At 45.5% G+C, this 109,467-nt stretch overlaps 1 protein-coding gene across 1 annotated transcript; it reads right to left on the bottom strand.

Annotated features, from left to right (window-relative positions):
• Positions 1 to 44,525: 44,525 nt before the first annotated feature.
• Positions 44,526 to 106,734, bottom strand: LOC309521084 (septin-2). Its single transcript, XM_082203389.1, has 13 exons — positions 106,642 to 106,734; positions 97,640 to 97,691; positions 96,755 to 96,854; positions 92,773 to 92,859; positions 88,841 to 88,964; positions 82,708 to 82,842; positions 81,309 to 81,426; positions 76,352 to 76,453; positions 75,808 to 75,953; positions 73,364 to 73,447; positions 70,265 to 70,322; positions 56,440 to 56,531; positions 44,526 to 45,784 (listed from the first exon to the last, which is right to left on the bottom strand). The coding sequence occupies exons 2-12, from the start codon at positions 97,664 to 97,666 to the stop codon at positions 56,463 to 56,465; spliced, it is 1,050 nt and encodes a 349-aa protein (XP_082059515.1). The 5' UTR covers positions 97,667 to 97,691; positions 106,642 to 106,734; the 3' UTR covers positions 44,526 to 45,784; positions 56,440 to 56,462.
• Positions 106,735 to 109,467: the final 2,733 nt, after the last annotated feature.

The following is a 109,467-nucleotide window of genomic DNA, read 5'->3' as shown; positions in this document are numbered from 1 at the left end:
CCAATGATAGCTTTAAACTCCATGAATCTGTCAAATTCTGTTTAGAAGAGCTCTGGTGGATCAGGCCAATGGTGTCTCTAGTCCAGCACCCTGTTCTTACAGTGGCCAACCAGATGGAGAGGCCAAAAGCAGGACTTGGATGCAGCAGTTGTCCTCTTGCCCCTCGTGATTCCCAGCAACTGTTAATCAGGGGTCTACTGCCTCCGATAGGGGAGTTGGAACATCGCCGCCCTTGTGGCTGCTAGCTGTCGGTAACCTTCTCCTCCAGGAATTTGTTTCACCCTTGTTTTGGAAACCATCCAAGATGGCGGTCATAGCGACATGGATGTCGTGGATGCGAATTCCATCGTTTGCGCTGTGTGAAAAGGTCTGCCCTTCTGTCTGTCCCGTCTTCCAACGTTCAGGTTCCTTGTATGGCTCCAAGTTCCAGTGATTTGAGAGAGGCCTTTCCAGAATTATAGGGACAGAACTACCAAAACTTATTCATGTATGTGACTATAGCAGTAAGAATGTTACTTGCCCAAAAAATGAAAAGAAGAAGTCCCAGTAAATGAAGAATGGGTGCAAAAACTGAAGTGAATTTGGATAAGCAGAAGATATTAAAAATGAATTTAAGTAATCGCAGAAAGAGAACGAAGGAAGTCAAGTTTTTTAATGATTGTAAAATCAGTGAAATGTATATATCTGAAAAGTATAAATAAAAAAAATAAAATAAAAAGAGATGTTTTGGGTTGGGAAATGAATGAGGAGAGGAAAAGAATTTGGTTCAGTTCACATTCCAAGATGAACCTACCAAACAGACCATTTCTAAAACAAAACACAATCTAAAGCACAGCCGTCCTTCAATGTTTGCTCTTCCCTGGATTTGCAGTGCAGTTCTCAACCCAAGTAACAAGTGCAACAATGCATCTACTGGGGTAAATTGTGCCTAAAAAGGCATATATTTGTGACAATAACATACAAAAACGTGCTGTGCTGGGTGGAATTGCGTGCAAACAGGAGATTATTGGGAGAAATTCGCCTAAAAATGCTGGTTAATTTTCATGAGGACCTTTTTTAAAAAAAAAAAAATGCAGACTGATGTGGAAATGTGGAGAACTCAGCTGCAGTTCACAGACATCCTGCCTCCAGCTCAGCCCATACAGACAGAGGTTATTATGTGCAAGCAATAAATAAATCTGTATTTAGGCAAGGAGCCTAAATACACGCCTTGCAGCAAAGTATTTCAGAGGAGGCCTGCGACATACCCTCCAACATTTCCCTGATGAAAATAGGGGCATCCTATTTAATAATAATTAATTAATAATTAACGGGTGGCGCTGTGGGTTAAACCACAGAGCCTAGGTCTTGCCGATCAGAAGGCCGGCAGTTCAAATCCTTGTGACAGGGTGAGCTCCCGTTGCTCGGTCCCTGCTCCTGCCAACCTAGCAGTTCGAAAGCACGTCAAAGTGCAAGTAGATAAATAGGTACCACTCTGGCGGGAAGGTAAACGGCGTTTCCGTGCGCTGCTCTGGTTCGCCAGAAGCGGCTTAGTCATGCTGGCCACATGACCCGGAAGCTGTACGCCAGCTCCCTTGGCCAATAAAGCGAGATGAGCACCACAATCCCAGAGTTGGCCATGACTGGACCTAATGGTCAGGGGTCCCTTTACCTTTAAGGAAAAAACAGGACATTCCAAGAACAAATCAGAATACTGTTGAGGGCAGAAGAATGCAATGGAATTTGCAGCCCCCCGCTCTGCAATGTTTTGTTGTGAGTCTCACTTGTAAGAATGCAAGAGCAGCCCCACCGGATCAGGCCAACGACCTATCTAGTCCAGCATCCTGTTCTCACAGTAGCCAGTTAGATGCTTATGGGATGCCTGAAAGCAGGACCCGGCTGCTACAGCAACTCTTCCCACGTTGCTGGGAATTGCGAGGCATACTGCCTCCGACAGAGCACAGCTACGTTATCCCGTTTCTGTGGGGCAACTGGGGGAGCGGGCTGTTGCCTCCACGCTCTGCTTGCCAGTTTCCCAGGAGCATCTGGCTTTCCACTGTGGGAAACAGGATGCGGGACTTAATGGCAACTTGGCGTGATACAGAAGGGCTCGTCTAATATTCAAAATTCCTAATGCAAGCTGAGTTGCATGAGAAAGCGAGCTCACCACAGCCTCAAGAGCCCCTCAAGAGTCAGCACGTGAATCAATCTTTTCACATCGAGAGAGTGTGGGTGTGAGGACGCATCGGTTTCACACATTTATATCCTGTCATTCTCCCGTCACAAGTGGCCTCTGCAACAAAATGTTGCAGCATGACAAAATAACAAAAATAAAAACAAACAACAGCAAACACAACAGCAAACAAACAAACAAAACTGTAAATAAAAACAACATCAAATCCATAAAATGGGATTCTCCGAATCCCTTCACTTTCCTCCCCTGGTTCCTTAATTTTCTTTTTCAACTGCATATCATTTCTACTCCAAATTATTTTTCTCCCTCATATTTCTTACACTATTTCTAAAATTACAAGTGTTCTTAAAATCCTGCCAGTGTATTAACCTGTTTACAATACTTTTGTAAGTACATAACAAACATTTCCCATTTTTAAAAAAAACTTCTTGTCCTCTTCATTTCTGAGCTTTCCAGTTAATTTAGTCCATTTAAAAATAAAAATAAAATGTTGCAGCATGAAGTGCTGCAGTTCTGCATTCTAGGCACTGAATTCTATCCCCGTACCTCCATCTTAAACTTTTACTTTCTCCTCCTGCTTAAGCCCCATGAAATCCACACTTCCATCTCCATTCCCCCAACAAACACCTCTCGAGGCCCCAAAATATATGATCTGACTGGCATCAAGAGCGTGAACAAAGTCTGCATGCAACTCTGGAAACTCAGAAGTCAAATTTTCTTTAGGTGCGGGAAATTGTCAACAGAGCAGAAGGGAAACATAAGCGCTTGCACACTTTCCAAAGATCTCATGTTGCGCAACTTATTTTACCCATTTTTGCCAAGGAAGAAAAAGAGACCTTTCAGAACGCCGCTTGGTCTGCCTGCTATAATTATTACTTTAATCTGGTTCAGCAAGGCCAGTGAAGTTCATAGCTCCCGGGTTCGGAATACAAATCTGTCCAGCTTGAAACACCCGGTTACATCCAGTGTGAACAGAGTGCCATTTTCCTGAAACAGTTCTCCAGTGTCGTGGACTGGCTGGACACAGAGGGATGGTGGAGACACTAGCTGGGCCACCCCCCAAGGGATGAAGGCTCAGAGCCCAGGGATTGGTGGTGCAACAAGGATGGGTGGTCAGAGGGAGAAGAGGGAAGGAGCAGACTGGGAGGACAAGGTATCAGAAGTGGCAACAAAGTTTAGTGAGCAGGAAGTGGCTGTGGCAGAGAGACCTCCAGAATCAGAGGCAGAAGTGGAAGCAGAAGAAGAGGGAAGCCAAGAAACAGAGAGGAGTCAGGCTGGTGAAGAAGCCAGGGGGTCTCCCCCTCCTGCTGCAATCAGCTCCCTTTCCACCAGCCTGCCAGAACCAGAAGAGGTATGAAGAAGGAGGAGCAGTGGCAGGTGCTCTGGCAGAGTCTCAGATTGCTTGGGAAGGACCCAGGAGATGAGGAGGCTTAGGCAGCTGTGGGAAGGTGTGGACCTTCATGTCATGAACTTCTACTTAGTATTGATCCAGAGTCGATTCCAATGTATATTTAGCAGAGTAACAACTTAAACAAGTTGCAGGATTCCCATGTATTTCATCCAGCAGAACTTTACCACTACTGAAGGCAAATGATAGATAGATAGATAGATGATAGATAGATAGATAGATAGATAGATAGATAGATAGATAGATGATAGATAGATAGATAATACTTTATTCGGCTATAAGCCCACAAGGTAAAAACCCATCAATAAATAAAATAGCATTTTACATTCTAAAATATCAACTAAAATATTTCAACGCATACTCTCCTTGACCTTACATACAATCTCTAGGTGTACCATATTGTGGCCTTGATTATAAAGATGGTGGATAGAGTTTACTAGATTTTAATAGTCATGCAGCATTCCATGAAGTCTTTTATATGAAAGAACTGAATTCAGGAATCTGGCAACCTGTAATGTTCTATAAGAATCAATGTCCTGGAGTAGATAGGCTAGATGTGATTCAGGTGGTTTTGCAAGAGTTTCCAAAATGATTGAACTCAGAATCCTTGATTGGGGAACAATATATAAAGGACAATTAGGAAGGCAAATGAGCATAATGGTCACAAGTCCAATACATTCAGGATTGGCACTGCCCATAAGAAATCCAGTTGCAGCAGACTTAACTTAAACTTACAATAACTTACAATAAGTCTAAACCTTAACACTAAGCATATTGTGTACAGAACACCACACCAGAAGGCAAAGAGATAGAAAGAGAACGTGAAACCCAGGTTCCTTCTGGTCCTACTTTTATAGGCAGCATGACCTTGATTAAAAGAGATAACAGAACCAGTTTAAATCAGCTGCACTTGGCTTCTCTGAAGGAATAACCAAAAAATCTTGAACCTTCTGCTTGCTTCTTTCACACAGAGAAGCTTCCAGAAACTTCCAGAACCCTCTTGAAATCAGAATAGGAAAGATCTCTGCACATCAGATCAGTACTTTCTGCACTAAGAAATGCAAACTGACACTTCAGTCCCCATAACTGCCTCATAGGCGCAAGAGCTTCCAGGAAAAGTTGCTCTGCTCATTCGGCCTGGCACTACTGAGCAGCTTTGTTTTGCCTAATAAACAGCTAACATCACTTACTCCATGTGATTTATTGCTGGCTGGCTCCTGGCATCCAGCTCAGAACCTCAAAAAAGAATTCATGCCCTGCCCATGTTCAGCAGACACAATGCCCTTTGTAGGTGCAAGTGGGAAAACATTTTTTAATGCTACCCAACAACTCTCAGTGATCACTGTGTAGACTACAGGAGATGGCCACTTCAGCATTGTCCTCCCCCAAAAAGAAAATGCATCACCAAACAAAAGAGAGCACAGATTTGCCTGTGCTGATGTGGGGAGAGAGATGGGCATTTAGAAATAATCAGTGTGATTTATACAGAACTGCAAAACTTTGCTCACTAGTGGGGAAGACTATGTCCAGGTGACCTGCTCAGTCTACTGACCAGAAGCAGCTTTCGTTAGGGATCCTCAGGCCTTTTTTTCAGCCAGAACCCACCGGAACTCGGTTCTGGCACCTCTCAGGGGGGCACCATTGCCATTACAGTCGTACCTTGGGTCCCAAACGCCTTGCGAGTCAAACGTTTTGGCTCCCGAACGCCACAAACCCGGAAGTGAGTGTTCTGGTTTGCGAACAGTCTTTGGAACCAGAACATCTGATGCGGCTTACACAGCTTCTGATTGCCTGCAGGACCTTCCTGCAGCCAATCAGAAGCAGCGCCTTGGTTTCCGAACGTTTTGGAAGTCGAACAGACTTCTGGAACGGATTCCTTTCGACTTCCGAGGTACCACTGTATAAGAGAACAAGGGAGGTGTCCATGGTGAATTCCAGCACCTCTTTTTCTAGAAAAATAGCACTGCAAGTCCATTATCTTGGATCCACTAGTTGCTAGAAACAACACAATTCTTTGGTTCTTTTACCAGTTCTTTTACCAGTTCTTTTACCAGCGGGCAACTTACACCCCCCCCAGGAGCAATGCCCCCACCAGCATTTACCTTGCCTGAACTCCCTGCGATATTGACCTTGGACTGTCACCTGACTTTGTCTGTGGACCACATTTGGACAAGCATATTGTCAAGGCAGAGACATGGGTGGCGCTGTGGGTTAAACCACAGAGCCTAGGGCTTGCCAATCAGAATGTTGGCAGTTTGAATCCCCGCGACGGGGTGAGCTCCCGTTGCTCGGTCCCTGCTCCTGCCAACCTAGCAGTTCTAAAGAACATCAAAGTGCAAGTAGATAAATAGGTACCACTCCGGCGGGAAGGTAAACGACGTTTCCATGCGCTGCTCTAGTTCGCCAGAAGCGGCTCAGTCATCCTGGCCACATGACCCGGAAGCTGTACACCGTCTCCCTCAGCCAGTAAAGCGAGATGAGCGCCACAACCCCAGAGTCGGCCACGACTGGACCTAATGCTCAGGGGTCCCTTTACCTTTACCTTTATTGTCAAGGCAGCTATGGCAACAGCTCGCCTCTCCAAAACAGTATTGGAGAATGTGATGCTAATGGCCAATGCCAATATGAAGGTCAACCAGGTTTGCGTACTGAGCATGCTACTTTATAGTAGTGAGACGCAGGCAACTTACACCCCCCAGGAGCGATGCCCCCACCAGCAAGACCAGTGGCTGAGGATCATGGGAATCGGAGTCTAACAACATCTTGGAGGGCCACAGATAAGCCACATCAGAAGAGGAAACAGCAGAGTTCGTGGAAGGGTCATCGTTGAAATAATTGATTTTGATTTCCCAAAAATAGTCTGAAGAAAGACGTTGAACTTGGAGTGCCCGGGAGGCGAGGCGGCGATTGCATGGCAGAAAAAGGATATGACAGCCACAAAAGACAAAGGCAAAAGCCACATCCAGAATGAGAGATAGAGAGAGGGTGAGATGCACTCAAAGAAAACGGTGTGTGCCAGATTATGTTTTGCTAAATGGCAAACCTGATGGAGAAGAGGGAAAGATTCAGAAGTCAGCACACTGCTGGAAGGAACAGCCCCGTAAGTGTGCTTAATTAGGGAAAGGTCTCTCCATGGCACCTGCGTCAGAGAGACGGTTGTATCCGAAGCGACAGAATCAGGCTAGCTAGGAGGAAATAAAAAGGGCGTCAATCACGGCATGTCAGTTTGGGGCACAATTCTGAAGTGGTTGAGGGCTTTTTTGCTAACAGGGTGCAAATCACCATTAAGGTTTTTCTTAAAGTTTCTTCATGATACAATATAGGAAACTGATGTAAGTAAAAAAACCCCAAAAAAACAGCTTCAAAAAGTAAAAAATAATAATAACAGAGTAAGGAGTCCTCTCTTAATGGCAGCTCTCGCCACCCACAGAAGGTTGTATCCCCTCACAGGTCTTATCTGGGATGTTTCCTTTCTCCTCTCAGTCTCTCACCATGGGGTACCAGCATTTTCCTGCCTCCCACCAAGGCCCCTCCATCAATCACTTACCACCTCCATGAGTGTACAATCCCTAGACCCTAATAAAGGCCCTGAGCAGAGGTCACCAAAGTAAGAGATGAAGAAGAGGAAAAAGAAAGAAGAAAAAGAAAGAAGCAAGAAATCAGAGAAACGAAAAGAAAAATAAAATTCAAAGCACAATTCAAAGTGTTGGTGCTGATCTTTAAAGCCCTAAACAGCCTCGGTTCAGTATACCTGAAGGAGCGTCTCCACCCCCATCATTCTGCCCGGACACTGAGGTCCAGCTCTGAGGGCCTCCTGGCAGTTCCAGGCAGAGGGTCTTCTCGGTAGTGGCGCCTGCCCTGTGGAACGCCCTCCCATCAGATGTCAAGGAAATGAACAACTGTCTGACTTTTAGAAGACATCTGACGTTTTATTTATTTAGGGAAGTTTTTAATGTTTGAAGTTTTGTTCTGTTTAATATTCTGTTGGGAGCCACCCAGTGTGGCTGGGGGAACGCAGTCAGATGGGCAGGGTTTAAATAAATTATTATTATTATTATTATTATTATTATTATTATTATTATTATTATTAAAAAATGATAAAGAAAAAAGCGAAATCTGGGAGTTATAGCTCTGGTAGAGGAACTGGGGATCTCCTAATAACTCTTGGGCTCTTTAACCTGGGTCTTTTCAAGTGCATTGCCACATTTCCAGAAGTGAAAATCCAGACAAAGTTGTTGGGGGGGGGTTGCAGGGGGAAGAGTTGTTGAGCTGGAGAGGCCCGGCCAAATGGGCGGCGTATAAATAATAAATATTATTATTATTATTATTATTATTATTATTATTATTATTATTGGTTTTTTGCAGGGGGAGTTGTTGAGATTTTTTGTTTTGCAGGGGGAAAACATCTCCCTGGAAAAAAAAACATGTTTTGGGGCTTTGGGGGATTTATAATGCATTTTCAAAAAGAAAAATCACACTAGCCATACGTTCCGGTTTTTCTGGACATTTTCCTGATTCAGCAAAAACCCGCCCAGATGCCATTTTGCAGCCCAGATGTGTCCGGCAAGACCCAGATGTATAGCAGCCCTAGGTATGCGCCCACTTTAAATGTCCAGTGCAGATGAGTCTGTGGGCTGCAGGTTCCCAACTTCATCTTAAACCACCCCTGAGAGATGGAAAATGAAACCAGCCACACTCCCCCCCCCTTCTCCCTTCCTCCCGCCTGCCACAAGAAGTCCGGAAACAAACACCTCGAAGTCCAAAATGCACATGGCACAACACAGTTTGAGGCCAAACATGCCTGTTCCGAGTCTGTCCAAAGTTTTCCCTGGCTGAGTAACAGAGAAGCCGTGTAATGGCTGATGGGTCTTGAGTTTGAGCTTTCTTGGCAAGTGTCAAAACACACACGCCCCTTTGCTATATATTTTGGCTCTCCCCCTGCCCGGGACGTAAATGGCTGCGTTCAGATTAAAGTCCACACCCTGGCTGCTGGAACATCTTAAAAAGCATTCAGTTTGCCTTCCTTATTGGAAAAACAAAGTTAGCAAGGTGCTGCACACTCTTCATTGAAAGAGTCTTTTCTGTGCCTTTTCCAGCTTTTGTTGATGGATTGACCAAAACTGTACCAGTCTTCCCGATAAGGCTGCACCATAGCTTGTCTCTCCGGCTAAGAGGGAGCCCTGAAGAGACTGGAGGTGCAGAGGTACTTTGTTTACGTTGCTCAGGCTCCCCGCTTAACAACTGACGCATGCAATAGGCGCATCAGCCGCCACTTTTCTGCACAGCCAGCCCCAGAGCTTCAACTCTAGTTGAGAAGAGAGTTGCATGGAAAGATATCAGGAGAGAGAGCTGGAGAGCGGGGGGTGGGTGTTTAGAGGCTTTCTAGAGAGTGCTTCCCACTCACGCAATTTTCACTTATGGTCATGGGGTCCTGAAACATAACCCCTATGTAGGTTGGGGGGTAATTTGCAGCCAGCTCCTGCCAGGATGATGCCTGCAAGCTGCATGCATAATCTTTAATATAAGGAATAATAATAAAGAATAATAATTTATTACTTATACCCTGCCCATTTGGCCGGGCCTCCTCAGCCACTCTGGGCAGCTCCCAACAGAATATTAAAAACACGATAAAACATCAAACATTAAAAACTTCCTGATACAGGGCTGCCTTCAGATGTCTTTGAAAAGTCAGTTAGTTGTTTATTTCCTTGACATCTGATGGGAGGGCGTTCCACAGGGCAGGCGCCACCACCGAGAAGGCCCTCTGCCTGGTTCACTGCAACATCACTTCTCGCAGGGAGGGAACCACCAGAAGGCCCTCGGAGCTGGACCTCAGTGTCCGGGTAGAATGATGGGGGTGGAGATGCTCCTTCAGGTATACTGGGCCGAGGCTGTTTAGGGCTTTAAAGGTCAGCACCAACACTTTGAATTGTGCTCGGAAAGGTACTGGGAGCCAATGTAGGTCTTTCAAGACTGGTGTTATGTGGTCTCCCTGCAGTCCCTAATCACTTAGCTATTTGCCCATCCCTAAGTGGGAATATGTGCCACCACCCATAGAGTCTCTTATTCCTCCCATCTATACACAAAGACTAAAAGGAAAAAACAACAGCTAACAGCTATAGTTGTTTACCAAGTAAACGATCCCACTATGTCCTGACATCTCCCCTCGATGGAGCAGCCAGGAAGCATCAGGGAGGAGCGAGGTTTGGAGGAGAGAAAGCGAGAGAGCCCATCAGCAATTCAAATCGAGCCTCGCAATTAAAAGTCCTGGTACTGGCTGGAGCCTGCAAGCAGCTGTCCAAAAGGACAAGGCCTCCAGCCTTAAAACAGGAAAGCCTTTCACTCGCCGCCAGTGTGGGACGGCTTAAAATAATACTGCCACACAGCATCTCGATGGCATGCAGCCCTGCTCAGTCACACACACCGAGCAAAGGGGGGAGGCACTGGAAAAGACAGCCGAAGAGATGAGGAAAGCTGGGGTCTTTCTTTTTTCCTTTTTCTTTCCCCCCTACTGGGCTTTGTTTATTTAAACAGTTTTTATATGCGGAGTCAAAGCTCGGGAGCTTTCCCAGAGCCTGAGTGCGCATGGTGGAAGGGCGGAGGTTTCATCAAAGCTGCAGAGGGAGGGAGGCTTGTTTTCAAAAGATGACAACATCCCCGCCAGTCTTCCGAAGACAAAAACAGAGAGACGCTCAGAACGCCCTGATCCTCATACTGAGCGTCGCTGCTCAAGCCTCACCCTTCGCTGTCATACATTGCTGAGGGCTCTAGCCTGCATTTGTTTAGGGTTCCTTAAGCTATGGCTCCTCCTCTTAAATACAAAAAAGGATGAGGATGCTAGTCCTCATGGTTCTAAATAAAGGGTAAAATAAACCAAAAGGGACGCGGGTGGTGCTGTGGGTTAAACCACAGAGCCTAGGGCTTGCCGATCAGAAGGTCGGCGGTTCGAATCCGCGCGATGGGTGAGCTCCCGTTGCTCGGTCTCAGCTCCTGCCAACCTAGCAGTTTGAAAGCACATCAAAGTGCAAGTAGATAAATAGGTACCACTCCGGTGGGAAGGTAAACGGCATTTCTGTGCACTGCTCTGGTTCGCCAGAAGCGGCTTAGTCCTGCTGGCCACCTGACCCGGAAGCTGTCTGTGGACAAACACCGGCTCCCTCGGCCTATAGAGCGAGATGAGCTGCCACAACCCCAGAGTCGTCCGCGACTGGACTTAATGCTCAGGGGTACCTTTACCTTTACCTAAATAAACAAAGGGGAGAACATTGCAGTCCAAACTCGTAGGGACATACGGATGTGCGTTATACTGAGTCACATCACTGGTCCATCTAACCAGGAGACTTACAGACCCTGGGGAGCTGCACGCCCCTGGCCTCCCATAAAGGGTAAGGAGATCAACCTGACCCCATCCATCTGTCAGTGAAAGAGGAGCTGCTTCGCTGCTCGCTTTCCTCTTCCCTCCCCAGTCCTCTTTCCTTTCATACCATGCCTATCAGATACAAAGGTTGCCTTAACTTTTAGCATATGTGCAGCACTTGGAAAAATTTAGGAGCTATGTCTTAATCACTTAGGAGTGCCTATCGCCAGCTACCACTGTCCCTGGATCAAGTCAGCATGGCCACTGTTTTCCATGTTAAAGTAACTTCCCATCTTGACTACTGCAATGAGTTCTGCATGGGGCTGCCCTTGAAGGCAGCCCTGGAACTGCAGGTAGGGCAAAATGCTGCCACCAGAGTATTGGCTGGCATCTTAGTGTGGTGTTATAAAGCACTTATTTTCCAGTGTCAGAACCGGCTACCTGCATGTTCCTGGGCCCAGTTCACGGTATTGATGCCCCGAACAATTTAGGACCTAGATACCTGGGAGTGGGCCTTACCCAGTATTAGCCAGTCCAGGCTTTTAGATCTGCAGAGGGAGTCCTTATTTTTTACCCACTGCCTTGTTTACTGTATTTTTTGCTCTATAGGACGCACTTTTTCCCCTCCAAAAATTAAGGGGAAATGTGTGTGCGTCCTATGGAACGAATGCAGGGTCCTTGGCTTCAGCGATAGCAACGCGAAGCCTCCGAAGCGCGGAGGGAGCGCTCCCTCTGCGCTCCGGAGGCTACGCGTTGCTTTCCTTGAAGCCTGGAGAGCAAGAGGGGTTGGTGCGCACCAGGCTTCAAGGATAGCCGCCTGAAGCCTTTGGAGCGCACGCTGCGCTCCAAAGGCTTCGGGTTCCTTTTGCTGAAGCCTGGAGACCAAGACTCTCTTGGCTTCAGCAGAGAGGGAGAGTTGTGCAGCACCCCTTCAGCGAAGCAGGAGGAGAAATGGAAGGGGCTCTGTTTCTCCTGCCGCTTCGCTGAAGGGGCGCTGAGCAGAGAGGGGGAGGATTTTTTTTTCTTGTTCTCCCCCTCTAAAACAAGGTGCGTCCTATGGTCGGGTGCGTCCTATAGAGCAAAAAATATGGTACTTGCTCAAGTTGTCTCTGAGCAGTTTGAGCATTCCTTCCAGGTCTGTTTGCACAAAGCATACATGGAGGTTAGATTATATCCGGTCTTTACTGAGCATTCGATCTCATTTTCTTCTGGGTGCTTGTAGGATCAATGAGCATGGCTCCTGATTTTGACTGTGGGGTGTTTATAAAACTTCCCACTTGTCATTTGTTCACCCAGCATTACTCAGTGCATTTTCCCGTTGCTTTCCAAACTGAATATTTTCTTAAGAAGTGGATGTGTTGGGAGATCTCTCTGCTTTGCTCTTGAATTCCTTCCGCCAAATAGTGACAGTTCCGAGACAACTCAAACATTGCTTGCTGGGTGGGAGGAAACAAGATTCCCAAGACTCTGGAGATGCTCACAGATGCTTACATTACTGATGAGCTTCCGTCGCTTAATTAAAACACATCTGTTCTCTCAGGCTTTTGGAGGGCTTAGCTTTCCGAGAGTGGCTTGTGTGATTTATTGGTGCTGCCGATTTGTGCCTCAGCTGCCATTTTGTTTTAAACGCTGTGTTTTATTTCCGGGATGGAGACACAGCCCTCTGGTTCTCCATCTGCAGTGAACGGCAGCCTACAAAATTTATAACTGCAAGGACATTATAAAAAGGAAGGACATTAAAGTCCGCAGGACTTACAGCCCCTCCAAGTGTCCCTATTTTCCAGGGACAGTCCCAGATTCACAGAAGCCATCCCAGTTTCTGATTTGATCCCAGAATGTCCCACTTTTCCTTAGGACATCCGTATTTTCAACAGAGAAATGTTGGAGTGTAGGGAGTTATGTGACCCCTGAGCCAAGGAGATAAGTAACTACACAACCTTTAGAAGACAACTGAAGGCAGCCCTTTATTGGGGAGTTTTATAATGTTAAATGTTTTAATATATGTTGGAAGCTGCCCTGAGTGGCTGGGGCAACCCAGACAGATGGATGGTGAATTATTATTATTATTATTATTATTATTATTATTATTATTATTATTGAATAGGGTGTCCCTATGAAATCAGCCCTGTGTGCTCACTGGAAGGACAGATCCTGAAGCTCAGGCTCCAATACTTTGGCCACCTCACGAGAAGAGAAGACTCCCTGGAAAAGACCCTGGTGTTGGGAAAGATTGAGGGCACAAGGAGAAGGGGACGACAGAGGACGAGATGGTTGGACAATGTTCTCGAAGCTACCAGCATGAGTCTGACCAAACTGCGGGAGGCAGTGGAAGACAGGAGTGCCTGCCGTGCTCTGGTCCATGGGGTCAGGAAGAGTAGGAGACGACTGAACGACTAAACAACAACCATGTTAATCAAAGAAATGTTAGAGGGTATACATATACTCTAAGGTAATTGTGTAGTGAAGGCTGTACCAGGACTCTGTACCGAACTTAAAAATGGAAAGCGTAATGCAGTTGGTCAACAAAAAAGGTTTGAAGACTCTCTCAAGGCAAATCTAAAAAAAGTAGTATAAACACCGACAACTGGGAAACACTGGCCTGTGAGAGCTCCAATTGGAGAACAGCCTTTACCAAAGGTGTCATGTCTTTGAAGACGATCGAACTCAGGACGAAAGGGGAAAATGTGCTACGAGGAAGGTATGCTTGGCAAACCCTCACTGTGATCAACGCCTGCCCGGAAACCTAGGTCCCCACTGTGGAAGGACGTGTGGATCCAGAATTGGCCTCCACAGTCACTTACGGACTCACTGCTAAGAACTGTGTTCATGGAAGACAATCTTACTTGGCTACGAGTGATGGCCAGAGAAGAAGAGGAATAGCAGGAATGGTGACACTCAGGCCTAAAGTCCATGTGTGGCCCTCCATATATTTCTATCTGGCCCTCAAGACTCCCCACAGCCACATCCCTCTTTGTACTCTTCTTGGGTGTTTCTGGCCAGTCAGGATGTGTCCCCAAACTCTGATAATGTGGGATAGTGTGTAGAAACTCGCCAAGCATCCAAAGCCAAAATTTTCACTTGATTTCCCTCCCACCTTTGCCTCTGGCCACCGTTGATATGTGGCCCCTGTAAGGCTGCCCAGACGGTTGTGTGGCCCTCAGACTGAAGAAGTTTTACCTCCCTAAGAGTAGAGGCTTAATCCATTTGGACTGTTGAGTCCATTTGACAGTTTGGGAGGAATACTTCTATACCTGCTTACAACAGCAGGCACCAGGGCTTACTTCTGAGTAGACATGCCTAGGGTTGTACTGTGCCTCTCTCTGAAGGCATTTTGAAGTAATAATATTAATTCTCGCCCAGGTTATATTCCAACCAGCCCCGAGCCGTTGTAATAGGGCGGGTAGACACTCTCAGAGGCACTACATTTGATTCTCAAAATTTCTGTTTGGAAAAACTGGAATATAATTGCCTGCCTTACCAGTAGAACCGAGTGAGGATTAGCACTCAGCGCTTTAATAACTGCTGATGAAAAGAGGACGTATTATAGTCACCGTCTTCATAGGCATCATCTCCACCTGTCATCACAAACTTGCCTAAAGCGTGAGCAAGATTAAAATTAAGAGTCGGAGCTGATTCAGTGAATCTGTCCATTTTCATGCCTCACTTTTCCTGTCTTAAATTCAATTTCTGCATCAGGTTTTTTTAAAGCCCACATGAACATTTCTCTGAATTTTAGGGTGCGTTTCCCCTAATATATCCATTTTTTTTCTGCAAGCAACTCCTCTCTCTCTCTCTCTCTCTCTCTCTCTCTCAGCTTTTACATTTCTATCTCACCTTTCCAAGGAGCTCAGGGTGGCATCCATGGTTTTCCTCCTCACCATTTTTATATGCACAACCACCTTGCGAGGTATGCTTAGACTGGGAGTCTGTGACCGACCCAAGGTCACCAAGCCACTTTTATGGCTGAGTGGAGATTCGAACCCTGGTCTACCACGCCCTAGTCCAGCACTTTAAACGCTGCACCACACATAATGCATATCTGTACATTATTTGCACTAGTATGTGCATTTGTGTGTACGCTTTCTCCCAAACAGGGGTGGCAACTGGAATAAAGGATTGTGGGGGTCCAGGTAAGCCCCGCCCTCTTTAATCGATCACATGATGCAGTGCACACACATCCATTGAATGGCAACGCCCATCAACTTGGGGGCGGGGCCTCAAATACTTTATTGTGGGGGACAAAGCCAGAGTTCTCTGATAGGGCTGAGCAGTATCTGGTTTTCAACATCACAGTAAATCACCAGCTAAACATTGTGATATACTGTTATAGCAAAATGTCTGAAATCAGGATGGAGCTCTGTAGAGGCACGGGCTGGATTCAAGGTTTTTCCCACGTTGCGATTTTATGCATAGAACCAGTGTCGGATTTACGTACAGTGGTGCCCCGCAAGACGAATGCCTCGCAAGACGGAAAACCCGCTAGACGAAAGGGTTTCCCATTTTTGAGCTGCTTCGCAAGACGATTTTCCCTATGGGCTTGCTTTGCAAGACGAAAACGTCTTGCGAGCGTTCCGATTTTTTTCCGCTTCCCCCCCTTTTTCTAAGCCGCTAAGCTGCTAATAGCCTTTTAGCCGCTAATCCGCTAAGCCTTTAATAGCCGCTAAGCCTTTAATAGCCGCTAAACCGCTAATAGCGCTAATCTGCTAAGCCGCTAATAGGGTTGCTTCGCAGGACGAAAAACCGCTAGATGAAGAGACTCGCAGAACGGATTAATTTCGTCTTGCGAGGCAACACTGTATAAGCTAAGCAAGCTATAGCTTAGAGCCTCACTCTCTTGGGGGGCCCACAAAAATTTAAAGGGGAAAAAACTGGATGTACATTTCCAAAATATAGGATAAAAAACAAATAAAATAAAACCTGCATACAGCAACAGTGTTTTGTGCTGTGTAGGCTCCTATTTGTTATGTGCAAATGGCTTTAGATACCTATTAGGTCCATAAATTACTATACAGTGGTACCTCGGGTTACAAACGCTTCAGGTTACAGACTCCGCTAACCCAGAAATAGTACCTCGGGTTAAGAACTTTGCTTCAGGATGAGAACAGAAATCGTGCTCTGGCGGCGCAGCAGCAGCAGGAGGCCCCATTAGCTAAAGTGGTGCTTCAGGTTAAGAACAGTTTCAGGTTAAGAACGGACCTCCAGAACAAATTAAGTACTTAACCCGAGGTACCACTGTATAGCATATATTAAACACGAAAAACAGCGACAATTTGTTGTTGACAAAGTACAGCCGGACATATAAAGAGCCCCATTACCTTCAGTACCTTAGGGCCTCATGAAACCTAAATCCGTCCCTGCACAGAACATACACACACCCGTGATTCGCGATACAGCGCCGGGTCGATAATTATGACACCAATATACCGATACAGATTTCAAACCGGTTTGGGGTGATATATTGCCCAGCCCTATTCCCTGGAGAGAAGGATTGCTAAACCACTGTGAGGATTGGAGAAAACAGTTTCCCTTGAAGTTCAGCAGCACAAAACAGAACTCGCCCACCATTCTCTTGAAACTGAAACTCCTTATGGTTCCTACATGCTTAGCTTTGGAGCATACAGAATTCCTTCTCAGTGTCCTTCTGCAGAGTGACCTTACGAGCCAATTCACCTCTTTTCATGCTTATTGGCTCCAATCAGGGCAAAGGGGAGGGAGAGACTTTTCAGTGGCTAAAGTGCTCCCTTTTGTGCTAACTTGTGGTTCTAGGATGCTGGACACAGGACCCCTGCTACAGAAATAGTAAGGGATCTTCAGGCCACTGGAACCCCAAAGCACTACACCTTTGATTCCCAGGCCTGACCTAAAGGTAAAGGGACCCCTGACCATTAGGTCCAGTCGCGGACAACTCTGGGGTTGCGACACACATCTTGCTTTACTGGTCGAGGCAGCCGGTGTACAGCTTCCGGGTCATGTGGCCAGCATGACTAAGCCGCTTCTGACGAACCAGAGCAGCACCTGGAAACGCCCTCTACCTTCCCGCCGGAACAGTACCTATTTATCTACTTGCACTGTGACGTGCTTTTGAATTGCTAGGTTGGCAGGAGCAGGGACTGAGCAACGGGAGCTCACCCCGTCGCGGGGATTCGAACCGCCGACCTTCTGATCGGCAAGCCCTAGGCTCTGTGGTTTAGACCACAGTGCCACCCGCCTCCCTTAGGTCTGACCTATTACAGTGGTGCCTCGCAAGACGAAAATAATCCGTTCCGCGAGTCTCTTCGTCTAGCGGTTTTTTCGTCTTGCGAAGCAACCCTATTAGCGGCTTAGCGGATTAGCGCTATTAGCGGTTTAGCGGCTATTAAAGGCTTAGCGGCTTAGCGGCTTAGCGGCTTAGCGGCTTAGAAAAAGGGGGGAAGCGGGGAAAAATGGCAAGACTCGCAAGACTTTTTCGTCTTGCGAAGCAAGCCCATAGGGAAATTCGTCTAGCGAAGCAACGCAAAAACGGAAAACCCTTTCGTCTAGTGAGTTTTCCGTCTTGCGAGGCATTCGTCTTGCGGGGCACCACTGTATATGTTATTGTGTGAAACCTAACCTTTACCTCCGGGAAAACTAACCAGTGGAAGAAAAACCAGGCGGACCTCTCTGAACCAAGATTTTGCTGGAATTGTATTTCCACTCCTTTGCCTTAAATTTCTCTTTAGGATGCTTGTTCAGTTCATGCCTTACCTGTTCTACCGGACCTAGAAACTCAGAACAATACTCTTTCAGGCTACAATCACACCCTTTACTTTGTTACTCCCACAAAGTTTCAGGTCACCTCCACACCCAAAATCCATCCCCAAAACAAAGTTTCCTTCAAGTTGGGCAAACAGAGTTTCATCTGCTCTAAGGCACCATCTAACCCTTATATAGTTCACTCCACTCAACAACCATATATCATTGATTCATTTGGTTTATCCGTCTGCAGTCAGGTTCTCACCCTGGCCAATCAAATCCTTCAGCTTCCAGCTACCCTCTAAGACAGGGATGGGGAAACTGTTCTGGCATCCCATGACTGACAGGTCAAAACTCAGGCAGGCAGCTGTCAGGTGCTTGGGGATCGCAGCACAGGAAGGATTTCCTCCCTCCCACACCATTGCCCACCACCAGTGGCGTAGCGTGGGGGGTGCAGGGGGGGCCGGCCGCACCGGGCGCAACATCTGGGGGTTTGGGTTAGGGGGCGCAAATCCACGGGTTAGGGGGTGCAAATTACTTGCCTTGCCCTGGGTGCTGACAACCCACGCTACGCCACTGCCCACCACAAAAGGATATTCCAAACACTGAGCAAGCATATTCCCCTGGTTATCAGCTGGCCTTTAGCAAAGACAGAGCCTTTAATGTGGCAGGCCCTGCCCCGTGGAACTCCGTGCCACTAGAAGTTTGTCAGGAGTCCTCCCTGTTTTCTCTTAGCTATCTTCTAAAGATAGTTCTGTGACAAGAACTTTTGTAATAGCACGTCAGACGCTGTTGCAGACCTTACTCTGATGTACCGGTACTTTGACTGCATAGTTCTGTATCCACTACATGCTTTCTATACCTCAATAAAAAAAATCATTTACCAAGCAAAAATTGTCCTCCCCACACAGGCCTTTGGATAGGGAATTTTTATCAGCTGGTTTTTACTGCTGTTATTGTTGTTGTGTTCTGTTTTTCAGTTACACACACACACACACACACACACACACACATGTTGTTTATAAATACAGTCAAATCTTGCTTCCCGAACGCCGCAAACCCGGAAGTGAGTGTTCCAGTTTGCGAACGTTTTTCGGACACTGAACGTCCAACACGGCTTCCGGTTGACTGCAGGAAGCTCCTGCAGCCAATTGGAAGCCACGCCTTGGTTTTTGAATGGTTTCGGGAGTCGAATGGACTCCCAGAATGGATTAAGTTTGAGAACCAAAGTACCACTGTATTTAAATTAAAAAAATAGATTTCAAACTCATTTATTTATTATATTTCTACACTGCCCTTCATCCAAGAATCACAGGGCCATCCACAGTATAACACAGAAATACATACCATAGTAAGAAACAAAAAGAACACCTCTCTCCACCAACAGTTTAAAAGGCTGCAGATTGTTTAATTTGCCCAAGGCCTGGTTGCAGAGGAATATTTTTCCCTGGCACCTAAAGATATGTAGTGAAGGTGCCAGGTGAGCCTCCCTGGGGAGAGCATGCCACAAACAGGGAGCCACCACAGAAAAGGCCCCGCTCTCGTGCTGCCACACTCCAGACATCTCACAGAGAAGGCACAGGCCCTGAAGAAGGGCCTCAGATGATGATTGCAGGGCCTGGGTTGGTTTATATGGGGAGAGGCTGTCCTTGAGGTATTGTGGCCCTGAGCTGCTTCATATTGCAAGCTTGAGGGCAGGCAATGGTCATTATTCCTGGTATTTGCAATTGGTGTCTTTTCTTAGCGGCAGGAGCAGGCTAAGTGCTTTAGAGACAATAAAATGTGCCCCAGTTCTATGCAGAGCACAACCCTGAGATCAGCAAAGATAAAATTTACCCTCAGACCCTGAAAATAGCAGAGCCGTCGCAGAGACTATGGTTGGGAAGTTATCAGGAAGCAAGTTAGAGAACCTGATCAGAGCCTTTCAACTCTCGACGTGTTGAATCTTGCTCTCGCGCCATTAAGATGACAAGCCATGTGAATCGCATTAGGACATCTTTGACAGTTGAGGGACATTTGCAAAAACCACCCTTCCACGAAGAATGTGCAACAGTAAACAGGCAGCGCTTTTTTCCCCCCTTTCTTTTTCTCTCCCTCCCTTTGCTTCGAGGCTAAACATAGTGCTGACATTTTAAAAAAAGCAAAGAACACACAGACCACATTACTGACCACAGGGGAATTACGCTGTGTACTGAGGAACTCCCTGTCAACATGCTCACACACACACACACACATGCTGATGGGTTTTGAATTGTAGATGTTGGAAGGGACCCCACGGGTCATCTAGTCCAACCCCCCGCAATACAGGATAAACATGAGTTTCTATTTTGTTCTTTTACAAATTTATAATCAGCACTTAGTACAACGTATAACTATAAAGCCAACAAAAGATTCCCCAAACCACACCCAGCTGTCAAGTGACTGAGGTCACTGATGTTTTCAACTGACAGGTGGGAGGACAGGGTTTAATCCTGCACTGGCTGTGCTATCTTGATCCCAGCGAAGAACAGGATCCTGAAGCCAAGGCAGCAAGGTTTAATCGCCACTCATCATCTGAGAAGGGATTAAAGCCCTGTGCAAAAGCACCTTTTGAAGCCACTCTCGTGAGAGAGCTACTTCAAATAAGCTTCAGCAAAGGGTTTCAGACAGCGCCTCTGCTCCCATTTGCTCAAACAGGAAACCGTCTTAAAGCTGGCTGCCAAACCGCTCTCAGAAACAACCTTTCCCCACCTGCTTTAAAAATTGAGGGGAAGTCTCGAGATTTAGAGAAATCTCATTTTACGGATATGTATTTGGTATTGTAATAAATTTATACTTGCATCTTAAAAAGCAGAGACATCACCTTGCCAACAAAGGTCCATATAGTTAAAGCTATGGTTTTCCCAGTAGTGATGTATGGAAGTGAGAGCTGGACCATAAAAAAGGCTGATCGCCGAAGAATTGATGCTTTTGAATTATGGTGCTGGAGGAGACTTGAGAGTCCCATGGACTGCAAGAAGATCAAACCTATCCATTCTGAAGGAAATCATCCCTGAGTGTTCCGATCCTGAAGCTGAGGCTCCAATACTTTGGCCACCTCATGAGAAGACTCCCTGGAAAAGACCCTGATGCTGGGAAAGATTGAGGGCCCAAGGAGAAGGGGACAACAGAAGACGAGATGGTTGGATAGTGTTCTCGAAGCTACCAGCATGAGTTTGACCAAACTGCGGGAGGCAGTGGAAGACAGGAGTGCCTGGTGTGCTCTGGTCCATGGGGTCACGAAGGGTCGGACACGACTAAACGACTAAACAACAACAAAATCAAATAAAAAATGTTTTTTTAAAAAAAGGAATAAATGTATAAACAGGCGAGTAAGGATGCTTACAAAAGGCTACTTGAAAGTGACAGCAATCACCGCTTCAAAGAGATGAATCACTTGACATCACTATGACATCAAGTGACTGACAATTGAGCAGCCCTGCCCACCTGCCCATTTTGGCCCAATAGGGGTGGGGAAGATAAAGATCTCGTCCTCCAGCCAGGAAACAATCCCCACCTCTGAATGTAGACCATACTTTGCTCAATGGACCAATGGTCTGACTCAGAATTCTACGTTCCCCCCAAATGTATGCATCTGAAATTGCTGGAGAGGACAGAACGAGGAGACGCAAATAATGGAAAATCCAATTAGGGTAAAAAGTACTTAGAGTTTATATTCTGCAAATGGTTTGGTCCCATGTCAACAACACAGAGCATGGACGAAAAGATTCTTCCCCCTCCCTGCGGGCCGTTTTATCCATTTGCCGGATTAATAATTCAAGGGAGAAGAGCCCAGCAGTGGCTCCACAATGCTGTTGGCAAGGCTTTGATGAGCAGGCCTCCAGCCGCTGTGACATGCGTTTCCTGACCTCCTTTTTGCCACCGACTCAAAGGCAGCAGAGGACAGATATTGTTGAGGTGCATTTTCCACTGGGGGGGGGCGGGGGAAGCCTTCCCGTGTGCCTCACACAGGCCATCTGGCCAACGACAGGGGCTTCTGCCGCAGAGCCGCTTGGACAGATGTGCAGAAGGAGGTGAAGCCGGCCGAGGTTGAAAACCTTCTGACCTACACCTGACCCACCCTGGCGAATATCCCAACTGTTGTCTTGTTCTGAGAGGCAGAGCAGACAGACAGGCAGGCTGCATTTGGGCACAAGGAAGCCAAACAGGCAGTTTTCCAAGAGAGAAGGAAGATGCATTTTTTCTTTACTTTTTGGTGTTCCTCTCTGACCTAGAAGCAGATGAAGAAGAAGCAGCAGTAGCTCTGAGCTTTGGGAAGGGCCGATAGCCAAATCGTCTGACCGAGTAGAAGGCAGATTCTTGTGACAGGCTTTCCCCCAGAGCTTTGCAGAGCTAACAGATGACTTCTCTGTGGCCAGAGTCCAAAGACCTACTTTGTACAAATATTCAGGAGTTTTCACAGGCCTGGGCCAAGCAGGGGCTGGAGAGGGTGTATGCCCCAAGCAGGATATGGGGGCAGCAAAACAGCATGTAATATCAAAAGCTGCTAGGAGATCAGACACCCCAAAGTGTCCCTATTTTCCAGGGACAACCCCGGATTTCTGATTTAATCCCAGAATGTTCTGCTGTTGCTTAGGACGTGCATATTTTCGTCAGAGAAATGTTGGAGAAATGTTGGAGTTATGTGACACCCTCAAAGTCAAGGAGATGAGTAAACTATACAACCTTTAGAAGACATCTGAAGGCAATCCTGTATAGGGAAGTTTTATAATGTTTAATGTTTTATTGAAGACAGGAGTGCCTGGCGTGCTCTGGTCCATGGGGTCACGAAGAGTCGGACATGACTAAACGACTAAACAACAAACAACAATGTTTTATTATGTTTTTATATGTTGGAAGTTGCCCAGAGTGGCTGGGGCTACTCAGTCAGATGGGTGGGGTATACATGGAATAATAATAATAATAATAATAATAATAATAATAATAATAATAATAATAGGACATCCCTATTTTTATTCAGTGCCAGATTTACGTATAAGCTAAACAAGCTATAGCTTAGGGCCCCACTCTCTTGGGGCCTCCAAAAAAATTAAAGGGAAAAAACTGGTTGTACATTTCTAAAATATAAGATAAAAAAACGAATAAAATAAAACCTACATACAGCAACAGTGTTTTGTGTTGTGTAGGCTCCTATGATGTAAGTAATCAGGAAAAATAAATACAGTAAATGGACAAAAGTGTAAAGATTCACAAAATGTTTAGGGGTATGTGTGTCCCTGCGTAGCCCCAGAAAAAAGCACTGGATAGATAGATAGATAGATAGATAGATAGATAGATAGATAGATAGATAGATAGATAGATGATAGATAGATAGATAGATAGATAGGACATATATATATGCAGGTTTTGGTGTCTTCGGGTGTCTTCCCGTGTAAGAGTCGGGGTGTCTGTGCGACGTTTCGACGAGGTCTCACTCGTCATCTTCAGGCTGGTGCTTTCGGCTTCTTGTTACTGGAACAGAGCTCTGTTCCAGTAACAAGAAGCCGAAAGCACCAGCCTGAAGATGACGAGTGAGACCTCGTCGAAACGTCGCACAGACACCCCGACTCTTACACGGGAAGACACCCGAAGACACCAAAACCTGCATTCCTGTACCCGTGAAAATCTACGAAAGCAGACATATATATATATATATATATATATATATATATATATATGCGCAATGGGAAAATATGGAATGGCTCACTGATGCAACATCATCTAAGCTCCCCACAAACAATTCAGAATGGATGCTCCTTAAACAGTCAACATCGTCTAATCTCTTTGCAAACAAATCAGAATAAATGCCCAAGGCACAGGTTATCTGGGAGCACCAGTGAAATCAGACAACTTTAACTTCCAGCCTCTACCTCTTCAACCAGCTGCTTCCAAACCTCTAGTCATCTTCTCCTCTGCTTGCTGCAAAGGCAACAGAAAAAAGTGTCCATCTGAGACCTTGTGGAGCCACTGGCATTCAGTGCACACAGTATCCTCTAAGGTAGTCCAAGGCCCTGGCTTAGTATAAGGCAGTTTCTGAGGTTCCTAAATATTGCCGCTAATAATAAATCAAGTTCCTTTGACTAGTATAAGGGGAGCAGTTTTCAGCCTCCTTGCATTTAAAGGTTTGTTCCAAGCTGACTTCTGACACCTAAACACAACCTTAATCTTTGCCCGCTGAAAAGGGAGCAATGTATTTATCACATTACTCTGGGGAATCCTGAGGTAAACAGCTGGAAGCTTCTCCAAGCAGAGCACATCTGTTGTGGCTTTCTGTCTCTCACAGCTGCTTCTTCTAGGCCAGTCACTTGAAGAACGCAGAGTCCAGAGAGAAAAGAAATCCTAATAACTACTTGCCTCTGTGGGGAGGGAATTCGCCACTTGGGGCTGCCACGAAAAATACCCTCTACCCTGGAATACTCTCACCTGCTGCCCAACGTCTGAGGACAACCAAGAGGGTCTCCCCTCTGGTGATGTTTACACCCAAGAGGATCTGTAGGGAAGGAGGGGATGTTGCAAATATTTGAGGCTTAAGTCATTTAAGGCTTTAAACACTAGTGTGAGTACCTTTAAAAGGTAAAGGGACCCCTGACCATTAGGTCCAGTCATGGACGACTCTGGGGTTGCGGCGCTCATATCGCTTTATTGGCCGAGGGAGCCAGAGTTTGTCCACTGACAGCTTCCGGGTCGTGCGGCCAGCATGACTAAGCCGCTTCTGGCGAACCAGAGCAGCACACGGAAATGCCGTTTACCTTCCTGCCAGAGCGGTACCTATTTATCTACTTACACTTCGTGCTTTCGAACTGCTAGGTTGGCAGGAGCAGGGACTGAGCAACGAGAGCTCACCCCGTCATGGGGATTCGAACCACCAACCTTCTGATCGGCAAGCCCTATGCTCTGTGGTTTAACCCACAGCGTCACCCGTGTCCCTTGTGAGTTCCTTTAGGGCTGCCATATTTTGAAAAGTAAAAACCAGAACACCCCAAAAGTTGTGAGCTTTCCCCCCCCCCAAAGACCCCAATGTTGTTGAGCCTTTCACAACACAACCAGCCTTTGAAATCCACACTTCTCTTAATTTTTCAAATAATGTGTACTCTAAGTAATGCATACAAAAATACATATATTGAAGGAAAGTGCTTTGCAAAAATGTGTATATTGGGCAAAAATTGCACCAAACATGTGTATATATCAGCAGAAATTAGCAGAAATATATTAGCACTAAAGTGCTGGTGAATTTTCACAATAACTTTCTCTTTAGAAAAAAAAAGAAAATTGCAAACTCAGAAGTGCCTTAAAATGTTCTCCCACCTAAATCAAATCCCACTGGGAGTAAAACTAGGACAGCAATAATGTTTAATGACCTTAAAAAAAAAATAAAAAAGGTGGTACTTCACTACTCATTCATCATTTTTATAAGTTTTCTCCATAAGTCTAATTGTTCAAAAGTGTTAATTTAATTTAGCAAGAGATAAAGTATTTCAATGCTCCGGCCATGAGCCACTTATGATATCATTAAATAAAATAAAAAGCAGAATATAACTACGCTAATATTTACATTAACAGTCTTACAATCCATAAAAACCCAAGGATCGATCCCTGCATTTCTTTAGCCTATAATACCGTTCTTGAGATAAGCCATCTCACAGACGGTTCCCCAGATGGTCTGTGCAAAAGGCAATCCTTTGAGGGCATGAGTCATTGTTACAAAGAGTGGGTAGATCTTGCAAAAAGGGGTGGAAAAGAAGCCTCTCCAAATATAGAGACAGCCCTGTGTCTAATCAGGAGGCGCAGGAAAGTGGGACACACCGATAGTCAGAAGTTCAAGGCTAATTGGGGAAACAAGATCTACGGTACTGCATATTTCAGATGCCCACAAAAGACAACAAAGCTTGTACGGCAGAGTTTGTGGAAGCAGACACCGCCTCCCCACCTTCTCCTGACAACTCCGAAATTTAAATACATGTTACTCTCCTTGACATTATTTTCAAAGTCATTTTTTATACAGTCATACCTCATGCTACATCCGCTTCATGTTATGTTCTTTCAGGATACGTCCCGCGGCAACCCGGAAGTACCGGAAAGGGTTACTTCTGGGTTTTGCCGCTCGCGCATGTGCAGACACGCAAAATGACATCGCGCACATGCGCAGAAGTGGCAAATCGCAACCCACGTGTGCGCAGGCGTGCCGCTGCAGGTTGCGCTCTTTTCATGTTGCGAACGAGCCTCCGGAACAGATCCCGTTCGCAACCAGAGGTACCACCGTAGTGTCACATGCTTCTCCGCCGAAACACAACGAACTAGCTGCCCGTTCAAAAAGGAGTGGTTCCCTCTCTGGGCATACCAAGGCCCCGTCTGCACTATACATTTAAAGCAGTATCATACCACTCTAAGTAGCCCGCCCAAGGAATCCTGGGAAGTGTAGTTTCTTAAGGGTGCTGAGAGGTGTTAGGAGACCCCAGTGACCCTTCAGAGAGCGAAAATTCTCAGTCAATTCCTCTTCCCAGAGAAATCTGGGTATTATTGCTCTGTGAGGGGAAGAGGGGGTCTCCTAACGACTCTCAGCACCCGTAACAAACCACAGTTCCCAGGATTCTCTGGGGGAAGTCAAGACTGTTTAAAGTGGTGGGGTGGTATGGATGAGGCCTTTGTCCGATGCTGTTGATGGGACAGTCTCTTCTGTGGCACTTGAGGGCAAGTCAGCCCATGGAGGGCAGGGCAGGTGGGACACACAGCTTGGTACGTCCAGCACTTTGCCAAATCTATCTAGATTTATGTCTGTAAGATCAGTGGTGCTTCTTTCAAAGAAAAGGATTTTAATACTGCAGTGCAGTATCTGAATTTTAATAGACCTTTAAAAAAATTATATGGTTTTAATTCTCTTATATTTCAACAGTGGCATTTTCAGCTATTGTCTTTTATGTGTTTCCAGAGTTCTGTATTTTATCTAGGTTGTCTTAACTTTGGTAAGCCACCTTGAGTTCCAGACTGGGGAAAAGGCAAAATATTATTGATAATAATAATAGTAGGATGGTTGTTATCCCAGCCCTTTCAATATCCAGGCACCATGCAGATTAGATAGACAGATGATTAGATAGATAGATAGATAGATAGATAGATAGATAGATAGATAGATAGATAGATGATAGATAGATGATAGATAGATGATAGATAGATGATAGATGATATAGATTTGCCTTTAAATGCAAACTGAATCTAATTTCTTCCTCATCCCAGAGGCACCAAATTGCTCCCAAGACTGAGGGGAGCTAATGGAGTGAAAGCAAGCTATGAATACAATCCAGTTTGGGCAAAAGGAGCATTATTATTATTATTATTATTATTATTATTATTATTATTATTATTATTATTATTATTTGGGTCTGTCCTCCATTTACACTGGGTTGCACTGGGTGTCCTAAGTCCTCTCTGTCTATTTTCTTCACACACCTCTGCCACTCTCTTCTGGTACTAATTGGTCATCCTTTTCCTAAATTATAAAGCTGCAATGCTTTGAGTCCCATACCTTTACCTCTTGCTATGCCTCCTTTAGCTATTGTTTTCTTTCCAGGCTACAGGAAGGGGCATAAGTTGACTCCAATTGATGGGGACCACAGAGTGGGCTTATGGGTTTCAATAAGGCCTCTCCCTGAACACTGGCGGAGGAAGGGGGGCGGTGGGGGCGGACCACCCCAGGTGCCATCAATGGGGGGTGACAAAAAGCAACTCAACGCTGCCTGTGGAACCAAGCATGGTTGAGTCCCATCACGATGCGTCCCCTTCCCAGCGATCAGCCAGGCTCTCTCTGCCCATCCCGTCCATATCCCACCCTTGGGGGGGGGGACCCTGCCTTGCCTCATGAGCAGCGGCACAGCTTTGAGTGCGGCTGCACACACACACACACACACACACACACTGAGGGGGGTGACATTCGGCGCACCGCCCACCCGCCTGCAACTCCCAAGTCTACCCCGAGCCGTCGGGGAAAGGCAAGGAGCTGTGCTGCTTTGCCAATAGCCTTCCCCCTTCTTTTGACAGCTTGGGGGAGGGTTGGGAGTCGCGGGCAGGCAGCGCACCATTGCCCAGTGCGCTCCCAGGCTGCTGGAGGAGGGCAGGGCAGGGCTCTCTTTGACAGGGGGGTGGAGAGAGGAAGGGGGAATTTCAATGTGGGGTGGAGGTGACAAGGAAATTCTGCCTCGGGTACCACCTGACCTTGCTATGCCACTGCCCCTGACTTTTGCCTATGCAATGTGATCATGGCACATAAATCTACCCAGCAATTCTGCACAATCTCAGGGTGTGTTCATATTGCCACTTACTCTGCTTCCAGTCCGACTGGAAAACTGGACGCAGAGGAAGCCCTAATTTGAACATACTCTTTAACAGTCACCGCACATGCGCAGATGAGCACACATGCGCAGGTGACAGCACAGTGAATAGGAGCAGGGAAACCCAGTATGCATGACATTTCAGGGCACCTCTGCCCTCTCTCAGATATGAACAACACCATGCAAATTCAGCTTGAAACGCATCAGGGGAGAAATGACCTCGCAGCATTTCGAGCTGCTAATATTAACGTGCCATCATGCTCCCTAATTGCCACACAGACAGGTAGTCACACTTATTATTGTGCACTGTTTCTTCCTTGAAGTGCATCATGAAAGAGTACAGATGCCGGGTGTTGCCTAGCTACAAGACAGGATGCAGATGCAGAAAAATGCCTTCTGTCTCCAGCAACGCTGCTAAACCTATTCTTATCCCACCAAGGCTTCGTGTTTCTCTGTGACTTACTAGCTCAATCCCATTGTCCGTGCCTAGTTGACAGAGGGCCAGTTCTCAAGTTACACCTGTGTAAGCAGAATTAGTGGTGACCTTTCTTTTCCCCCTGAAGGCACACAGGATGGAGGCACACAGGACAGCAGTTCTGAAAAATGCAAGGTCTCCATATTGGTCTGAAAAACAACAGATCTCCCCGCAAAACATTCTGGGGTAATATTGGCATTTGATGTGCTGACCTTTATGGCAGAGTCAGGGAACCTTTCTTCTGTGTAGGACCGTTGAGCCAATGGTGCGCAGACATCACAAGATTGTACAGATCTCTGCGAGCCACACAGTCTCTGTGGGTTTCATGAAATTAGGGTCCTTGTGCAGCCTGTGGGTTGCAGGTTCCTTACCCATTGGTCAAATCCAACATGGCAGACATATTGAGGGTGTGCCTAACTGAACGTTAGTTGCAAACATAGGTTTCGTTTCCCCCCCCCCCAGGCATTTGAGGAGGGGGGATTTAGAGCAGCAGAGGTCCCAACCCTTTCCCATCCACTGTTAACTCTAAGTTGCCCCATCTCAAGAAGTCTCCTTCGCAAAGTTCCCGAAGTGCATTTAGCAAGATACATATGCTTTTGGAAGAAGAAGAAGAAGAAGAAGAAGAAGAAGAAGAAGAAGAAGAAGAAGAAGAAGAAGAAGAGTAGTAGTAGTAGTAGTAGTAGTAGTTTGGATTTGATATCTCCCGCCTTTCACTCCATTTAAGGAGTCTCAAAGCGGCTAACATTCTCCTTTCCCTTCCTCCCCCACAACAAACACTCTGTGAGGTGAGTGGGGCTGAGAGACTTCAGAGAAGTGTGACTAGCCCAAGGTCACCCAGCAGCTGCATGTGGAGGAGCGGAGACGCGAACCCGGTTCCCCAGATTACGAGTCCACCGCTCTTAACCACTACACCACGCTGACTCTCCACTACACCACACTGGAATTCTAATGGAGGGCAGGAGAGAGATTTATGTAGAAGAAGCAGTAACGATAGCATCATCAATTGGTTCGTCTGACTCAGAATTGTGTATTCCATGGGTGGCCAACATTATCCCCTTGAGATGTTGATAGACTACAGCTCCCATCAACCTCACCCAACATGGCCAATGGTCAGGGGCGAAGGAAACTGCAGTCCAGCAACACCTGGAGGACCACGGGTTCTCCATCTCTGCTCTAAAGCAACCTTCTCCATCCTAGTGTCCTCTATTGACCATGGAGTCCAATGACATCTGAAGGATATCGTGTTTGCTACTCCTGGTATGTAGGATAGCTATCTATCTTGGTGGTGCCTAAAATGTAGACAGCAGTTACTTTGGGAGCATGTGTGCCTTTAATTGACTTATTTATCCCAGCACATCATTTGAGAATTACTGCACCAAGAACATGGCAGCAGCCAGCTGGATCAGACAGAAAAGGCCCATCTTGTCCACTTTCCAATTTCCACTATGGCCAGGCAGTCACTCCTGGGAATATAGGGTGTTGCTATAAAAGGTAAAGGTAAAGGACCCCTGGACAGTTAAGTCCAGTCAAAGGCGACTAGGGGCTTGGGGCACTCACTTTGCTTCAGGCCTAGGGAGCTGGTGTTTGTCCGCAGACAGCTTTCCAGGCCATGTGGCCCACAGGACTAAACCGCTTCTGGAGCAACAGGACACCGTGACGTAAACCAGAGCGCACGGAAATGCTGTTTACCTTCCTGCCACCTATTTACCTACTTGCACTTTTTGGCGTGCTTTCAAACTGCTAGGTTGGCAGGAGCTGGGACAGAGCAACGGGAGCTCACTCCGTTGCAGGGATTTGAACCGCCAACCTTCCGATCAGCAAGACCAAGAGGAGAGGCTCAGTGGTTTAGACCACAGCGCCACCCACGTCCCTGGTGTTGCTGTATGCCAAGTCAGACTAGTCGGCCACCTATCTCAGTATTGTCTACAACCTTTTTTTCCCTTTTTTCATAAGGGCCACGCAAGCTTATAGCAGGTCAGACTATTCATCCACCTTACCCAGTATTATCTACCCTTGTGACAGTCAACGTGTTGTCCTGCAGATGCTTTGGACTACAACTCCCATCATCCCTGATCATTGGCCATACTGGCTAGTGCTGGTGGGAACTGTAGTCCAACAACATCTGGAGAGAACTATGCTGCCTGCCCCTGGTCTACCCTGGCTGACAGTGGTTCTCCAATTTCCCCAGAGGTGCCAGGGATTGAACCCAGCAATAGGAAGCTGCCTTCATACCAAATGAGACATTTGGTCCACATACTGCAAGAAGGTCAAACCTCTCCATTCTGAAGGAAATCAGCCCTGAGTGATCACTGGAAGGGCAGATCGTGAAGCTGAGGCTCCAATACTTTGGCCACCTCATGAGAAGAGAAGACTCCCTGGAAAAGACCCTGATGTTGGGAAAGATTGAGGGCACAAGGAGAAGGCGCCAACAGAAGACGAGATGGTTAGACAGTGTTCTCGAAGCTACCAGCATGAGTTTGACCAAACTGCGGGAGGCAGTGGAAGACAGGCGTGCCTGGCGTGCTCTGGTCCATGGGGTCACGAAGAGTCGGGCACGACTAAACAACAACAACAAGCTCAGCATTCTTCACCAGGCATGGACAACCTGTTCCCCCGCCCAGATACGGTTATACTCCAGCTTCCATGATCCTTGGCCATTGGCCATGCTGCGTGAAGCTGATGGGAGTTGGAGTCCAGAAACATCAGGAATTCCAAATCTTGATCTCGATCATGCTGGAAGAACCTCAGGCCTCTCTATTCGGTCCCTCAGGCCTCTCCTCTGGCCATCTTCCTTGGGCTGTGCCCTCCACAACAGCTGGTTCTGGTGCCTGCAAGCCATGCCTTCAGTGAGGATCTTCCTTTGCAGCTTGAGTCCAAGCCAAGCTGCAAAGGAAGAAATGAAAAAAGGGGAGAATGCACGTTCCAGATTCTTTCCTTTGAAGTCAGGTCCCCAAAGACCAGGGTCACAGCTCCTCTGGTTGGTTCCAAAACCAACTGCTCTAAAGCAGAGTCATTTAGCATCTCGTAGAAAGTTTGCCTCTTGACTGGAACAAGCGATTGCCCCAGTCTAAGAGAAGGGAATTGAAGTCACCCCTTTCTCTGCTTCCTGGATTTCATCCTCCTTCTCTCAAGAAAGTGCAATAGCTTAGTGGCTGAGCACACAGAAAGTCCCAGATTCACTGAGCATCAGCAAACCCACCACTTCAAGTCTGCACTTATCTGCCGTCAGAAATGATTAATAACCAGGAGAGTTGAAGCATCACCCCATTCACTCCTTAAGCCAATTGTGACGGTAATTGCAGAATAATAATAATTGCAGAATTGCAGAATAAACTATCTTCTGTGTGTGTGTGTGTGTGCGCGCGCGCGCGTGTGCGCGCGCGTGTGTGTGTGTGTAAGAGAGAGAGAGAGAGAGAGAGTCCGGTTTATAATACCAAATACCGGAACAAGCTTTTCTTTTCTTGCAATTCCTTTAACCTCTGGATTTTCTGTCCCACCAAACCTCGAACACCAAGCCAAGAGACATTAATTCAACTCTTCCTGTATCTCCATTGAGAATGATTCATGATACTGGAAGGCCAAGCCAATCTCAGTTCACTCCCTGGGCTGATGCTGAAGCTTAATCACCAGGAACAAAAAAATCTTTCTCATTAAATACACAGAGAGACACACTCCCAGGCTTCGGTTCATCCTAGAACGCTGAATAGCAAACCCACATTTTAAAAGGCATGCAGCTAGATCAGCCACACACACATATACCATTTTCTGCTAGATGCTAGAAATACAAAGGCGCAAACGAAGTCACAGATAAACAAGTCTTCCTTGATGCGTTCTAGTTACATCACCCCTTCCAAGCTCACGCAAACAGGCACACATCTCCAGAGAGATGTGTACCAAAAGGATGCTGAAGAGCTGTGGACCACAGCAAGGAAGGGAAGTATCAAAAAGGAAGACAACAACAGCATGCTTTTAATGTCAAAAGAAGGATCCCAGAGATGACTGTGCCATCTCCACCTGCCTGGCCTGTGGTCCTAAGTCTAGATGCATTCCAGTTCCATCCTCCCTGCCCAATTGGCATGATGGTGGATGCAACCCCAAAACATGCTGGAGAGGTCACAGATTTCCCGATCGTGCCCTAAAGCAGCACGAGGGTGACCAAGTCGGGTTGTCTGACCATCCACTGGGTGTGGAGCCTTGCTTCAAAACACATGCACCCACCACGCCATCGCCGGCATCACACAGAGAGGGGATGCCACCAGAATCCATCATGGGGTTTTTCTTCCAGCCATTAAAGAGGAAACAGAGCTCCTTTCTCTCCTCCCTGCCTTCCCCAGTGTCAGCTATCGACACAGGCAGACTGGTAGCAAAATACACACACAAACACATACAATGAACCTTCCACAAGTCCCTCAAGATTAGGGGCTGACAAAGAGGATGATGGGGGTGGGGTGGAGAATCGGTCCTTCCTTAAATCAGCAAAGAAAAGGGATGCGCCTCTTTTTCGGGGGGAGGCGCCCTGATTTGATATAGCGTCATTTGGGAATAAAAAGAGCCACAACCGAGAAAATAAAATAATAATAAAAAAAATCAGCCTCACCTGTTTTTCATCTGCAAAGGGACACGTTGGGAAGCGGCAAGAGATGTCCAGGAGGGGGTCGGAGAGGAGGGGAATAAAACGGGAAGGCATTAGCAACGTCCAGCATCAGTCCCAGTAGTAATAATAATAATAATAATAATAATAATAATAATAATAATATAGACGCATGAATGCAAACGCACCCATTAGGAGCCTTACCTGGGTTGACCAGCTTGCTTTTGTATCGTATGGCCGTGCTCATCTTTCTCTCTTAAGGGATCAGAGGGGATTGCACCAGATGTAGCTTCCTCCGGAGAGGCGAGCCACCCTCTTCTCCGATCTGCTGCTCTCCCTCCGGTCCTCCCTCCTGACTACAAAAAGGTCTCTCTCTCTCTCTCTCTCTCTCTCTCTCTCTCTCTCTGCATGCGCCTGTCAGCCAGAATCTGCCGCTGCCGCTGCATTAGAGAGGCTGGCCGAGGGAGAAAAATTAAAAAAAGGAAGGCGGGGCAGGATGCGGCCCAGCCCTGCCCACAGCCCTCAGCCAATCAGAGCCTCGCCCTGAGCCACCCTATCTGCATCCTCCGCCTCCTTTTCCAGCCTGCAAGCGAGCGGCCAGGGCTGGCCCGTGTCTCCAGAGCATCCTCCGTTCTCCCTTTTGTTATTAGTATTACTCTTTCGCAGACATCAGATGGAAAAGAAGGGGGGCGGGTAAGCGAGGAGCATGGCTCTGGGTCTCCCTTCCAAGTTGGAAGCCCTCAAGCAGCTCGCAAGGAAAGAGGGTCTTCTGCATGTGTGCGTGTCTAGCTGTTGGGTGGTGATAGATGATAAAGTGTGTGTCTGCTTTATATGTGTTTTTATGACACATACATGCATGCCAGTGTGGAGTAGTGGTTAAAGTGCTAGGACATTGGGACGCGGGTGGCGCTGTGGGTTAAACCACAGAGCCTAGGGCTTGCCGATCAGAAGGTTGGCGGTTCGAATCCCGCGACAGGGTGAGCTCCCGTTGCCCGGTCCCTGCTCCTGCCAACCTAGCAGTTCAAAAGCACATCAAAGTGCAAGTAGATAAATAGGTACCGCTCCGGCAGGAAGGTAAACGCCGTTTCTGTCTGCTGTTCTGGTTCGCCAGAAGTGGCTTAGTCCTGCTGGCCACATGACCCGGAAGCTGTACGCCGGCTCCCTCGGCCAATAAAGTGAGATGAGCGCCACAACCAACTCCTGAGTTGTCTGCGACTGGACCTAATGGTCAGGGGCCAGTGTGGTGTAGTGGTTAAGACCGGAATCTCGTAATCTGGTGAACCGGGTTCGCTTCCCCGCTCCTCCACATGCAGCTGCTGGGTGACCTTGGGCCAGTCACACTTCTCTGAAGTCTCTCAGCCCCACTCACCTCACAGAGTGTTTGTTGTGGGGGAGGAAGGGAAAGGAGATTGTTAGCCGCTTTGAAACTCCTTAAAGGGAGTGAAAGGCAGGATATCAAATCCAAACTCTTCTTCTTCTTATCTAGGGCATTGCGAGGTTGGGGTTCAAATTCGCAGCCAGCCACGAAGCCCACTGGGTGACTTTTGGGTCAGTTACCCTTGCACGGCCCAAACTGCCTCACAAGATTGTTGTGAGGGTAAAATGAAGAGGGAGAGAAGTGTGCATACCACCTTGGCCTCTCTGGAGTGGGGAGGCTGGATATAAATGTAAGAATAAACAAATAAACTGCTTTTTGGCAAACCGCTCTGAGGTTGTTTCTACAATTGAGCGGTATATGGATTTTATTAAGTAAAAAAAAAAAAAAGAGTGTAAGCCTGTGCACGATTTTTAAAGCATCGCAAGTCTGTTCTGAATGTTTGAGCGATGATGTGTCAGTCACTAAAACCATCTATTTACTACAGTGACAGACAAAGCAGACATTATGGTCTTAAAGGCAGAAGCCAAAGCTTTAATATCTCTGTTTTGCTAGTCATTGTAATTCTCTCCCTCTCCCTCTCTCTCTCTCTCTCCCTCTTTGTGTGTGTTTGTGTGCAAGAACTCAAGATACACACAAATGTATGGAAGTTTTTTTTGAGGGGGGGGGAATATTGATATTAGAATATAAGAGGATCAGTAAATGAGTAAAGAAACTAACTGATTGCAACAGCCTTATGCAGCAGGGTTGCCTGGGAGTAAGTTTCTCTGAATTCAATGAGGCTTACTTCAAAGTAGACATAAAAATGCTCGCAGTGTTTGCATATTAATATGATTATTAAAGTTAATTCATCAATTGCTTTTTAAACCACTGTCTCAAGGTGATTTGCATCTCTCTCCTTTCTTTGGCGATCCCTTGTAGCCGAGTAAGATTATCATGAACAAGGTCTTAACAATGAGTCCATAAGTGACTGTGGAGGCCAATTCTGGATCCACACGTCCTTCCACAGTGGGGACATAGGTTTTCCAGGTGGGAGTTTATCACGGTGAGGGTTTTCCAAACATGCCTTCCTCTTAGCATGTTTCTGCCTTAGCATGTTTCTGCCTTTCGTCCTGAGTTTGAGCATCTTCAAAGCCCATGACACCTTTGGTAAAGGCTGTTCTTCGATTGGAGCATTCACAGGCCAGTGTTTCCCAGTTGTCGGTGTCTATACTACATTTGCACTGAGAGTGTCTTTAAACCTTTTGTTGGCCACCAGCATTACACTTTCCATTTTTAAGTTTGGAATAGAGGAGTTGCTTTGGAAGACGATAATCAGGCATCCACACAACATGACCAGTCCAACGAAGTTGATGTTGAAGAATCATTGCTTCGACACTGGTGCTAAAAGGCTCTCCTGGTCACTGAAGACACCTGTTCCTCCAGTGACAGAGTTGCATCTAAGAGCATCTTCAGACTACACACCTGGCAGAGTGTGACCCCATCCAAGGTAGGTCACTTACCTTTCCCTGAACAGTACTTGGACAGCAGCACTAAAACAGCCCTAGAAGACCAATGTGAGCTATAGGTGACATTTTCAAAGAAAAAAATACATAGGCTTGTATGAGACTAAGTCATAGAGTAGACCCACTGAAATTAATGAAACTGAGTTAGTCACACTCAACAGTTTCAATGAGTAGGACTAGCATTGAATACAACCCAGAGGTGCCTGAACTTGTTTGGAAATGGATCAGAGCCTTTATGGGCCTCCACATTGGAAATAAAACTATCTCCCCCTGGAAATAAACTATTTTCCCCAGTCAAACCCTCCATCAAATTAGCAAGGGTTGGTTTCTCCACCTTGGGCAATCCTGCAAATGGGCTATTGGGTTTTAACTGCTTGCATAGGGAAGGGAGATTCTGGCAAAAGAAAAGTGCATTTGGAAAGGGACTTGACTGGCAAGCTTGCTCCTAGGACAAGTCTTGAAGGTATAATATTCCCACACACCCCCACTCCGGTGTAACAAGAGTGGAGGCTGGGAATCCAGCATCCCTGTACAACTGTGCTCTCCTGGACGCATGGCATGCCAAGTCTATTTTTAAGGCTGGCAGCTTAATCATTTCTAAAACTCAAGCTTGGAAAGGAATTTGCCGCCTCCTCCTCAAACCTGTATTTGCCGAGTGTCAGCAATGTTGACTGGAGCCGTACAGAACAGCGGGTCTTTTGTACAATTCACCTTGTGGGGGGTAGGGGGGGTGTTTGACAGCCCTCGGCACAGGTTGGGTCATAGTTTACATCAGCGATCTGTTGGTAGATCGTCTGGGTGACCCATAGGAGATCACCAAGGGTTGCTGTTTCAGCAATAGCAACAAATCCACCCTTCTGCACCTAAATTAGATTTCTGAAATGAAGAAGGCTTGCGGGTAACCAGGAGGGGATATGTGTGTGTCTGTGTTTTTAAGGACTGTGAGCTCAGCTCTGGTACTGAAAATGAGATCGCTAGGCTCAAGATGTGCTCAGAAGCACCCAGTTCTTTAATTGTAACCACTGGGGGCCAGAGCTCATTGGGAATGGTAGGGCAGAGGTCCGGGTGCCTGTTAGTGGGTGGAGCCAAGGAAATGGGGGGTGGAGCCAACTAATTCTGGTTTTGTCCCTATCCTCTCTGCTGAGTTCTACAAAGGCAAACCCGAGACCGAGGAAGATTGCAGGGGTAGGCAAACTAAGGCCCGTGGGCCGGATGTGGCCCAATCGCCTTCTCAATCTGGCCTGCAGACGGTCTGGAAATCAGCGTGTTTTTACATGAGTAGAATGTGTGCTTTTATTTCTCTTTTTTTAATTTTTTTTATTAGATTCTTGCAAACTACATCAGCCAAAACATACAAACATTTAAAAGATAAAAATAAAGAAATAGAATAAAGAAAAATAAAGAGATAGAAAAGAAAAGAAATAGAAAATAGAAATCAGATTAACACATATTAACATAAAAGAAACAAACTTACAAATGTTACACATTGGCTTCCTTCCATCTCGGTTTAGGTTAGATAAACTTATAGCCCTTCTGCAGTTGTATTATAATAACTCTATACATCACAGGTTTTAAATTCTGTCCACTGTTATTTTTTTAATTCCCAAATTACCTTCGATATAACTTTTATTTCAAATGCATCTCTGTGCTTTTATTTCAAATGCATCTCTGGGTTATTTGTGGGGCATAGGAATTTGATCATTCCCCCCCCCCAAAAAAAAAATAGTCCGGCCCACCACATGGTCTGAGGGAGGGACGGTGGACCGGCCCACGGCTGAAAAAGGTTGCTGACCCCTGCCCTAATGGATCGACCTCCACTGATTCTAGCCGACTTCCTTTTGCAGCCCTCTCTGATTGGTAGGTCTTGGAGCTGTAGTAAAAAGGAAAAGGAAAAAGAAAAGTAGATCTACGAAACCTGTGGTGTGCACATCCCTGGCCTGCAGGACTCAGCCAGCCAGTTCTGCGTTTTAAAACTGGATAGTGCTGTTTTCTGTTTGTGAAAACAAGGGTGGGCCTGGGATAGCTGTCAGTAAAGCATGAGACTCTAAATCTCAGGCTTCAAGCCCCATGTTGGACGAAAGATTCCTGCGTTGGAACCGGTTTGGCTAAATGACCCTCACGGTCCCTTCCAACTTTATGATTCTATCAGGCACTCAGAACACTTTCCAAGTCACATATAGGTGCCATGACCCTCAAACCAGCACTAATAACAGTTCCAGGGGAGGGTGGAAAATGAGCTGGTCACATCATGGAGAATCCCGTGAGCCTGTTTTGATTCTAAGGCTGCTGCAATTCTGCACATGCTTGCCAAAGGAGGAAGCCCTACAGAAGAAGAAGAAGAAGAAGAAGAAGAAGAAGAAGAAGAAGAGGAGGAGGAGGAGGAGGAGGAGGAGGAGGAGGAGGAGGAGGAGGAGGAAGAAGAGTCCCAACTCAAGAGCAGAGCACTTTGCTTTGCATGCAGAAGGTCCCAGTTCAATCTCCAGGATCTACAGGAAGGACTGGGAAGGAGCCCTGTCCAAAACCCTAACAATAATTGAGCTTCTTGGGTCGCAGCCCGGCGGCAGGGCATCCGATTTTCATAACAGAATCATCACAGAATTGTAGAGTTGGAAAGTTACAGACTCTGCTAACCCAGAAATAGTGCTTCAGGTTGAGAACTTTGTTTCAGGGTGAGAACAGAAATTGTGCAGCAGCAGCAGGAGGCCCCATTAGCTAAAGTGGTGCTTCAGGTTAAGAACAGTTTCAGGTTAAGAACGGACCTCCAGAACGAACCTCCAGAACGAATTAAGTACTTAACACAAGGTACCACTGTACCTAACATTTAGAAGACATCTGAAGGCAGCCCTGTTCAGGGAAGTTTTTAATGTGTGACATTTTAATGTATTTTCAATCTTTGTTGGAAGCCGCCTAGAGTGGGGTACTAGGGGGGGTACAAATAATAAATTGTTATTATTATTTATTACTATTATTAGTAGTAGTAGTAATAATAGTATATACGTATATTCATGCAGGAAACTGGTGTGTTCAAGTGGTTCCTGCCATAATCAAATACCACCTTTTTGAAGTGATGCAGCGATTACTGCAGGCCTTCTTCCGTCGCCTCTTCCGCATAAAATGCTTCCCTCACGACGAGGCAAAGAAGAAAAGCTCAGAAAGTTGGCCTGTCGCAACAAATGCATGTAACCAAAGCTGCTTGGAAACCTCTCGAGTTCTCGGTTCAATCAATGGGGGTGGGGTGGGAAAGAAGAAATGGAGTCCATATTGGCATGATTTTTTAAAGGCTAGACAACCGCAAAGCCGTTTGAGTCTCTGCTGCGCAACAAAAGGCAACCTCACCGAGTCAGATCTATACATTGTTTGACAGCCTGCCACCAGAAATTTAAGTCGGATACAGACTAAATGGATAATTCAAAGCTTGTTCAGGAGACCGTGTTGTGGTGGGTTTCCTCCTAGCAAAACACCACAGAAGGAGAGGCCTGCTGCCTGGATCCAACCAAGGGCTCCTCTAGTACAGGAATGGCCAAACTTGGCCCTCCAGCTGTTTTGGGACTACAACTCCCATCATCCCTAGCTAACATGGCCAGTGGTCAGGGATGATGGGAATTGTAGTCCCAAAACAGCTGGAGGGCCAAGTTTGGACATGCCTGTTCTAGTACAGGACAGGTAAAGGTAAAGGTAATGGGACCTCTGACCGTTAAGTCCAGTCACAGACGACTCTGAGGTTGCGGCGCTCATCTCACTTTACTGGCCGAGGGAGCCGGCGTACAGCTTCCGGGTCGTGGCCAGCATGACTAAGCTGCTTCTGGCGAACCAGAGCAGTGCATGGAAACGCCGTTTACCTTCCTGCTGGAGCGGTACCTATTTATCTACTTGCACTTTGATGTGCTTTCGAACTGCTAGGTTGGCAGGAGCTGGACCGAGCAACAGGAGCTCACCCCGTTGCGGGGATTCGAACCATCGACCTTCTGATCGGCAAGTGCTAGGCTCTGTGATTTAGACCACAGCGCCACCCGCTCTAGTACGGGACAGAGGGAGGGGTAATTTGCAGCTCTTGACTTAATCTCAGAAGATGCCTGCAAGAGATCATTTCAGAGCTATCCTTCCCTCTCTTGGCAGCCTGCTAGATGGGGAGTGGGAGGGCTAAAAAGAGAGGGGGGAAAGGATTGTCCCACCCACTTTTTGCTCTAGTCCCACCCACTTTGGCTTTGGTCCTGCCCACTGCTGGTTTTAGTCCTGCCCACCACTAGCATGTGTTTCCAGAGAGAGAGAGAAAGGCTCCTCCTCCACCACCAGATGCTTGTGAAGCAGATGCTCCCAGGATGCTTTGGGGAAAGTCATGTGTCATGGACTGGCTGGATGCAGAGGAGTGGTAGACAATGGAAGGCACCAGCTGGGGAGCCCCCAAGGGAAGACAGCTCCGAGTCGGGGGGGATGGTGGTTGGATGGCGAAGAGTGGTCAGAGGGAATAGACTGGGAACAGGAGGTGTCAGAAGGCGAAGAGGCAACAGGATTTCATGAGCAGGAAGAGGCTGGGTCAGAGAGCAGTCCAGAATCAGAGGATGGTCAAGAGGCAGAGTGGAGGCAGACTGCTGAAGAAGACAGGGAATCTCCCCCTTCTGCTGTGACCAGCTCCCCTCTCCACTGATCTCCCAGAACACTCAGAGAGATGAAGAGGGCGGAGCAACGAGAGACAAGACGAAGGAGCTTCAGATTGCTGGGGAAGGACCTGGGGATGGAGCCTTAGAGAGCAGTGGGAAGGCAGGGACCTTCAGTCCTCGCAACTGCCTCATTGGGGCAAGACCAGGCTTCCTCAACCTCGGCCCTCCAGATGTTTTTGGCCTACAACTCCCATGATCCCTAGCTAGCAGGACCAGTGGTCAGGGATGATGGGAACTGTAGTTTCAAAACATCTGGAGGGCCAAGGTTTAGGAAGCCTAGACAAGACCTACTGGGAAGAGTTGCTGTGATCACTAGGTCTGTGCTGTTTGGGTTTCTTTGAATAAAGAGTTCACTGACACTAGAAATTTTCTTGCTGACCTCCCCGTGACTCCAGCTCCTGACATGCTTTTTTTAAAGTGCTATGATACTGCTTTGAATGCATAGTGTGGATGTGGACCTTCAGACAGAGGCTGCAAAGCCTGTGAGCCAGACCTGGGCTACTAAGCCATTTGCAATGGGTCAGCAGTTCACCACCAACAGCACAACAGGGAAGAAAATCTCATCCCCTCCTCTCTTCCCTGCCAACACCACCAGCACCAAGCAGAATCAGAGCACTCAGGAAACAGTCTATGGGAAGCTTAGAAGAGTTTACATTACTGTGAAGAGAATGACAGCTCATTTCCTCATCAGTGATAGTCCACAGTTTTAATCTACATATCTTTCTTGCCTTTTTGGATCCTTTGATTCAAACCGTGGCTGAAGTTCTTCCCTTATAAGGCTGCATGCACACCATATTTCAAGCTCATCCCTCTTCCCCAAAGAATTGTGGGAACTATAGTTTACTCCTCACAGAGGCTACAATTCCCAACCCCCTTTGAATATATGGTGCATATGCAACCTAAGAAATTGATTCCCCACTGACATTCCCTGGGAGTTTAGGGAACTATTTGTATGCTCAGTGTTTAGGTAATCAAAGACAGTGACTTGTTTTTTCTCCCATTGGCAATCCATGCCGAAGATCAACCCAAACTACCACATCAATTTCAATTTCTGGATGCAGGCAACACCCGGCAAGGGTTTCCCCCATGAAAACACAGTGAGACAACTGTATTCCTTATGCACATTTATTTGGGAGAAAGCTCTGGTGAATACAGACTTGCTCCAGAACAAATAGGCATGGGACTGGGCTGCAGCAAAACTACAGAAGGGTGCCATCACTTCCAAAATGAGCAGGGGAGAGCAATTGCCTTGCATATCCCATTTCCAGGGATGGCTGGAGCCCATTTGGACTGGTGGGACGCAAGGCCAGGGAGCCCAATGGTAGATGGAGCAAGAGGCAAAGCCAACCATTTCTGGTTTTGCCCCCATATTCCTCCTCTTTGCTGAGTTCTACAACACTGAAACTTGAGAGGAGGAAGCAAACATTCCCTCCCCTCTGGGCAGGTTGTAAGGAAGATGGCAAGACAGGTGGGGGCTGGCTGAGGTTGGTGGGGCAGAGCCCAATTTGCCTCAAGGACCAGCCCCAGCTGCCTACTTGTGGGCTTCCTAGAGGCATCTGCTTGGCCAATTGTAGGGGGAGACGATGCTGGACTAGATTAAGGTTATCAATTTTTTTCCAATGAATCCAGGGACACTAAATAAATACATATACATACTACACGTTCGGGATGTTGATGCTGCAGCGATGGTAGTGGCAGAGGGGCGGCCACCACCTTGACCTCAACCATGTTTCCCCTTCCTCTGAGGCTCATATCTCCTTTCTCCATGAGCCTGGGCAGCCCCTGAGTTATTGGTTCGGTGGTGGTGGTGGTGGCGAAGCGGTGTGTGGTGGGTCAGGCATGGAAGGTGGAGAAGGAGGGCCAGAGCGGCGGCAGTGAGGCTCGGGCAGCGCAATGCCTCCCTTCTCATCGGAGCAGCCCCAATCCCATCCTACCTGCGTGCAAGCAGGAGGGGACAGGGATCCTTCAGCTGGGAAGGGTGGTTTCCCATTGCCAAACTAAGAGATCCCTGCCCCCTCTGCTTGCACGCAAGGTCTGATAGGCAGCGTGAAGCCTCCCTTCACAGCTGAGAGATCCCTGCTCTGCTCCTGCTTGCACGCAAGTAGGAGTTGGGAGGCTGCTCCGATAGGCGGCATGAAGCCTCCCTTCACAGCTTAGTTGCTGGGGTCAGGGAAGGTGGAGGCAGCCCGGAAGCTGCATCTTTGAGCCCCTGCACCACCAGCATATGGGGACTTCCGAGCAGCTCCTGAAACCAGCCAGAGCCAACTGCTCCAGGCTACTGAGACTGCCGCTGCTGTGTTTCCCGGGGACATTAGATGAAATCTGGAGACATTCCAGGGATGGAATTTGTCTGGGAACTTATTTGCAAATCTGGGGACTGTCCCTGGGAAACGGGGACATCTGCTAACCCTAGACTAGATTGATACTTAGCCTGATCCAGCCAAGTTCTTATACCAATCAGTCCCAGTGATTTTCAAGTCAGAATTAGGTTGCTGCAAAGCTGCACAGCAGTCTCTTCCTTGCAAGTATCTAAGAATGATAATAGGAGTTAAGGTGGGTTTGTTTTTACACATTTGTGTTTTATTTTGATCAAGGTTCACCAACGTTTTTGCTAACCGGTGAAAGAGTTGTGGACACAACTGTACATACTTGAGTGACGCGGGTGGCACTGTGGTCTAAGCCACCTAGCTTCTTGGGCTTGCCAGTTGGAAGGTCGGCAGTTTGAATCCACACGATGGAGTGAGCTTCCATTGCTCTGTCCCAGCTCCTGCCAACCTAGCAGTTCAAAAGCACGCCAGTGCAAGTAGATAAATGGGTACCGCTGTGGTGGGAAGGTAAACGGCATTTCCATGCGCCCTGGTTTCTGTCAAGGTGTTCCGTTGCGCCAGAAGCGATTTAGTCCTGCTGGCCACATGACCTGGAAAGCTGTCTGTGGACAAACACCGGCTCCATCAGCCTAAAAGCGAGATGAGTGCTGCAACCCCATACTTGCCTTTGACTGAACTTAACCATCCAGGGGTCCCTTAAAAAGGTAAAGGCAAAGGACCCCTGACAGTTAAGTCCAGTCGTAAATGACTCTGAGGTTGCGGCGCTCATCTCCTTTTACAGGCTGAGGGAGCCGACGTTTGTCCACAGACAGTTTTTCTGGGTCATGTGGCCGGCATGACTAAGCTGCTTCTGGGGCATCAGAACACCGAAACCAGAGCAGCGCACAGAAACACTGTTTTACCTGCCCGCCGGAGCGGTACCTATTTATCTACTTGCACTGGCGTGCTTTTGAACTGCTAGGTTGGCAGGAGCTGGGACAGAACAATGGGAGTTCACCCCATTGCGGAGATTCGAACCGCCGACCTTCCGATCGGCAAGCCCAAGAGGCTCAGCGGTTTAGACCACAGCACCACCAGCGTCCCTAGGGGTCCCTTACCTTTACCTTTTATACTTGAACACCCCGCACTCATGCCTAACCAGTTGCTGGAAACTGCAGGAGAGGAGAGTACAGTACTCTTGTGTTGGGGCCCTGCTTGCAGGTTCTCCACAGGCATCTGATTGGTCGCTGTAAGAACAGCATCCTGGCCTAGATGGGCCATTCTCCAGCAGGCTCTTCTTACGTTTTTACTAGCATTGTGTTTCCATTTCCCACCCCCACGCCACTGACCAAATTTTGGGGGAGCAGGGTCAGCGACTTTCCTGGAGACTTCAGCTGGAGAGGGGAGAGGGGTAGGTATCCTGTGGTCCTCCAGATGTAGCTGAACTTCAACACCCATCTGCCCCAGCCAGTGTGGACAATGGTCAGGGGTGATGGGAGTTGTAGTCCAACCACAACCGGAGGGCCATAGCTCCCCCAGCCCCGGGTCTTTACAGATTCTGCCGACGTATTTTGTTTAGTGAACCAAAATAGAAGGATTTAAAAAAACCACACGCTTTACTTCCCCTCGTGTCTGTTCAATTTATTACAAAACTGCAAAGGGACGTTTAGTGTCATGATACAATATAAAATAATTGTGAAAATACCGTTGTTCTTTCAACCAAGGAAAAACAAAACCTGTTCCGATAGAAAAGGTTGCTAATTAGTACCTGAAAAATTCAAGGCGGATCTTCTAGGAGGCCTCTGAGAATATTTGGCATGTTAAGACATTTGCATGATTTTAAGGCATCGCGGGTAAAAGGATGGCTCATCCTCCCCCATCACTTTAGTGTTCTGTACCGTTTATTTGTATTTTTATAACAATAATAAAAAAACCAGGAAGCACCAAGGGGAATTCTACCCCAGAGAGCCAAAGCACAAGTGACAAGACAGCCTTCACTGACCTAGCGCCTTCCAGATGTTTTGCACCACAATTCCCACTAGCCCATTGGCTCGGGCTGGTGGAAACTGTATGCCAACACATCTGGAAGGTGTTAGATTGGCAAAGACTGGCTTACAGAGACAGACATTTTTTTTTAGTGAGAGAAGAATGTTGGTCCCATAAGCACTAAAAGTAGCATCATTCCATTTTAAACAGTCATGAGTTCCCCCAAAGAATCCTAGGAACTGTGGTTTGTTAAGGGGACCAAGAGTTATTAGGAGACTCCTATTCTCAGCACCCTTAACAAACTACACGTCCCAGCATTCTTTGAGGGAAGTCGTGACTGTTTAAAAGTGGGGTGGTACTGCTTTAAACATACAGTGCGGACGGGGCTGTTGTAAACTAGCAACAAGTTACACAATGGTTACACAAAGCCTAAACAAAATGTAGTTAGGAGACTGAAGACATTTATGGTAAACAGGTCACCACGTCTTTTAGTAAGAAAGTTGCCACACACACACAAAAAAGGTATCATGTTAGCCTAGCTAAACAAAACGAAACATGGTTCATCAACCTACTCTCAAAGCCTACTGCATATAAGATGGCATGTTTGCTTTTGAATAAAAAAAAAGGAGGGAGGGAAAGATAAGGAAAAGTAAGTCCCACATTATAAGCATGAGCATATTATTACCAACAGGGTGATATAAGCAACATGATTAAGGAGAGGTATATATATATATACGGGGAGAAGAAGAGAAGCTGCTTTCCAATATGATCTTCAAGACCGCCAGCTGCTCCTCGTAGCATCCAGCCCTGCGTCCAGGCATGATCCATTGGCGTTTCACTAGTGTCACCGTTCAGTTTCAGATAAAGCACTGACCCATTTTAAGAGCATTGAGTAGCCACTGTAAGAAAAAGAAGAAAAGGCCGTAGACTTCCTTCCACAGGTAGATCACCCTGTGTAAATGAACACAGCACAGATCCATTCTATTGAAAGAAACAGAAAACTTTCCCATGGACACAATTCCCTGGTATTGGCTTTCGTGCTCTCAATGCAGGACATGCCCTCCCCGCTGAAATACTAGAGCTCCCCGCCATCAGGGTTGGCATGCTGCCGGCTCCAGAAGACTCACCTGTTTACTCAAGCATTTCCCTGAACGGAACCTGCAATTTTACGGTTTTGACAGTTTAAACATTTCAATTTATTTTTACTCTTTGCTTTATTGTAATTTTAATTAAGGATAGGTTAAAGCCCCGTTGGATCTGTAATTGCATATTTTAATTATGTGTTGACTTAATTATGTATTGATTTGATTGTGCATTGATTTCATAGTTGCAAATGACTTAGCAGCCATTCTGGCATCTAAATTAAATAATAATAGCAGTTACTAAACATCCGAGCAGTTCAAACATACAAAGTTTTGCACATGCTGTCTGCCTCCAAATCATGCGAATGATACCAGTGTGTGTGTGGTTTTTTTGTGTGTGGGTGTGCATAAGCTGCCTTGAGCCCCAGTCTGGGGGAAAGGCAGGATATAAAGATTATCTGTTATTGTTATTATATTGTCAATTTAGTCCTTTCAATAGTTAGGCACCACATACACTTTTATTTTTATTTTAAGAAGAGGTGGAACCTGAAAAAAAACCCTATCCTGCCAATTTCCTGGAAGCAGACTAAAATTAAGGGAATGCTACCTAAATTTGCTCCAGGGCAGATTGCATTTTATTAGACACAATCCAGCAGCAGCAGCAGCATCTTGTTTTTCCAGTTTCTTTGAGAAAGTGCCAGTTGTGCTGGGTTAGGCACTGTGTCCTAATTGAAAAACAGGGCAAGAGCAAAATGGGAAACGAGGAATCTGAGTCCAGAGATCTTTGGCAAGGGAATTAGGCCAGGGAGGGTCTGAAGAACCGTAAAAAGAGGGAGGGCAGGCCTGCAGACCCACCCTCCCCTCGCCCCGGGACTATCTCAGGTTTCCACTTTGAATTCCCAGATTTGAAAACGTCAGCCTTTTTATCCTTCTACTTGGGGAGATATTTTTTTGAAAGCAGGCTGGCCATATTCTGCTAAATTACTCACCAAGGCATAGTGCAGTTAGAGAACTTTAAGACGGGGTGGGGAATGTCAGGCCCAGGGCCCAAATGCAGCCATGCAGGCTTCTCTATGTCAGCCGTAGAGCTTTAACCAAGCCATACCCTGTTCTCCCCAGACCCTCAATGGCCCTGCTTCACACACCCTGGGGGTGATGAGCATTTTAGTCTGCAACATCTGGAGGGAACGCTCCTACCCCTGACCTAAACCACTGCTGTTGCTGTTTCAAAGGACCTTTGCAACAGTACACTGTGGGCTCCGCAGCTGCAATCGGCTCTAAATTCTGATCGCTGTAAATGTTGCAGTCCTGCCTTGACACTGTTGGTTTCCCCAGAAGAGTCGTATTTTTAAATCAGACGTTACACACTGACAGATAAGCGCTGGAACGGCAAAGTTAACAGGTTGACACCTTAACACGCCTTTATTTATTGCCGAGGCCATGAAAGGACAGGAAGCAGCAGTCAAGCTCTGCCCCACCATGCCTGGATCCAGCCCCAGTTTAGACTCTAGACTCCTCCCAGCTACCAACTGCCATGGCAGAGGTAATCAGAGAGAGAAGCTGTAGCAGCCCCTCCATGGTGCTTACTTCCAGATCCCATGACCTGCTGAATTACTGCCTGCCGTAATTCAGGGGAGGGATTTGGGGAAACAAAGTTAGGCTAATGACCATCCCTGGGGAAAGTTAATAAAAAGCTGATAAAACTAGTCAAAACTAATAAAAACTAATATTTCCATATTTTGATGTTAGAACAAAGTTTGCGAAGCATCGCAGCATGCAAAAGAGAGTGCTGAAGGTGGGTAGTCTAAGGGCTAGGCCAGCGTTTCCCAAACTTGGGTCTCCAGCTGTTTTTGGACTACAACTCCCATCATCCCTAGCTAGCAAGACCAGTGGCCAGGGATGATGGGAACTGTAGTCCAAAAACAGCTGGAGACCCAAGTTTGGGGAAAAACTAGGCACTTCAGTTGAGGAACAACCTGAACCCGCAGTTAGGTCCTGCTTAGGCTAGGGGCTTCCTGTAGGAATCTGGCTGGCCACTGTGAGAACAGAGTGCTGGACTAGGATGGGCCTTTGGTCTGATCCAGCAGGATTCTTCTGTTCTCATCTACTGAACTGCAGCCACAAGCCTTGCAGTTACTCCAAACAGGTTTCACTTTCAGATGAGTACCAGGGCACTCACTGGTCTGAAAGCCCTGGGTTTCTCCTTTCCTAACAGGTTAATAGCTATCCCATCTGACATCTCCACCAGTGGCGTAGCGTGGGTTGTCAGCACCCAGGGCAAGGCAAGTACTTTGTGCCCCCTAACCCGTGGATTTGCGCCCCCTAACCCTAACCCCCAGATGTTGCACCCGGTGCAGCCGGCCCCCCCTGCACCCCCCACGCTACGCCACTGATCTCCACTAAAGCGAAATAAATCTGCTTTCTTCAACCTAGTGCCCCTCCAGAAGTTCTGGACTATAATTCCCATCACGCCCAGCCAGCAGGGCTGTGCCGACTAGGCCTGGCAGGAGGTGCATTCCAAAATACCCGGAGGGCACCAGGATGGGGAAGTCTGCTTGCCCTGCTTCGATCCAAATCCGTTAAGCTGTTTTATAACGTGACTGAATTGCAGAATTCTGGCAGGAGGCCACTTCATACCCTTGTCTATTTATGCAGCTGTGCTGGGAACATAGTTGAGCAGTCCAGGTAAGAGCAGAGGAAGATGCAAAAATATTTGGGACATTCGCCTCAGAGGCAGGATCGACAGAAAACCAGGGGGCTTACATCACAGCAGGTGCAAGGGTTTGTCACGAATCTCTCAAGACCTAGCACAAGAGGCCAAAACAAAACCCTTGGTCCACTGCAAACTGAGTATTATGAATGTAAATGTCATAAGAAGCCCTTGGGATAGAAAAGCATACTTGCAGGAAGCGGTGTAGATCAAACTAAATTGGCTGCCTCTTCGTTGATGAGCAAGGGTTAAATCCTGCTCTGTTCAGCACTCTTTCAGGCTAACTTCCTACCGATTCAGGAAGCTGTTTGCTACCACAATCCCCTGCTAAAACTGATTCCACCATTGCCACCCATTATTTTAGTAGACCAGTCCATGCAAACCTGCATGGGATCCCCTGCTAAAATAATGGAAAGCTCCTTTTTAGCAAGGGATTCCAAAGCCCACCCAGCCCTGAATCACAAAAAGGAAGGCATTGGAATCTCTTGCTAGAACGGGGGGGGGGGGGGGTTCACCTGCTAAAATGAGAGAAGAACCTTTCCCTTTTCGCAGAACCATGCAAGGTGCTTTGAAGCCCTGACTTTGGGATTTGCCATTATGATGCCATTATGGCACCATGTGATTGACAGGTGGGGAACCCCGCCCACCTTCCAAATTTGGCCGGTGAGTCCAATTCCAATTAGGCTCTGGCCCATGGAGTCCAAAAGCTTCCCTGCTCCTGGCCTAACCTCTCTCACAAGGTTGTTGTTCCAGCTGTTGAACCCCACTCCCTTGCCTCAGAGGACATCAGTCAAAGCTGTTGTCTGGTAGGGAGAAGCAGAAGGGGAACATAAGGGAGGAACACAGATGAGGATAGCAAATGAATAAATCCTGGCGCCATGGGGGACACCATGTTGTTTCTGTCCCCGATACCAGAATGGGGCTCTTTTTTGTGATAATCATTCATAAGCTACTTTGATCACCTCTCAGGGTTACAAAGCAGGATATATTAATCTAGATCAGCGGTTCTCAACCTGTGGGTCCCCAGATGTTGTTGGACTACAGCTCCCATCATCCCTAAGATCTGGCCTTGCTAGCTGGGGGTGATGGGAGTTGTAGTTCGACATCTGGGGACCCACAGGTTGAGAAAGGCTGATCTGAATGAATGAATAAAATATTTTGTAAGGATAAAGTGCAGAGGCCATGGGGTGGGTGGGACTACAATCATGTAGATCACCTTGAGATCCTTGGCGGAAAGGTGGGGTAGAAAAGAAATAGATGGGTTAATGAATAAATAAAATGATAAGATTGCTAATTCCCCCAGCCTCCTGTTTGTTTACCAACACAATTCTCCATGTGGGTTGCAAGTGTGGTGCCATCAAGAGAAAATGTGAAATCTGGAAACATTCCCTTTGTACTGAACACATCAGTGACATTGATTGATGTACTTCAATCAGTCACCAACATTCTAGGTATTTTCACTTCCTTGCATTTACAAAATAAAAAGGGGGGAATTTGCAGGGTGAAGCTTACAGAAGTCAAAAGGATACACCACAACTCCATCTGGAAAAGATCACTGACAAAAATTGTGAAATGACACTAACACCAAAAGGATTAGAGGAGACAAAGAAGCCACGTGGAGCCAGACTTTCACAATCATTTAAAAACTGGCAGCATGAGGAGAAATAAAACATGGATCACTAGTCATAGGATATTACTTGTTTTGGCTCTTTCTTTTTTTTTAAGCACTCCTACTTGAACGGTTTGTGTTCTCTCTTACCTCAAGGATTAAAAGCTTAATACAAAACCCAAATCCTCTTTTAGCACAATATTAGTTATTGTACTTTAAAAATCATACAGCACCTTCCTCCCCCCCCCCCACTAGCAATGCAAAGATGTTAAGAACACTAACACATGGGCCACAAATCTGGAGCATCGTTTCAGCTTCCTGAAGTATCAGAATGCAACCCTCCAATCTTTAAATGGAAAGAAGCAGGTTCCTAGTCTCATGATTATGATACAGTGATAAAACTGATGAAAGAACAAAAATCCAATGAATAAAAGGGATTTCAGGGCTCTGGGAGGGAAACCTTTTACGCCCTAGACGATTCCCTGCCTTTTTCTACACGGATGCTAACTGTCTCCTATGATTCCTACTGCTATCCCCACCCTCAAGGTGGCATTGAGAGAAATGGAACATAAAGAACAGAGATGGGGGAGGTTATCCTCCCCATTTCCTTTATTTCTCCCTTTCATACCGCACCACTTGCCCTCCGGATGAGCAACCAGCGAAACACTACTCATGAGCTCCACTGGAAACTCCATCCCAACAGCTCAATATTTCATGCTTCCCAAAATACTGTTCAACAGTGTTACTTGTTGCCAGCGCCTGTGGGCTAAAGGGATACAGCACAATCTTCCCCAGAATCTATTCTCTGGGTTCTTCATTATCTTCTGAGCTCGGGCAGGTGGCTACTGGCAAGAGGGCCTTCTCCCCAAACAAACCTGTCAGGGAACTGACATCAGAGGCACGGGAGAAGGAGAGGGTCTCTGATTCTGCAGGAGAAGGTCCCAGCGCTAGGGGGAGACTCAGCTGGGAAAGAGGGGAAGAGAATGAGTGTAACACCAGGGATCCAGGAGAGCAACGGGACAGGGAGGTGCAGGGGCTCCAGGACTCTTCGCTGGAAGTTAGTGAGGAGAGCCCAAGCACCCCGCTGCCCACGCCCACCCTGCGCAGGAGACTCCCGCGCAGTGAGAGGCGGAGACACTTAGACGTCAAACAACTCTTATGTTGGCAGCGCTTTAAGAAACGCCCACAGACAGATTCTACGAGTGACTAAGGGCAGCCACGCTGAGATGGGCTGTGCAGTCCGGAGGGTTTAACCAGGCAATCTGATGCTCAAACGGGGCAGGATTACGCACGAGTAACTCCCAACCACTACAAAACCACAACTGGTTTGTTGTTTGTTAGAAACAAACCATGAGCCACGAGTCGGGCCAACAAGAAGAGCCTCATGGTTTGTTGCTCCCAGTGAGAGGTGGGTAGGAGCAAATTGTGGGATTTTGAGCAGCATGCACTGCTTGTTCGTATTAAAATATAGTTAGGCTTTAGAATAAGGAAGCTGTAGAGTTGGAAGGGACCCAAGGGTCATTCTAGACCAACCCCCTGCAATGCAGGAATATGCAGCTGTTCTAGAAGGGGATACAACATGCAACCTTGGCGTTTATCAGAACCATGCTCTAACTAACTGAGCTATCTAAGACCTGAGATTTACATCAGGGGAAACGCACTCAGCCGTAAAACTCAGTGGGTAGCCTTGGTCAAGTTGACACTCTCTGTCTCTGTCTCTCTCTCTCTCTGTCAAGCTGTTGAGGGCTGTTGAGAATATGAGAGTGCAACATACTGAGCCTCATGCTCCATGGAGGAAAGGCAGGGTGCGCACAAGATTAATGAGTTAAGGAGAAAAAGGGTTGCTCCCACCTCACCGGAGCACGCAATGACCTCATGTTAAGGAAGATCACTACCATGTGAGCGTAATCCGCAGATCCAAGCAACCACAAAACACCCAGAAAAATCTTCCCTCTTTAAAAGCCACAAATCTCTAGGTCTTCACAGAGCATAAAAAGAACCGGAATTTTTCATTATTTCAGCATTACCCTTCAAAAAGACGGAGGAAGCTTCAAGCAGCAAGTGAACCTCATCGGAGCAAATCCCAACACATTTTCTGCAGACGCAACAAAGCAGACGGGCCGGCGTGACTCACGGCGAGGCAGGGGAGCCAGAGCGTTGGGGCAGCGCACCCTGCCTTGGTTAGCAAAACACTCCGGAGGCTACAAGGTGGTTGCTCCAAAAAGGCTAGAATTCTGCCTAAGCTTCACATTCCAGGCATCAGAAGCTACAGACACAAATACATCCTTCCTCCCCCACTAACCCCCCGAGATGACTTTTCTCATCACATCAGTTTGGCATCGGACCATGATTAAAGTCTGGTTGCTAGGGCAACGCCACACATATTTTTCTTTTAGAACCCCACGTATCCATTATTGTAGGGAGTGGGCTGTTTTTTCAGTTCTTTGCAATGTGCCTGTCAGGAGCATGACTAATGGTTTTAAAAGCAAGATAAACCACACGTTGTGATAATACGGTCAAGTTAGGCGAAAGTAGCTCAAGACGCCCCCACCCCCTTAAAAAAAAAAAGCCAAACACAATAAACTCTTCCATCGTTATGCAGGAACATTACAAGATAGGTGGGATGAGTTAATTGCCGCAGTCTTTTCCAGAGTTTAAATTCTTGACTCTGTCCCAAAGACACCCCAGTTGCTATGTTAAATCAGCCTTCCTCAACCTGATGTCTCAGACAACAACTTCCATCATCCTTGACTACTGGGAATGCTGGCTGGGACTGATGGGACTTGGAGTCCAACAACATGGGAGGGCAACAAGTTAAGGCAGACTGCCCTATACGAACTGAGCAGAATATGAAGGCAATCCAATCTTTCAAGTTTTTAGTTTAGTGATGGGAGATTATTCTTTGCCAAAAAAATCTGGAGGGGGAGGCAGATTTATGTTGCTAATTCTCATTTCCAGAAAGAAAAACAGAAAGCCATCTCTATCACCTTACCGCAGCTATTTCGGCAACACAGGCAGATTGAGATGCCATGAGTTATAATAATAATAATATAAAGCACTGGTCTAATTTGGAAAACTCAAAAAAGAAAAAAAAAGGCTTGGGATTGTTTTATTGGAGCCCGCTGCCAAAAAAAAGGGAAGCCTGCAGAGTTGAGAAAGAGATGGAAATCCATCAGCCGACAGCGTGATTCTCTGCTGTGCTGTGCAGACAGGACTGCGCTTTCTGGGCTGGAGGTTGGGCTCCCAGATCCAGTGTGCCAGGAGACATTCCCAGTCTTGCTTGCACTGGTGCTGATGTGCTCATCCACACCCACTCCCAGTGCTCCTATCAGCTCAAAAGAAGTCTGTCAAATGGTAACAGAGTAGGCAGAGGGAACAAGAGTAAAAGCACATCTCAGCCAGTCTGAAAACAACATTCTGGCAGGAGTGGGGAATCTTTTCCATCCCAGGGATGGAAAGCCTGGCTTTGGATGACAAAGACATCCACAGACGGGCCTTTACATCCTCACATACAGACAGGCACATTTGAGTGATGCTTCAGTTCTACTGACTCTAAGCAGGGAAGGGCTTTTCAAGTCAAAACCAGCACTCTGAATTGGGCCCCCCAAAAGACAGAGCCAGTTCAATAGGCATTAGTACCAGCTGCTGAGAAAGACTCCCTGTCCCAAACCCTCGCTACCAGTAAGAGTTGACAGCACTGAGCTAGGAGGGCCAATGGAAGGACTTGGTGTAAGGCAGCTATCTATGTTCCTGCTTGCCATCTGTGTTAAACAATTCAGTAGCCTGTAGGCTGCAGTTCGGCCTGTAATGCTAAACACCCCCCCCTAGAACAGGGATGGGGAACAGATATTGCTGAACCTCCATCAGCCTCAGCCTACAGATGCCAGCTCCGTGGGCTCCTGAGCACCCACAAAATTCTCCATGAAGTGCCCGGGCTCCCACAAATTTCAGCGCAAGGGCCATGCACGCTGCATGGCACCCACGGCCCAGGGCACCCAAAGTCGTGGGGCGAAGCTGGCACTCCTGCCTCAGCCAGGGTGGTCAATGGTCAGGGAAGATGGGAGCTGTAGTCCAACAGCATCTGGAGAGCCAGAGGTTTCCCATCCCTGCTCTAGAAGAACACAAGCTAAGGTGTGGCCATGGATAACCCTTATCCAGGCTTCCTGCTACAAACTCTGAAGGATGAATGGTTTCCCACATTCAGCTGTGTGTGTGTGTGTGTGTGTGTGTGTGTGTGTGTGTGTGTGTCTGTGTGTCTGTCTGTCTGTCTGTCTGTCTGTTTGTGGATCCTCTCACAGTCACACAATTCTGTAAACATTTCAGTAAGGTTTTGAACAGACATCTCAAAAGTGCACTACCAATTATTAGAAGTGGGCTTCTAAACACAAGCGGGGGGGGGGGAAGGCTTTCTGAATACTTTCTTCCATTGAATAGTTTCCAAAGGAGTAGCTGTCTTAATCTGCCCCCCCCCCGGGGGGGGGGGACACAGGAAGGAGTCTCGTGGCACCTTATTATGATGGCATAAGCTTTTGTGGACTAGAATCCACTTTATCAAGATGTGGACCACATCTGATGCAATAGCATCTCATCCACAAACACTTATGCAAGTGTAAATTTGTTAGTCTTTTTTAAGCTCCTCTGATTTTTTCTTTCTTCCAGTAAAAACACTCCTAAGAATTCTGAAATAGCTTGCAACTTAAAAACAGGTTCTTAACAATGCTACAGGTTTTTTGGTCTTTTGAATACACACAAAACCCCTGTTGTCTTTCTCAACCTTCACTGTATACTAGTCAGAAAGAAGCAAGTCAACTTTGAAAACAGGCTTCCTTTTGCTGGAAAATAGGCCACATAAGGAGGTGGACAAGGCTTGGACTGGATGATTGAATCACTTTTTCAGAATGCCAAATGCTGTGGCGTTTAGACCTCTGATAGCATCAGTGTTGTCTTAAACAGAATTCCAGCTGGTCCTTAACTACTTCCTGGCTGCCATTGTAAGCAGATGGGTTTGATTTTACAAGGTAGCGGGCTTTGGGGTTTTTTGTTTTTAAAGAGTCTTCTTTTATATTCAAAAGCAAGTTTGTGCTCCCCATGTTGGTAGAAAAAGACTTTTCATATTTTAAATGCAAAAGCAAATGCAGTCTGAAAATAGCTCTGAGACTGGAAGGATTCATGAAGGCCCATTCAAGACCAGGTGGACAGATGCTTCCAATCCTCATACGTTCATTCATAAAGCCCAGCACCGCTTCCCTTGCCTTCACTTGTTCCATGAATCCTATTTCTCTCCCCGCAACCCCCCTCAGTTACCATGATTATCTTGGAGTTTGGGGAAATCGTGCAGGTGCCATTTTGGTAAAGGACGTTATTACCATTGCTGCTGAAAGCCTAACTTTGTTCCCGTCCAGTAATTTGAACAAAAAAACCCCTAAGTCTTCTTAAACTGCATCAACTGCTTAGCTTCTTGGTGAAATGGCAGGACAGGCTTCCTGAATTGTGGAAAGTGGTTTGTAGCTAGCTAAGATGTCTACAACAACGTAGAAGGGCTGTGTGCATGTGCTTTTAATGCAAACAGGAAAAGCAAAGGTTCAAGTGGAGGCAACAAAAAACTCCTTATTTAAGGGCTGGAATGTTGGCAGCTTGTCACGCGGTCATAAGGTAGAATATAAACCATTTTTACTCAGGCTTTACATTCCAGAGGACCAGCAAACCAAAGCTGGGTGTCTTAAAATTTGAGCATTCAGCAACAGTAGCAACAAACTTCGTGTGCTTCCCCCCCTATGTTTTCGATTTCCATAGTTTAGGGGAAAAACATGAGAAGTGTACCTACCTTTCTGAAGCCAGAAGAGGCCTCCAGGCAGGGCTCATTCCTGCCAAGCTGTGCAATGTAGCCCGATGGCCCCTCGAGGACCAAAGGAACAATATACACAAATCCATTTATTACAGAAAGCTAGAATTTAATCTGATCGTACTGCTTTGCATTTTCTCGCTGACACAAAACTGCCAGCCTAGTCATTCCTCTGCGTGCTTACGGTTGTTGCTCTTTTATTTTCCAAGGAGATGTACCCCCACCACCACTGTTTTTTCGTTGCTGCTGCTGAAAATTGACCTGCATGAACTTTTAGAGCCAAGGCCTCCAAAATGTGAAGTGACACCTACCGTCAGTGGCCTGGTGAACCGTCTCACTCGTCGCCAGGCTTCAGCCTCATCTGGGCTTGCATGTGAGCAATCATCTCCTGCATGCGACGCAACTGTATGGAGGCAGGAAAGGAAAGAGAATTCTAAATGCCCAGCACAATTTAAACAAGTTCCTAGCACAGTTAAAACAAATGCCATGAAAACTTATCTTGCAGGGTTTGATTTGGCCGGGTTTTTGCCTCTGCTTTGTCAACTAGGGCCCTGGTTTTCAACTAGCTTAGGGGTGGGGGTAACCTGTAGCCCTCCAAATGTTGTTGGGACACCAGTTCCCCAGGCCCACCAACCACACCCCAGCAGGGCCAGTACAGAATCTGGAGGGGCAGCAGGCTCATCACCTCTGAACTGATGGGTTAGCAAACTGGTGAGTTGCCGCCTGGCCTAAGGCGTGTCATAACAGAAGCCCTACGGCAGAGAGGTGGCAGTTGCGTTGCCTTATCCTGCTGCAGCCGCTTCTTGCATTTTATCGTGATGGCTCTTAAAAATTACTAACACTTAAAGGAGCTATAATTCCTTGTTTTATTATTTTCATAAGCTACCTTAACTGTAATTCGTCAGAGATCAGGGATATAAAGACATTAAAAATACAAATAGTCAGTAGGGAAAGGAATTCATGGGAGGAAAGGCAGGGACATTTATAGGAACAGAAAATAGAGAAGGCACCCCGCACATCAAATCAACAGGACTGTCAGCCGTTTTACATATATAATATTAAATCGGGGCTATCAGGAGCACCTGGCATCCTCAGAAAGCTGCCACAGCTTCATCGGGGCATAAAACTAACATGAATAGTTAAGTAAGTACCACATGAGACTCTTAATCTCCAATTGAGCAAAAGATTCCTGCATTGCAATGCAGGAGGTAGGCTGTCTGAATTGTGCATTGCTTTGTAACGATTTGTTGGGTCTCTGGACCGTAATAAAGATTGATTGATTGATTGATTGATCGATTCCTGCATTGCAGGGGGTTAGGCTAGAGGACCCTCGTGTTCCCTTCCAACTCTACAATTCAATGATTCTATGTTCTCTAAGACACTTTTTTAACAACAACCACAACAACCCTTTTCAGGCAGCTGGGTTTAGCTGCCATTCAAGTTTCCCAAAAGGCTCCCAAACCACAATACAGTGGTACCTCGGGTTAAGTACTTAATTTGTTCCGGAGGTCCGTTCTTAACCTGAAACTGTTCTTAACCTGAAGCACCACTTTAGCTAATGGGGCCTCCTGCTGCTGCCGCGCCGCCGGAGCCCGATTTCTGTTCTTATCCTGAAGCACTATTTTTGGGTTAGCGGAATGTGTGACCTGAAGCGTATGTAACCCGAGGTAACACTGTACTGGGTCATTGTGGGAAATGAAAATGGCAGTTCGTCTCAGTCACCTATCATTGCTGCGACTCACCACTACCAGATACATTTTTTCCAGGGTGCTTGGGCAGAGGAAGGCACTTTGGCCAAAGCCTCCTCAGACCTGGAGCTGGCCCTAGCCAAAGCCCCGCCTCTTTTCTCCAAGGGCATCAAGGCCAGTGGATGTGTTCTTTGCCTGCCTGGCAGGAGCTGGTGGGAGTTGTAGTTCAGAACACTGAGAAGGCACCAGGCTGGTGGATAAGACTGCTGCATGTATTTATACACAAGACTTAATTTCAGTGACCCCTAACAAGGTTGCATTGAATGCACCCTCTTGGGGGTGGGGGGACACATTCCCTTTGGGAATGAGCAATCGTTTTCAACACTCTAGACTGACAGTATCATTAAAACCCATCTGCTCAGCGGTGCCGGCAGGAGCTTTTCAAGGCAGACTGCTCATTCTACGTTCCATGTAAAGAACTGAAATGATCTGGCCTCGTGACATTTACCTTTACCAGGAGGAAACAAAGAGCCTCTCATAAATATTCAGGGCAGAAAACGAGCTCCCTTTCCCCTCTCTCCGTGTGTGTGTGTGTGCGCGCGCGTGCACACACACACACACACACACACTCATGCTGGCTGGCAGAAAGGAAAAGCAGCAAGCTCAACCATCCATAGGAAAGGATGTCTGCTTCAACTGATTTGAAAAACAGGCCGAGGAAAGAGCACGTGAGCAGCCATGATTCAGAGCCCATGTCAAGGCCCTGCTCAGGGCATCTCCACCAAATGAGACAGAGGCAGGTGATTGGTGGTGGATTGATGGCTGTGCTGATGGGGTCCAAAGGAAAGGAAAGCAATATATTCGGCACCAGCTTGGCTGCAGGAGTAGCTGGGAGGCGGCGTACAGGGCGTTATCCAAGAGTCTTGAGGAACTCCGCTCTGGATTTGTGTAGGGTTTAATCCTTCACCTTTTCTCCCCCCCCCCAAATATATCCCACAAGGCAGCAGAGGTGTAGGATCAGAGTTTTCCTTCTCCTAGATCAGCAGTTCTCAACCTGTGGGTCCCCAGATCTTGTTGGACTACAACTCCCATCATCCTGAGCTCTGGCCTTGCTAACTGGGGGTGATGGGAGTTGTAGTTCAACAACATCTGGGGAGCCACAGGTTGAGAAAGGCTGTCCTAGATGAGCTACCTTCCCAGGCTGATGAGCCTCATCTGCCCCTCACCTCCCTTTACAGCACATGCAGAAACAGCTTTCTTGAGACCCTTGGACCCACAATCTGCCAGGGGCTGTCTGCGCTTGCAGGGGAAGCCCCTAACTCACTGAGGGTTTGAGACCCATCAACTACCCTCACCTGGTTTAGCTGGCTAATTGAAGCCATTCCTGGGGTGTATCCACTGTCACATGCTGACAGCTTCTAGAAGCCACAAGTGAGAATCGAGTGCAAGGCACCTCCATCGTTCTGCCCGGACACTGAGGTCCAGATGGGCGGAGTATAAATAATAATAATAATAATAAGGCAGACAAACTAACCCAGGGGCATGACGTGCCCCCCATCAGGGGTACCACCCCTCCCCAATAATGGGACTATATGGTGTATACAGTGGTACCTCGGGTTAAGTACTTAATTCGTTCCAGAGGTCCGTACTTAACCTGAAACTGTTCTTAACCTGAAGCACCACTTTAGCTAATGGGACCTCCTGCTGCCGCTGCGCCGCCAGAGCACAATTTCTGTTCTCATCCTGAAGCAAAGTTCTTAACCTGAAGCACTATTTCTGGGTTAGCAGAGTCTGTAACCTGAAGCATATGTAACCCGAGGTACCACTGTATTATAAAACATTCAAATAAACTGCATGCATTTCTAGTCTTATACATCATGGGTACAAGCGGCTATTTACCGTATTTTTCGCTCTATAAGACGCACCAGACCATAAGACGCATCTAGTTTTTGGAGGAGGAAAACAAGAAAAAAAAATATTCTGAATCTCAGAAGCCAGAACAAGAGGGATCGCTATGCAGAGAAAGCTGTTCTGGCTTCTGGGATAGCTGCGCAGTCTGCATTCGCTCCATAAGACGCACACACATTTTCCCTTACTTTTTAGGAGGGAAAAAGTGAGTCTTATAGAGCAAAAAATACGGTATTTGATGGAGGGCATGTTTTGACTAGTTGTCCAGCACAACTGAGCCACAGAGATTCCTCCAGTAGCTCATACAAGGCCCTACTATGGACAAAAGGAAAGGAAAAAATAGGAGACAACCAGGACCGCTGCGGAGCCTGTCAGCTGTTTAGCCAACTAAAACTGAGAGAGACAGAAATAGCCACCTCTTAACTAATAAAACCCAGCAGAGGATTGCAGGGTGAAGGACCAAGAGAAGTTTCAGGGCCGTGGAGAAGCAAATAACAGGAAGACGTTCCCACGATGCTAAATGCACTCTTTGGTATTCAAGGTATTTTTAACTAGCCACTAATCTCGCTGCGCGCAGGCCAAAAAACCCACACACAATCAGAAGCCAGTTTTAATGCTTATTTTTTTCAAGTCTCCCGCGGGAAATGTTTTTTTTCCATGGGACTTCTTTGGGCATCATAAAAGAGACATTCTTCAAGTGTGACAAGCTGCTGCGCCCCAGCTATTTATGGACAACAGTTTTCTCCCCCATCTTTGTATTTAGAACAAGTTGAACAATAAAGGACGCAAAATTATTGTCCCCCTTCCCCCCAAAAAAAAAAATTAACAAGAATTTAGAAAACCTGAAAATAAGCCTTCTGTGGGGCAAGGCAGGGGGAATCTAAGAACTTTGAACAGACAACTCAGAAAAGTCCCTTGCTACATGAGAACCAATGCAGAGATTGGAAGTTTTTGCCCTGCACCATCAGGTATGAAAGACAGCAGGCCACCAAAGACTCACTGAAGCCAGTGTACTCATGTCCTATTCTGGGCTTCCCAGAGGCAACTCGATGGCCACTGTGGAACAAGGGTGGCTAACCTCACCCTCCAAAAGGGCTTGGAACTGGACACTGAGGTCTAGCTCTGAGGGCCTTCTGGAGGTTCCCTCACTGCGAGATGCAACGTTACAGGGAACCAGGCAGAGGGCCTTCTTGGTGGTGGCACCCGCCCTGTGGAACGCCCTCCCATCAGATTTCAAGGAAATAAGCAACTATCTGACTTTTAGAAGACATCTCAAGGCAGCCCTGCTTAGGGAAGTTTTTAATATTTGATGTTTTATTCTGTTTTTAATCTGTTGGGAACCACCCAGAGTGGTTGGGGGAAACACAGCCGGATGGTCAGGGTATTATTATTATTATTATTATTATTATTATTATTATTATTATTACTGCTACTGCTACTGCAGCTTAAGCTGCAACAGCAAGGAATATTTTTATTTTGTGAAATAAGCACAGTGCTCGTGTGGGCACCTGCCTATTCAGCCCAGTTCTGTAACAGGGACAGAAATTTCCCCCACCCTGATAATCTACATGGATCGCCTAAGGAGGAAGCGTGTGGATGGGCATGGGGAGCTCACACCCAATTTGGGCCATACCCAACACTGGCAAGTGGCCCCCGGAGGGCTTGGCCAAGGATGAATGCGGCCCTCAGGCCAAAAAAAGGTTAGCCACCCCTGCACTTTAAGACAGACAAATGAGAAGGCAAAGGCGGAGGACATGCTGTGGTCCATCCTCCCATGCTGGCAGCTTTTAAGCAGATCTGGATCTTGCTAATGATAAGCCTTGTTCCATGCATTCTTTGAACACTTGCAAACACAGTGTGTGTTCAGGAGCAGATGTGCAGGCGCCACCCCCACCCCCACTATGGATGTTGGTGAATTCTGATGGGGGGAAAACGGGAGAGGAAATTACCAGTGGGTTGCTTATTTGTCCCGTCTGGAACAGTAATAATCTACCCAGCAAACACCATTGGTATTTGCTGTTGCGTTTTCTTCAGTACACAAACAATACATAAATAATTGCATAAATCACTTGCATAATTTCACCATGGAAGACGATTAACATGGGTTTTGGTGGAAGATGAATTGCAGCAGAATGGAAACAGCGCTGCATGTGATGACTACAAGGCAGAACAGAAAACGATGCCTTCCTACATCCCTGTCCCCTCTGCCCTAAGAGGACAACTTCAGACTGGGAAATAACTTTGGAATGCAGCAGGCACAACAATCAAGGTGTGTCCTACACACTTTATGCCCACACCCTATCTTTTGAACTCATGGAAAGGGTCACAGTCTGCCAGGACTGGAGAGTCCCATAGCTTCTAATCACCAGGTTCTGGTTGGCATGCATTTCTCAGAATTAGCAAGGTTATCTTCTTGACCCCACATCCTAAGCAGCAGAATCAAATCAACATCTCTCATTCATGCAAACAAGAGAAGAGTGTTTCATTGCACCTCAAAGACTTACAGATCAACTGTGGCATGAATGCTTTGTGCAGCTGTAAATGTAATAATCAACTGCATTTCAAAAAGCAAGCCCCCTAAACTTGTTAAAACCAGCAGAGTCATAAATGTACCTTGGAGATCTTGTTGTAACAGACTAACACAGTTAACTCCTCTGTTATTCATCTGTTATCAGTGCTAATTTCTCCAAGGGTGAATAATTTCACTTCACATTGAACTTTTATATTTGTGCCCCTGCTCTGCTTACTGCTTCGTGTTAAATATTATCTTCTGGCTTTCCCAAATTCCTACATTATCTACTTATTTATCAGCCCTTGGGGAGTTGACAGCAGCCAAGCCTGTACCACATTACGCCCCCTTGTGGCTTCCTTAAGTACAGGCTCGTGTTTATTTTGGTTTAATAATCTGCAATATAAAAAAAGCAACATTTCTAGAAATAGGATATATAGTGAGGCCGAAGAGGGAAAATAGAAGTTGACGTGCACACAGTACAGCCATGCGTGTTAAATTACAGAATATGTTTACTGCTAGCTAAGCACTGTTTATTTACTAGCTGCTCTGCATTACTTTAGAATGTTGGTTATTTTCCAAAACGAAGACAGCTTTAAGAAGCTAATGCAGCACAGAGCAAGAGAAAATGTTTTAAGCTAGATGTATAAATGTTGAGCAAGAGACATAAGGTCAGTCTTCAGATCAGTGTGCTATAGGATGATACCTTCCAGTAGTGGCCTTTGAGACTTTCTGTTCTAGTTCAGTGGTAGCCAACATGGGTCCTCCAGATGTTCTTATACCACAACTCAATCACTGGCCATTTGAAATGCTGAGGAGGCTTGATGCAAATTACCCAAGAACATCCAGAGAACACCACGCTGGCTACACCTCTGTCCTAGTTCAACCTTCTCCCGACGTTCCTCAACTACAATTTCCATCATCACCCCTGGCCACTGGCCATACCAGCTGCAGCTGATGGGAGCTGGAGTGCAAACACCTGGAAGGTACCAGCTTGGGGAAAGCTTACCTAACAAGTGTATGATCTAACAGGTGAACACGCCAACATGTGTGGTGCCATGGTGCGTGCACACAAAAACACCCCCCAAAAATGTTGGTAGGACTTCACCTAGAAGAGTTGCTCTGTCTCTGGTAATGTGGATGAAGAGACCATTTGAAGCACATCTGTAATGGGCCTAAAGGCAGGGGAAGAGAAGCGCTGATGTGGAGAGTCTCCCTACAAAAGGTGCAGATCCGAACAGCAGTAAAGTGGAACCTTAGAGAAGCCATGGGTATGGCTAACACACACAAGGATTTTCAACACTTCACGTTCAATCAGACATAAACAAACAACCCTATTAATTTTTTGTTGGGGGTGGGGGAATAGACTAATTGTAACAAATAAGGAGGCTAATTGTTTGTAACACAAGGACAGTAGACTGATTGTAAGACACAAGGACAGTAGACATAGCATCCTATGGCACAGTGAAGACTAACAGGTCTACAGTAACAGAAGCTTTTGTGGACTGGCATCCACACTGATGGAGGCATGGATCTAAAGCAAACATTGGTGACATATCATGGTTAACAGTGGAGGCTAGTCCATAGAGTGACTGGAGCACTGCACCACTAACCTTAGTCTGCCCTCAGTATGCCAACACCTGCTTCCTCCTCCTCCTCAGTCTCAGCCCTTGTAGAACTCAGCATTGAGGCAGATGACAACAAAACCAGAATGAGTTGGCTCTGCTTGTCATTGACTCCAGCTGCACCCATCCATGCTCTGGTTCCTCCTACTGTTGGTCACCCTGCCAGTACCAAATAGACACCAGCCACCACTGGTGGCCACTGAGGAGCCATCTTAACTCTGAGAACTGGCTTGGATAAAGCCAATCTTTTGCTTAGCTAAACCTAGCAGTAAAGAGGTCCGGGGGGGGGGGGACACTCCTGTCCCAGAGCCCACACTCTTGTGTGCACTTGCTAAACCAGGATTTGGTTAACAGGGTCATGCAAAGTAACTCAGTATGTATATATAGAATAAGATTGTAAACAGGCCATGAAATGCAAAACACACAGCTTGTCGTATTTCTATTTGAAGCTCAAATATCCTTCTTAAAGTGACCAAAGGAGGATAGCAGAAATGTGCTTGATGGCATCTTGAGATCTGCAGAAGGGTAGTCACTCTATCAAGTCTCCCTATGAACATCCTTCTTTGCAGACACAACTAGTTTTGTATCTGGAGAAAAGGCATAAAAAAGGCAGTTCCGAAAACAAAAGCCAGCTGCTGGTGGGAGGGCAAAAAATAAATCTACACATGTCCGAAATGATCTTGCAACACGGTCGAAGAAAGCAGGCAAGAGATTAATGGCTCCAACCAGCCAAGCACAGTGTCCTTTGATAAAATCCATAATGATTATTTAGCAGAAGTGATGTCTTGATAATGGTGGACCGGGCACCTGCCCAAGACTTCATCCCCCACCCCCACCACCCCGAGGTTATGTAAACCTTGCAAATCTGTAAATAGAACTTCAAGCATCATTACTGCTCAGAATGTAAAAACAGAAAGGGAAATTGATGTTTGTGTTCTCAGCAAAGGCCAAAGAATGTAAGCCCATTTCCTCTGGTTTGCCCCCTAACCCCCCAGTCCTCCCCCAACTCAACTCCTCAGCAGACTGCTTTGGAGATAAAGAGATTTCGTGCCACCTTATCTACACAAGACTAAGCAAAGCCTCTTCGGTCCTTAACAGAAATGACAGGCAACAGGAATTCAACAAACATTTGTTTTCTTGCAATATCTGTCCAATCCTTCCCAACTTTAAAACGGCAGCTGTTTAGGGCACGCCTATCTCACAAGGAGATCACCCTCCAAATACAGCCAAAAGCCTTCCAACGTATATTTGTATATAAATTCAAAACTAAGGCACAGAGGAGGTCACTTAATCCCTTCCGAAAAGAAACATTAAAATGCACTGGCCTCATTCCTGCAACGGAATCCTGGCTTAATAAGGCAGGATATACATGAGTAGCATGCACCCATATGCCACTCCATTGCTGTCACTCTGCTTGAGCAGCAAACACACCACAAAGCAGCAGCTGACCACGGTTTCCCATTACGCGCAGATTGGAAACCATGGTTAATGGCTTCCTAACAATTCCAAAATTCGAGAGCCAACTTCACTACTTACACTGATATTTCTGGGTACCCAGATGAGTGCCTACCTGCCAGTTTAGGACAACTTTTCATGAAGTGGACTTAAAAAACAAGACTTGGTCTGCTTCAATCCAGTGTTTGCAACCAAGGTTAGGAACAGAAGTAGTGTTAGCCACCAACCAGGCAAATTAACCAAATAGGGGATTAGACAAATCCAATGGAGAAGAAGGCTATCAAGAGCTACTAGCCATTATAGCTATGTTCTACTTCCAATGTCGGAAGCAAATAGCCTCTAAATATTGCTAGGAATCACAAGTGGGCAGAGCGATGGCAGTCATGATGTTCTTCAGCTTCCAAAAGCTTTCACCACAATAAATTTGCTAGTCCCTTAAAGGTACTGCAAGATTCTTTGCGGGCTTTGATACTTCACTGCTTGCGTGGTACACGACACTATGCAAAAACGGGTCACCTTATGTCACAATTGACAGGGAAGCAGACTTGCTTACCTATCAAACTTGTTCTGCGGGAGGTGTGAGCAATACAGATCCAGGATGCTGCCCAGATCCAGTTCCCCAGCCCCGATTTGTCCACACACAATTATACATGACATTCCAACCATAAGGTCTAGAAGTCTGCTTGCTTTCAGTTTTAGTTTTCATAATGAAACTTTCGGGAAAGTGGGTGTTGTGCCTACTAACACAAGAATGGGAGGCTTGTAACCCTCCAGATCTTGCTAGACCAGCACTCCCATCATTCCTGACCATTGGCCATGCTAGATGGAGTTGATGGAGGGATGGCAGCCCAGCAACATTAGGAGGGCCACAGATTCCCCAACCATGTGGGGAAGCTGCTCGCTGTCTGCACTAGTGGGTAGCTGTAGAAACAGGATAAGGGAGCTGTCCATCTCACCAAACGTCCTCCCATTCTGCATTTGCACATTAAATGTGCATTCTTAACACGCTCATCATGTTTCATTGTACATTTTATATTTATACAACAAAGAGGCTTGGAAATACATTCGGGAGAGTTCAAGAGGGGAAAAGGACGGGTGGTTTGCTTCTCTGTTGTTTTGCTGACAGTTGCCAAATACCCTGGAACAGGGAAACTCAGCAGGAAAGAGGAGAGTCAACATCAATATTATCACGGCATCTTGCGTGGTAGGTTAAGCTAACAGCTGCTACGTTCAGCCAAGACTCAGACTCCGCTCAGAAGTCAAACTCTTGGCAAAGACTTTTTGAGAGATCCACCCAAGGAAAAAGCTTCTAGCCTCTTCCACATTTCAGAATCAGCACTGACTCCCCTATGTGTGGACAGCCAAAGTGGTGTAATGGTTAGTGTTGGACTGGAACCAGAGATACTCAAGTTCAGCGCCTCTGGCGACCGTGAAGTTCACTAGGTCACCTTGGGCCAATCTTGGTCTAATCTACCCCACAGGGCTGCTGTGCAGACAGAGGGGGAGGGAAGGAAGAACCATCTGCATCACCCCGAGCAACTATGAGGAATGGCGGGATTAAATGTGATACAAACAAACATTACATCGTTCAGGGGAAGCTAGCAGGCTCGAAAGAAAATAAGAGCCAACACTCTTCCAGTTTACAAAGGCTTCCTCCTACAAGACCTCCTGCCATTAGCGGCCCTTGACAAAATCCTGCTCCGTAAACTACGCAAGAAGCCAAGCTTCCGAGAAATTTGGAGTGCAGTTTTGGAACTAATACCTAGGGGAGGGAGGGAGATGTCTCAGAGGTAATAATGGTTGTTCATCTGGGACCCCAAAATGGCACTAACCCTTATCTGAGCATGCAAGCCTGACATGCCAAACAATGAACAACCAAAATGGAAAAGCTGTGATTAAAAAGGGAGGGGGACACACACACAAGGGCTGAGGGAGGTAGAGGAACTGGGAGGCAGACAGGTAATAGGGGACTGCAATATTTTATTGCAACAATGTGAAAATCCTAATCAACTACAGTGGTACCTCGGGTTAAGAACTTAATTCGTTTCAGAGGTCCGTTCTTAACCTGAAACTGTTCTTAACCTGAAGCACCACTTTAGCTAATGGGGCCTCCCGCTGCCGCCGCGCCACCAGAGCACGATTTCTGTTCTCATCCTGAAGCAAAGTTCTTAACCTGAGGTACTATTTCTGGGTTAGCGGAGTCTGTAACCTGAAGTGTATGTAACCTGAAGCATATGTAACCCAAGGTACCACTGTATACATAAAACAAAGGCTTCCCCACTGATTAACTGGAGGCCAACGTCACCCAAACATAGCTATTAACAAATTTGTCTTAGGCCTCGTTCTCAAACCTGAATCTAGGCTTAACCACTTCACCCTGATAAAATGTTCCCGCACCTTGTTGGGGGTCAGGGGTGGGGAGAAAGGGGAGGATTCCTACAGGGGGAAAACTAGCATGTCAAAAATTAATCTGGACTGCAAGACTTTTTCTCTGCTAACATGCTAGCTTCCGATGTGAAAGGATTTACATATTTGAAGTAAGGTGGGGAACAGATAGATGGCTGTAACAAGTAGAAGCAGCCAGCAGTGGGCGCCAGATGTTTAGCTATCAAACAGAAGTGGAATAATATACAATGGGCCACACTTTTGGAGCGGGCAAGGATATGGGATACCGTGCACAGATCTGGTGGCTGCACTAGGAAAAGTACATCATAGAGCTGGAAAAGATGCTGTAAAGGACAACCAAAACGATTGAGAGACTGCAGCTCCCTTATGAAAAAAGAGGTGCAACATTTGCAGCTTTTCATATTAGAAAAAAAGCTGAATAAAGTGCAGGGAGGCGGACGTGACACAGGTGTGTTAAAATAGGAGTGGTGTGAAGAAAGCAGGTAGGCCCTCACTCACAAGACTAAAATTAGGGGATGATCCAATAAAGCAGAAGAGAGGGCACTTCAGGACAGGCAACAGGAAGAACGACTTCATAGAGCACATAGTTGTAACTGTGAGGTTCACTTCCACAAGGTGTATCGATGGCCACCAACCTGGATGGCTTTAAAAGGGCAGGAGACAAATTCATTCATTTGTATGTGCTTGTGTGTGTCTTTTTATATAATGCTGTTTTACTGGTTTCAGGTTGTGCTTTGGTTTTTTTGTAATATATAGTTTCTTTTTTTAGACTGTACACCTCTTAGTTATTCAAAGTATTAAAAGGTAAAGGGACCCCTGACCATTAGGTCCAGTCGTGACCAACTCTGGGGTTGTGGCGCTCATCTCACTTTATTGGCCGAGGGAGCTGGCGTACAGCTTCCGGGTCATGTGGCCAGCATGACTAAGCCGCTTCTGGCGAACCAGAGCAGCGCACGGAAATGCCGTTTACCTTCCTGCCAGAGTGGTACCTATTTATCTACTTGCACTTTGACGTGCTTTCGAACTGCTAGGTTGGCAGGAGCAGGGACCAAGCAACGGGAGCTCACCCCGTTGAGGGGATTCGAACTGCCGACCTTCTGATCGGCAAGTCCTAGGCGCTGTGGTTTAACCCACAGCGCTACCCACGTCCCATTCAAAGTATTAAGCGTATGTAAATGCTTTTAAGTAAATAATGTGCCTCTGAATACCAGTTGAAAGAGGGCTATGGTGCTCAAGTTCTGTTTCTGGACTTCCCGGGAGGATCTGGTTGGCCACTATGACAACAGGACGCGAGACCCAGATGGGCCTTTTTTTCCCCCCCCCCAGATAGATATTTATTAATTTTCCAAGAAAAAGAAAAAGAATACCACAAACATAAGAATGACGAAGAATAACAACAAAACACAAAACAAATACACAGTATATCCAATAAAAAGTTTTCACCTATCAAAATAACATTGTCATCTCTTTCTGGACTTCCTACAGCTCGCCCGTAAATCTTCCGTAATAGAAATCAAAAATACACATTGCCTGGTTTGTATTGTCATTACACATTCCTCTTCCTCTATTTTCCTTGAACAATACCTCTTAGTCTTTCACAGTGCTTCTCTGAATCCCCTTAACGTTATTTGACCTTTACTGATATTTTCCAGGTAATCTACATATTTCCCCCAATCCTTGATAAACTGCATCACTTCCAAGTTAATGAGATGTTTAGAAAAGAGGCCAAAGACAGAGGGTATGCAGATAAAGATTCAAAATTTCAGACGGAAATTATAAATAATGAGGTGAAAACAATATCTAAAATGTATAAGATGTTGTTGGATTGGAATTTGGCAGATGAAGAAGTTAAGACAGTAATGACCAGATGGGATAGTGATGTAGGCCATGCTATACAATTTGAGGACTGGGAGAATCTATGGAAAGAAGGCTTAGATTTTACTGCGTGTATGACGGTGAAAGAGAACGTCATGAAGATGTTCTACAGGTGGTATATAACACCTGCGAAGCTATCGAAAATGTACAAAGTAGACAGCAAATGCTGGAAATGTGAAGAGAAGGAGGGCTCCTTTTACCATATGTGGTGGGAGTGTGGGAGAGTGAGAGAATTCTGGGAAGAAGTATATATTGAATTAAAGAAGGTGCTAAAGTATACGTTTATTTAAAAACCTGAAATCTTTCTGTTAGGGATGTTAGGGAACGAAATAAAAAAGAAAGACCATAAATTTGTTTATTATGCAGTCACAGCAGCAAGGATAGTTCTTGCCCAGAAGTGGAAAAAAAAGGAAATGCCAACAATAGAGGAGTGGAGATTGAAGTTATTAGACTACGCGGATTTGGACAGATTAACGGGGAAGATCAGACACCTAAGAGACCCAGATGGGCCTTTGGTCCGATCCAACAGGGCTCTTCTGACACCAGAAATAAGGGTTGTATTCAAATAGTTTAATTTTTATATTTGTTTGAGCTCATTCAGAATGTCATTAACTCAGCCGAGCGCCTCGCTGCTAATGAGATGTTAACTTAGTTTTGCTCGCAAGCTTACCTCTGCCTCCTTCTGCTGAAGGATCCTGTCTTTGTCCACAACTTCTTCTTCAACAGGCCTGTCAGGTACAAGAAATGCACATTAGTATCACAGGCGCTAAAGGACAAGGGTTCAGATCTTGAGCAGAAACATAATGCAGCCAACTAGACAAATTGGTTTTATTAAAAATAATTTGTTCAGCTGGGAAAGAAACCTAGCTCCTTTAATCAGACAGATTTAAATATATATATATGTGTGTTTTCAATGCAAGTTCTTACAAATATGCAGGTGGCAAAAACCGTCTTAGAAGAGGCATTTCCTCCTTTACAGGTGGGAACGCCTCTTCTGGGATTAAGCCCTGCATTATCTAAAAACAGGGATGTTGTTAGACTATAACTTTCAACATCCCAGATCACTGGCCGTGCTGGTTGAGGCTGATGCAAGTTGGGAATCTGCCAACATCTGATCTAAAAAGCAAAGAAATATGCTTTTTTTGCTTCAGGGCAACTGTTTTATTCATTTACCGACTGCTGTAGATGTAACCAATTAGAATTCAAACAATGATTTGACCTGACTTTCCATATTGTAACCCTTCTCTAAAAATGCAAAGGAGGAATTGCCTTTCTGCAGTTTTCTCAAGCCCAGGCAGCCTTGCAGCTGTCACCTTCTCATTCTTCACTCTTGTTTTGTATAAGGAATTTCCTGGATTTTTACACCCTAATTCTGTCCTACACTTCAGTGCAGCCATTTCCTCTGCCTACCCCCCTACCCACACCCTATGGCACCAAGTTATAAAACAAAGAACCAGCCCAGACACACACAGTCATTTCCTTAACTAGAAATATTTCTGCACTCTCGCGCCGAGCGATATCAAAGAGAAACAAGTTTTTTGGTCAGGAAAGGCACAACACGAACAGAAAAGATTCACACACTAAAAACAGAATGGTCAAGGGCACAATATTCACACAGAGGGACTGAAGTGAGTTTAGAGTGGCATCAGGAAGAGGAATTAAGACATTTTTAGCCAAGATAATTTGCCTGGTTACATAAAATTAACACAGAGAGAAGGAAGCTGGGACATTCTCAATCAAGAATCATTGGACTACAGTAGTACCTCTGGTTACATACTTAATTCGTTCCGGAGGTCCGTTCTTAACCTGAAACTGTTCTTAACCTGAAGCACCACTTTAGCTAATGGGCCCTCCTGCTGCCACTGTGCCGCGGAGCATGATTTCTGTTCTCATCCTGAAGCAAAGTTCTTAACCCAAGGTAATATCTCTGGGTTAGCAGAGTCTGTAACCTGAAGCATATTGTAGTGGTTTGGAGTTGCTCGTGCGTAAACTGTCCCCGTTTGGGAGCTTAACGGCCTGGGTTAAACCGTCCTGACTGCACAGCCCATCTCCGCGTGGCTGTCTCAGTCGCTAGCAGTATCTGTCTGTGGGCGTTTCTTAAACCTTTGCCAGCATAAAAGCTGTTTGACACCCAATCGTCTCCGCCTCTCATTGCGCGGGAGTCTTCTGCGCAGGGAGGGCGTGGGTAGTGGAGGACCAGTGCTCTCTTCACTGACGTCCAGGGAAGAATCCCGGAGCCCTTTCCCCTCTTCCCCCATTTGCTCTCCTGGATCCTTGGTGTTACGCTGATTTCCTTCCCCCTCTATCAAGCTGCGTCTCCCCCTTGTGCTGGTACCTTCTCCTGCAGAATCGGAGAGCCTCTCCTTCTCCTGTTGCTCCGATGTCAGTTTCCTGACACATATGTAACCTGAAGCGTATGTAACCCGAGGTACCACTGCACATTTCTGAAGGCTGAAGAGTCAAGCTTCACAGGCATGAACACCACTTGACTGATTCCTCGGCACTCAACAAGCCACAGCTGAATTAGTGAGTTATAACAGCATTGAACACACTGCATTTGAGAGGGCATTTAAAAGTTCTGTCCATATGGTGTTTGATTTGGTTTGGGGCTGGTTCATTCAGGCACACAGATCTCAACTTGACATCAATAGATGAACATGTATGAAAACAGCCCTTTGCCTTTCCAGTGCAGTCTGCAAATAGGGACTCTGAACGCGGTCCACTGTGACCATCTGCACATGCTGTTTTAAAATATACGAGATATGTGCAAGACGTATAGGAATTGCTGTGAGATCTACGCATGAGACAGGGAAGGGGCAACAGCACTGGATGCAGAAGGCTCAGTCCTTAAAATATTTAGTTTAAAACACCAGAAGCAGACTTATGCCAGGTCAGATTAATTGTCACCTATTGTCTACAATGGCAACAGTTCTCTAGGGACTCAGGCTTTCCCATATCCAGCTACCCAATCCATTTTAACTGGATATTCCAGTGGCTGAGCCAGGGACTCTCTGTATGAAAAGCATGTGCTGTACTACAGAGCTACAGTGTGTCACAATCCTAGATTATGGATCTCAGGGAGCAGCATTGGGAGATTTTGGTCTGGAGAGCTGCCGCCGGACAGAACAGGCATAATACGGCTAGATGAAGAAACAGCCTGACGTAGCATAAGGCAGATTTCAATGTTTGTATGCATATTCCCCATATCTATCTAAACGGCCCAAGTCAGATGGGCAACTTAAGAATAAAGGGTTGCATCCAACAAGGTCGACCCATTTGCACATACCTAAAGACACCTCCAGAGGGTCAGGGGAATCCCCAGGACAGATCTGGGGGGTGCATGGGAGTGGACTCTCCATTGAGCAAGCTGCAGTTCTTGCGGAAACAAGACAAGTTTGGATACAACCCAAAGATTACATCAATTACTGAATGAATACTGGGTGGGGGAGAGAGATGTCATATTTCACAAAGCCCTTAGCTGGTATACTTTCTGGAGCTTGCATGCGCGTGCGCGCACACACACACACACCATCCTAGCTGGATCAGTGGTTTCTTCCCGTTAATTAACACAGAGGAAGCAATTTAAAACAGGAGCCCCTTCCCCCTGGTTTCCGTGTGTGTTTTCAGGCTAGGAAAAGGAAGGGAGAGGTTACGAGAATGAGATCAGCAGATACAGGAGTTGGGGAGGGGGTTGTTTCTGAAGCTACTTTTAAGAGCAAGGCTGGGCAGAGTCATAAGGGAGAAAGCACAACTCAAGAGAGAGACTCACTTGCCGGTGCGTTTTAGCCTCTCTGACCGGAAGTTTTCGTAGTGCAAATCTTGAGTCACTTCTTGAAGATCCTGCATGTGGGTCCTGAAACGAGAAACGCAGCTTTTAACTTCCTTTGCCAGTAGCTCCCGAGTCAAATTTTATTAAGTTAGGTTCATCTCTTAACTGGATAAAAAGAAGCATCACAGCCTTTACAGACATGATTCATGCCAATGCTTTTTTTCATGCCACTTCTTGGCCAAAGTACAGTTCTACCTTGGATCTCGAACGCCTTGGCTCCCAAACAAATCGGCTCCAGAACGCTCAAACCCAGAAGTGAGTGTTCCAGTTTTCGAACATTCTTTTGGAAGCCAAATGTCCAACAAGGCTTCCATGGCTTCCGATTGGCTGCAGGAGCTTCCTGCAGCCAATCAGAAGCCATGCTTTGGTTTTCGAACATTTTGGAAGTCGAGCAGACTTCTGGAACAAATTCTGTTTGAGTTCCAAGGTACGACTGTGCCTGAAATCCACGTGCAAGGAAATTTATACATGTAATAAAAACAGAATGAAGTTATAAATGGGCAACACAGAACTCAACAAAAACAACTGAGGAGCCCACAAATACATAAATTTGGGCTAAGAATAGAAAATTCAACCACTATTTAAAAAAATAATCAGAAAAATCTTGTTTCAGGCCCTTACGCTCCACACCATATGTTTAAAGTACTATTATACCACCACAGAGTCACTGCTTCTGTCAAAGAATGCTGAGAATTGCAGTCTGTAAAGTGTTTGAGTTTTGTTAGAAGACATCCCTATTCCCCTCACTGAACTACAATGCCCAGAGTGGTTTCACAATCAATCCCTCTTCCCAAGGATCTCTGTTGCGTGAAGAGGGGTCTCTCCTAACAACTCTCAGCATCCTAAAACGACCTCTCCCAGGATTCTTTGTGGAAGCAGTGACTGTTTAAAGGTGGGGAAGACTCCATGTCTGAACCCTTGGAGAGCCATTGCCAGTCAGTGCAGATAATACTGAGCTAGGCAGACCAATGGTCTGGCTCAATATAAGGCAGCCTCCTATGTTCCCCCAATCCATTGTTTATTCTGTGAACTGCCCTGAGCCCTGCAGGTATACGGTGGTATATAAATTCAATGAATGAATGAATGAATAGTTTTCTCCATTTTTACTAACCCATAATAACTGAAATGCTATATTTCCTGTCTTTTCAATGACAAGATCCATAAGCTTAATTTAAATTTTAACCGATTCCAAACTTCAAAAACAGACAGTATTCTGTTCCTACAACCCACATCCTCAACAATTCTCTACTGCGGTGATACATATTGGTAAGCTTCGCACAGGTCCACCTGCTTTAGAAAAATATTTATCTGGGATGTTTTCTTAAATGTGATGCTAAGAGGAACTTCCTAGCCTGGAAAGTATCATATGTGAAGGAAGATGGGATTACAGTAGCATGTAAAGTGAATGTACTCTTCCATCAAGTCAGCCTTTTCACTTGACCTACAGACACGATAAAATATAGAATCTGACCTCCACCTTACTTGCAGAAATAGTCTTCACTATCACTGTGGCTTCAAAGGTGAACGTCACATGTGACATGGAAACAATCCAGCAGGGGGAAATCTTTGACTGGAACTTTACCAAGCCAAGGATGTCTAATGGAATCAAATGCCACAGAATTGCTGTAACCCACAAAGCCTGATTAATGGAATTACCCTAGGAGGAATAACTCAGACATTATTAAGAGTCACACAGCTAAGTAGCACTTTTTGGATTATCAACCCTAGCATATTCCTGGAATTTTACTATATTTAGTTTCTCAGCACTTGCTGCAAGGAATGCTCCGCTTGACTTGTTTCAAATCTTTTTTGGTACAATTGCATTGTTAGAGGAGATAACATGCATTAGTCGAGGTGCGTGTGCATGTACGGAGGGGTGAGAGAGAGAAATCTATACACTGACAATGAAGCTATAACATATCTTGTGGCTATGATTCAGAACAGATACACATTGCAGAAGAAAACTAAAATCAACTTCAATCTCTTGCAAAAGCAAATATTGAAATAACTCAGATTCCAAGAATCCCCCTTGCCAGTCAGAGCTGCAATATGATCAAGATGAATTCTGAAACATCCTGACATTTCAAATTTAAATTCCTTTCAGGATTTCTGCTTCAAAATATGGTACATTCCAATTAAAGCAAGCCAGATTTTAAGCAAGCCACCTATTTCCTAACAACATATTTTTATTGATTATTTAGCCAAGAAACAAAAGACAAAAGCAGTTTCAGTATAAAGAAAGAAGCAGAGTTCTCACGTAAACCTTGCAGCTAAACAGCCGAACATGTTTTTGTGGACAGTATGTACAAGAGGGATCTCTCTCTAACAAACACATTTTGTTAGAGATGCCTGTAGTTTAAGACTAAATAAGGGACTCTACTTACACCAGCATGGTGCGTAACTTCAGGAAATCATTGTGCTCCGGATTCTCGACTTCCACCACTCCCCAGGGATACAGGCGACCTCTGATCTTTTTCCCTTTCACTTCAATAAGTTGGTTGGACCCAATCACAGCAAAAGGAATGCTAGCCTAGATGAGTCAATAAATTCCATTTTATAAGATCATCAATGAATAATGCCGATGGTACGAGTCAACTTGCCACTTAATATACCCTGACTGTTCAAAAGTTTTGGCACAACATTCCACAGAAATCTCCACTTTCATTTATGTTAAAGTGCAAACTTTTATGGGTAGTTAAAAAAAAAATCATTGGTATATTATCATTTTTTGCAGAGGTAAAGGTAATTTCTGCTACAGCCTCAGAAACTGGAGTTGTGAGATGTTGGCAAAGGTATTTTTCAACTGCAAAAATGGGAGGTAAATATGCCTTCTTGTATGCAATAATTATAGCAAAACTAACACCTATGTGAGGAATACATTTAAATTAGACGAATGCCTAATTTAGCACCTGTTGATGTTGAACCCACCTTCAGAACTCGGGTTTGTTCTTTGAATTCCTCGTCCTCATCAGAATCTGCATCAGGTAACTGGTAAATCCTTATGCCATGTTCAGAAATCTCATCTAAAACCTATGGGTGCAGGCAAGCAAGAGACAAAAACGCAGGGGCGATTTTTAGTTACATTCTACATTAGGTGTACATACATGAATTCTGAGAGCCTACAGTGGTGCAGTGTGTTGAGACTTGGATCTGGGAGACCAGGGTTCAAATCCTCACCCAGGTACGAATCTCCCTGGGTTACCTTGGGCCAGTCACTCTCAGTCTAACCTATCTCAAGGTGTTGTTTTTGGGATTACCGTATTTTTTGCTCTATAAGACGCACTTCTTTCTTCCTAAAAAGGTAAGGGGAAATGTCTGTTCGTCTTATGGAATGAATGTGTGGTCCTTGGAAAAAAGCAGATCATGCTTTTTTCTTTTTTTTAAGCGGGAAGTGGGTGTTGAAACAAAGCCGTTGATCATTTGCCGATCGGGGAGAGAGATATGGGACGCTAGAGATAAAGGAGGCTGCCTGGAAGGGGAGAGGTAAAGACAGCAAACTTGCAAAGGGGGGAAACAAGAAAACTAAAGCAAAATCACGCACCCACTGTTGTGCGGGGCCACAATGGCACAAAAACGTGGTTACAAAGCACGGATCCACATGGATCCTCAGGATTTTTGCATTGGGTTACCCCAAATTCACCATCAGATCACATGTCTGTGGCCACAGCATGAACCACAAAAATCATACATCCACTGTTTCATTCAGAATATTTTTTTCCTTGTTTTCCTTCTCTAAAAACTAGGTTTGTCTTATGGTCAGGTGCATCTTATGGAGCGAAAAATACAGTAAATTAGAAGAGGGGAAACCGTGTACACCACCTTGAGCACCTCGGACAGAAAGGTGTGACATAAATGAAATGATTACCATTAATAATAAATTGTATTCTTATGTTGTTGCCACTCAAACCCCAGAGCTTGCATTATTTCAGCTATTAAGGGATTTGTTCCTAAAGCACTGACCTATTCTTCCATTTTTCTTACACTCCTTCATGGTGATTAAATTAAATTGATTGCTTCCACTAGCAAATGCCACTAGATTGCAATATGAAGTTACTGTTTAAACACTATCCCTAGACAGAAAAATAGTTAAGAGTTATTGATTCTTTAGCTTGTTATTGGGGAACGGGGAGTGTTTGGTAAAAGAAAAAGAAAAAATAATTTTGCAACAGGGAATGAATCGGTTTAGCGCTGCAAAATTCAGCTGTTATTTGGGAGGGGAAGCAATCGTGACGCACTTTGAAGCTTAACAAAATTATGAATTGGCGTTTCCTCCCGCACAGAACCCAAAAGACTAAGATAATTTTCAATTGTGTAAAATCCAGCAAGCCTCCCAAAGGCATCATTTTGAAGCAACTGGGCTTCTGGAGAGAAAACCCAAGACATCCAGAGAAAATCCTGACTTGTGAAAGGCAAGTAGTTCTTGTTCAGACAACACTAAAAGGTAAGGGTAAAGGTACCCCTGACCGCTATGTCCAGTCACAGATAACTCTGGGGTTGCGTACTCATCTCACTCTATAGGCAGAGGGAGCCAGCATTTGTCCACAGACAGATTCCGGGTCATGTGGCCAGCATAACTAAGCCACTTCTGGCAAACCAGAGCAGCGCACGGAAATGCCGTTTACCTTCCCGCCAGAGCAGTACCTATTTATCTACTTGCACTTGACGTGCTTTCGAACTGCTAGGTTGGCAGGAGCAGGGACTGAGCAACGGGAGCTCACCCCGTCGTGGGGATTCAAACTGCCGACCTTCCAATTGGCAAGCCCTAGGCTCTGTAGTTTAGACCACAGTGCCACCCACGTCCCTCAGACAACACTACCTTGAATTAAAAAGCCATTATTTACTAAGCTGCGAACAAGTAGCCTGTCCACATGCTCACTTCTCCATACCAGCATGGTGTTGTTTCTATTGTGGTTTGTGCAAACCACAGTTTCCAGAATCACTGGTTTAATTTTGACTTACTAACTGGGATCAGATTCTAGATATATATCCCTGGTCAGTAATCAGAGATTAAGCCACAGTTTCCTGGTTCGAATGGGAAACTGTGGTTTAAATGCACCACAACAGAAGCATCAATGCCAGTGCACAGGTAAAGAGATGAAGCAGGGCTGATGGGCCGAATATGGTACATCTGATGCTCTGAACCAGCCCATTCAGCCAGAATGGGATATGAAGAACGGAAGGGGTCAGTGGTCAATCCAAGCACTAAAAAAGTTCCCCAAGAAAGACTTCACAGAAAGGGAAAGCAATGGAGTTACTCTACGGCCTTCCGCACCGTCAATCATTAAATGAGATAAACAGCCAACAACATCCAGGCCCAGTCCACCCAAAAACCCAACACACTGGAGAATGAAACGTATTCTCTATGCAAATCTCGGTACTTCCTTAAGGAGGCATGCCTGACACAGCTTGGTTTTAAAGGCACAGCATCTCTAGCATTTGCTACACAACAGAAAGTCAGTCCCAATGCAGAGGAGCAGGGTGGCATTGCAACTCGCCTTTCACCAGAGGCACGGAACAAGAAAGCCCATTTCTCTGGGCAGAGATCTTAGCGATAAAAGAGGAACAATGGCGGGAAAAACCCAACAAGGGTGCTGGAATAATATATCACAGCTGTTCAGCCAAGTGCTTTCCTGAAAGGGGAAAGGGGGGGAGCAAATCTCAAGGAAAAACAAACTGCTTTTCATATTCCCAACAATGAAGCAACATTTTGCTGCTTCGGACATCGGTTTTATTGGCCCCAGGAGGTTCTGTGGTTCCTAAAGATTAGCATTCCCCGGGGAAATGTGTTAAGAAGTCAAAATCCAAGGTTCCCTCCCCCCGCCCCCCAAATCCCCATTCTCATGTAATCATTCTTTTGAGCAGATTTCCTCTTGCGGCTTTGCAGCACACAGCTTGTGAAACTGCCCTCCAATTCTTCTCGCTCAAAAGAAGGGTGTTTTTATATTAAAAATGAAAAACGAAGTTTGAAGAATTCCACAGAGTCAAAACAGGAATTACACCAAGCTGGGTTTCCTTGACAGAAGCCCCACAACTAAGCTTTCTGCTTATTCCAAAAAAGAAAAAGAAAACCTCTCCACAATTCAGGACAAAAAACAAAGCCCAAAAACCCCCTCGCATTACCTTAGATTGATTGCCAAATGGCAGAGACATCTAAAAAAAGCCTAGCAAAGGCTTCAAAGCTCCATCAGGAGAGGCAGATCCTGACGCCCTGCCTTGATTACAGATTTTGAATAGAGAGATGTTTTTTGAGTTAGAAAAATATACAGTAGCTAAGCTTTCAAAGCTCTGGATCAACATTAAAAGCATTCAATCCTGGTTAAGCTGCTGGTAACAATGGCTGACCCAAGCAGACCAAAGGGCTAAGATGTTTATATTTATTTGTCCTTTAAGTGCTCCTTATTAGGCAACGGTTTTGTTGCAGCTGGTGTTCATTTAAAGCAGCGGTGAGGAACCTCAGGCTGGGGGCAGGGGACAGTGCAGCTCTTGAACTCTCCACCAGCCCTGCTTCACACCCCAAGTGTTTCAGCGTGGCTGGAACGCATTCTCGAACTCTGATCATCCCTCCTGCTTGTCTGGAGGACAGGGGTGGATGTGTGTGTGTGTGTGTGTGTGTGTGTGTGTGTAGAAACCAACCTACAAAGGTAAAATCTGCATTCATTGCTCCACCCACGTCTGCCTCTGGTCCTGCCTGCCCCCCACCCACATGTCCCCAGCCACACTGGCTGCCCAGAATGGCATGCTGGCTGAATAATTGTGTCATCTCTGATTTAAAGCGAAACAAATAGCGACCGTTTACAAGTGTGCGTTGTTAAATCTAGACTAAGGGGAATAGTTTCAGCACGTTTGCATTATCAGACAGCAGCCTGGAAAGAGCTCTAGCACATTATACTTTTTGCAACTAATTGCTTAATTAACTAATAAGGAACAGGCAATTCCATCTTTATTGAATCAGTATAAAATCGTGGCGCAAAATATATAAATACCAGTGTACCTTTGAAATGTAAACACACCCCAGGCAGTTCCATCAATCAAAATGCTACTTTTTGAATGAAATGACTTACATAAAACGAGTTTGATTCCCACCCTCCCATGATTGTGAAGATCAACAGTCCTTTTCTCCCTTTTAATGCAAGGGAATTTAATTGAAGAGTGTTGTGTAAATGCTCATGATAAGGAAAACAAACAGCTTGCTTTGGTTGCGTTTATTCCTTCCTCCTCACCCCCTGATTTATTCATTACCTTTTTGAAAAATGAAGAGCAATTAAGAATAACGCTCAATCCTGCCCATTTGACAGACTAAAACGTGCTGTCCGATTAGCAGGAGAACAGATTGAACAAAAATATTTTTTAAAAAATACAAAACACAAAAGATGCAGGTTTCAAGTGCCATGTTAGAAGAGGAACACCCCTTCTGCACCAGAAATTAAAGAGAACATCTAAAATGATGCCCATAATAACCAAATTGTGTCATCTGAAAACACAGAGAAAGTATACTCCCCCTCCTCCTTTAGAACAGGTGTTTCTCAGCTGCCTCCCTCCTTATGCCAGACACCCTGTAAATTTAATTGATGGGAAGCATGAATGAAATTCATTACGGAATAAAGGTGGACTGCACACATTCTTAATATAATGCAAGCAGCCTTCTACTCGGCATTTGCTCCGGGACTGCACAAAACAAAACAAAATCAGTGCACTATCTTGATTCAAAATGGTGTCCAATCGTAATTTTTTTTAAAAAGTGATATCAGGAACCATAATTTGGTTATGGGATCTCAAGAGGTGTCCAAATGCATAGCAAACAGATACACAACTTTCTAAGGCATATAGCAGATACAAACTCATTGGAAACGGGATGTGGCATTTCATTTTAAAAGCTTATACATACCCTTCTTTTCAGTCTCTCTCTCTCCTTCAGCGTCAAAGTGTCTGCCTTGGCAATCACAGGGACAATGTTGACTTTCCCATGAAGTGCTTTCATGAATTCTACATCCAAGGGCTTCAGCCTGTGTATCAATTATTGGGGGGAGGGGGAGGAAACCTCAATAATTATTAATGGAGTCCTGAGTGAAGATCTCCTTGGCAGCATCTTATGGATCATCTGTTATGTATCTAAAGTCAAAAAGATCCCAATAAGCAGCAGGGCCTTTGCAAATGCAGCCCTGGAACTCCAGAACACCCTTTCATGGGTGGTTCATTTATCTCCCTCTTTAACTCCACAAACAGAATTAGTCCTCTGCTCTTGTGGTTAGTCCTGCTGCTGATATTGTTTTGATAACCACTGGGGGGGGGGGGTTTCTGGAGAGGATCGCCAAACGTTGCTGGACCACAACTTCCATCGCCCCTGACCTGCTTATATACTCAGTAGCTTCTTAAGCTAATGTTTTCAATACCATTGAGTAATTTTTAAAATGAACATTTCTCCCATTGAACTGCAATCCCCCAAATTTAGATCTTGGTCTCTAACACTCATCTGCCATCACATCAATACAGTCATACCTTGGTTGCCAAACCCCTTGGAACTCATATGTTTTGGCTCCCGAACAATCGGAAACCAGAAGTGAGTGTTCCAGTTTTCAAATGATTTTCGGAAGCCGAACATCCGGTACGGCTTCCATGGCTTCTGATTGGCTGCAGGCCGCTCCTGCAGCCAATCAGAAGCTGTATCTTGGTTTTCAAACAGTTCCAGAAGTTGAACAGACTCCCAGAACACATTCTATTTGAGAATCAAGGTACAACTGTATAGCTAGCTGGCTGGGACTGATGGGAGTTGGTGTCTAGCAACTCTTAGAGGGCCACAGGTCCCCCCCATCATTGTTTTAGAATGTTCAATATTTTCAATATTGTTATTTCAGTTGAGGGTGTACACCATTTTTAGAGTTTAAGCTGAAGTATAACTCTTGTAAGTTAAAGAAAGTTCTACTTTTGCTGGCAACAAACAGAACTTCCAAGACCCAGGTGAAAAGCAAAACTACTTACTTCAAATGTGGGTGGCTGACATGCTTAATTAAACTTTCCATATACACATATGAAAAGACATAGTTATTACAACTTTTACGTTTCTAGATAGTCATCCATTTTTAATATGTGCCCCCGACAAGTTTTAATAGCAAATCCTCTCTGAAATGGAGGTCATTAATCCCAAAGATGATTTTAATTGAGTTGGCCGACTGACAACAAAGAAACTTGCTTTGCTCGTAAGGTGGTTAAATCTCTTTGCTGGAATTTCCCCAGCGCCTGCTTAACGGTGGAAAAAAGTTCACCCTAGAATGCAAATCTTTTCTTACCCATGTCCAAAGGGGGATATGAAGTAAAAGCAGCAATGAACTCTGTTGTCTACAATATGGCGCCTATTGAGGCCGCTCTCGTCATGAAGGTACCTTTCAAACTGATTGTCAATGTAGTGGATGATGGTCTTGAAACTGCAGTGAGAGAAAAGGGAAAAGGAGGAACTTGTGATGAGACAGGTTTGCATCCAGGCACTTGTGAAATATTGAGTTTCCACTTCTTCTACAGAGCCCCTAACCTTCAAGGCATTCAGAGCATGCTTCCTCATACTCTGTGCCTCTCATTTTTTCTTCACAACCGCTAGTGGTGACTGGTGCCCACGGGGGGGGGGGGGCGGAAGCAGAAAGCCCAACAATAAGTTGAGCATGAGCCAATGGGATGTGGAACCGATTCAAGGTAGTTTTGTCCCCCTTCCCCTTCCAGCGGTTCCCCTCACAGAGCTACACTTCCCAGAGAGGTTTAACAAGCAGAGAGCCTAGGACTTGCGGATCAGAAGGTTGGCGGTTCGAATCCCCACGACGGGGTGAGCTCCTGTTGCTCAGTCCCTGCTCCTGCCAACCTAGCAGTTCGAAAGCATGTCAAAGTGCAAGTAGATAAATAGGTACCGCTCTGGCGGGAAGGTAAACGGTGTTTCTGTGCGCTGCTCTGGTTTTGCCAGAAGCGGCTTAGTCATGCTGGCCACATGATCCATAAGATATACGCCGGCTCCCTCGGCCAATAAAGTGAGATGAGCGCCGCAACCCCAAAGTCGGTCACGACTGGACCAATTGGCAGGGGTCCCTTTACCTTTACCTCGCTCCAAGGGAACCCTGGAAACTGTATCTATGTGTGGGGAATAGGGGTCTGCTAACAACTCTCAGCCCCTTTAAACTAGGTTCCCAGGATTTTGGGGAGAAGCCATGACTGTTTAAAGTGGTATGATGATGCTTTATATGTATTGTGTAGATGAGGCATAGTTCTGCCTTTGTTCCTATTTTCCTCTTTGTTGAATTCTACAAAGGCAATACTGACACTAAGGAGGAGGGGGGAGGTGGCTGGAAGCCAGTGCCACCCCCTAGACTGGTTTAAAGTACTGTAATGAGGTAAACATGTGGGGGCTGACTCAAGGCAGACTGATCTTGGTGGGGCTGCCGCGTTATGGACATGTTTACAGTGCAATACGCAGCATGACTTGGACACGCGACAGTCAAATGCCAGCAGAATTAAGTACAAGTGAAAAAAGGAAGCCACCCACCCAGAGCAGGAACACTTTCAAATGGCTGACTAATTCTGAGTCACCTCTTTTGCAGCCCTTTCCCTTCCCTCCTTTCTCATGCTTTCCTTTAGGACTAGAGTTATTAGGGTTACAAACCTCATGAAGCTTCATACCTGATGTTTCTCTCCCTGCCAACTCTCAGACCCACCCCAATGTTGGTTCCAAGCCTCAGGGTTTTCCGCCTGAAGTTTTTACGACCCAAACCATAACCAAGTTGAAATCTTAGAAGGGCAGTGTTCACAATATATTGCAAATACATGTTTGTTTGTGTATGTATGTTTGTTTGTTTGTTGCTTTCATTTTTATCCCACCTATTTCTCCAAAAGACATCACCTTGCCAACAAAGGTCCGCATAGTTGAAGCTATGGTTTTCCCAGTAGTGATGTATGGAAGTGAAAGCTGGACCATAAAGAAGGCTGATCGCCAAAGAATTCATGCTTTTGAATTATGGTGCTGGAGGAGACTTTTGAGAGTCCCATGGACTGCAAGAAGATCAAACCTATCCATTCTGAAGAAAATCAGCCCTGAGTGCTCACTGGAAGGACAGATCATGAAGCTGAGGCTCCAATACTTTGGCCACCTCATGAGAAGACTCCCTGGAAAAGACCCTGATGTTGGGAAAGATGGAGGGCACAAGGAGAAGGGGACGACAGAGGACGAGATGGTTGGATTGTGTTCTCGAAGCTACCAGCATGAGTTTGACCAAACTGAGGGAGTCAGTGGAAGACAGGAGTGCCTGGTGTGCTCTGGTCCATGGGGTCATGAAGAGTCGGACACGACTAAATGACTAAACAACAATAACATTTCTCCAAGAAACTCAAGTTGATATACATGATTCTCCGCCTCATTTAATCCCCAATACAACCCTCTGGGGTAGGTGAGGCTGAGAGGCAGTGAATGGCCCAATGTCACCCAGTGAGCTTCACAGCCGACTGAGGATCTGAACCCTGGGTCTCTAGGTCATAGCCTGACACTTTAACCAGTACACCACACTGGCTCTCTGAATGGGTGCCAAGAATTGCTTGAAGCATAAGACTGTTAAGGGAAGGGGGGACTCCTGAAGGGCAAAATGCTGGTGAAGGAAGAGTTAGGATTTAAAATGCAGGTGGTGGGTTTGGGTTCAGGGTAGAGCAGGCTTCCTCAACCTCGGCCCTCCAGATGTTTTGAGACTGTAATTCCTATCATCCCTGACCACAGGTCCTGCTAGCTAAGGATCATGGGAGTTTTAGGCCAAAAACATCTGGAGGGCCGAGGTTGAGGAAGCCTGGGGTAGAGGGTGGATATGGTTCTTAGGTAATGGGCAGAGAGGACCTTTTCAGTGGTGGCATCCCAGTTGCAGAATGCCCTCCCCAGAGAGACTTGCCTGGTATCTACATTATGGCTGCTTTGGCACCAGATGAAGACCTTATTAATTTTCCAAGGTGTTTCAAATGCTTAAGAACATCTGGTGCTTTTTAACACTGTTTTATATGACTGACTGGTATATCTACTTTTATTGTGATTAACTTTTATTGTGATTAACTGCATATTTTTACACCATTTTAGAAAACATTGTTCACTGCCCAGAACATATCAGTTATTAAAGGTATTCAAATGATGTATTATTTTATTTTACTGTATTATATTATTTTACTGTTGTTAGCCTTTCTGAGACCAGCTTTGGCTGGGGAGGGCGGGATATAAATAAAAATTTTTATTATTATTATTATTATTATTATTATTATTATTATTATTTAAATAAATGGATGTTTCCTATTTTCTGTGTAAATAGTTCTTTTGAAAGTTCTACTACAAGCAATACTGCACTCACCTACAAACTGAGATTATTTGTCTTCAGTTCCCTTATGACTAAAAACTGTTAAATTAGCAAATCCTGTTCTGCCTCCCACAGAAGTCACATACAAGCACCCACCCCCAAAGCAAAGGGTTCATGGTGAGACGGTGATACTACACACGTATACCAAGCTTCCTCAATTTTTCTACCTCCACAGGAATTACAAAAAAGTTTGGCAATTCAAGGGAAGTGGGGCTGCTGAAATATGATCAGGAGGGAAAACCTCAGCGTGTTGGGCCAGAAAAACTCTACTTAGAGCTTCTCTGTCACTGTAATTTGCTTACGTGCTACTTTCAAGTCCTCACTGCTGTTCCGTTTTTCTGTAAGTGTAAGTCAGCAGTGAATTGTACATTCTACGTTCCGGGAAGCACCTGCTTTCCACCACGACAGTATCGTTAGTTAAACAACTCCATATCCTGTACTATGCATTACAACAGCAAACAAAGCAATCTTTTTTTTTCCATAGGGAAAAAAATGGTTTTTGAGAAAATGAAATAAACCGAATGTTGCCAAAACACACGCCCTCCTTCCACCTAACAAGGCAGCAGCCCAGAAAGACTAGTCTTGTTGTAGTAGAACAAAAGGTTCAGAACAGAGGAAATATCACCTGACACCTTTTATTTAACACAGAGCCACATGACAGGTTTAATATAGCCACTAGAGTCCTAGAACGGCAAAGGCATTTTTAAAAAGTATATATCACTTTTCTTACATACTCATAGCACATCACACTATATTATTCCTGCTATCCTTAATGACAAACCCATAAAATAAACCGGTATTATACGGTATGACAGATGAGCTGGGCAAATGAGGCCTGAGACTAAGGAAACAATGTTTGATCACAGCTTCCTGGTGAGTATATAGCTGGAATGTCCCCCAATCTCATCGTTCTGCTACGCTAACTCTCAGTTGGGACATAACAATGACGCTGTAGGCAGAATATCAGTCTTCCATTGGATCCTGCCTGAGGGATTATTCCCAGGAAAGTAGTCAAGATCGACTAGCAGATGAAGGTCCAAGTGGTAAGACAAAACAAGAAGTGGCACAGAAGACTGGTCTTCAACAGTGGGTCACACCCTGAGCTCGGGCAAGTTGTGCCAGGAGGCCAACATTTTCAGGGGCATGCTGTGTAAATATGTGATATACTGCTTTCTTAAAAGTATAAATACTTTGAGAAGATAGCTTTTACAAACCCTAGAACACTCTTTTTGACTGTGGAAAGAAAGGGAATTGAAGCCTCCAACGTGGGGAGGTGGGAGAAATAATAGTTTCTACTTAGCCCTTGTAATCCTATTCTGCAAATTTAATCCTCTGTTGCAAATTCAACAACAGTAATGCAATGATGGACCATCTTGCTGCCTGCCGCTTGCTCGGCCTCCCTGCCGGAAAAAGTGGGTGGGGATTCAAACTTGCAGGATTCGCATGAAACATTTCCGAAGAATAAACACGGCATCAGAACACAATCAACAGGAAGTCCTACTTGCAACACAATAGCCAAGCTAAAGGGGCTTGGAGATCCCACAGAAGGAAATTCCAAGTCAACTATTACAGAAAATGTTAAAAGCGATCCTGCGCAGAAAGACTAAGAAAATCACTCCAGGAAACTATAATTATTTACCAATACTGTGCAGGCCAAAGCAGTAGGATACGTAGCATCTGCTTGAACTATTGTATTTCAACCCAACAATCATAAAAGTCAGTTGCTCCCAGTTTACAGCATTCATTGGAGTGAACCTCTACAGGGGCATTGAACTAGGGCTGCTATGCGTCCAGAAAATCCCGGACATCGCCGGGATTTCGCTTCCAAAAATGGTGTCTGGGCAGAATATTGAAATTTCCGTTTAAAATGTCTGGGAACACCTGGACATATGGCAAACCACGTCTCCAGCCAGTCACCCCCATGAGCACATGGGACGGATCCACACCAAAGCGCTCCCCAATGCATTCAAACATATACGTGCTTGGCTTCCCAGTTAGCTGTCCCTGGGGTGCACTGCCCGCTGCGGGAGGAGCGGTGCTCCAGCCTGGGCACCGAGCAGCGGCTGTTGTTGGAGACGAAGAGGGTGGCCTTGTCGTTGTGGCTGAGGCGCTCCACTGCCTCCCCCCAAAAATAGGTCAACTGTTTTGTCCGGGTTTTCACTTTCTGAAATATGGCAACACTACATTGAACTCCCTATGCCAGTGGTTTTCAACCAATGCCTTGAATGATGGTCAGGGGTGCCGCGGGCAACACTGGCCTCTGTCCCTCTTTCCTTCCTTCCCTCCCTCCCTCTGATGCCCTCTCACGTCTCTGCCTCCCAAAGGCTTGCACAGCTGTTTGTTGCAGCCCTGGCTACAAACCCCACAAGCGAATGGTGCCTCTGGGGCTGGCCAGGGAGTGCTGGTTGCCAGGAGCTGAGGCAGCCCTTGCTGTTGGAAATGGACTGACAAGTCACAGGCCCTTGTGGGGAAGTGTGAGGAGGTACCTCTCTTGGGGGCAGGGGGGCATCTCAGAGACCATGGGTGGCGACTGTGGCTGCCCAGAGGACTCCCAAGGAAAGGGGAGGGGAGGCTGAGGGGAACACTCCGCAAGGGAGCGTGTTCGAAAAAGCGTGAGAGGGGGCCAGCTCTGCAGGCAAGCGGTGAAACAGCTGGGCTCCTGAGCCCCACAGGGGTGCCACAGAAAGAATGTAGTTGGTCAAGGCAGCTGTGGACTCAAAAAGGTTGAAAACCTCTGCCCTGTGCATCACCTGATGTGGGGGGGGGAATGTTCAATCAAGCTTTCTTTAAGGCTCGTGGAGTTCGGGAACTGACTGGTGCACCCAAACCAAGTGAGCGGTGCACCCAACACCAGCAGGACTGAACTTTCCACACATCATCTGATGCACGGGGAGACTCAATCCTGGTTTTTGAAGCTGTGTCTCTGCTGCCTAATCCCCAGCATCGATAGGAAGACATGAGAGTTAAAACAGTTTAAAGTATCACCAAAGCTGTATACAACAGAATGGAAGCCTGGGACAGATGTGAAGATTCGGCATCACAGCCTGAGGAAATAACATACCAGTCTTGGCTGTTAATGGCATCTCCATATCCTGGAGTGTCGACTACCGTGAGACGGAGTTTCACCCCTCGCTCCTCTATTTCTACGGTGGAAGCTTCAATCTGGACCGTTCTCTCTATTTTTTCTAGAAGAGAAATGTCATATAATGTTAAAAGTTTCCTGGCCAACAAAGCAGTAAAATGTTATTCAAACTACAGTGGTGCCTCGCAAGACGAAAATAATCTGTTCTGTGATTCTCTTCGTCTAGCGGTTTTTTCGTCTTGCGAAGCAAGCCCATTGACGGATTAGCGGATTAGCGCTACTAACCCTATTAGCGGCTTTTAGCGGCTTTTAGCTGCTTATCTGCTGATCGGATCAGCTGATAAGCGGCTTAGCGGCTTAGAAAAAGGGGGAAGGGGGGAAACCAGCAGGAACTCGCAATACATTGTCGTCTTGCGAAGCAAGCCCATAGGAAATTCGTTTTGCGAAGCACCTCCAAAACGGAAAACTCTTTTGTCTAGCGAGTTTTCCGTCTTGCGAGGCATTCGTCTTGCGGGGCACCACTGTACTGAGGGAGGGAGGGAATATATAATAGAAATTAGGCTGGAAATGACATCCCACACAAAAGAAATGCTTCCTATGCCCAGTCTGAATCCCCAAGGATTCCTGTGTATCCAGTGCATGTGCCCAGCCTTTACTGAGAATTCCTCAGTGGCTGCCCTCAAAGAACTCAAAAGTAGCATGAGGATTTTGAAGATTCTGTTGTAGCCACGGAGACCACCCTGTTCCAGGTCTCACAGCCACCTGAAGGTGCAGAGGGTGAGAATGAAGAACAAGGCATTCTCGCTGACAGCTCCCTGGCTATGGAAACCCTTGCCCCATGAAACCCAGCTGATGCCATTCCTTTTCACAGTCAGGCATCAGGCTAAGGCAATACTATACAGAAGTGTGTTTCATCAGGCTCCTCTTTCATCTGTTTCAGTTTCAGTTTGGCTGCTGTGTTTTTAGGTCACAAAGCACTCTTAAGGCCACTTTGACAGTCACGGAGAATCCTGGGAACTGTAGTGCCCACCTCACAGAGGTACAGTTCCTTGCACTCTTAACAAACTACAGTTCCCGAGATTCTCTCTGACTGTCAAAGCGGTCTAAGAGTGCTTTAAATACGTGGTGTGGATATGATAGTATCGCTGCTGTTTGCAATTTGGCAACCCTACAAGCCTATTTGGGAGTTCAAGCCAGCTCTATAATCATGTAGTGCAGGAAAGTGGGGAAACCCAACAGGCTCATTGAGAACACACGTCTGTATAGGGCAGCCTGCTTTAAGTACTCAGGTTGTCTCCCTATGACTTAGAACTCTGGCCAGTCAGGGTTCTGAATCACAGGGGTAACTTAAGAGCAGGTCTCCCTCTATAGATGACTGCCTGGGGGGTGGGGGTGGTAGGACTCAGGATGGGGTTAGGGCCAGGAAGGATAGTCATGATGTCCCACTTCCACATAATAGCACTCACATAGAGTGAACGCCCAAATAGAGTAATTGTGTTATGGTTAATGGTTGCTTTACTGCCACTTTTATGGTTTTCTGGTGGCTGTTAGTTGTCCTGCGGTGTCTCAGTTGGGGTGAAACAGTTCAGAAAGCAAGAATGAAGCTGCCTCGGGCATGCAGAACACAGTGAGTGGCCTTTGAGGATCCTGTCAACTGGCTAGTTTATGGCACTTCATTCCAAAAAGCATGAAGCTTTTTTTCTTCTTTTTCTTTTAAGTCATTCCCTAAAGGATAGATAGGCAGAACACTGTGGGAAATTAGAAGACAACCAGGATAGACAATATAACGATTTCAGCGACAAGTGAGAAGTACTTTGAAGTCAAACAACAGAAGCAGTGATGCGAAAAAGAACATGGGACAAAAGGCAGAAAGAAGACAAGTTGAATGGGATATGGAACAATTTGCAACATGCTCCTTATATAATGATGTACAAAAGGTGCACGCCGGAATATATATCTATTAGGACTGCAATATTAATTGAGCCAATCAGTCCATTAAAAATCTTGGACTCAGTAAATCGAGTTTTGCATCCATGTCAATCCTCCAAACCCACCTGTTGCACTTATAATCTCTCACTGTCTTTTCCTCTGTCTTAGAAGGAGGCAGAGATCCCTTGTCTTTCTACAAACTCCAGCAGATGACAAGGGAACTCTGCTTCATGTCAAGCTGGGGAGATGAAAAACAGTAACTTCCACCTCAATAGTGGGCTAATACTTCAGCATGTCTATACTATTCAGAGAACGTGTCCAGAGGAGGGCAACCAAAATGGTCAAAGGCCTAGAAACGATGCCTTATGAGGAACGGCTAAGGGAGCTGGGCATGTTTAGCCTGGAGAAGAGGAGGTTAAGGGGTGATATGATAGCCATGTTCAAATATATAAAAGGATGTCATATAGAGGAGGGAGAAAGGTTGTTTTCTGCTGCTCCAGAGAAGCGGACACGGAGCAATGGATCCAAACTACATGAAAGAAGATTCCGCCTAAACATTAGGAAGAACTTAGGAAGAGCTGTTCGACAGTGGAATTTGCTGCCAAGGAGTGTGGTGGAGTCTCCTACTTTGGAGGTCTTTAAGCAGAGGCTTGACAACCATATGTCAGGAGTGCTCTGATGGTGTTTCCTGCTTGGCAGGGGGTTGGACTTGATGGCCCTTGTGGTCTCTTCCAACTCTATGATTCTATGATTATATTCAATCAAGCATTTCTGCACCCTGGCGCACTTTGGGGATGAACTGGATGTATTAGCACATGTGTTAGGCCAAATCATTTGCAACTGCATTCAGAAGCATAATAGTCCTTCTAATAGCAAATTCAGATGGCAAGCGCCAAACAAAAATATGAGAGGAACCATGTATATTGCCATCCCACTGGCTTTTGAAGATGTACCTGAACCTTCTGTTTTAATTTCTCCAATGTTTTATTCTCTATTTTAAGTAACAATGTTTGTATAACTGGTTTTTCTAATTCATGAACCCCTTACAATCTTATTTTGGCATAAAGTAGTATAAATAATAGCCAAAAACAGACCACTGAGAAACAAAAGAGAGGTATCTACATGCAGAAATATGAAAATGTAAGAAGGGGAGAGAAAAAACCACCCACAATTGTTTACAATTAAGAGTGAACATGTGCTATAACCCCAATATCTGCTTTTTAGGTTCTACATGTGTTATAAGCCACTTGGAGACCTTTGCACAACAAGCAACTAATAATAATGTTGAATAGCAGTTGGAAAAGAGAAGAGCAGGAAGCTGGGGAGAGCAGGATCTTCTGCTTGAGCCTCAGACCCAAGGGGCCAAATGCAGAATGTGGCCCTCCAGCCCTCTCTACCCAGCCCTTGAAACTCTCCCAAGGCTGCCCTCCTTCCCTAGGCCACTCCACACACCCTTTCTGCCTAGCTGGTCTGCATCTTGGTGAAGGTGCTTCTCACCTGCCCAGGTGGAAGCAGGCTGCATATAGGAGTGCAGAAGCCTTTGACTTTTGAGAGGCTGGAATGTAGTCTACTGTGCGGAAGTTAGTGTCACAGTTATGCCCCACCCATTTTTGCCTCTGGCCTGGCCCATTACCGACATGCAGCCTGTGGAAGGTGCTCCCACCCTGGTTTATAGTATCAGGGGAGGGAAGCAGGAGAGAAAAGGCTTCCCAGCTAGCATGAACCCCAAACAGACACACTCCTACTAGGAAGTGCAGTTATTCTTCCATCAGAGGTTTTACACACCTTAACCACTTAATTCATTGATTAAATCTACAGTTTGTTGTTGGTTGTTGTTGTTTTTAAATGAAGCTACAGCCCTGATATTTATGAAAAGAAGTCTATCATCATCAGTACATAAGAACAGCCTTGTGCAAGTGAAATATCAGAGGAAGCAAAGCATGTGAAATCAGAAAGTGAGCATTAGGAACAAACCAATTTACCTGCAGCTCCAGGAATGTAACGTTCAGGATAGAGATCAGTCAGAAATAAACTGTTGATTAAAGTGGATTTTCCCAAGCCAGATTCACCTGTAAATGAGATGGATGTTTAATTTCTGGAATAATTCCGCCCCCCACTTTCATGCAAGCCACAGGTTTATCTCTTACGGCCAGTATCCACCCTGGTTTTATAAGATAACGACATCAAAGGCTTTCCTAAGCTTAGCTAAAGTAAACAGGAAAAACAAGCCTGAGGAAAGTGAGCTGTGTGAATTCTAAATTTAATCCACCTATTTTCATAACGCAACCCTTAAGGCCAAATTAAGTGCTCTAATCAAATACCTACAAGACAAGCATCTTCACAGCACTTTCTCTACAGTTCCTGTTTTTATTTGATTCACGTTTATCTCTTGATATCAAGTAAGTTCATGCATCACCACCACCCCACACTCAAAAAAGCAAAAGTTGGGGTGAATGGCTATGGAGGAAATTTTCTCTCCTAAAATCAATTACACAACATTAGTCCATTCATTTCTGAGGTGGTAGCCATCAAAGATGGCTCAAGGTATTTGGGTTGCCTTGAATGAAGGGCAAAGTGTCACACTTCCTTTTGCACATTCAGAAGCTAGCTGAATGTGGAGCGAGTCTTACTTCAATGCTGGTGGCAAGACAGCATCCTCCATTGCACATGAATGGGGGCTAGCTAGCAGAAGGGGTACTGGACAGGCCACACACAACTGTGTCCACAGCTCACTGCCCCCGTTGCCCCACAGACATAGAAGGGGACATTTTGGCAAGCCTACCTCCACCCTGGGAAAAAAACCTGGAGCCATTTCCCTCTGCCTTCTGTGTGACCCTGGCAGCTCTTTCGACATATGAAGGTTCTGACTAGGGAGGGAAGAATCTGCCAGTTTTGGTCCTCTCAGTTTCCCATCTTAAATTCGGTTCCCCACATTTCTGCAGCAATTCATGATTTCCATATATATATATTTTTTAATCCTCACAAAAATTCTTCAACATTTCAGTGCAAACTTCTCCACACATTATTGTGTACATTTTTGACTTAATGTACACATTTTTGCAAGCAGCTTCTCTAAACATAATGCATTTCCGTATGTTATTTTCCCTAATGTATTCCTCTTTAGGCACGCTTTTACCTAATATATCCATTTTTCGAAGCGTTGTTTGGTCAGAAAACCACATCACAAAATTTGGACTAAGTGTGAATTTCAAACCATGACTGCGTTTCAGTTCTAGTATTCTTTCAGAAAGTGCAAATTTGACAGATTTGGCTTTACTTTTTATTTTTTTAAAATGCAAACCAAATCAAATTTCTCCCCCATTCCACATCTGTGTCTCAAAAGAATTTTGACCATTCTTGTAGGCTTCCCAAGTGCCCTCATAGACAACTTAGAGGAAGTGAGTCAGAGGGAGTTTTGGTGGTGTTAAAACCTAACCGCAGTCAATGTTGGTACAAATGACTTTCCAATAATAGTCTCGGTTCAGTGTCTTAATGACATAATCTCTAACCGCGAGAAAATGTTCTCTCACTAGCAGCTTCCCTAAACAGACCAAAGTGGACAGCACTTGTGAAATAATACACGTATGTACCAACATTTATCGGCCTAGTTGAGACGTAAGTCACCAAACCACATCTAGGAGATTGGGTGCAACTCGCAAACTTGGTCACTTTCATCTCACTCACTCCCTCCCTCCCTCAGTCACCAATTTCCTCCAACTTCTCTTTTTGGATCCAACTGGGGTACTAGACATGGTCCACTTAAATGCAACCAAAGTTAGGAACAGAAGCACCGATGGCCACCGGTTTCAATGGCATTAAAAGAGGATTTGACAAAATTCATGTAGGATGAGGCTATCAATGGCTACACCTACAAAAAGGAAAGCAGGGGGAGGAAGGAAGAGCTCACAAGCTTGAGGGTCCTTTCAAATTTTCAGGTATGGTTTGGGTAGCTGCTGGAAGATTACATCTGCATTGGGCCTCATTTCCAAGCTTCCATTCATGGTGCCTCCCAACTGCCTGCATTTTGCAGAAGCAATTCCAACACAAACCAGATGTTTAGGTTTGCGTAAGTGGTGGAATAAAGAAGTCTGTCATGATACACATGCATACACACAAACCCTGGACTTTCTGCAGTTTGGAAATTGATGGGGAAATGCACTGAAAAGCGTGGGATGGAGGAATGACTAACAGGAAGACATGAAAACACTCTGCAAGCATACTGTATAAAAATGATGCAAAATGAATTATCATTGTTGTACAGTGGTGCCCCGCAAGGCGAATGCCTCGCAAGACGGAAAACTCGCTAGACGATAGAGTTTTCCGTTTTGGAGGTGCTTCGCAAAACGAATTTCCTATGGGCTTGCTTCGCAAGACGACAATGTCTTGCGAGTTCCTGCTGGTTTTTTTTCCTCCCCCCCCCCTTTTTCTAAGCCGCTAAGCCGCTTATCAGCTGATCCGATCAGCAGATAAGCCGCTAAAAGCCACTAATAGCGCTAATAGCGCTAATCCGCTAATCCTTCAATGGGTTTGCTTCGCAAGATGAAAAAACCGCTAGACGAAGAGAATCACAGAACGGATTCTTTTCGTCTTGCGAGGCACCACTGTACTGTATAAAAATGAATGCAAAATGAATTATCATTGTTGTATAACGGGGTGGGGAGCCTCCAGCCCAAGGGCAAATGCAGCCCTCAAGGCCTCTCCATCTGACCCTCATGACTCTCCCCAGGCTACATCCTCTCTTGCCAGGTCACTTCCCTCGCTGACCCTCATCACACCCCAATTGTTCTTCCCAGGCTGGAATGTCTACTTGAACTGGAGGAAAACTCAGTTGGTAGAACATGAGACTCTTAATCTCAGGGTCGTGGGTTCAAGCTCCACCTTGCGCAAAAGATTTCTGCATTGCAAGGTGTTGGACTAGATGACCCTTGTAATCCCTTCCTCCTCTTACAATTTTATGATCTAAGAACTCCGGTAATGCCTCCTGCTTGCCTGGTTGGAGGATGGAGAGGGATGTGTGAGTGTATGTAAAAACTAACCTGCTGTACAAAGGTAAAATCTGCATTCAAACACAGATTGGTTTCAAATCATAAAGTTATTATTATTATTTAGAAGACATCTGAAGGCAGCCCTGTATATGGAAGTTTTTTTATGTTTAATGTTTTATTATGTTTTTATATATGTTGGAAGCTGGGGCAATCCAGTCAGATGGGTGGGGTACTAATAATACTAATACAGTGGTACCTTGGGTTAAGTACTTAATTCGTTGCAGAGGTCCGTTCTTAACCTGAAACTGTTCTTAACCTGAAGCACCACTTTAGCTAATGGGGCCTCCTGCTGCCGCCGTGCCGCCGGAGCACGATTTCTGTTCTTATCCTGAAGCAAAGTTCTTAACCTGAGGTACTATTTCTGGGTTAGCGGCGTCTGTAGCCTGAAGCGTATGTAACCCGAGGTACCACTGTACTACTAATAATATTAATTGTTCCACCCACTATTGCACCTTACATCATAGGCCTTCAGAAAGTTGCCCAGAAGAGAACTGCCCTTTGGGCTGAGCTGAAAAGGGTTCCCTTCCCCTGTCATATAACCTTCCTGCAAGCAAATCCCTATGTGCAAATGGTAGAGGTTGAAACTGGGGTCTTCTCTATGCAAAGAAGATGCCCTGCCACTGAGCTATTTCCCTTCCTTCACCAGCAATGGCAGGAAGGCTGTGCCTCTTTAGTGAGATACTAACTTCAGTGCTCTTTACCTCGTCTCTTTCCCCACCCCCCAAGAACAGGGACAGACAAGTCACAGGAAGAAATCCAGACTGAACTAGCTTCCATATGTCAGTTTCAACAATAGATTTCTACACAAAAAGGAGGAAGGACTGATGGAGACACACACAAAATAAAGATATATATTTAGCAGCCTAAAATAGTCTAATAATGAAGTGCTTATAAAAAAAGAAGGGGGGGGAGCACCTACCAACCACCATGAGGGTGAACTCAAAACCTTTCTTGACAGACTTCCTGTGGACTTGGTTGGGGAGATTGGCAAAGCCTACATATCCTGCCGAGTCAGAAAACTGAGGAGACGGAGAAAAACAATAAAAGTTGTGAATTCGACATGGAAGTCGGTTGTAACAAAAGCACACAGGATTTATGACGAAAGCACACAAGATGAACCAAGAAAGAATCAACACAAATCCGCAGGACCAAAAAAAAGGGGTTTGGTGTTTTGACAGAAGTGGAACAGCAAGAACAATAACTCATGTTTCCTCTTTTCCTGGGTCTCATGTAAATGTTGCATGGGAGGAAATGTTCATGTCATCCCCAAATTTGGAGAACGTGCCCTCTACACATGGAGTGCAGACATCCTGCCCTCACACAGACTTAGCCACACTTCCTCTTTCGCCACTTCTTGTGTGTGTCAGAAGTGGCACAAAGTTCTCTTAATAACCAAATTACTGCTTAATAACCCAACTCATGTTTGAGAACTGTGTGGTTTATACCCAACTGCTGACTATGCAGCAAAGGATGGCTGCTGGAAGGCTAACCTTCTGCTCAAATCAATGTCATACAGAACTGTACAGAAGGAGCGGGTAACCCTTTCTGGGCCAGATCACTATATCTCCACCCCAGGCAGGCCAAATTTGACAGCTGACCACCTGGCAATCACACAATGTCACAGTAATGTCAGGTGGTGCTGCGCTTCGAAGCCCCTTTGAAGTCAGGGCTTCAAAGAGCAGCACGGGGGCTGTTTTGAAAGCCCTTAACATGCAGCCCCATGCTCACAAGTCAAAACACACATACATGCAATGTTGCTAGCACAGTGTTCTGGTAAGGTCTGCCACAAACCCATTCTACTTACCTTCACTTTCTCACCAGATTGAGACATGTTCTCACACTCCAAATTTCAGAGCCTGGATTGGGGCGGGAGGAAGAGAATAGGAACAAAGTCTGTGTTAAATGGGAAAGCTAAGAATTCATCACATCATTTTTACAGCTATGCCACAGGGAACCAAATAGATGCAGTCCCTCACCTACCTCTGGCTATGGAAATACGTGTTAGGGGAAAGGACTGTTCTGTCCATTATTTGGTATCATTTATTTTATTATCTGTAGAGTGATGGCAACAGGTTCGTTTTAAGCTTTTTGAGTCCCATCGATAAGTTAATTGAACCAGCTACCAGTGGCTGTCTTGCAGCTGTTTTCTGCAGACTTGGATTTTATTCCTAGAAAGTTGCGGGATTGGTTTTAGTGCTGATTTGCCATTATGTGCTTTGTTTTTAATGTTGCTTATTCTGTTGTACGTCTCCTAGAGTGTATTTTATTGGGTGACTCACAAATAATAAATACTGTAAAAAAAATTACTATAACCAAGTTGGAAGCAGCAAACAAAGAAAACATCATTTTGCAAATGAGACAGGAGCGTGGCTCTTCAAGCAGTAGCTTCTGACTCTCAGCTAAGTTGCAATCTGATTGAAGGGGAAAAGAGCTCACATATGTGCTTCTTGCTCAAAACTCAGACCACATGGCTCTCAGAAGCCACTCTTGAGTTCCTATACCAATAATTTAGGAATTTTCACCACTGTAACTAAGCCAGGACTAGCAGGTTCTCATGTTTCTGGATTCCCAATAGACTTGTCGTGCAGTTGGGTATAAAAAAATATGAAACCAACTGCTCCTTTATTCAGAACATATACAAAAACAAAGGAGGAGAGACTCAAGAAATTTAATCACTGGCCTTCTTGACAAACACATTTCGTGGCCTGAAAAGAAGGAAGTGACCTACAGACAGACACCTGTGACTTCTGGATGCAGATGCTTTCCTGTTGCTTACTAATGTTCAGTGTTGCTGGCAGGATGCAACACCAAGTTATAATAGAATGCAAGAGGACTGCTAAATGCTTGCACTAGAAAAATGGTTAGAAAATTAGTTGGAGGGAGGGGAATCTTCAGCTTTTCCCCATTGCTCCCCAGCAAATATACAGATCACAAATACATAGATCAACCATTCACAGTGCTGGTTCACAGCGCTTGCCTGTTTGTTAAAGTTCCCCACCACACTTTTAGTATATTATTATTACCCACGATTCCCCAGCAGGTCCCAGGGCAGGTCACAACAATCTGAAACTCGGTATTAAAAAGTTAAAACAAGTTACAACCACAGGAATAGGGTGGGTCCTGAAAACACACAACTCAGGTGTCTGGAAACCAAGACTGATGAGGAAAAGTTAAGAGAGTTGGGTATGTTTAGCCTGGAAAAGAGGAGGCTGAGAGGAGATAGGATAGCCATCTTCAAATATCTAAAGGGCTGTCACATGAAGGATGGAGCAAGCTTGTTTTCTGCTGCTCCAGTGACTAGGACCTGAACCAATGGATTCAATTTACAAGAAAGGAGATTCCGACTAAACATCAGGAAAGAGCTGTTCGACAGTGGAACTGACTCCCTTGGAAGGTGGTGAACTCTCCCTCACTAGAGGCTTTTAAGCACATGGTCATCTGTCATGGATGCTTTAGTTTGACTAGATGCCCCTTGCGATCTCTTCCAACTCTACAATACTATGATTCTACGAAAGGCCATGGTAAAGATGTGTATCTTCAGTAGAGGTAGTCTGCACACAAAAGAAAAGGAAAAGCTGGATATGACAAAGACTGGCTATGACAGCAAAGCCCCAAACTCTGCAATCAGTCTTAAGTGGTGTTGACTGGTGCCCATTGGGACTGGTACGGCAAAATGCAGGAAGCCAAAACAGCAGGTGGAGCCAGAACCAACAAGAGAGAGAGCCAATTCATTATCATTTTGGTCCAATCCTCCTCCTTGCTGAATTCCAGAAGGACAAAACTAAGACTAAGGAGGAGGCAGCTTATAGCCAATATCACCCCCGAGATTGGTTGTAAGTAGGAAGGTGGGGAGCTGGAGACTGGCTAAGGGCAGACTGAGCATGATAGGGCAGTGCCCCTTCATCGTAACGGAACAGCTCCAGCTGCTCTAAACAGTGCAAGAGGTGCTGCAGAGATGTGCATCACACCCAAATGTACATTTACTCAGATGTTAATTCACACTGCGTTCGTTCAGTGGCACTTAACGTTCATTAAGCATGCATAGAACTGCCACCCTCATTGGGTTAGATCAGAAATAGGGAACCTGGTGGCAGGACTGGAATGCAGCTCCTATCATCCCTGACTACTGGCCGCACAGGCTGGGGGTGATGGGAGCTGGGAGTTCAATGGCAGATGTTGGCTAGCCCTGCTTTAGATATGTGTGTGCACTGCAGCCGGCATCTGTTGGAAGAAGCATTTTCTCTTGGACAACAGAGATGAGAGTAGATGGGATCACGTTTGCCATCTGATGTTTTGATAAAACAATATTTTTTTAAAAAAATCAGCTGTCTAATTAACTAGTCATTAAAAAATAATAATCACCAAACATGTTTTTAAACAATAGTCTCAACATAACTCCATTACATGTTTTGTTAAGGACCTCCCCATCCCCCCAAAAGGCAACGCAGCTGTACAAACAGAGCTTTCAGTAGTGTTTGGACGAATGCCCAGGCATCTTTCCTAGAGGTCAGCTGATAGCCGAAGCTGATTTGACTAAGCACCAACGTCCAATAAACTTGTAGCATTCTCAGGCCTCTTTGGAAGCAAAATATCCAAAACCCATCGTCATATCTTTGTAGGTATATTTGCAGCCAACCTATGCTACGAGCATCACAGCTGTAGCCTTAAATAAGCTTCATACAGGAGGCCCAAAAAAATAATTAATCCTAAGAGACTAAATGGGGGGAGGGTGTTCCCCCACTGGGCGGCGCCTTCTACCTAGTGCACCAACATAGTAAGGACAGACCTCTTAGTCTCTCCTCTGTCAGTCCGCTTGGTTTCCACATTCATGGAGGAACATCCTCCACTGACAGCATGGAAACAAAATGGACTTGCAGAGGAAGGAAGAAGCAATCAGTCCTGCAGGGATGTGGGGAGCAGAGCCCTCTTCTGACAAACACTCCCACCCCCTAACTGCTTTGCTATTAGTTAAAACTACACATGGCAGTGTGGAAACAAACACAGTCTTGCTTAAGGAACATCTCAACTAAGCAAAAGCAGACCTGATTCACAAAACTGATCAGCAATCAATGCAGAAGCAAATTTCCATATTCGAGGTACCACTGTACTTGACCACATGTGGTTTAGCAATTTCTAGAGACACACAAAACTGAACAATTTTTTAAAAAATGAAGTACTGGGCATATTTTGATGTTGTATAACTTGGTAAGGCACCATTCATCGAAGCTGATTTCAGAAGGACACATACTGTACCAATAACATTTCCGATCTCACGGGAGCGCAGGCTTTTGAAAATTACACTCAAAGAGTACAGAGATCCACGTCAGTTGGACATGACAATCAAACACTAGCGTCCAAAGTATGTTGTCATCCCAAAAGCCCATTACGAGATGAGGCCCCCTCTGGAAGAGGCAGGAAGGAACCCAGGTCATTTCCTTTGTAACTTTGGGATGCAAAAAGTAAACTTAGTAGCTGGCATCTGAGGACTTCACTCTCCAGTCACAACAAAATGAAAACATTATATAAAGTTTTCAGGTTTGCAGTACACCCAAAAATTAGCCAATGATTTATCATCATGGCTATAAGAGCATGTGTGTATATAGAAATAATTCTTTATATCCTGCTGCTCTTGGTATCCAGAGTGATTTTCTATTTTTTTTCATAGTAAGTTGATTTTGTAATTGGCATTAAAACTTCTTAAAGACTAGAATACTTATTGTGCCATCACAGTTTAGTGCCCTTAAAAATGAATCCATAAAAAATAGGGTAACATTCCCAAGTTTGCAGAAATGTCTATCATTGTGAGAGTAGCCATCGTGTGATGGTGTCTCTTTTAGCTTTTGTAATTCTGAAGTGATTACAAACCAGCTCAGACATCCATCCCTTATTCTTTCAAATCCTGCATGTCTGGCATGTGGAGCAGTGATTATGTCTGTAGATGGTTTTAACTGAGTAAGCAGCCTGATGCATTTTTAATACCAAAACCAAAGACATTTTACAGCCTTCCAAGGGAAAAATAGTTGGACGAAAGCCACAAAAGAGCTTTTCCATCTCTCCATTTAAGTTTATTTTTTTTAAAAGGAAAGGGATATATGCAAGAATGAACAAAAAAAATCCAACTCTTGAGCAGTGTGTTGAAGATCAAGTTTTGCTGCCAGGATCTATACCCAATAGCTTAGACCAGACGCTCTGGGTGGGGATGGAAGCAGGAAGTACTGGATCCATGTGGCATTCCTTAAATGCTTTCAGAATTGCAAAGCCAAGCACAAATCTGCAGCTTATAAGCACAGAGAAAGAAACAGGGGTTAAGATGGAGAAATCCTAAGTATTTAGCTGTATAACTAGACATCAAAAGCCATTCAGTGATAAATGGATGTGCATGTCTGACACCAAGCTCACTCAGAGATGCAATTATGTTTTCTAGTTTTAGGGAAACAATATATATATATATAGCTTGCGTGTCATACTTACAGCTTCTCTCCTGTGTGCGGCTTTATTGCAATTTTGTGGCAGCCTGCACAAATGTCCTTAACCCTCACCACTTCTGTTATTCCTCACTTCCCAATACAACAGCGCAAGCGTGCGTGGCTTTAAAAACCCACACAAAGGATTAGAAAGACAGCTCTATGAATGGCTGCCAAATAGGGCAGGACATAATCAGAAGCCACCTTCCTTCTTGCCAAAGCAGCAAGCAATGAATGGATTTCCCATCTGCAACCTGCAACACCTATGAACATATGGACAGACACATGAAGCTTTTAAGTATTTTAGCATTGGAAAATGCTCCCCACGCCAACAGAAAATCAAATTAAATTTCGATGCAGCTAAATGCAGCTTGCCTTACTTTATAACATTTCCAAACACACAGGTCTTCCTTTCCTCAAGCTCCCAGTTCCAGCTGGGGATTTACACTGCAAAAAAATAATAATTAAAAATGCCCAGGCAGCTGTCAGAGCCAGCACTGCACATATTTCCCTGTTTCCACTTCAGAAGTGAGTTAACAGGGCATTCCTAGGAAGAGGGAGGAAGATACTAGGGGTGCTAATTCTTTAGATTAAAACAAGCATTTAGCATTCCAATGAACTACTGCTTGATGCAAACATGGGGGAGGGGGGGAGTAGCTCCAGGTTCCCATGATTACTTTTAAAGCTGTATAATAGGTCAAAATTAACCGCATTCCCCATCATCCCTGCTTGGAACTATATTGCCTGCTTATTTTTATTTTTGCACCCAGCAAAGACACAGGAGCCCTCCCAGGGACAGGGTCGGCTTTCAAATATGTGTGATAAGCAAAAATGCACAATGTGTAACTTTGCACAGAGAGAGATATGGACTATCATCTAATGTGGAATTTTGCTTGATAGCAGGTTGGGGCACCATCAGGAAATCCCGAGAGTAGATTTTAAATGTATGCAACAGGCAAAATATCACCAGGTGATGCTTTCCACCACTAACTATCCCACCCATCCTGCATATCTGTTCCAGCAGAAAACAGTTTGTTGATTTTTACTATTTTTTGACTGATACAGGAGCCCTGCCAGAAAAAACACAGGAAGCTGCCTTATATCAGGTCAAACACTTTGTCCACCAAGCCCAATAGCTGCAGCACTGTGTCTCAAAAAGTAGTTCAGAGTTCAAGGTTCTTGTGTTAATTTGCAAGGGCCTTAACGACTTTAGTACAGGATAGCTTAAAGACCACCTGACTCCTTATATTGCAGCCCCATCACTGAAGTCTTCAGGGGAGTCAGTTAGTGGCCCCCCATGGCTTGGATGTGCAGCTCATACTTAGGGTTCTTTGAGCCTTTGGCAAGGAGCTGTTCAAAATAAATCATTTTACCGCATGCCTTTTGTTGCGGTGCAAAAAAGGAAGGGAAGTTTCTTCTGCATTTGATCTTGCCATGACAGTGGCATCGCACCATCACACTCATATATGTCATATACTCCATAGACTGATAGGAGATTTTTGTGCCCCCAGCAGGGGCTGGTTTCACCAACCTCTGACTGTTGGCCCAATTCTGTAGAACTCCCTCCCAGCTGAGACCAGACAAGCCTCCTCCCTGTTGAACTTCCAGGACTTAGTGAAAACTGTTTTTACTTATTTCAGCAAGCATTTCAAGTACGTTCTCTGGTTTTATGGTTCGTTTTAACCAATTTTATCTTTTTTTCCTATCTTTTTTTCCTTACTTTACATCACGTAAGAGACTATGGTGCTAAGAAGTATGTTGTTGTTGTTTAGTCGTTTAGTCGTGTCCGACTCTTCGTGACCCCATGGACCAGAGCACGCCAGGCACTTCTGTCCTCCACTGCCTCCCGCAGTTTGATCAAACTCATGCTAGTAGCTTCAAGAACACCATCCAACCATCTCATTCTCTGTCGTCCCCTTCTCCTTGTGCCCTCCATCTTTCCCAACATCAGGGTCTTTTCCAGGGAGTCCTCTCTTCTCATGAGGTGGCCAAAGTATTGGAGCCTCAGCTTCACGATCTGTCCTTCCAGTGAGCACTCAGGGCTGATTTCCTTCAGAATGGAGAGGTTTGATCTTCTTGCAGTCCATATACATAGTTAAAAAACTGAAATGTTTATTATGGTCAAGCCCCATTAAATTAAGTACAAAATATAAAGCAATACATAAACACAACAGAACTAATTGTTTGTTTTTCAACGTGACAAAATCTTCCCAAAAAGAATAAACACCCCTTATCCTTCGGAGGGGGGAACATTATCAGGGAGAATAAATCAGACGAGGATCTTCTGCATGCAAAGTCTATGCTCTAGCCACAAAACAACAGGCCCTTCTACCTCACCCCACAAAAAGAGACTGCCACTACTCATTCCTGGAAGCGAAAGCATTCAGGTTGTGTTCAATAACATTGACCTGGGGAGCTTCTGCATATGCAAAACAGCAGTCATTTTCTTGATTTTACTGTTTTATCTCTTGGCAAACCACTTTGCGGTCCCCTTCCAACCTAGCGGTGTATAAATTTTATGAAGATAAAAATAAAGCAAATAAAATGAATGAAGCATGAACCAAGTCACAGCCCACCGACCCCCTGCAAAGAAAAAAACCAACCAGTTGCCCCTCATTCAAGCAGGGGTGTCTTCCGGGGGGGGGACGACAGTAAATTAAGCTGCCTACATTTCTATGATTTTTATACAGTGGTGCCTCGCAAGACGAAAAGAATCCGTTCTGTGATTCTCTTCGTCTAGCGGTTTTTTCGTCTTGCGAAGCAAACCCATTGATGAATTAGCGGATTAGCGCTATTAGCGGCTTTTCGGTTTATCGGATCAGCTGATAAGCGGCTTAGAAAAGGGGGGGAGGGGAAAAACCCGCAGGAACTCGCAAGACATTTTCGTCTTGCGAAGCAAGCCCATAGGAGATTCGTTTTGCGAAGCACCTCCAAAACGGAAAACTCTTTCGTCTAGCGAGTTTTCCGTCTTGCGAGGCATTCGTCTTGCGGGGCACCACTGTACATGCCAACTGGAATAAAATATTTGGGGGGGCAGGTAAGCCCCGCCCTGCCTAACTGATCACATGACACAGCACCCAATCACCATTTGAATGGCAATGCTCATCAACTGGGGGGGCAGCCCCCTCAAATATTTTACTGGGGGGTGGGTGGGCCCAAAGGGGTTGGCTCCTATGAACTGCGTTAACAGTTTGCCCTTTCCCCCCCAAAACAGCCGCTCGCGTCATGCTGGATTTGATTTAAATCAAATCAATTTAGATCACGATTTAAATCACTAGTCAGTAAGACTTGATTTAAATCATTTTTTACAGAAAGACTCATTCTTGCATATTTACAACTAGATGAAGGTTTCATTTTTGGAATGATAAATTTTCAGAGTAGTTTTTACAGTTACAGCAAAAATTTCTGATTTGGTTACACTATTAGAAATACGTAGACAGATCATTATGAAATTATTGTGAGGCTTAATAAGTTAACTGTTTATATTTGGACAGCTTTTCTGCTGTACTTTATTGAAAGGAGAAAAATAAAAATTTAAACAATTTATTTAACTAAAACAATAACATTATAGCATATGTATCTATGTTTGTTAACTGATGTGGTTAAACAATTAAAAAAAAACCCTGAGTTTTAGCACACATCAAAAACTTAAAACAAATCCTTATTTCCTGATGAATAGCCTTTGGACTATAATGTAACTTAAAAATAGAAAACTGTCTTTAGAAAGATTTTTCCTCCAAAAGCATTTTATTTTAAAAATCCCCATTTAATTCTTTTTAAAAAACCGATTTTACTTTTTAAAAATCCGATTTTTTTTATTTTAAAAAAATAATCATTGATTTTTTTCTCCACCCTGGCCTGCATGCAAAGTGTTCTTGCAGTGGCCCACAGCCCTTTCTCTGCTCACCCCCCCCGCACCCCCATAACTGGGCACCCTTTCATTCCCGGATGGATGCCAACCTCCTCAGCGGGTGCACCAGGGGTGCCAAGTAAAAACAAAATATTAGGGGGTCACTTGGAGAACGCACAGAGACGCCGTTTGAATGGCAGCGCTCATTCACTGGGGGGGGGCGCTCAAATATTTTATTGGGGGGGCAGGCAAAGGGACCTCGGCCCTTAGGAAAAGGGGGGCACCTCCTGCAACGCCCCAGGGGAGGAAGCTGAGGGACGCCGACCCCTCTCGCTCCCCCCCCCCACTCCAGGGGCGGCTGTCAAGTCAGTCAGCCGGTCTCCCTTCCCCTCAGTCCCCTTCCCTAGACTGGGCTGTGGGGGGAAGGAGGGAGGGAGGGAGGCCTCCGACTCGGGAAGCCGGAGGAGCAGCCGCCGCCGCTACGCCCCTTACCTCGTCCCAAAAAAACCTCCTCAGGCACCGCAGTCGGCAGCCAGGCCCGGAGTAAGAGACGGCGCTGGGGGAGGGGAGGAGGCGGGGGACTTCCTCGTCCTGAAGCTCCGCCCGCATCCCACAAGGCTCGGCGGCCCGCTCTAGCCCTTACGCTCTCTGTGTCGGCCTGGCTGCCGTCGCCTGGGGAAGAGACGGAGGGAGCAGTCGAGGAGAAAGTCCTAGAGTGTCTCTCCCGCTCTCTCTTTTTTGTTACCTTCCCCCTCCCCACCCTCAGATTCCGCTGATGTGATTCTTTCCTTGCCCTTCACAGGGATGGGGAGCATAGCTGTCAACTTTTCCCTTTTCTTGCGAGGAATCCTATTCGGAATAAGGGAAGTTCCCTTAAAAAAAAGGGAAACGTTGACAGCTATGATGGGGAGGGAGGAGGCATCTGCTGGGGGTTTAATCCTCTTTGCTCGTCCACGTCCTCGTTTCAAATCCTGGAAATATGTGTGTGTGTATATGTGTGTGTGTATATACAACAATTGCAACAATATATTATGTGTTCTCTCTCTATATATATATATATACAGTATGTGTATATATGTGTGTGTGTATATATATATATATATATATACATAATATATTGTTGCAATTATTATTATATTTTATTTTTAAAATAAATTTCACTGGCTTTTGTGTGACAAGCATATAGCAATAACATCTCTAATCTCTCTGCCCCCACTCCTCATTAGGTATCAGGTTATATATACGTTAAGGTAACTGGGTTTTTTGTTTTGTTTTATGCTTTAATCAATCCGTACAGATTCTGCAAAAGTCAAGCATGAGAAGTCCTGGGGACAGCAGCACAGAAATCGTCTTATCTGTCATAGATGGCAATCATAATAATGTGTGTAGTTCAGACCGTGCTGTTCGCACTAGCAACGATGCTCTGAAGAGTTTGTCTTGAAGACCATTATCATTTGCGTATTGAGTAAATGGCCATATTGCAAAAGAAAATAAATAGCAACAATATATAATGTTATATATACAGTGGTGCCCCGCAAGACGAATGCCTCGCAAGACGGAAAACTCTCTAGACGAAAGAGTTTTCCGTTTTGGAGGTGCTTTGCAAAACGAATCTCCTATGGGCTTGCTTCGCAAGACGAAAATGTCTTGCGAGTTCCTGTGGGTTTTTTTTCCCTCCCCCCCCCTTTTCTAAGCCGCTAAGCCGCTTATCAGCTGATCCGATAAGACGATAAGCCGCTAAAAGCCGCTAATAGCGCTAATCCGCTAATCCGTCAATGGGCTTGCTTCGCAAGACAAAAAACCGCTAGACGAAGAGAATCACAGAACGGATTCTTCTCGTCTTGCGAGGCACCACTGTACAGGGGTAACTTGGTTCTTTAACTTAATCCATTCCGGAAGTCCATTCCAAAACCAAAGCATTCCAAAACCAAGGCATGCTTTCCCATAGAAAGTAACTCAAAATGGATTAATCCATTCCAGACTTTTAAAAACAACCCCAAAAACAGCAATTTAACATGACTTTTACTATCTAACAAGACCATTGTTCCATAAAATGAAAGCAATAAACAATGTACTGCAATCACACAGTCAATCAGTAGCTGAACTGGGTTCCACACAGTCACACACACAAAAGAGCCGCAAAAACAAAAACGCAAAATTAATAGCAAAAACAGACAGACCTCAGCTTAACACTCAAAACCGAAGTGTGGCACTCAAATCCAAAGTGTAACACTCAAAACAGAGCATGTTTGGCTTCCGAAAAAAGTTGGCAAACACGTCCAGGTTTGCAGTGTTTGGGTTCCAAGTTGTTTGAGTACCAAGGCATTTGAGAACCAAGGTACCACTGTATATATAACACACACAACACACACACACACAGCCTCTGTTGTGCTCCTTCTGGGGTAGTTTGTCCACCTTTGGCCTTCTCCTGCACAGCACCCTCTAAAATGAATGATACCTCTGCAATCAATTGAGACTCTACAGGACAGTTTCCAAGAGGATTGGGCCCAAAACTTTCACATTTTTATACACTGCCTTGGGAAATGTTGGCAGGACAAAAAAAAATAATGATAGGGCTGCACAAATAAGTTCTAACCTTTGAAAACGTGACTGCAGGGACAATTGTCCCCTGATCTCCCCAACAGTAGCCTATTACAACAATGATGTTTAGATAAGTGAAGGTCATGTATGCTTACTCACTAAACTAATCCAGTGCATGTATTCAATTTTTAACTGTTTCCAGCTTGATCAGAAATGTAGACAGAATCTTCTTTGTCGGAGATCTCCTTCTTGTTAAAATTCTCTGGGACCATCTGCACTATTCATTTAAAGCAGTATCATACCACTTGAAACAGTTGTGTGTTCCCAGAGAGAATCCTGGGAAGTGTAGTCATGGGGAATAGGGATTAAGTCAGACCCTCCAAGTGTCCTTATTTTCCAAAGACGTCCCCCCTCTCCACCCCCTTCTTTTTCTTTTTTCTTTTCTTCTCCCCCTAATGCCTCAACAAATGAAACGGATTTGTAAAAATGTTACATGGAAGAAGAAAAAATACGAGGCACTACACTTCTGTAAAACAAGAAAATCCTGAATAAAATAAATAAAAAATAAAAAAGAGAGAAGCCGTCCTGGTTTCTGATTTAATCCCAGAATGTGCCACTTTTCCGTAGGATGTCCCTATTTTCATTGGAGAAATGTTGGAGGCTATGGTGTTATCCAACCCCCAAGCTGTCTGAAGGCAATCCTGTATAGGGAAGTTTTTTATCAATGTTTTATTATGTTTTTATATATGTTGGAAGCAGTCCACAGTTGCTGGGGCA

This window comes from Podarcis vaucheri, assembly GCF_965113315.1.
Source record: "Podarcis vaucheri genome assembly, chromosome: 16".
Lineage (NCBI taxonomy): Eukaryota > Metazoa > Chordata > Lepidosauria > Squamata > Lacertidae > Podarcis > Podarcis vaucheri.
Note: the sequence above shows the minus strand (reverse complement) of the source record. Positions and strands in the feature narration are given on the sequence as shown.

Coding starts and splice junctions, on each gene's coding strand:
- LOC309521084 (XM_082203389.1), bottom strand. CDS start 97,666: ATGTCTCAATCTGGTGAGAAAGTGAAG. Junction 82,843..88,840: donor GCCATTAACAGCCAAGACTG/GTATGTTATTTC, acceptor CTCTCACTGCAG/TTTCAAGACCATCATCCACT. Junction 73,448..75,807: donor AAGTTACGCACCATGCTGGT/GTAAGTAGAGTC, acceptor TTCTCGTTTCAG/GACCCACATGCAGGATCTTC.